The sequence below is a fragment of the Salmo trutta genome, chromosome 11 (genome assembly GCF_901001165.1).
Source record: "Salmo trutta chromosome 11, fSalTru1.1, whole genome shotgun sequence".
In the NCBI taxonomy this organism is placed as follows: domain Eukaryota; kingdom Metazoa; phylum Chordata; class Actinopteri; order Salmoniformes; family Salmonidae; genus Salmo; species Salmo trutta.
In genome coordinates, this window is record NC_042967.1 from 20073474 (window position 1) to 20217652 (window position 144179).

Genomic DNA, 144179 nt, shown 5'->3' on the forward strand with positions numbered 1-144179 from the left:
CCCGGTGCTGGTGCTGAAGGCTGTCTTCCATTCATCCTCCTCTCTGATGCGCACCAGGTTGTAGGCACTCCGTAAATCCCAAAAATACTTAGCACTGTGAATCTGTTCGATCACAGTGGGTATGAGAGGCAGGGGATAACTGAATTTAACAGTAGCCTTATTCAGTGTCCGGTAATCGATACAGGGATGGAGACCTCTCTCCTTCTTCACGAAAAAGAAGCTGGAGGTGGCCAGAGAGGTGGATGGACTGATGAATCCCTGGGCCAGCGCCTCCTAGACGTAAGCGTCCATGGCTTCGGTCTCTGCATGCGAGAGAGGGTAGATGTGCCCCCTGGGGAGGGTAGAACCAAACAGTAGGTCAATAGTGCAGTCCCATGGGTGATGATGGGGCAGGCATGTGGCACGAGTCTTCGAAAAGGACACCTGTAGGTCCCGGTACTCCTCCGGGTTTGGGCATGGGTGGCCTGGTCCAGACACTGACACAGAGAGGTACCTCCCTTGACACTCCTGTGACCAACCCAACAACCTCCTCTCTGTCCACAATATCCTGGGGTTATGCAACTGTAGCCAGCGTAACCTAAAACTACGGGGTGTGCAGGAGAGTCTAAGATGAGGAAAGTGATGCGTTCATTGTGGTTGTGAGTTACTGCGAGGGAAATGGGAATCGTGGTCTGACACACCAGTCATGTTCCTAGGGGATGGTTGTCTTGGGCAAGGACTGGGATTGTTAAGGGACTAGCGGAATGCATAATGAAAAGGCCACTGACCGGTCTAGGAAATTGCCTTTAGCACTTGAGTCGACTAGGGCAGGACTCAAGGGGAAGGTGCCTATATATTTAAGGCAATGGTGCCCAAGATCCAGAATAGCAAGACTTGAACCCATCCACTGGGCACAAACGTCAGTTCAACTTCTTGATTTACATGAATTCAATGTAAAATCCTCAAGAAACGTTCCCATCTCATTAGATTTAGGTTAAAAATTTAAAAAATAAAGTTTTAAAAAAACTTATGTGACCGACTGGTTCAAATCGGTCTTATGTAGAACAATTTGAAAGTGTTTTTTACATTGGATAAAAGTAGAGACTCAGAGCTTCAAAATGGTACATAATACACTACATTTGAGATAACGGTGTTTGAATGTAGCCCATATTGTACCAACAATTACTAATGTAGCAGTAGCCTATGTGTCGGTCTATAAGATGGACTCCAGGATTCTTTTTTTTTTAATCAAACCAAATTATCTTGGTTGTTATTGTTTTTGCGGGTGTAGTGAAATGCTTATGTTACTATCTCTAACAGTGCAGTAATATCTAAAAATGCACAACACACACACATTGAAAAGTAAAATAACGGAAATATATAAATATTAGGACGAACAATGTCGGAGCGGCATTGACTAAAATACAGCAGAATATAATACAGTATATACATACGAGATGAGTAAAGCAGTATGTAAACATTATTAAAGACACTGGTGTTCCACTTTTAAAGGGGCCAGTGATTCCATGTCAATGTATATAGGGCAGCAGGCTCTAAGGTGCAGAGTTGAGTAACCGGGTGGTAGCCAGCTAGTGATGGCTAATTAACAGTCTGATGGCCTTGGGATAGAATCTGTTTTTCAGTCTCATGATCCCAGCTTTGATGCTTTGATGTAGTGACAATTACTAATGTAGCAGTAGCCTACTGTATGTGTCCATCTGAAAGAGGGAATCCAGGAAGCTCCTCATGAAATATATTTGTAATCTTCATGTGCAAGGTTTTAGATTCACTTTTCTTCACAATAAATGTAATTCTACATTTCAAAGGAAAAAAACATATCTCGCCTGGATTCACACTTGACACACACTACAAAACTATCCACGAGCCAGGATCTCTACACTGTCAACCCTTTGTCCAGTTAAAATGTTGCTCATGTTTAAGTAACTTTGATTGGTAGATGGTGAGGTTTGACTTCTGTTAAGGACACAAGTGTTCGATCACGTCCAACTACGTCAACATTTCCAATTGGCTGAAGCATAATTTTTTACAGGAAATAATAACGTGGTGAGCTGGTCTTGTTAGCATAGGGTTGAGTGTGTCAGGTTACCTTATGGGGACAGTTAACATGTAGCGATCCATAGCGTGCGACTACATCAATTAATTGAATTGGTTGATGTGGATTTTGAGAAAGATGTCTAAAATATGTTTGCAGGTATGTACCCAATCATTTCAAACCCTGATTAGATTGGGTTAAGATCAAATATGCCTCTCTATTTATACATGGGATTATTTGGGAACAGATTTTCCAAAATTACTTTTGAGCTGATTTACCGGTAATTTTGCTATTTTTTGTCTAACAATGAAAATTATGTAAATCAAATATTATTTTATTGACAAGTAAAAAGCATTGCCCATGGGCCACCTATTGGGAAATCCTGACCTATACTGTATGCACTATGCAATTAGAGAGAGATCCTGAATCAAAACAACAGACTAATACTGTGTAGGTCTGAAGCCCACATGATTTGATTATGGAAGGTGAAACAGTCAACCTTGCAGGTGGCTGGGTTAACCTGTGGCTGGGACAGACAGGTGCTGAGTGATATGAGTGATGATGCTTATATTTCCGACAATTCCAGAATGCAAATCCCTGAGCAGGTGTGTGTGTGTCTGTGTGTGTGTGTGTGTGTGTGTGTGTGTGTGTGTGTGTGTGTGTGTGTGTGTGTGTGTGTGTGTGTGCAGCATATGCATTTTGATAATCTGTGTTTTGTTCATGATACGCTTATATAGGATTTCCAGTCAAATAAAATAACTTTCTGTAAACTAGTCATACAATGCTGCTCAATTCATCAACGCCCATCAACGTGTTTATGTAAATAACACAACACGTGACTTGTTAGGAAGAACACAGGACAGAGAGCTTTGACTAAAATCACTCATACATGTTGGTGTTGTACCATTGGGTTGGTCTCGGAGTTCTCCTGGAGAGAGACGTACGAATTTCACAAAGCAACGTCTGAGTTACCAAACCAACTAAGGTAGGTTATTTTACATTTTAACCTTATTCAGTATGTTAACTCAGCCTAATTGTTTTACCTCTCCTCTTCATGTTTTCATTCAGACATTCTTAGACAATGCACAATGTCTTGACTGACATAAGAGTAGACTTACTTATTTCAAAGTATTTTTATGTATGTTTGCATCAATATGTGAAATCAGTTTTTTTACAACAATATATTGACATAAAGTCATGAATTGTGTGATCTCCCCTCTCTCATATCCCTTGTTCCAAAAGGATGAATGACTCTTCAGGAAATCACACTTACTTTGACACATGGGAGTTTTGCTTGGACCAGGGCTATGTTGCGCCAGTGCTTTGCCATGCTGTCCATGCCCTGTGCTTCCTACTGGGGACGCCAGCTCTGGTCTGGTGCCTCTGGATCTCTCTGAGTGGAAGTCTCTCTGGAGGTGTCAAACCCACCCAGGTCTTCTCTATTAACCTGTTTGCAGTGGAGCTGGTGTTCTGTGTCGAGGGTCTCCTTGAAGTGATCAGCTACCTATTCATCCGGAATGCTTTAATGTTACGTCAGGCTGTATATTTCCTCTTTAGCCTCTCCTGGACCTGCAGGCCCCTGATCCAGAGCTGCATCTGTGTGGAGCGCTACCTGGCAGTGGCCCAACCTGTGGCTTTCCTCAAGTACAGACTCCGGAGGTACAGGGTAGCATGTTCAACCGTGGCCTGGCTGTTGTCTCTCGCATTTGCATGTTCTCCTTTCACTTCAATGGTTTATGGAACATATGTGATCAGTTGTGTCTATTGCTTTGGGGTGGCCATCATTTCTCTCTGCTGCTTCTTCATCCTGCGTGTGCTGAAGCAGCCTGGTCCAAGAGAGGTAGAGGGGGGCAGAGGTGGAGAGAAGAGACAAGGGACGACAGATCCACATAAGATGAGAGCTTTTGGGATCATCTTAACCAACCTGGTGATGATCTTGGCGAGCTCCATCCCGATGGTTGTTGGTTGGACTGCTCTGTTATCTAGTCTTGTCTACTTCTGCAATGTCTTACCCTTGTTAGTAATCATTAACACCTTCAGTGTCATGGTTTCACCCCTGATGCACCTCTACAGAGAGGGAAGGCTGCCATGCCGTAGAGGGCCAGAGACACGTTAGACTGACAGTTGTGGGCACTAAAAGTAAAGTATATTGTGACAAACTAAATGACTAAATTATGGTAGAGTGTTGTGTTCAATGTTCTATCAATACCGAGGCACAGCGTAATTTCATAGTGTCTGCAACTGTAGTTTAAACATACAAGGCATAGGCGTATAACAAAATGTACTTTTTTATTTGATAAATAGTTGTTATTTATTTTATTTGGTGCCATAGCAGTATAATTTACTGCACATCAGCATTAGAGTTGTTGTTAACCACAGCTGCATCACTTGTTTAGCATCTATAGTGAATGTTGGTTTGTTTGATGAATTATAAAATTAATAATAGTGTGGGGTGGATAGGTTTGGGATTTGGTCCATTCATTTAGCATCAGCATTAACAAATGATTGTTTTGTTCATCATGTTATGTTTTCCTTTGAATGTAGGTTCCTTGTCTGTCAGAAAGATTACAACATTTTGTTCAAATGTATGGGGACTGAAAGTGCATGAGACTTGGCAAATACTGTCATCGTTGCTCAACATTCTAACCCAGACAGTGCACACTCCTAGAAAGTCATTGTTCTCCATCCAGACTGGTGTAAAACATGGACCCCGCTGATGTTAAATGGATAGTTCAGGATTTTGACAATAATGCCCTTTATCTACTTCCCGAGAGTCAGAGATGAACTCGTGGATAGCATTTTTTATGACTTCCCGTATTTGTGCTTAGCTAGTTAGCATTGGATTGCTGAACTAGCTCTGAATTCATTCATATTGGACTCAGATATACATTGAGGGAAAAAAGTATTTGATCCTCTGCTGATTTTTTAAGTTTGCCCACTGACAAAGAAATGATCAGTCTATAATTTTAATTGTAGGTTTTTTTGAACAGTGAGAGACAGAATAACAACAAAAAATCCTGAAAAACACATGTCAAAAATGTTATAAATTGATTTGCATTTTAATGAGGGAAATAAGTATTTGACCCCTCTGCAAAACATGACTTAGTACTTGGTGGCAAAACCCTTGTTGGCAATCACAGAGGTCAGATGTTTCTTGTAGTTGGCCACCAGGTTTGCACACATCTCAGGAGGGATTTTGTCCCACTCCTCTTTGCAGATCTTCTCCAAGTCATTAAGGTTTCGAGGCTGACGTTTGGCAACTCGAACCTTCAGCTTCCTCCACAGATTTTCTATGGGATTAAGGTCTGGAGACTGGCTAGGCCACTCCAGGACTTTAATGTGCTTCTTCTTGAGCCACTCCTTTGTTGGCTTGGCCATGTGTTTTGGGGCATTGTCATGCTGGAATAGCCATCCATGACCCATTTTCAATGCCCTGGCTGAGGGAAGGAGGTTCTCACCTAAGATTTGACGATACATGGCCCCGTCCATCGTCCCTTTGATGCAGTGAAGTTGTCCTGTCCCCTTAGCAGAAAAACCCCCCCAAAGCATAATGTTTCCACCTCCATGTTTGACGGTGGGGATGGTGTCCTTGGGGTCATAGGCAGCATTCTTCCTCCTCCAAACACGGCGAGTTGAGTTGATAAAATTATAGACTGATCATTTCTTTGTCAGTGGGCAAACGTACAAAATCAACAGGGGATCAAATACTTTTTTCCCTCACTGTATAAAAATGCTATCCACGATTTCATCTCACTCTCACGAACTAGAAAAATAACTTCCTGAACTATCTCTTTAATATTTTCTATTTCAATTCCAAGTCAATACATTAGTCAAATATAATCTAGTCTAGTTAAGTGTAATCTTGTTTGGAGTGATCTTCATAGCATACTGTAAAAGCCAAACCCTAACCCCTGGACAGAGGTATAGACACTCATTCTTCTCCGATAAGATGAAGCCACAGCAGGTACAGTGAAAACTCTTTGTCTTACCTTTTCTTGAAAACTCCCAGTAACTTCTATCAATTCCTAATAATAACATTGTCTATCTCTGAGTATTTCAGCTTGATTCCTGTGATGATAAAACTTGTTTTACACTAAGTGTTCCACCTCTTCAGATCCACTAATTATCTCTCCTCTTGTTTTTCTCTCTCCCTCTTTATCTTAGAACGCAGCTCTTCCTGTTATACACAGACTAAAGTAACAGAGGACGTGCAGCAATGAAGGAACCAAACTCCTCCTGATCCCATAAGGTTTCACTTTTCCAGTGATGCATCTGTGGAGAGCGTTACCTGGCAGTTGTCCATCCTGTAGTCTTCCTCAAGTACAGACTCCTAAGGCACAGGGTGGCATGTGTGATCATATCATGGTTGCTGACACTTTGCTTCCTTGTGTCAAAGGGCGCAACCCGTGGCGGCATCAAATTCAATGACGGTATCTTCACCGCGGCTCTGTTTATCGACATGTTCTGCAGTGTCTTCTTAATGACGATGATGAGCAGGTCCGGTCCAGGGGATGGAGAGAAGGAGAGAGAGGGTGAAATAGTCCATTGAGATCATCCTGCTGACCTTGATGCTGAACTACATATTTCTTTGAGCTCCTTAAGTTGCATTCTGACCCCTCCTACTTTTAATTTCAGCGTGTTGGTTAGCTTTACACAGCACCTCCTCTCCTTCCGCAGTGCTTGGAAAACTGTCCTGCGTCTGGGGATAAATAGAAGGATAACTGCACTGTAGGGGAAAGGTTGTCTTGAATCTCTCTGGTTATCGTTCTGTTCCATTCCTTTTAATCATATTGCTCATGCTGTTTAGAGGTTTTGACATTTGTAAAAAGCTGTTTGTGGTTAAATTAAACAGTGTGTACAGAGGGGTAAATGGGTTGATTGATGTGTGTGTGAAATTGCCGTTCATTTGTCGTTGTATAGCTATTAATCTGTGTGAAATCAAGGAGACAAATTGTGAGATTTTACTATAACCTCATGCTCACAATTATATGCTATTCCTGACTATTTTGCTTGGTTTGACAAATTGTAACCACCAAATTACTGTATATACTACTATTTTATCTTTCTAAATAATCTTTTAACTTGTTTAACATCTTGGATAGCAGTTGCTTCTCTACTATTGAGTGGTGTTCTATATTGAAATGTATTGCTGTATGTTTTTAAAAGAAGTGTGGAATAAAGCAAATCTGATTCAACAGATCAGGTCCTTGTCTGTCCCTCACTTGATTACACAATATCAACAAATAGTGGCATTGTGCTGTGAGGTGTTGCTTTTTTTGTTGTTTTAAACCAGGTTTGCTCGTTCACTATATGAGATAGAAGGGAGTTCCATGCACTCATGGCTCTGTATAATACTGTACGTTTCGTTGACTTTGTTCTGGACCTGGGGACTGTGAAAATACCCATTGTGGCATGTCTGTTGGGGTAAGTGTGTATCTCAGTGCCTTGTGTAGATTGACTATGCAAACAATTTGGAATTTGGCATTTCCAACACAGTCAGTCTCTCCTCAACTCTTAGCCAAGAGAGTCTGGCATGCATAGTATTTATATGAGCCCTCTGATTACAATGATTGGTAAACACCCTGCTCTCGAACACAAGGGGTGGTGCGGATGGCCCAGTCCATCACTGGGATTGAGTTCCTAGCCATCCAGGACATTTATAAATTCTTTAGCCACCCCAGCTAAGGACTGTTCTCTCCGCTACAGTCTGGCAGGCGATACAGGAGCATCAGGTCTCAGACCAACAGGATCCAAGACAGCTTCTATCTCCAAAAAATAAAACTGCTGAAGAGTAAATCAATGGCTGTCTACATACGCCCAAATACTACCTGTACTGACTCTACCTGCACTGACTCTACCTGCACTGACTCTACCTGTACTGACTCTACCTGCACTGACTCTACCTGCACTGACTCTACCTGCACTGACTCTACTTGTACTGACTCTACTTGTACTAACTCTACCTGCACTCACTCTGCCTGTACTGACTCTACCTGCACTGACTCTACCTGCACTGACTCTACCTGCACTGACTCTACTTGTACTGACTCTACTTGTACTAACTCTACCTGCACTCACTCTGCCTGTACTGACTCTACCTGCACTGACTCTACCTGCACTGACTCTACCTGCACTGACTCTTCCTGTACTGATTCGATGCACACACACACACGCACACACAATCACCATATACATTGCTGCTACTGTTGCTCAGTCACTTTTACCTGTGATTGTGTGTACATGTCTAACTCATCTATCACCGGCATCCCTGAACAGTGATATTGGCAGTGGTACTGTTCTTGTATAGAGAAAATGTTCTAGTGTTAATTTATTTATTGTGTATTTTATTTGATATGACTTAGTATTGATTCTGTTCTCTTTTCAAGAATCTAGTCTGGATTTGACACTTTTCATTGTTGAGAAAGAGCTTCCAAGTAAGCATTTCACTCTACAGTTTACAGTTACTTTATCCTGTGCATGTGACAAATAAACTTTGATTTGATTGGTGTGTATGTAAATAATGCACCATGTGACTTCTTAGGAAGAAAACAGGACACCGAGCTTCAGCACTCTCATACACTCATTCATGAAGGTGATTTAATTTGATGTAAAAGCAGGTTGGACTTTTCCTTCTGCAGTAGAGAACACCACGAATATTGCAAATCAAGGAGTTACCAAATCAACTAAGGGGTAAATTATTTGACATTTTAATATCATTGAGTATGTTATCTCAGGCTAACCGTTCTACCTCCCCTCTTCATGTTTTCTTTCAGACTTTCTGACATACAGTGCCTTCAGAAAGAGGCATCAGGTAGCCTAGCCTACCGGAAGGTTGCAGGTTCTAATCCCTGAGCTGACTAGATGAAGAATCTCTGTTCCTTTCAGCAAGGCACTTCATCCTAATTGCTCCTGTAAGTCGCTCTGAATAAGGGAGTCTGCTAAATGACAAAAACAAATGTATTTACACCCCTTCTCCACATGTTGTTGTGTTACAGTCTGAATTTAAAATGGATACAATTTACATTTTTGGGGGTCACTGGCCTACACACAATAACCCATAATCTCAAGTGAAATTATGTTTTTAGACATTTTTACATATTAATAAATAATTCAAAGCTGAAATATCTTGACTCATTATTCAGTATCCATCAACTTTGTTATGACAATACTAAATAAATTCAGGATTAAATATTTGCTTAACAAGTCACATAATACTTTGTATGGACTCACTCTGTGTGCAATAATAGTTTAACATGATTCTTGAATGACTAATATATCTCTGTTACCCACACATACAGTTATCTGTAACGTCCCTTCCTGCGGTCCAAACACTTAAAAGACACTCCCTTGTCCATTTACCCTCACCTTATGCTCTTGAGGGAATCCCTGTCACCATCTTGGAGGATGGTCCAAAGCATTAGCCAAGCAAGGGAAGTTTGCAATGTAAGCCCCTCAGCCCTCATTTTTAGTCAGCTTTCCAAGTGTACAATTATGTTCACCAGCTGCAACAGAGCCTGTTCCCGAACCAGGATCTATGGTGGCACAGCTTGCACTGAGATGCAGTGCCTTAGACCACTGCACCACTCTAGAGGCCTCTGTTTGTCTTCTTTAAAGAGCACTGCATATACTCTTCAACCATACTAAACATCACTTAGTGTTGTCATAACCAGTGGAAAACATTCGCATGTCAGGTGTGGTCGGTCAGGTGAGGTCATTGGCAGTTTACTGACCAGAGCAACACAGGTGTCTTGTTTGTGGTGTCTGAGAGAGGGAGGGAGGGAAGGAGGGAGGGAGGGAGATCTGCTTTCTTGGTTCAGTACCTTCAGTATGTTTGTGATTTCATTCAGCTGCCTCTCAGTTCTCAGTGCTCTGAATCATCCCAGGCTGAGAGAAGGGGATAGGGAGAGGGAGGGGACAAATAACATGAAGATAAGGGTGTTTAAGTTCATTTAGATTATCCTGGTGTCTATGATGGTGAACTACCTCTCCATGATCGTAATTATGTCTTTGTACAATGTCCTTGATCAGGTTGTGTTGTTTTGTCACTATCCATGTCTTTCTTTATCATTGTGATCTGTGGGTTTGTGCAGCCTTTCCTCTGCCTTCACAGGGCTGGGACACTGCCCTGTATCAGAGGTCTCTGAGGAAGAGGTGACTGTGTCGTTCTATGAATAGATAGCCCTTTACTTTGTGTAATTTAATAAAAAATAATTTATTTAACCTAATTTAACATTCCAACATAAAATACACATTCAACAGAAAAATAAGAATAAATGTTTTCCAATCTCCAGAGGTTAAACTAAGATGACCAGAAAAGTCTACAATGAAAGTAACGGGGTCGATCGTAACAGAGTGGACCATTTCATCTTAAATCAGCCATAATTCCCCTTGTGACAGGAGGAAAGGAAGTTTGTTGTGAGTGGAAATTGCATGCAAGCTGATTTTTTTTGTTGCTGTTACTTATTTGCCTACAGTCTGCCACCGCTCCTGTCTGTGCTCTGCTCTTTGTCTAAAATGGCACCTTATACCATATACTATATTGTGCACTAACTTTTATCCAATAGGGCTCTGGTCAAAGATAGTGCACTTTATAGGGAACAGGGTGCCATTTTGGATGTACAGTGGTCTACATCACCAGGTTGAGATGACTGACAATCAAGTGTGGCAGGGCAGAGATTTGGATATTTAGTGTGAGGTCATCAGTTCCAGCACCTGTGACAGACACAACCCACCACACCTCAGAGGACAGAGACACTGCATTTATAGGCTACAGGTGAGTTAGTGTTTCATTTTTGTTTTTAAATAGCACATTTTTCATTTTTAATTCATCTCAATTGTTGTAGCTTGTGAATAAAAACTTAAGATAGAGAAAAATCAATATTTTTAAATCTGAATATTGGCAATTTATAAAAAATATATGGACACATTTGGATATTTCGTCATTATGACAAAGTCATCATCTCTAGTGCATATATTTCCTACAAAGGATTGAAACAACTGATCATTCTGGCTCCCTCAGGTTTTTTGAGTGCTTCATTGTTATTCTAACTAGGCTGCACACCAAGTTGACGTTACTCAGCATTTTATATATATTTTTCAGTCAATGTGTACCAGAGTAATACTTAACATTATTTTACCATGGATGCAGAATGACTATATACATATATAAGATGAGTAAAGACTGCAATTATAGCGAGATAATTACTTCGCGGTATCTTCTTGCTTGGATAACAACCCTCCTCTTCCCCTCCCTTTTTCTTTTCTCTCTCGCTCTCTTTCTCTCTCTCTCCACCTCTCTCTCTACCACGCTCTCTCTTTCTTTCTCTCTCTGTATCTCTCTCTCTACCTCTCTCTCTCTACCTCTCTCTCTCTCCACCTACCCCTCTCTCTCTCTTTCTCTCTCTCTGATTCTCTCTCTCTCTACCTCTCGCTCTCTCTACCTCTCTCTCTCTGTCTCTTTTACTAGAGATCTCAAGAATTTTCACACATTACAGTTACATACATCATTGAGATGAATTTATCTACAGTCAATGACACGTCCACATCTCCTTCTATCTCCCTCATTGATCCGGGTGTACAGGCTGTCCATGTGGTACGTTTTATCCCCATGCTTACTGCCTCCTATGTAATCAACATCATTCTGGGTCTCCCCACCAATGTCTATATCCTGTGGCTGATACTGACCAGAGCTGGAGGAACAATGGCCTCAGATTTCTTTTCTCTCAACCTGTCTGAGTCTGATGTCCTCTACTGCCTCTTTAATGCCGCCCGCGTAGCTGACAGATATGTCCAGTCTGATCTTGTCCACAAAGCTGGTGCTTTTTCTTCTGGGTTAATTGTCTCTGGTCGTCCCCTGTTCCAGTGCTGTATCTGTGTGGAGCGCTACCTGGCAGTGGTCCAACCTGTGGTCTTCCTGAAGTACAAACTCCTGAGATACAAGGTGGGGTGTTGTTGTGTTGTCTGGCTGATGGTTCTAGGGTCGTGCTGTCTATTTGTGTTTGAGAATTTTACACCAGTGTCACGCTACTCTATCGTTTTCCAGTCACTGATCTATTTTTCTCTGATGTCATGGTTCTAGGGTCGTTTCAGAGACAAGAGAACTGAGAGGCAGCCTCTCAGTTCTCTTGTCTCTGAAACGACCAGGGCCAGGGGATGGGGACAGGGAGGGGACAAACAGCATTAAGATGAAGGCCTTTAAGATCATTTTGATTATCCTGGTGTCTGCTACTTTTTCTCAACTCCCAATAGTACTGGTGATATCTACTAAAAGTTACATTCCATTGAATGACTTTTCTTCAGGCTTGTCCATTTGTTTCTGCATCCATGTGACCTCTGGGTTTGTGCAGCCCCTCCTCCACTCCACCTCCACAGGGTTGGGAAGCTTCCTAGTTTCAAATGTCTCTAAGACAAAAAGTTAAAATCTCTTCAACCCATTAGTGCTTTAAAAATGTACAATATGACATTGTTTATATTATGTTTTTTCATATTAATTTGTGAATTAGAATGTATACTTTTCATCTACTTAGATTGATTGTTTTCTAATGCATGATGTTTGAATGTATTTCCAATGTAATCAGTAGCCTAGAAAGTGTTGGTATGATTTCCCCCATGTGTATTTTGTTTTGATAATATTGGGTCTGCAGTTTAGAGACCCACATAGAGCGTAAACCAGCCCAAGAACTTCTCAAATCGTCCATATGTAGCAAAAGTATTGCCATATATAGTCCGAGATTCAAAATGATTGAAGTTGTAGAAAAAGTAGCTTTAAAAGTCAATGGAACCGCGTTCACGGTGATGGCATTCAAGGTAATCGCTAATCAAAGTAATCGCTGGACATGTCGGCTCAATTGGAAATTACCTTTAAATGTCAGTAGCATGGTTTCGCACTGACATCTATCAATAATGTACTTGTTTTTAAATTGACCTCCTGTCCTTCTGTTTTTATATTAGCGTGATGTTTTTTTGGCAGAGACAGAACATTCTGCAGGCATTTACATGTGTTGTCTCTTGAAATTATGGAGGATGATTGTGCTTGAGAGTTAATATGTCTGTCACGACACCGACGGATGGTGGCGCCCCTCCTCGGCCGGGCGGAGCTCGCGGTCGTCGTCGCCGGCCTACTAGCTGCCATCGATCCTTTTTTGTTTCACTTTCTGTTGGTTAGGTCTAGGTAGGCACGCACCTGTTTTGGGTTAGTTATTAGTAGGGGGGGTTATTTAGTTTAGCGTAGTATGTCTGTGTTTGTGCGTGATTATGTTCCTTGTCCGGTTTGTGTGCTTGAGGAACGTGTGCTGTTTTTCCTCTGCCTGTGGTTGGTTTTTTTGTGTTTACCACCGCAAAAGTATTTAAGGGCTGCGTCCCTATTTTCTGACGACCATAACCGTTTTCTTGAATTAAAAGCGTGGTCAAGAACTCACTGTCTCCTGCGCCTGACTCTACCTCTCCTGCTTTCTTGAGCCAGCCCTTGACAATGTCGATATTGTTGGGTTGATGAGATGAAATATCTTATTAATAAGGATCTCCCTGTCTTCTTTAAAGAGTATACATTAAGGACATGCACTTTATATGTATAATAAATAATAACAATAATTACAATAACAAAAAATAATAATATTTAATTATACTTACCATTAAAGTCAATGATCAGTTCCCGCATATATGGTGTCGTAAAATTGCATTAAATGACATTCAATACTTCTGTACTGATTGCCATATTGTCTAACTAGGGCCTGGAGTTTTTCCTGAACTTTTAACCTGATCAGGTTTGGGAAAACTCAGGGCCCTATCCATCCACAACACATTCTACACAGCACCGCATATTCTCTTCAACCATACTAAACATCACTTAGTGTTGTCATAAACAGTGGAAAACATTTGCATGTCAGGTGTGGTCCATTATGTGAGGTGACGGGCAGCATCAGTTTATAGACAGGAGCAACACAGGTGACTTGGTGGAGGTGTAAACCTGATCCTAAGCTTGATCTTAAGACTGATACACCTAAAGTCGACATCTCCTCTGCCGGCTCTACGGCCACAACTGGTGGCAAGGACAGAGCGTGGGAACTACGATCTCCGGTTGACAGGACTCACTGTCTCAGTCAGTATTAAAGGTGGAGACAGGGACAGTGATCGATACCAAACAGGATGACTCACTGTCTCAGTCAGTATTAAAGGTGGAGACAGGGACAGGGGTTGATACTAAACAGGAGGACACACTGTCTCAGTCAGTATTAAAGGTTGAGACAGGGACAGGGGTTGATACTAAACAGGAGGACACACTGTCTCAGTCAGTATTAAAGGTGGAGACAGGGACAGGGGTTGATACTAAACAGGAGGACACTGTCTCAGTCAGTATTAAAGGTGGAGACAGGGACAGGGGTTGATACTAAACAGGAGGACACTGTCTCAGTCAGTATTAAAGGTGGAGACAGGGACAGGGGTCGATACTAAACAGGAGGACTCACTGTCTCACTCAGTATTAAAGGTGGAGACAGGGACAGGGGTTGATACTAAACAGGAGGACACACTGTCTCAGTCAGTATTAAAGGTTGAGACAGGGACAGGGGTTGATACTAAACAGGAGGACTTACTGTCTCAGTCAGTATTAAAGGTGGAGACAGGGACAGGGGAGATACTAAACAGGAGAGGACACACTGTCTCAGTCAGTATTAAAGGTGGAGACAGGGACAGGGGTTGATACTAAACAGGAGGACACACTGTCTCAGTCAGTATTAAAGTTGGAGACAGGGACAGGGGTTGATACTAAACAGGAGGACTCACTGTCTCAGTCAGTATTAAAGGTGGAGACAGGGACAGGGGTCGATACTAAACAGGAGGACACTGTCTCAGTCAGGAGTGTTTCTTATAGGAGAAGTCCTGGTTGTCCCTCCTTTATTCAGTCCATTCACTTCCATTTGGTTTCTAATGAACATGACCCTGATGTACCCTATATTCTGAGGTAACTAGCCTCTGCCTTGCCACAGGAGGAAATACAACAAGCTAGCCAGCTCTTAGGTAGAATAGCGCATGAGATATGGTAGACAGCACACTGCATATGCATAGTAGTGGTTTATATGGCCACCTGCGTTTTGTTGATAAGTGGTCAATGAATGGTAACCTGGATTATATAGATTAGTGGTTGTGGTCAATGTACATGAGTGGTTCTTGTGAGGTCAGATAACCAACTGCATCTAGATAAGTTGTAGCTATGGTAACAACTAGACGGCTAGATGTTAAACAGTTGAAGATATGGCAATTACTAGACAACAAGATGTTAAACTGTGGTAGAGGAGAACTCAGTCAAATCAATGGTCGTACACTTAGAATAAAAGGTGCTAAGTAGAAACATAGGGGAACCTTTTTGGTGCTGGGTAAAACCCTTTGCAGAGGGTTCTATCTAGAATCCTCAGCGTAATGTTTTTCAAATAACCCTATGTATATTGTTCTACCTAGAATCGTCTGTAAAGGGTTCTGCCAGCCTTATTAGCCTTTAATGATTTATGACAATGCATTACATATATAAGGCCTTTCTTTGAGGGCCTAGTTATACCCTAGCACAGCGGTGTTAGGAATCTCCTGGTTTACAGGCCAGATCAGGCCTGCAAATTACATTATGCTGGCTTGCAAAGTGATGTGTAATTCCTATTGGAATCCAGACAGAGTTAGGATATCCAACAAGTGGAATTGTTATACACCGGCATTCTGCATTCAGAATGACTGCCAGGGTAGGGAAGATTGAACACTGAGACTACCTCAATAATCTTAGCAGGAACAACCATTTCAGTAAGTGGTGCAATAAATCAATTACTAACAGATTGGATTAGTTTAAGAAAAATTATGTAATTTATCTTTGTGTAGCATAAAATGAATTGACCAATCAATGCAAAAACACAGATATTACAATAAAACAAACTATTCTGAAAATCTCCAAGCAATAGAGCATGCTGGGAAATATTATATAGAACCATTCTTGCTTTCCAAGGAATACTTCTTGCCTTCCAAAGAATAATAAAAAAAATGTTCTTCCAAAAATGGTTCTTAGGATGTTAAATGTTCTAGTTAGAACCTTTTGCCTTACAAAGAACCCTTGTCTTCCTAAAATGATTCTTCTGATCAAAACAGTTCTTGGTAGAACCCTATCCCTAAGCAGGGGTGGCAGATAGCCTTGTGGTTAGAGCATTGGGCTAGTAACTGAAAGGTTGGTGGATTGAATCCCAGAGCTAACAAGGTAAAATTCTGTTGTTCTGCTGTTCCTAGGCTGTCGTTGTAAATTATAATGTGTTCTTAACTGACTGGACTAGTTAAACGCATTTAAAAAAAGCAGACTAGAACCCAAACTCATGTTAGCCTGGGTTCCAGTCTGTTTGTACTCTTATTCCACTATTTCCACTCTCCGTCATCAAAACATTGCAAGGAGTGGCTTTTCGGCACAAAAAGCTGTGTTCTTTGAGAGGTTGTAGAAAAAGATGGATGGTTGACTACTTGAAACAGTATTAGTTGGGTAGTTTCTAAGGTGTCAGTGTTTTTTTGTTGTTGTGATTAACATTTTGTTGATTTTTCACACACACACACACACACACAGTCGTGTACAACTAGCCTTGTGGGAAACCTAACCCTAAATCTATCCCTAGCTCCTAACACTAACCCTTAAGGTAATTCTAACCCTAACACTAATTCTAAACTGAACCATAAATCCCCTACAAATAGCATTTGACCTCGTGGGGACTAACAAAATGTCCCCAGTTGGTGAAATTTTGGTTCATTTACTATTGTCCCCATAAGAATATTTAAACACGTCCACCAAACATATACTCACACACAAAGTCCTGACTTTTCAAAAATATGTTTTGTTTTCCTACCTTGTCAGGACATTATAATAAAGTAGGAAAACACACATTAATCACACACCAACAAACAGACCAGACACTACACAGCTACGGTCTCATTGATGACCCTGCTTTTTCCTTCATCTTCTCTTTCTTCTCTCAGTGGAGTCTGTCAAAGGAGGAGATCTCAGGAGGGGGAGGAGGAGACAGCAAGGAGGAAGATGAAACCTTTCCTACAAAGACTATAGCGTCCCTCCTTTCAACCCTCACAGCCCTGTCGGTGAGACTTAATTGATGCTGCTTTTGACAATCAACCAAATTGTTCGATTTGATTAGGGTATTTCTAATGATAAAATAGTCAAGCTTATCTACTATCAGAATTCTGTCTTTGTGCTAGTTGTGGTGTGTATATGTTTACATATAGTAGGTCCCATAGCATAATCACGTCATTTGTATATTTGAAGCTTGTTTTGTTTCTGGTCTGCTTGATCACTACCAGGCATGGAGTATTTCTGGTCCCCAAGACAGGCTTCTTCTGCAAGTTGTGTTCTAAGTTCTACAGTGGAAATGACAAGGACAAGAATAACTTCTGCAGGACCCTGAAACACCATCAGAACCTGGAGGTGAGCACCCCAAACAACCAACCAGCGACAACACTGAAAAATCAATCACCAATCAGCAAGAATATTTTGACAATCAGAGGTGGGGAAATTTAGTCAATTCAGTTAGTAAACCAAAATTCCCAAAGCATTGTTTTAATTGTACAGCTGACACTTTTAATTACCCCCTGTCCCCCGTCCCCCCCGTACCTGGTGTAGATAGGAGTAGGCAGGAGGAAGTCACATGTTTAGAAGTACTGAATTTATTCAAGCATCATAAAACAAAACGGGATGAAACCCAAATGCTGTTGTGCTCAAAATATATCTTCATAAACAAAAAGGCACAGGGCGAACCCAAAGTGCAAAATATATAGTACTCCGGAAATAGTAGGAGAGATTCCTCAGAAAAACAAGTAACATTATTTATAAAACCCTCTTAGGCCTCACTCTCCCCTGTCTGAGATACCTACTGCCTCCTTCATCTTCCACATACAACACCTGTTCTGCCAGTCACATTCTGTTAAAGGTCCCCAAAGCACACACATCCCTGGGTTGCTCCTCTTTTCAGTTCGCTGCAGCTAGCGACTGAAACGAGCTGCAACAAACACTCAAACTGGACAGTTTAATCTCAATCTCTTCATTCAAAGACTCAATCATGGACACTCTTACTGACAGTTGTGGCTGCTTTGTGTGATGTATTGTTGTCTCCACCTACTTGACCTTTGTGCTGGTGACTGTGCCCAATAATGTTTGTACCATGTTTTGTGCTGCTACCATGTTGTGTTGCTACCATTTTGTTGTTATGTTGTGTTGCTACCATGTTGTGTGTTATGTGTTGCTGCCTTATATGTTGTCTTAGGTCTCTCTTTGTGTAGTGTTGTCTCTCTTGTTGTGATGTGTGTTTTGACCTATATTAATATTGTTTTTATTATTATTTTTTTATCCCAGGCCCCGTACCCGCAGGGGCCTTTTGGTAGGACTTCATTGTAAATAAGAATTTGTTCTTAACTGACTTGCCTAGTTAAATAAAGGTTAAAGAAGAAGAAAAAAATCGCATGCCCATGACATCAACCTCTCAGTTGATGCGCTGAGGTAGGTATATGCCGTCTGATATAGCGGGCTGGGGGAACTCAACGACGAAACGGAAGTCCCCCGTGAGCGTCTTGATGGAATGTAGTGAGTTGGCTAGCTTGATAGCAAATTAGCTGTAAAGTCGACGAATTGCCCTGTCAAACATTGAAGATATATCGGGTGGTCTTTAAATATTTATCCAACGATGCCAGGTAGCTACGTTTTTGTTGCGCTACTGGCTGCTGTGCATTCCAGATACAATTTGACCTGAATCGTGTGTGCATGTCACGCAGTTAGCCTTCGAGCTAAGTTTGGTCTAGCTTGTTTCTACCACTACCAGCTAGCAACCTGCTAACAGTTTCATAGCTAGCTATAAAGACAATCCAAGGTAGTAAGAAGGCTTTGCGAGTTACAGATGACGTAACATTCACTCTGTACATCAAAAACAGCTAGCTAGTCAAGTTTGTCCATGTGTGATCTAATATGCGTGTTTTTATGTATTTCAAGTTAGCAAGCTCGCTAGCCAAGTACCTTTCTTGCTCGCTAGTAGTATGCCAAAGCCTTTTTCGTAGTGTGATTGCTTGATGTTAGTTATCTAGTGAATGCTAACTTAGATAACTCGTTTAATCAGTGACTTAATGGCTACAGTAAATTTAGTCGAACCTACAACCCTTTTTATCACAAATTATTTTCAGGCTGCTTAAGTTGGCTATCTAGTTAGCGCTAGTTTTCTGAGTTCGCTAGCTATCACACTAGCTAGCTACGTAGTTAGCTAACGTTGTCTACTAACTAGCAAACTAACGTTGTTTACCAACTACTACGCTAGCTACTGTAACTAGCTCACTAGCAAACTGACAATACTCAGAATAGGATTTGTGCTGCGATGAATGGTAATGTTAGCTGTAACTAACGTTACTCCAGTTAGCTAATTGTCTGGCTGGCTTGTTGCAGCTGTGACACGCAGGTAGGCCTCGCTCCATGTGGGGTTTGTCATCACTTTTTTTTATCATGACATGTGCATCCTTCAATGCTGACGATACTGGTAACGCGTTAACTAGGTATTGTTGAGTTCTGCCGTTATAACGGTATCAACTGGCTAGTTAGTAGTTGTAGCCACGTCAGCTGTAAGCGCAGCCACTGACTCGCTACTCTTGGTCTATAACTACTATGATACTAGTAAATATTATGATAACTAGCCTAGCACTTTCATCTGTGATACTACTAGCTAAGTAGTAAGTCAAATAATGACATTGCACTTTATTAGCGTTTTGGCAATATCTACTTTTTCATGGGTGGGTAGATAACGGTTTAACGTTCTACTCTTATGTTTTAGGTACGTTTTGTGACTTTAATGTTGATTAAACACGTCATTTATTCAGTTTACCCAAACTTAGCCTTACTGTCAATTTGAAAACCATTTGCTTCATTTTAAAGTGGGTTGCCATTTATGTGTGTGTGAAACCGTTAACCCTACAGAGCCTGCGGAGATGAACAGTCCTGAGATGGCGAAAACACCAGGCGGCAGCAGTGCCCCCGGGAAAGAGAATGTGGCCAACGGGCACAAGGAGGGAGAGGTGGGCAACAACAACAACCCCTTCGCTGACTACATGTGGATGGAGAACGAGGAGGATTACAACAGACAGGTCAGTGATTTAGGACCACTCTTTATGTACGCGTACGTGTGCACACAGAGACACATGGACACAGTGATAAACAGAGGGACACCCACACAGATGTACAGACCACACACACACACTAAAAGGTGAGGAATGTTGCCCTGGATAGATATTTCCTGGACTTGTACACAGATCTAGAATCAGGTTACCCTACTGTCAGGATCAAGGGGCATGTTCATTCTTCGTTGCAGATTTTCTCAAGCTCTGTTAAGTTAGATGGGGAGTGACAGTCATGCTTTAAAGCAAAGAAAACGGCTCGTCTAGCACAAACGGTAAAAAATTAAATAGAACCCATATTACATTGGAGCATTGTGGTCCACATGATCCAGCATCCCCGTGGAACGCTTTGGCCACCTTGTAGAGTCCATGCTCCGATGAATTGAGGGCAAAGGGAGGGGTGCACCTCGATATTAGAAAGGTGTTCGTAATGTTTTGTACACTCCCCTCGAACCTGGGCTGCCCTCCAGTGCTCTTTGAGAAAGAGGCGAGGATAGAGGGCATGAGGAAAGACCATATTAAGAAATAATCACCATCTACTGCTGATTTGTAATCCAGCCCTATTCTTTCTCTATTGTGTGGTCATCCCAGGTGGAGGAGGAACTTCTGGAACAGGAGTTCTTAGAACGCTGTTTCCAGGAAATGCTGGAAGAGGAGGATCAGGATTGGTTCATCCCCGCCAGAGACCTCGCCCCGGGGGTGGGGCATATTCAGCAACAGCTCAACGGGCTATCTGTCTCCAACGGCAACGCAGATGAACTCGCGGTAAGTCCTGTCAGAATGTTTGTCCGTTAGAATGTGTCACAGTCTGTTTACTCTCTACACGAGCAGCATGTCTGATGAGCGTCGTCGACCAAAACGTCACTATATTTATAGGGCCAGTTTCCCAGACACAAATTAAGTTGAATCCTGGACTAAAAAGCATGTTCAATGGAGATTCTTTATTCAGTCCAGGACAAGGATTCATATTTTGTCCTGGAAACCGGCCCTTAGAGTTCACCTGAGAGTTAAAAGGCTGAAAAGTTCAGTATTTGCTGTGGAGTGTCATCCACATTCAGTACCTAGATACCTTAAGTAGCCCATCTTCTCCAGTTGTTTGATCAGACACCATACCTCTTCTACTCTTAGGGACGGTCTCTCTTCTCCAGTTGTTTGAGCACAGACCCGATACCACTCCAACTCTTGGGCCCGGTTTCCTGGAAAAAGATTAAGCCTAGTCCTAGACTAAAGACCATGCTGAAAGGAAATTCTCCATTGAAATAGGTTTTTAGTCTAGGGTTAGGCTTAATCTGTCAGGGAACCGACCATCAGCTGGAGACACTATCCTGTGGTGCGTGTTACAATCCGAACCATCTGTTCGGTGTCTGCTCTTGTCAGTTTAATGTTGAGGCCCTGTTATTTTTACCTGTTCATACAGGTCTGGGTCTTTTTTTATTTGCACCGATACTAAATCTCTCCTCTCTTTTTACAGCGCAAGAGCAGCTTGAACCCAGAGGCGAAGGAGTTTGTTCCGGGAATGAAATACTAGGGTCCTCCCGCCAGTAGGGGGAACCCTCATAAAGACTCTTTGTGACTGCTGGCTTCCCAGCAGACACCCTTGCACTCGCCTGCTTTTGGGCTGTGTGGGGTACATGGGGTGGGGTTGGAGGGTGGGCTGGGGTATACTCTTCAATAAGCTTTTGGTCGCATTCCCCTGCTCAGTCGTTGCATGCATCAACCTATGGTTACGTGCCAAGTCATCTACTGTGCCGTCGGGCACCAGATTGCTATGACATGTGGTTAGCTGATAAATAAAATACCTATCCAGGAGTTGTAAGATCTGGAATGCGTCAGCACCGTCTGAGTAGGGGAACACAGCCTTTTATTTCCGTTTTGTTCCTATGTGGTTAACTAGGCAAGGGGCTGTGATGGGAGAAGGGTGGGCAGGGGCCATATCAGTATAAAATAATCCTATTGGACAGAATGGGGGGGCCATCAGTATAAGATTTTCTTATTGGACAGACGGCAGAACTGGAGGTCAGATCTGCATAGGAAGTTTGGTGTTTATTTTTGTTCTTTCTCCTCGATCTCAAGTGCAGCCGTGTGAGTCTGTCGTCGTGGCTGGAGATTTGTCTCTCCCCTGATCATTGTTGCAGTTTCTTTTTCTTTTTTTTCTCTTTTCTAGATGTTTTTCTTTTCCTCAGAGGCTGGTTTTAGGGTAGGTAGTGTGTAGGGGCGAAGTAGGCTTGGCAAAAGATGGACAGACTGCAGTGTACAGAAGGATTGGATGGAATCTGGCTGCAGGGTTGGAGCTGACTGGCAACTTGAAACCTGCGAGGGATTTCCGTGGCAACAATTTAGTTTTTTCGTTTGGTTGATATGTAAAAACTTGAGTTGAAATCCTGTCAGTTTGCGACTTGCATTAACAAATGAGGACAAAGTATGATGGAATAAAGATCAGGTACCCTCTGGGACTTTGGTGTCTTGTTTATTGTTTTATATACAGGTTTATAACCTGATTCCAGACCTGTTTGTCCTCTTGTCAGCACCATTGCTGTCATTGTGAGCCCAAACATGGTATGACAGTGAGGTTGCATGATGGTACAAGAAAACTCGCACTACACCAAACCCCTATTCACATCGACGGGAACGCAGTGGAGAAGCTGAAAAGCTTAAAGTTCACTGACAATCTGAAATGGTCCAACCACACAGTGTGGTGAAAGCGCAACAGTGCCTCTTCAAACTCAGGAGGCTGAAGAAATTTGGCTTGGCCCCTAAGACCATCACAAACTTTTGCAGATGCACAATTGAGAGCATCCTGTTGGGCTGTATCACCGTCTGGTACAGCAACTGCATCGCCCACAACCGCAGGGCTCTCCAGAGGGGGGGTGGTCTGCCCAACGCATCACCGGGGGTACACTGCCTGCCCTCCAGTACACCTACAGCACCCAATGTCACAGGAAGGCCAAAAAAAATCAAGGCCATCAACCACCTGAGCCACAGCTGGGTGAACGGGTAGATAACCTAGCTATCAGTACAGGTGCATCAAAGCTGGGACCGAGAGACTGAAAAACAACTATCTCAAGGCCGTCAGACTGTTAAACAGCCATCACTAACTGGCTACACCCCGGTTACTCAACCCTGCACCTGCTGCCCTATAGACATGGAATTGCTGGTCACTTTAACAATGGTTACATACTGTTTTACTCATTTCATATGCATATAATGTATTTTAGTCAATGCCACTCCAACATTGCTCATCCTAATATTTCTTAGTTTCATTATTTTACTTTAAGATGTGTGTGTATTGTTGTGAATTGCTAGATACTACTGCGTTGTTCGAGCTAGGAATGCAAGCATTTCACTACACCCGCGATAACGCCTGCTAAATATGTGTATGTGACCAATATGATTTGAAATGTAAACGTTAATGGGGTAGGGACGTCCCTTGGATTCCGGATAGCAAGGGCCTATGTAAATGTACAACATATAGCATGTAAATCTCAATCTCTGTGCAGAGCCCTCTGTGCACCACGAGGTGAAAGTCACAGCCTCTACAGAGTGTCTAGTGTAGTGTGTAAGTGCAGCCATATGTTTACTCTAATAGGGAGCCTTAATAACTGGGTCTTCGTCCCAAAATATTTTTCAAAGTGCACCATAAGGTCCTGGTCAAAAGTAGTGCACTATGAAGAGAAAATGGTTCCGTTTGGGATATTACCTTCTTGGTGAAGTGCCTCTGATACTCTGAGCGGATGTGTCCTCGGGTCTGGTCTGCGGTGTGGGCACCAGGCTGGTACTCGGCGGTGCAGGGCTCCTTCTCCAGGCCACTAGGGGGCTTCCACTGCCCAGGGACATAGCAATCAGGGTCCTGGTACTCTGACACCCAGGCCCTCCTGGATGGATGGAGAGGATAGGATGGTGAAGCATATTAAAGTCTGTCATAATTCGGTCCTTCCCCTTGTCCCTAACCTAGCTATGTTGTTTTAGAATTTCTTTTAGGGGGTAGATAATTTAGCTATGTTTTTTTATATTTTCTTTAGGGGGTAGACAACCTAGCTATGTTTTTTATATTTTTTTAGGGGGTAGATAACATAGCTATGTTTTTTATATTTTTTTTAGGGAGTAGATAACCTAGTTATGTTTGCAGATCTGAAGGTCTTTAGGACAGGTATAAGCAGTAGCGGTGGAGCTGCTAAAATTCCACAATACTGCCCAACTGGGTATATTGTGACATCACTTTTACCTCTGGCTATAACAGACGCCAGACTATATGATGGACAAAGCCTCTGCTGCACCACTTGACTGTTAATGGGTTGCTGGGTGAAGGGGATTGCTATGCATCACTGTATGTGTGAATCACTATGTAATCTGCTCTGTAGTAGTCTGCAGTTATCTGTTGCAGTGAACAGATTGCAGGAGCTTGAGACAGATGCAAAGAAAACTGGCATGGGGTGGAACGAGCTGGAGGAGACTGTCCAGAACAGAGTGCGAAGGAGAGGAGCCGCCCATGGCCTGTGCACCATGGCCTTAGGTAAGTAAGTATGAACAGATCCCTCCTTTCAATCCGTGTCGGTATGTGGATGTGATCTACTGTACCAGTTGAGTGTGGCTTCAGGCAGGATGCGCTGCGGGCCTCTCAGTGTGGAGGGGTTGTCCCAGTGTGTGTAACTCTGGCTGTAGGTGGTCACACTGTCAAACGGCAGCCCTACACACACACGTGGATGAGAGTTATCGTGAATAATCCCATATACAGCTTCATACTGCACCTACGTCACAAGTTTAACATGTTATTGCCAATGAGGTTTGGCCAGCAGGCTCTCAACAATGTAGGCGGCTCGGCCCGTATTAAAGCGTCTCAGAGTAGGGAGTGCTGATCTAGGATCAGAGTGGATGGTGGTGGCTCGGCCCATATTAAAGTGTCTCAGAGTAGGGAGTGCTGATCTAAGATCATGGTGGATGGTGTTGAGTACTATGTTTCTCCCTACTGGGTGGCTATGGGACCTACCAGGGTGCATGAAGGTTGTACATCCCAAATGGCACCCTATTCGCAATATAGTGCACTACTTTTGACCAAAGCCCTATTCCCTATATAGTGCCTATAGGGTTCTGGTAAAAAGTAGTGCACTATATATATATATACACACACTAGTGTCCTATTTGGGACATAAGGCTGGTGGTAGAAAGCCTACCTAGGTGCATGAGGTTAGACTGGGTGGCAATGGGTATAGAACAGTGTTTAATATATTGTTATGTCTCTATAGGACCTACCTAGGTGCATGAGGTTAGACTGGGTGGCTATGGGTATAGAACAGTGTTTAATATATTGTTATGTCTCTATAGGACCTACCTAGGTGCATGAGGTTAGACTGGGTGGCTATGGGTATAGAACAGTGTTTAATATATTGTTATGTCTCTATAGGACCTACCTAGGTGCATGAGGTTAGACTGGGTGGCTATGCGCTGGTTGATCTGGCCTTCCAGCCTAGATTAGTGGGTCATGTCCCGACGGAACTGCTCCTCCCTTAACCGCTCCACCTGCAGCGGGTGCTCCCCATCACTTCCTGTGACAACAGGAACAGATAGTACACACACATATGTTATTGGTGCTGGTCTATCATCTTGCACAAAAGGAAACAAAAGCAGATAAAATGTGGAGTTATAAGGCCATTCAAAGCCTCAAATAAAAACATGTTGTCAATACAAAATTAACAGGGTATTCCCTCTCTCACCTTCTCCACTGCCGATGTGAGGCAGCTCCACCATGTCATTGGGGTGTCGTTGTGACCCCTGTTGGGTCCCCTGTTGCCTGCGTCCATGCCTCTTTCCGGGCAGGGCGGGACGGGATGGAGTTACGGACTGAGGTCGAGGAGAGAGACTGACCTTTGTTCCCCAGAGTCGGAGCTCAAACGCTGTGGTGGTATCTGGCTCTGCCCCTTCTCTGGAGGAGCTGTCCTTTTCACTTGGATCATACTGAAATTCTCACTCTCCAATGTAGCTGCCCTCACTGTTCTCCCCTTCTGTAGAGAGACACAGAGAGACAGAGAGAGAGGGAGAGAGAGGACATGGAGAGAGACAGAGAGGGAGGGAAGAGAGACAGAGAGAGGGTGAGAGGTGGAGAGAGGAGGGGAGAGAGAGGTGGAGAGAAAGAGAGGGGAGAGAGAGAGAGAGGTTTGAGACTGACTAAGATAAGATAATATCAATGCATCTACCATGAAATGCCCCTAAGGTATGCCAGTCAAGTGACAGGTAAGACAAGTAAGTTAGTTCTTGTGGCTGAGGGACTCACCTGAGTGAAGGCAAAGGCGGGGTTCTGTGGGCCGTTGGTAATGGTCTGGAAACACTGTTTGTAGCACTGAGCCCACATATCCGCCAACTGACAGACAGACAGACAGACAGACAGACAGACAGACAGACAGACAGACAGACAGACAGACAGACAGACAGACAGACAGACAGACAGACAGACAGATAGACAGACAGGTAGGCCAAATCAGGGCAGTGTGAATGTGTACATTGTGTACACTCTAAAAATTAAGAGTTCAACAAAGGTTCTTCTACGATCCTCAAAGTTCTTCGAAGAACCGTAGGGTTCTTGGCATTGAAAATTGCCCCCAAAAGGTTCTTAGAAGAACCCCATAGCAGGTGGGGTTCATCGAGGAACCACCTTAGTTCTTGGGGGTTCTTGCAGGAACCTAACTGCCCAACTGAAAAATTAGGATTTGAATTTGAAAGGACAGCAGGTCCAGGCACTTAACTGAAAAATGTAAAGATCTCCTCAATTTCAGTAAGGTTTGTCCCTTGTATCATCTAAATGTATATTGTTTTATGATGATACCATCTATCTTTTCATATTTGTGCAAATCTTTCTAAAACAGAACATTTACAATTTAATGGATATAAAACCAACAAAGAGATAAGAATATGTAGGCTGTAAGAATATGTTGAAGGCTAGATGTATTGGGTGCAGATGACTGAACTGATCACCTTTGTGTCTGTCTTCAGGTATACAGAGGAGGAGGCATACAATGGTATGTCAATTAGTATTGGTATGTTATGCAGATCACATTTACCATCCTCCTTCCTAACCTCTTAAATGAATATCCCATAGGCCTCTACATTATGGACAAGGTATGTGTATGAAAACCATTATCAAAACAGTTTTTTTTCATTCACATTCACCACAAACACCAAGGTATGAATACTGTTGTGTGCATGTTTTGTTAATCGTCTGTATAATTACTATTTTTTTGGATTCACAGACTTCACCCTCCCTACACCTCTAATGAATATAACAGGAAACCTGTTCGATCACCATGCACTGCAAAATAACTCTGGCTGTGGATACGGAGAACCTTAACACAGTAATTTAACATCAACAGGCCAGAGGATATACCCATGTGACTTGGAGCTCTGCTGGGAGTTTACCTCATATTGAGGTGAGTTAATTCTGCTTTGCCACTAAAATTATAATAAACACTGACAAGTAAAATATTGTGTTATTGTTATGCTGATTGTTTTTTTTATTTTTATTTTTTTATTCTTTAGGGGTGTTATGCTGATTGTTAATAATACATAAAAAAAGAGGGGTGGGGTTATTTTAAGAGGTGTTATTTGAGGATGCTTTAAAAGGGGTTATTTGAAGAACCCTTAAAGGGTTCTTCAAAGAACTTGGGTTCCCCCGCAGTTTCAGTTTGAAGAATCCCTAAAGGATACTCCAGGAACCTTTTCCTTTTAGAGTGTATGGCATTAGTATACAAGTAGAAAAGTGTTGGTGTGTGTGTGAGAGGGAGAGACAGAGCGAGTTAGTTGTACCTTCTGGTGTGTGGTGCAAGATGGCTCTGCATGGAGGCTGAACAGACTGAGGTGCCGATCACTGGGGGGCTTGTAGTCAGCCCCATAGGTGCTTTGCTGCCCCACTCTGGCCTGAGGGCCCCGAGACTGGAGGAGAGAAGAGTGGAGAGAGATGGATGAACCCTCACATTTAACCAACCAAGAGCATCAGTGAAAAGTCTTAATTCTCGGTAGCATTATTGTCACGTCCTGACCAGTAATAGGGGTTATTTGTTATTTTATTTTGGTCAGGACGTGGCAGGGGGTATTTGTTTTATGTGGTTCAGGGGGTGTTTGTGTATCTGTTCATGTAGAGGTGGTATTTGGTTTATATGGTTCGGGGTGGTTGTTTATGTAGAGGGGTATTTGATTTATGTATTCCGGGGTTTTTGGGGGTATCGTTCTATGTTAGTTTATTTCTATGTTCTGTCTAGGTGTATGTATTTCTATGTTTTGGTAATGGGGATTGCGGCCTTCAATTGGAGGCAGCTGTCTATTGTTGCCTCTGATTGAAGGTCCTATATTTAGGAGTGTGTTTTGTCATGGGATTTGTGCCTTACCGGCCTGTTCTTTGTCGTCATGTTTTTTGTATACGTGTTTGTTTTGGTTTTCCTTATTTGTCCTTAAATAAAAGAAGATGAGTATACATTTTCCCGCTGTGTTTTGGTCTAAACCCTACGCCACCCGTGACAGAATCTCCCACCAAACACAGACCAAGCAGCGGAGGAGGGAGCAGCAACAGAGCCCAGTGGAATCATGGACATGGGAGGAAATTCTGGACGGGGCTGGACCATGGCACCAGGCTGGGGAATATCGTCGCCCACCGGAGGAGATAGAGGCAGCCAAGGCGGAGAGGTGCCGGTATGAAGCTTTGTACGCGCCGATGGGGAAGCTCGAGATGCACCCCCAATATTTTTTTTTGGGGGGGGGCACATGGGTAGTTTGGCTGGGCCAAGGGTGAGCCCTAAGCCAGCTCCCCGTGCTTATTATGGGAAGCATTTGGAGTGGATAGCGCCGGAGTATGCGGTAGTGCGCACGATCTCGCCCATGCGCATGCACATTCCGGTGCGAGCGATCCCAGCCCCTCGTAAGTGCCGTGTTAGAGTGGGCATCCAGCCTGGAAGGAGGATGCCTGCACAGCGCATCTGGCCACCAGTGCGCCTCCTAGGCCCAGGCTACCCTACGCCTGCTCTACGCACGGCAACCATCAGGCCTCTGCACAGCCCAGTTCGCCCTGTAGCAGCACTCCGCTCGTGCAGGGCTGCTATTTCCATCCAGCCAGGACGGGTTGTGCAAGAGGTGCGCTCCAGACCTCCAGTGCTTACCCATGTCCCGGTGTATCCAGTTCCTGCTTCTCGTGCTGACCCTGAGGTGTGTAGTCTGGCGTCTCCTAAACCAGCACCACGCACCAGGCTTCCAGTGTGTCAGCCCAGTCCAACTCGTCCTGTTCCTGCTCCCCGCACTAGCCCTGAGGTGCGTGTCCCCAGTCTGGTACCTTCACTACCAGCCCCACGCATCAGGCTTCCAGTGCATCAGCCCAGTCCCGAGCTTCCGACGACAGTGCCTCGTCCAGAGTGTCCGGCAACAGTGCCTCGTCCAGAACTTCCGGTAACAGTGCCTCATCCAGAGTGTCCGGTAACAGTGCCTCGTCCAGAGTGTCCGGTAACAGTGCCTCGTCCAGAGTGTCCGGTAACAGTGCCTCGTCCAGAGTGTCCGGTAACAGTGCCTCGTCCAGAGTGTCCGGTAACAGTGCCTCGTCCAGAGTGTCCGGTAACAGTGCCTCGTCCAGAGTGTCCGGTAACAGTGCCTCGTCCAGAGTGTCCGGTAACAGTGCCTCGTCCAGAGTGTCCGGTAACAGTGCCTCGTCCAGAGTGTCCGCCAACAGTGCCTCGTTCAGACTGTCCGGAACCAAGAGAGACGGCCCACTGTCCGGAACCAGGAGAGACGGCCCACTGTCCGGAACCAGGAGAGACGGCCCACTGTCCGGAACCAGGAGAGACGGCCCACTGTCCGGAACCAGGAGAGACGCCCTACGGTCCGGAGCTGCCAGAGTCGCCCTACGGTCCAGAGCTCCCAGAGTCGCCGTACGGTCTGGAGCTCCCAGAGTCGCTCTACGGTCCAGAGCTCCCAGAGTCGCCCTACAGTCCAGAGCTCCTAGAGTCGCCCTACAGTCCGGGGTCGCTGTAGAGACGTTATGTGAGTGGAGTGAGCCAGGGGTGGAGCGGGGTCTGCGTCCAGCTCCTGAGCCACCTCCTGAGGGGGAAGTATTGGGGAAAGGGGGGGTGTTGCAGGAGCACCGTCGGTGACGGTGGCCACCCTCCCTTCCCTCCCATGTAGTTTTGGGATTTATTTTGTTTTGGGGGTTATTTTTGGTTATTTGTGTGAGGTGCATCCGGGGTCTGCACCTTTGGGGGGGGTACTGTCACGTCCTGACCAGTAATAGGGGTTATTTGTTGTTTTAGTTTGGTCAGGACGTGGCAGGGGGTATTTGTTTTATGTGGTTCAGGGTGTGTTTGTGTATGTGTTCATGTAGAGGGGGTATTCGGTTTATATGGTTCGGGGTGGTTGTTTATGTAGAGGGGTATTTGATTTATGTATTCCGGGGTTTTTGGGTTATCGTTCTATGTTCGTTTATTTCTATGTTCTGTCTAGGTGTTTGTATTTCTATGTTTTGGTAATAGGATTGGGGCCTTCAATTGGAGGCAGCTGTCTATTGTTGCCTCTGATTGAAGGTCCTATATTTAGGAGTGTGTTTTGTCATGGGATTTTGTGGGAGATTGTTGCTGTGTATAGCTTTGTGCCTTACCGGCCTGTTCTTTGTCGTCGTGTTTTTTGTATACATGTTTGTTTTGGTTTTCCTTCTTTGTCCTTAAATAAAAGAAGATGAGTATACATTTTCCCGCTGCGTTTTGGTCTAAACCCTACGACACCCGTGACAATTATGAGACAATCTCATTGATTACCTATTCTTACTAGTTGAATAGCCTAGTGTTTATGTTATGAAAATGATCAAATATGGCAATGATAAACCCATACTAGACATACCTGAATTTGCCTTAAAGAGTGCATTAAATTGCTCTTGTTCCCTGATATTTAAGATGGTCATTCATCAAGGATAAATCGGGGTCAACGCTAGCGAAACTAAAACAGGCTACATGAGACAGTGGTTAAATGTGTGTTGGAAAACCCATAATAGTCTATGTTCCATAGAACGTTGGAACGTTTGAGTCAAAATAATATACTTTTTATCGATTCCTTAGTTACGCAGCGATATCATGTCTGTATATATATATATAAATAGGGTGTTGTCACAGCATTCCAAAATAATCTGAGTCTTCGTAGCCGTTCTAAAAACAATGGTCATAAATGAAAGAAAAGTGAACAATACAAATATTGTAATAAAATCAACCATGAATGGGAGGTTTCACTTCCTTCATTCTTCACAATACATGTCTTATTCACTGTATGGTTCTCTGTGTAGGCTATTACTCATTGTATGACATCACAAGGGTTGGTCTTTGTAGATTCAGGTTGTAAGAGGAACGTGCATTAACGCCCTGGACCAGACGTAGTAGCCTGGGGGCGTGAGAAAGGTGTGGACGCAGTCATAATTTCACAGTAGTATTTGCCGCTGACGTAACGAAAGAAAAGCACACCTACATTTGTTAGGGGGAGAGTTTTGCCGTACAAAAATCACAAGTGTAGGATTAGGACACCGTAAACTAACATATATCAAAGTCAAATCCAAGTTATTGGTTAAAGTTCAGTTGTATGCCGAGAGTCTCTTTGAACATAATGGACACTCATGTGAAAGCAGGACAAGTATACCTTCAACACCGAAATGTAGAAAAGGTAAGCACTAACTATTTAGCTCACTTAATTGTACACATCCTGGTACCTTATCTATCTTGTTTTTGTGGAATGACAATAATAGTCAATAGGAAAATATTGTATTTATTTCGATTTTCAATGCAGCTTTATAACAGCCTTGTAAAGTAAGTTTTTATTTTGTTAATTTCGAGTGTTTTGATATTGGCTATTGCTGTTATCATGTAAACTGCCATCCCCTTGTTTATTACATGTACTGTGTATGACAGCAATCTAACCCCTATACATTCCACTTTACATTTGAATGTATATGATTGCAGTATACGAGGACATTTACTGTAGCCTACATGTTGAAGTCTTACTTGCAGAGACAGGCTAAATTGGTAATGGTGCGTGTGTAAAGGTATGAGGGGAGAACGGATCCTCATATGCGTGCCCAGACACAGTACTGCTCCCAGTTTCCTCATGGCACATTCCAACAAACATGTGTCCCAAATGGCACCCTATTCCCTTTTCAGTGCACTACTTTTGACCAGGACTCACAGGATCTCTGGTCAAAACTAGTGCACTATGTAGGGGATAGGATGCCATTTGGGATGTAAACTGAAACACTGCCAGGCACAAGTAAAACAGAGGGAGGGGCCAAGGCACCTACTGTACCTGAGCACACATACCTCATCTACCACTGCACCTTTATTTAAAAATAGGCAGATGTGCTGGAGAAGGGGGGGGGGGTGATATTCTGAGTCTGTCATATGACTAATGTGTTGTCAGGGAAATGGGAAAACTAGATACTCACTTTTATTTCATTCTCTTTCTCCCCACTAATTTTCCTCCCCTTCTCTTGGCCTTTCTCTTTTTCTCCCCATTATTTCTGTCTTCCCTGTCTTCCCTCATCCCCTTCCTTCCCTCCCTCCGCCCTCCCTCCAGAAGTGGAAGCAGCATTGGCTGGCTCTCTACCCCTCCAGCCGCTGCGGTGTAGCCAGGCTAGAGCGAAAGGAGGTGGGGGGAGGAGAGCGGGCCGGTCCCTCTGGGGTCTGGAAGCACCAGGACAAAGTTAAGGAGAAGAGGGTGATCCGCCTGTCAGAGGTAAATCTTACTGCTGTACTTGTCTTTTTTACTAGCACTGACTTTGCTTATAGCTGCTTTATTGAGGATTTTTTTTTTACTGGCACTGACGGTGATACAGTATGTGGTTGTCTTACCTAACTTAGTTGAATGCACTATGCAGGCTCTGGATATTGATAAGTCTAAGGACCTCCGATAGACTAGCGTCCTGTCTAGAGGACGTACTTGTACATCAAACTGGCTCATGCTACAGAAACAGAAGATAGGCCCCTGCTCCTATGAGCTGTTTGAGCTTGCACAAGCCTTACCCCCAATCTATCTCCTTAATGCTGAGTGCCAAGCAGAGACGCACCAAGTCACATTTTTTACAGTCTCTGGATAAGAGTGTCTGCTAATGGAGTAAAATGTAGGTGATCAGGGTCCTGAGGCTGCCCCCACACGCTGAGGCCTGCCCCAAAGACAACATGGCCGCCTTCTGTGTGGAGACAGACGGCAGGAGGTACGTCTTCGCGGCGGACAAGGACGACTGCGTGGAGTGGGTGGAGAGGATGTGTGACATCGCCTTCCAGGTGAGAAGAGCGGCTTCAGTTACAGATAGAAGTAGAATCAGACTCTATTAGCGTTCAACAGCGCTGATAGGAATTTGTCTCGGTGTTGGTACAAGGCTAACAGCAAACGCCATTGTTCACTGGTCTCTCTATCATTAAACTCTTTTCCTCACCAAACAGTTATTATATAGAGGATGTGCCCACTCATAGAAAATAGGTTGTAAAAGGGTTCTTCTGCTGGAGAACCCTTTTTTGTTCCCTGTATAAACCTCTGTAGAAAGGGTTCTACATGGAAGCCAAAAGGGGTTCTCCTATGGGGACAGCCGAAGAACCCTTTTAAGGTTCTAGATAGCACCTTTTTTTTCTAAGAGTGTAGGTATCTGTGAGGACAGTTCTCACGGTCTAATCTAAATACATGTCTTCTCTCCCAGGGAGGCTCCACTGGTCCGCAGCCCCAGATTCAGATGGAGGACAACCAGATCTACGTCTCCAGGGAGGAAGGTGAGAAGCACATCAGATATCCTAGTAGCCACACAAACTATAATGAACAACCATTCTTCTGTCTGTTTATGTCTAATGGGTGTATGATTACTGCTGTCTTGGAACAGGTTCTTCTTTTCAAAGATATTACTACGAATAAAGGAAAGATATACACAAAATAGAAAACTAAAAATAGAAATGAACACCATCCATAGTGCTTCGGTCATGACCACCACTCTCCCTCCTCTCTCCCCTCAGTGAGTGAGTTCAGGGTGGGTGTGAAGCAGACGCATGTAGCAATGCGCTGCGGCCTCCAGGGGGAGTACTATTGGCTGCAAGTGGCCCAGGAGGGGCTGGTCCTTAAGGAGGCGGAGACCAGGAAGAGTTTGCAGGACTGGCCCTATCGGCTGATACGACGCTATGGCAGAGACAAGGTCAGTAGAACCATGGAATTTAGAATCTCATTGAGCCATAGAATTAGATTCCTAATCTGTTATTAGTTTTAATCTAATGCTATTCTCTAGTGTCTAATTTCAAGGCCATCACAGTACGGTACTATGCTGCGCTACAAAGGCAAAACGCAGTAACTACGTTATTTTTTTTACTGCAAATTCTGACTTCAAAGTATTTTTCTGTCTAGACAGACAGCAATTTCTGGTACTTCATGATATGTTCTAATCAACTGGCTTGTTCTTGTGTCTGGAAACAAAATCCCACATTAATCAGATAATATACCTGGTCATTACAACAGATCAAAGTTACTGTTTTGCCTTTTTAGGGCAGTATGGGTCCAAAACAGGATGTCTAGGGATCATTGTAGGGTCATCAGTGTCCATTCAAGAAGGTTGCTGGTTATATTACGTATGGTGCCCACATTAAATTATGCAATTTTCCAGTGAACACCTGTGGGAATTTTCACAAATCATTGTGTCCTCTTGGTTCTCCCACAGTTGACATTCTCCATCGAGGCGGGCCGGCGCTGTGACTCTGGACCCGGAACCTTCACCTTTGAGACGTGCCAAGCTGACGACATCTTCAGCCTCATCGAGACCGCCATACGGGAACAGAAGGCCGTCGCCGGGGACGAATATGAGGGTGACACTGTGGTTGCTAACCGTAGCCCTAATATGCCTCGTGCTCGTTCACCACTGCCCAAACTACCAGATAGCGCAGCCATTTTGGAGGGCAGCTACAGTTTTAAGCCAGTATTTTCAAATGCTATTGGCTCAGAGCAGTGTGTGTACTCACAGCCGCCTAATTTGATTAGCTCTGAGGAGTGTCCGTACTCTGAGCCAGCAGACAGCATTAAACCCAAAGCCCCTGGCCTCAACTCCTATCTGACACCCCCAACGGCCACCACCCTCACCCCCTCTATCCCTCTATACCCCCGCAATCACCATGGCAACCGAACGGAACCAGTGTACGCCGACCCAGCAGACATCCTTTCACTCATACCCCCGAGATCCACACCACCACCACCACCGCCCATTTCCTCTTCCTGTTCTTGTCACCACGGCAACAAGCCAGAGCCGGTCTACTCCGAGGTGTACGACCGTGCGAGTCCTCTACCTGACAAGACTCAACAACAGAACCAGGACCAGCGGGGGCAGGAACCTGGCAAAGAGGAACCCATCTATAGTGAGCCTTGTGTGGGGACCTCAGCCAAGGGCCCCAACACTGACCCGTTCGCCCACCTTTACAGCCAGGTCTGCAAGCCAGGCTCTTCATCACCATCCTCATCATCATCATCCCCCTCTTCCTCACTGGCCTCCTCTTCCTCATCATCATCTTCGTTGACCATTACCAGGACCTTGGCCACCAGGAGGCCCACTGCTGGACGCCAGTCACCAGAGGTCATCTATGAAAACATGGGGTTCATTTAGGATACTCTGCTGTGTCTGAAATGGCACCCTATTGCCCTTTAAGGTGCACTACTACTGTTCAGCGCCCATAGGGATATATTGAGACTTCCTACTCATTTCACAATGTTATTGTATACTTACTTTATTTATTGAACTTGTTTTCACATACAGAATCATAGTTTTTTCTTATGATGTAATAACTTTTGTATAACCTGTTATGAATATCAATATTGCACACCAGTGTAATGAACATGAGAGAGGGAGAAAAGAGCAACAGAGATCTTCCAGAAGTCTGCCAGTGTTCGATGTAAATATTACAAACAGTGTTAGCCTCCTCCTCTCCCCAACAGAAACAAATGACTTCCGCTCAGTCTCACATCCTTTTCCTAATTTACTTTGTTTTACTGATGTGATTCAATAAAACAATAATGGGTGTGTATCCAGTAACTCTCCTTCCACTATTTGTGCCCCTCAATAAATTAGACTACTGTTCAGTTCAATGCTGTTTACATGGGAATATGTGAACGTTAATAGGCCTACTACTGTATATTTCAGGTTCCTCTGTGGTTGTGGGCGTGTATTGACGTTTGATTTAGTGAGATTTGAACGCTTCCTGGATTAACACATTGTAATAGTTCTATTACATACTGTACTGTACTTGACATGTAGGCTAAGTAGCCTATTATACCGTGTTAGAAATAGCACCAAATCGGACACCGAATAGGTAGGTGAGAATAAAAAAATACGCCGTATTTTGATACACTTGAACCGTACTTTTTAGTTTTCTTGGTTTCTGTAAGCGTTTCGTTCCCCCCTGTCCATCCTGTATTGACAGAACGCCCCGAGCGCACTTTTAGTGATGAGTAACTGACGCTCGGTCATCAACGGACATTCTTCCTGATGTCACTTCTCAACATGCCGACCACCTGTTTTATGGCCGTGATCTTGTGGCTCACAACTGGTTCAACACGTTGTCAAACTGCAATTCCCAATGTTCACGGAGGTGAGTACAGTACAGTTGGACAAACGGTCTCTCTCTACATACAAATGGTATCGCAATTTTAAAATGTATCGCAATTCCTAATGGATACGGTAACGTGAGGTAGGCTACAATCTAATTAGGCATAGCAATGCAAATGATGTTGCCTAGCAAACAAGTACATTTGTAAGAAGTCTATTATCTGCACCCAGTGTGGTTTTGGTAGGCTAATTTATTCATCTGGAAATGGAGATTACTTAATCCAACATTTAACCAGATGGAAAGGACGGAGGCATGGTGGAGAAATGCCCATTAAACAACACTTTTAAAATGACTGAAGACAGGTGTGTCATTTCACTGCTGTTTTCACGAAGAACCCGGAATATAGCAGAGTGAGTATAGACTGGGGTTACAGTGTTATCCTAATTTTGCCTGCTTTCATGGATAGATAGGCCTAGGCTATAGGCTATAGGTCTTAGATTGTAATACAGAGAATGTGGAGGTTTGAGATGCCCCACTCTTTATGGTGTGTGTGTGTTAACACACAAACGCAACAAGGAGCAGTTTACCGGACACATATTAAGCCTATGTCACGGACTAAATAGCAAACGCAAAGGAGAGTTTAGCCCCAAAATTGTCTACCTAAATCAGCATTGAGTAACTGGTGAGTAGGGGTTTATTTATTAGCTGATTCTGTTGCAAAACATTTCTTAAACGGAATGAAATGGGGAGGGACCTAACTGAATTTGTCCAATAGAAACCATTTTTTGTTGTTTGGACTAATTATTGCACCCCAGTTACAGCCGACCACAGGAATGTTTCTCAGTAGAGGAAGTGACACAATTACTGATAGAAATTACTTAGAATTGGTTCCGTAAAAGTCCCTGTAAGTCAGTCTCATCCTTCATACATTCATTCAAAGGTCAAAGGCAAATAAATGGGGCAGAGGAGGGGAGTCTATATATTACGGAGCCCTGGTCCAAGGTAGTGCACTGTAGGAAATAGCCATTTGGGGCACATCCCTAATGTTATGTCCTGTTCTCCTCAGGGGTAGGTGCAGTTCTGGGGGTGTCCAACGCCAGCGTCCTCCTGCAAGACCCCAGCTCTGAGACACTCTACCTGGGAGCCAGAGGCTCCATCCTGGCCCTGCACACCTCCAACCTCACCTGGAAACACCCATCAGTGAGAGAGAAAGGGAGGGAGAGACAGAGATAGGGGGGAGAGAGAGAGAGGGAGGGGGGAGGGACATGGACATAAGAGGACGGAGGGAGGGACAGGGAGATAAGAGGGCGGAGGGAGGGACAAGGAGATAAGAGGCCGGAGGGAGGGACAAGGAGATAAGAGGGTGAAGGGAGGGACAGGGAGATAAGAGAGCGGAAGGAGGGAGGGACGGGGACATAGGAGGGGGAGGGACAGGGAGATGGGAAGGAGGGACAGAGAGATAAGAGGGGGGAGGGAGGGACAAGGAGATAAGAGGGCGGAGGGAGGGACAAGGAGATAAGAGGGCGAAGGGAGGGACAGGGAGATAAGAGGGCGGAGGGAGGGACAAGGAGATAAGAGGGTGAAGGGAGGGACAGGGAGAAAAGAGAGCGGAACGAGGGAGGGATGGGGAGATAGGAGGGGGAGGGACAGGGAGATGGGAAGGAGGGACAGAGAGATAAGAGGGGGGAGGGAGGGACAAGGAGATAAGAGGGCGGAGGCAGGGACAAGGAGATAAGAGGGCGAAGGAAGGGACAGGGAGATAAGAGGGCGGAGGGAGGGACAAGGAGATAAGAGGGCGAAGGGAGGGACAGGGAGATAAGAGAGCGGAAGGAGGGAGGGATGGGGAGATAGGAGGGACAGGGACAGGGAGATGGGAAGGAGGGACAGAGAGATAAGAGGGGGGAGGGAGTGACAGGGAGATAAGAGGGGGGAGGGAGGGACAGGGAGATAAGAGGGGGATGGACAGAGAGATGGGAGGGAGGGAGGGACAGAGAGATGGGAGGGGGGAGACTTCTTCACTTGACTGTCTGTGTGTGCACGCTTATCTGTGCATATTCCACTCTTGATCTTAGCCAACTGGCAGTGAAACGAGCCTGTATTTGTTTCGGTGTTTTCATGATGGGAATATTCATGAACACAAAACCATAGAAAAACTTACGTCTTACCTGGGACAAACACACTATGCCAGATATAGAGTAAACCTAGTCCTGGACAACTTTCTCAATAGAGATTCTCCACTGACACTGCTTTTTAGTCCAGTACTCGGCTTAACCTGATGTTTAACTGTGTGATGTAACTGTATGCGTCTGTGTGTTCTCTCTTTGACTTCCGTCTCTGTCTCTGCAGATTAAGTGGGAGGCAACAGAAGAGGAGAGGAAGTCCTGTATGGGTAAAGGCAAGAGAGAGGTGAGCAACGTGTGGTGCTCATTGTAATGGCTGGAATGGAATAGATGGAAAGGAGTCAAACATGGGATTTCCAGATGTTTGATTTGTTTGATACCCCTCATTAATTCCATTCCAGCCATTACAATGAGCCTGTCCTCCTATAGCTCCTCCCACCGTCCTCCGCTGCTCTGTAGTGTATGTACGTGGTTAAAGGTGTCGGTGAGATGCTATGTTTCACACCCAAAATGTAACACCATGTCATGATGTATGATACTGTTACCATAACAACTGCTTTACTGACTCTTCAGCTTCCTGTCAACAACACATCACATCCTGTATGTTTGGCTTTCAGATGACTTTTCACTTTGTATCTTGTCCTCTTCAAAGACTGATAAACAGGCATGACATACCTTAAATAGTCAGGGAGTTAGAGTTCAATGGGAGTAATATGAAAACCAACCTTGGCTTGTTTACATTGGGTTCCTGGCACCTGAGTTGAGAAACCCTGCATTATACTACTGATTCTAACCATATTTTATTGATCTGTGTAGAGCTAGGTTCTCCTGATCTAGGATCATGTTATCTACCCCAAATCCTAACCTTAGCCATTATGGTGAGGAATGTAAACTGACCTGAGATCTGTCTAGAGGCAACTTTATCCTGCTCTGTTATGGCCCTGTGCTAAGGAGAGCCTAGCTTAAATTAAAAGGCAATCAGGGACTTGAAAATCCCCCAAATATTCCTTATCCCACGGCATTTGAAATGTTTCCGCATAGATCGTAAAGATGTATTTACGAGATACAAACAGGCTTACGTTTTCCCCCTCTGCTAATCTCAAATGGCACCCTAGTCCCCTATTCAGTGCACCACTTTTGACCAGGGCCTACAAGGGAGAATAGGATGCTGTTTGAGACATGGCTCTTTGTCTCCCTCTACAGGATGACTGTTATAACTACATCTGTCTGCTGGAGGTTCTGAAGGATGGAAGGATCTACGTCTGTGGCTCCTACGCCTACGATCCCCAGTGTGCTTTCATAGTCAGTCACGTTCTCTCTCCTCTGTCTCTTCTCATACTCTACACCTATATTATCATTATTATTATTATTATACTCTACACCTGTAATATTATTATTATTATTATACTCTACACCTACAATATTATTATTATAATTATTATTATTATACTCTACTCCTATATTATTATTATTATACTCTACTCCTATATTATTATAATTATGATTATACTCTACTCCTATATTATTATTATTATACTCTACTCCTATATTATTATTATTATACGCTACACCTATATCATTATTATTAATATACTCTACACATATATTATTAATATTATACTTTACTCCTATATTATTATTATTAATATACTCTACTCTTATATTATTATTATTGTTATTATTATACTCTACACCTATATTATTATTATTATTATACTCTACTCCTATATTATTATTGTTATTATTATGATACTCTACTCCTATATTATTATTATTATTATACTCTACTCCTATATTATTATTATTAATATTATACTTTACTCCTATATTATTATTATTAATATACTCTACTCTTATATTATTATTATTGTTATTATTATACTCTACACCTATATTATTATTATTATTATTATTATTATACTCTACTCCTATATTATTATTGTTATTATTATACTCTACACCTACAATATTATTATTATACTCTACACCTATATTATTATTATTATTATTATTATACTCTACTCCTATATTATTATTATTTTACTCTACACCTATATTATTATTATACTCTACTCCTATATTATTATTATTATTATTATACTCTACTCCTATATTATTATTATTTTACTCTACACCTGTATTATTATTATTATTATTATTATGATACTCTACTATATTCTTCTTCTTATTATTATTATACTCTACGCCTATATTATTATTATTATTATACTCTACTCCTATATTATTATTATTATTATACTCTACACCTATATTATTATTATTAATTGTATTATTATACTCTACACCTATATTATTATTATTAATTGTATTATTATACTCTACACCTATATTATTATTATACTCTACACCTATATTATTATTATTATTATTATGATGATGATACACCTGCTAGATGCTCTTTTACGGTTGTGGTCAAATACATGTTATTCATTCAATTAATGTATTTAGTTGATAGGCTTACACACATGATGTTCACGTCACAGGAGGTGGGACTTTAATTGGGGAGAACAGGCTCATGGTAATGGCTGGAGCGGAATCAGTGGAACCATATCAAATAATGAAACATATGGTTTCCATGTGTTTGATGCCGTTCCATTCGCGCCGTTCCAGCCGTTATTATGAGCCATCCTACTGGGGCGGCAGGCAGCCAAGTGGTTTGAGTGTTGGGCCAGTAACCGAAATCCCCGAGCTGACAAGGTAAAACTCTGTTGTTCTGCCCATGAACAAGGCACCACTGTTCCCCGGTAGGCCGTCATTGTAAATAAGAATTTGTTCTTAACTGACTTGCCTGGTTAAATACAAATATATATATTACATTTAAAATACCCTCAGCAGCCTCCACTGGTTCACATACTAAATATAGACTGTGTGTGTTCAGGACCCAGTGACGTTTGCCCTAGTGAAGGAAGAAGGTGACAAAGTGAAGATGGAGATTGGGAAGGGGAAATGTCCTTATGATCCCAGACAACCTCACACTGCTGTTACTGCAGGTTAGACACACACACACATGCTCACACTCTCTCTCACACACACACACACACACACACACACACACACACTCTATCACATCCTGTCTATATGTGTACTGTAGATGGAGTGCTGTACACCGCCTCCCCTTCTATCTTCCGGGGCACGGAGTTTGACATCACCAGGGCAACAGGTCAACAGGTGCGCATGCATCAGTCCATCAACTGGCTCAATGGTGAGACCCATCTGTCAATCACATACACTCCCAATGCATGATGGGAAAGATTATAAAATACTTCTACTGTCCAAACTTCTGTAACACCAAACAACAACAGAATGTGTCCAATGACGAGTTTAACTCAGGATGTGGTTTAGCAGTGTAGTGTTACTTACCTAATGAGTTTGTTATTTGATGATGGTCTATATCTATAACCATCCACATGTTTTGTGCCAGTAAAGTCATACCGTATAAAATAAAAATCACGACAGCTCTGATGGAAACAGGATGTTTTGGTACAATTTTATAAATGCCAACAGATAACTTGTCCGTTCGACATGGTGGGATCTTTTTGTGGCGGTAGAATGAATTATGTGAGAAGTGGGAATGGAAACGTCTTTATGTGTTAGTATTAATGTGGAAGTAAACTTTGAGTCATGCGATGGCATGTTGTGTGGTCCTCCCACTATGACTCGCAAAATCATGCAGTTTATTAGGCTACAGATGAAATAACTGAAAGTGCAAGGTGATTTTGACGCTCTTTCCAATGAATATCGAGGGTCTTATTCTGGTGACATGATGATGGATGCTTGACTGCAGTTTGACAAATACAAATATTCTTGCTCTTATCCATAGTAATCTCATCATGTAGACTAGCCTTCCCACACTGTATCTGTGAGCTGTTGGCTAGAGCGCTCGTGACAAGACCAGAATATGCACATTTGCTATTTAACCTAACAGTTTTTGGGACATAACTATCGGTACAGTTGAAAATGGAAAAACATTGAACTTTACATTTTTATTCGGTACATGAAAACTTAAGCGAAAAATGTTTTGTGTGTCTACGTCATCACACATTGATTTTTATCCGCAAAAAGACAGTTTAGTGGAAACACCACTGATGAGAAAATGTGCAAGTTTGTCTGGGGCTACAACGAAAATGTGAACCGTCAGGGGGGGTTGAGGACTGGAGATGGGAAGCACTACATACAATATGTCATTCATATGTAATTCTCTGATGAGTCCAGATCCAGAGTTTGTGAGTTCGGCCCTGGTCAGGGAGAGTCCTGGAGACGATGATAAAATCTACTTCTTCTTCACGGAGAATCCCATAGAGTACAACCTTTATACCAAGGTCAGGGTCACACGGGTGGCCAGAGTCTGCAAGGTGAGATATATCTCTCTCTCTCTTTTTTCTCTCTCTCTCCCTCTATTTTGCTCATGTGTGCTTTGTCTTGTGCTCTCTCTCTATACTTCTCATCCCCCTCTCCCCCATCCCTCTCTCCCTATCTGCCAGGGAGACGTGGGTGGCTCTAAGACCCTGCAGAAGCGCTGGACCAGTTTCCTGAAGGCTCAGCTGGTGTGTCAGGACCGGGACAGGGGCCAGCACTACACCGTCCTGACCCACGTCTACCCCCTGGAACACCGCCTGGGAGACCCCAGCAGCACACACTTCTACACCCTCTTCACCTCCCAGTGGTATGGGGGTGGAGGGGGGGACAGGGGAAGAGAGAGAGGGGGGGATAGAGATGGGGAGAGAGGGAGGTAGAGGAGGAGTAGAGATGGGGAATGGGGTGGAGAGAGAATGAGAGAGAGGACAGATTGCGAGGGAAAGAGAGAGGAGAATCACTAAATATGATTATCATGTTACAATGACTCATACAGACGGCATTACTGTAATGAACATGGTAATGTGTGTGTGTGTGTTTAGGAAAGGAGAGCGCGTGTCAGCAGTGTGTGTGTACAGCCTGGCTGATATCACCAAGGTGTTTGCGACGGGAGGCTTCAGAGATATGAAGAAGAACTGTGTGAACAGTGGGAGCTCTGAGTCTGTACCCGACCCCCGACCTGGACAGGTATTCACCAGACTCACCTGGGTTGTATTTATCAGGGCATGCAATGGAAAGCATTTTAAAAACGTTTTGCAACGGATAGCGAAAGTTAGTGCTTCTTTCGAAAATGAGTGTTTCTTTGTTATTGGACGAATCCAGGTAGTCATTTTCCATTTAAGGGTTATTATCATATAGTGTCCTAGTATGTCCATCATCGTCATAACATGCTGAATTGTTCTCTGTCCCCCTCAGTGTATCAATGATGACCTGAGAGCCCAGGGTTATAACTCCTCCTTCGACATGCCCGACCGCGTGCTGCAGTTTGCCAAGGAACATCCTCTGTTGACGGACACTGTGGACGCAGCGCCCCTTCTGGTGAGGAGGGGAACCACATACACCAGGATCACAGCCACCAACATCTCCAACAGTGATGCTGCCCTACTACATCTGGGAACAGGTGAGAGAGAGAAACATCATGTAATCAATAGACCAGGCAGTTAATTGACTATGCTGAACATATCAGAAAATATTCTCATTTTGTGGTTGATTATGTTCTGTGGTGTGAATTGATGTGTGTTTTCACACAGATCAGGGGGAGTTACACAGTGTGTCTATCGTTGGTCGTACTGCTACTCTGCTGCAGGAGATCCCTCTGACAACCTCAGTAGAGCCCGTCAACAACATCCTCATACACCAGGTGTCAGGCACACACGCACACACACGCACGCACGCATGTACACACACACACACACACACACACACACACACACACACACACACACACACACACACACACACACACACACAGACAGACAGACACACTCAGACAGACACACAGACATCTTTAACCCTTTGCTCCCTCCCAGGGCCATGTGGTGGTAGGCTCCCCCTCCTCTCTGTCCCGTGTGCCAGTAGAGGGGTGCAGGGTGTACTCCAGCTGTCAGGTGTGTGCCCGGGCAGCAGGACTAGGTTGTGTGTGGGACGTCAACAAGAGAGCCTGTGTTGCGGAGTGAGTCTACATAGCATTCTCTTTGTGGGGGTTTGAGTCCCTCTCTTTCTCTCTCTCTCTCTCTCTCTCTCTCTCTCTCTCTCTCTCTCTCTCTCTCTGAATTCAATTCAAGGGCTTTATTGGCATGGGAAACATATGTTAAGGCCCTCCTTGGTAGACCTCTCTCTCGGTCTCTATTTCTGTCTCTGTCGCTGACTCTCTATGTCTGTCTCTGTCTCCCACTCTCTGTCAATTAAATTTCAATTTAAGGGGCTTTATTGGCATGGGAAACATATCTTTACATGGCCAAAGGAAGTCAAATAGATAATAAACAAAAGTGAAATAAACAATAAAAAGTTTACATTTAACAGTACATTCCAAAAGAATAAAGACATTTGAAGTGTCATATTATGTCTAAATATACAGTGTTGTAATGATGTGCATAAAGGAAAATAAATCAACATAAATATTGGTTGTATCTCTCTCTGTCTCTCTCTCTCTCCTGCTGTCCAAAACATTGCTTTATCTTCCTTCCTTTCAAACTAGTTGTTTCACTGTCACCATCACATCTCACCATCTCTCTTTCTTCTCTCTCTGTTCTCAGCTCTCCAGTGCAGAGGGAGTCAGAGGATCCTTTGAAGGTGTGTGGCACTGGAGAGGGTGAGTATGAACAATATTCCACCATTAAACAGGTTGATTTTAATTGTAGTGCTAGAGGCGTACTACAGACCCTTGTTTGATTCCAGGCTGTATCACAACCGGCCGTGATTGGGAGTCCCATAGGGCGGCGCACATTTAGCCCAGTGTCGTCCGGTTTAGGGTTTGGCCGGGGTAGGCCGTTATTGTCAATAAGAATTTGTTCTTAACTGACTTGTCTAGTTGAATAAAGGTTTAAAAAAATATATATAATAATTGTATTATATAATTATATCAATTATATTCCACTATTACCCATGCATAAGGTTCTTATATTACATCTAGTCCACTATTAAACATGTTTAAGGCCCTTATATAACATCTATTCCACTATTAAACATGAATAAGGTTATTATATCACATCTATTCCACTCTTAAAAACGTATAAAGCCCTTATCACATTTTCCACTATTAAACATGCATACAGCCCTCATACCACATCTATTCCACTATTAAACACATCCACCAAATCTACTACAGTTCCAAACAGAATTAGGACGATCTCTCTCTCTCGCTCTTCCTCTCATCTTGTAACTCCCTAACTCCCTACCTCTTCTATCTCTCCCTTTCTATCTCTTTTACTCTCCATCCTTCCTTCTCACTCCTCCTCTTTCTATCTCTGCTTCTGCCTCTCTCTGTCCTCCCTCCCACCCCCTTCCCATCGCAGGTCGTTGTTCCCCTGTGGTGAAGGAGCTGCGTGTGAAGAAGGGCCTGGTGGTCCTCCTCCCCTGTGACCACCCCCATCTCTCCCCTCTCCCCTGCGTCTGGGAGCACCCCCAGGGCCGCCACACCCAGCAGCACCACTCCCACCTGGAGGTCACCGTCTCCGGATCCAGCCTGGGCCTCTACTCCTGCCGCTGCTCAGCCCAGGGTGATTATTCCTGGGGTAGCGAACCCTGCCTCACAGCCTCCTACCAGCTCACCATGGAGGACCTCAGTGTCGAAGGCAGGGTGGACCCGGGGCTGCGGAGGTCACCGGTATGGGTGTACATCTCCTGTGTCCTGCTGGGGGTGCTGGTTGGAGCTTTAGGAGCCACTGTGTTCCTGAAGAGGCTGTGCTGGAGAGCAGCCCAGCACACCCCATTAGAGGACAGAAATGGGAGGGGAGCCAATCAAGGACAGCAGGGGCGGGGCCCCACCTGCTATGAGAATAAGCTGGTGATGAGTGACACGCCAGTCGGCCAATTGGGAGAGGGCGTTTTGTGACGAGATGTCCAGAATTGACTTAATTGAAGGGAGTGTTTTGCCAGGTACCGCTTACAGACTACTCTCTCTGACGCGTTCTTTCTTTCTGTGTCTCTGTCTCTCTCTTTGTGTGTCTCTCTCTGTCTCTCTCTCTCTGTCTCTCTGTGTCGCTCTCTCTGTCTCTCTCTGTGTCTCTCTCTCTCTCTGTGTCTCTGTCTCTTTCTTGTGTCTCGCTCTGTGTCTCTCTGCTTCTCTGTAACCAGGTTTCCATCCAACCTTTTTATGCGAGTAAAACATGTCACGACAGGCCTGATGGAAACAGCACATTTTTGGGTAAACTTTCCAAATGTCGACAAAACAAAATACACTAGACAAGGTGAGATCGTTTTGTGTTGGTAAAATTAATTATGTGAGAAATGGCGGTGGAAACACCTCCTTTATAGGCAAGTATTGATATGATAACCATCGATGCGATGACATGTTGTGTGGTCCTCACACTACGACTCGGGAAAGCATGCAGTTTATTAGGCTACAGATGAAATAAGTTATGATGAACTTCACAGGGAGGTGAAAGTGCACAGTGATGAGCTTGATGCTCCTTTCCAATAAATATCAGGGGTGTTATTCTGGTGACATGATCGATGCTTGGCTGCCGTTTGACAAATAAAAAGAATCTTGCTCTTATCCATAATATTGTCATGTAGGCAAGCCTACCCGCACTGTATCTGCCAGCTGCTGGCTAGAGCGTACATGCAAAGACCACATTTGCTATTTATCGCAACACAGTTGAAAATGCGATGGAAACCCGTCCTCACCCACTGTTTCCGCCAAGTCAGTTTGGCGGAAACACAGCACTGGTGGGAAAATGTGCATATTTTCCTTATTAATATTTTAGAATATTCACATGAAAATCTGTCGCCAATTGGATTGAAACCAAGCTAGTGACATCACAGGGTAGGATTAAAATAAAAAATGATAGTGATTTCCAAACCTGGAACCAGTTTCTAGCCAGCGGTAGGGTATATACTTGCTCCCCACGTCACTGCAAATCTCAGTGTTTGATGAAAATCCCTGATTTTACTTTTAATGTCATTGGCTAGAATGTTTTCACATGTTTAGACACTGGCATTGTGCTGGCGATAATGAACATGAGGATGAGAAGTGGTAGGATTTCCCTTTAAGTTGTCTTTTGTGCATGTACATTTGACTTGCTTTTTTTTTTACATGATTTTGCATCTTTTTGTAATATTTGAGAATGTTTTGTAGTTGTTGTTATCCATTGTTTGCCATTTCTGAACAAAGCGTATTTTAGTAAATATTCCTACAGTACCAATTGGACGTTTTCCTGTATAATTTTATTGAACCATTTAACTGTGTTAATTCATTCATTCATGTCATATAATATGAAATCTTAACTATAATCAGTGGGCCATGTAATATTATAATTCAGAAGAGGGAGGTGAGCACATGTTCTACTTAACTATGTAATATTAGATTTTGAAGATTTAGGTCATTCAAAAGGTTAGTACAACAGAAGTTAAAAAAATGCATGAGTCTTTTACTAAATCAGGGATGGACCACAAAAAAATCAGAACTCAACATAACGGGCTGCAGTTACCCCCTCCCCACACCTATTGCAAGCAAAACATTTAGTGGTGTCACGGTTGTCGAAAGGAGCGGACCAAAGTGCAGCGTGTGTGTCGTTCCACATATGTATTTACTCTGTGAAGCTATGCAATACATCAAATAACTGAAATAGACAAAACAACAAACCGTGACGCAGCGGAGAAACAAACACTACTCACAAATAATCACCCACAAAAACCAGGAAGAAAAATCTACTTAAGTATGATCTCCAATTAGAGACAACGAGGACCAGCTGCCTCTAATTGGAGATCATCCCAAACAAACCAACAAAGAAATACAAAAACTAGAACCTAAGAACATAGAAATAGAACACATAGAATATGTTTTTTATGTTTTAGAGTTATTTTTGTGCAATTCTACACATTTTGCCTTGGGATGTAGAGAACATTTTGCAGTTTTCTAACTAACTAATGCAATTCTACTCATTTTGCCATGGGGCGGAGAGGAAAATTAGCTGTTTTACAGCTCATTTCCTGTAATTCTACACATTTTGCCATGGGACGGAGAATAAAATGTGCTGTTTTACAGCTCATTTCCTGTAATTCTGCACATTTTGCCATGGGGTGTAGAGAAGGAATTGCCCGTGGGCCGCCCGTTGCCCATCCCTGTACTAAATATTCCCACGTCTCCGGCTTCTTTGCAACACTTCATGACACAACACCACCAGACCACATTATTTTTGTTTTCATAAATGTTTATGTTACACCCAATTTTGTTACAGCTTGGCCATAGTGGGAAACAACAACTTGCCATAGACATTTAGGGGTGTTTTCCCAGACACAGATTAAGACTAGTCCTGGACTAAAAAGCAAACTTATTGAAGACTCTCTGTGTCTGGGAAACCGCTCCCCATATACTTACAAATTAACTTAAGGATGCTGCTACTGGGTTTTCTCAAGACTATGACCACTTCCTTCATCACAAGGCACACCAATCTTCACACAGCGTGGGGAGCACAAGACTGACCCAAAATCCTGGTACTTAGCAGCCATGTCCCGCCCTTGATCGCAATAAGCTGCACCTGGAAACACACATGAACCTGGGAAAAAGATGGGTGGTGTTCCTGCCTGACTACATTGCAGACGCCTGCCAGATCTCACAACGATTGGGTAGGTGTTGAACGTATCAGCTAAGCAGATTATATGTTATAGCAATCGGATGCCCGACTGTGCAGTCGATGAAGTGGGACCAACCATTGGTTGATGAAATGCAACGTCTGCAAGGAAGTGGGCCTGGAACTCGACATTCAACATGTCACTAATGTCACGTGTTACATGGTGTTACAGGTTTTGTTATTTTTTGTCATTATCGATAATATGGCAATTCAAGTCACTTTTGGTTGTTTTTGTGCTCTCTAGTTCATAGACAATCTCACATTCACTCTTATCATCTTTGTCCTTATCTTCCAATACTTTATTCTTGGATACCTCAGCAATTTTGCAAACCTCATATGGGGAAATCAACACCTCTTCTTCATTGTTCAATTGAGAGAAACCTGCCAGGGACGCACCAAAACAGACAGTGATCTTAAAACATGTCTTCCAATCTGCAAACATTTTAGCCACATGCTCGTAGGTAGATGATGAAGCAAATTGGCCAAATCGCAGTGTCATCTTTTTTTCCTTCGTAAGCTAACCGGGTTCCACGGAAGGTTTCTACATACTGTTTTCCCGGGTCTTTATTAAGAATACGTAAGGCATCAGACAACAGGAAATGCAAGGAGTGATACTTATAAACGGTCTTGTAGCGCTTCCCTAGGGTAGTGGCCATTGAATGGCTCGAAAATCATCTCTGTTGGATTCACGTACACAAGAATTGCCCTTAAATGGTCATTAGACAGTTCAATGTTATGTTTATGGGTGTCATAAAATTCCATAGCTTCCCACCAAACGCATTGACATTTTCTGTACTTTTTTTTCTCCTTTGGTAGGAAGCTGTTTGTCACCTCACAGAGCATATTCTCCCTGCAGCCCTCATAGGAGTCATCGATAGAGTCAGGGGCCATGTCAAGGGGTGTTGGGTTGGGATTGCGACGATTCAGTCGGGGATGAATCTTCAGAATAGGGAAGAGACAATGGTAACACTTTAATTACAGTGGTGAAATGTATTATTCATAAAGCATTCATAAAGCCTTTATATGCATGACATAAAGAGTCATGAAGCCTTTATATGCATGACATTGTCATAAATCCCTATTATCACACACTCTTTATAAGCCTACATAGTTTTATGTAGCCTTATGCAGTAATGAGATAAACATTATAACACCCACTCCACATGAACTGTTATAAGCAAGCTACATTGTCTCTGCCAAATGTCTCTGTTACACATATATTTATATTATGAAGCCTTTCTGTGTACACAAATTTATACATGTGTTGGGTACAATCAGTGAAGACACATTAGCGTTTACAGGCCTAGTAACTGATTCATAAATTATTTTCCACCACGATTGGTAAAGTGGCACACTCTTTGGATGTTATAACACATTCATAGGAATTTAAACTTATTCATGAATACTTTTTCATGACTTACTGAAAATTATTAAGTTGTATTGTGACATTTTAGCCTTACTCAGTCCTCTTTAAAGACTACAGTCTGTAGGTGCTACAAAGTAATAATTAGTGTAATTTGAAGCTTTAATAGCATGCTCTGTAAAATGAGTAGTATTTCGATAACAGTTTTCTTACGTTAGTTAATGAACCATAGAGGTACCCTGCTCTACGGGTGGTAACTCATTGGATCTGATTCATTTGATTAAATGCAATTACATGTTTTAGAGCTGCAACCATAGAAATACAATGTATTTATTCTACTAAAAAGCTATTGTCAACTTAATGTCTATGGTTATTTTGTTCACTGCTCACTGTGAGCCTATTTGTGCAACTATTATTGAATTTGCATAGAAAAGTAATTTGGTTGCAAATGCAACTGGGGCCATGTAAATCCTTTTTAGGCTACTGATTCCACCAGTGGCACCTTGTATGACCATACAAGTCTATTATGCGACCGAGCACAGTAAAATTATTTGGTTGCAAAGTCACTGCCCTCCTCTACCTCTGCCCCACAAGGAACATTAATACAAGGCGTATAGTTCTGCCTGGACAGGACCACTAACACAAGGCTTATAGTTCTGCCTGGACAGGACCACTAACACAAGGCTTATAGTTCTGCCTGGACAGGACCATTAACACAAGGCTTATAGTTCTGCCTGGACAGGACCATTAACACAAGGCTTATATCTCTGCCTGGACAGGACCACTAACACAAGGCTTATAGTTCTGCCTGGACAGGACCATTAACACAAGGCTTATAGTTCTGCCTGGACAGGACCATTAACACAAGGCTTATAGTTCTGCCTGGACAGGACCATTAACACAAGGCTTATAGTTCTGCCTGGACAGGACCACTAACACAAGGCTTATAGTTCTGCCTGGACAGGACCATTAACACAAGGCTTATAGTTCTGCCTGGACAGGACCATTAACACAAGGCTTATATCTCTGCCTGGACAGGACCACTAACACAAGGCTTATAGTTCTGCCTGGACAGGACCATTAACACAAGGCTTATAGTTCTGCCTGGACAGGACCATTAACACAAGGCTTATAGTTCTGCCTGGACAGGACCACTAACACAAGGCTTATAGTTCTGCCTGGACAGGACCATTAACACAAGGCTTATAGTTCTTCCTGGGCAGGAACATTAACACAAGGCTAGTTCTGTATCTTTACCTGATAACGTACTGCAGGATAGAGCCATTCCCATACAGCACTGTGAATTAGTAACATGCTGTTGAGTTGTTCTAAATATTCAGAAGTCTGGACATGTCTACTGTCCCTCTTACTGAACATCCCCATCCTCCCAAGTCAATACCACCCTCATCCACTCTCTCTTCTTAAATGCCAAAGACAATAAGTCATGTTGAGACAGTGGCTTCAACAAATGTAAAAAGTCTACTTAATTAATGTCCCTAGCCAGTGGGTTTGAGTGGAGTGTCTCCTTTCTCACTACTGGCTATTATATCATTCAGTGTTGTTTTAAATGTCAGAGCCTTGTCTGCTACACGTTCCTGCACCATTACACTGTTTTCTGTCTGCTTGGCCTTTATAACAATCGATCTGACAATAGCTACAGCTAACCAGTCAGTTGCTGAAAATATCCTATAACATGTAAATATACCTGGCTCTGTCCATACTGGTCTTTATTCTGTCCCTTTGAATAAACCTCAAGCACAACATTACATAATACTGTCATGTGTTCAATAGTGCCTCTAACAATTTCTGCCTTGAGATCATGTAAATTCTGCCATGAGATAATGTAAATTATACCTTGAGATTGTTTGAATTATACCTTGAGGTTTTAGGCTATTGTTCCAGAACTAAAATACCTCATACAACTAGTTAAAGCCACTGTCTGTAAGGTGTCCAGTAATTTCACAAAAAATCTCTCTCTGTCTGTAAATGCTACAGTAAATATAGTTACAGTAAATGCTAAAGTACATATAGTTACAGTACATGCTACAGTACATGTAGTTACAGTAAATGCTACAGTAAATATAGTTACAGTATATTTAGTTACAGTAAATGCTACAGTACATATAGTTACAGTACATGCTACAGTACATGTAGTTACATTAAATGCTACAGTACATATAGTTACAGTAAATGCTATATTTGACCAGGCCTGGGTTCAAATACTATTTGAAATCTTTCAAATACTTTGAGTGTTTTCTTTAATCTGCCTGGAGTGCCAGGTGGGCAGGATTTGCACTTTTGGGACTTTTCTTTTGATTCCATTGCAACAAGCATGCTCAATCAAGCACAGCTAAGGTATTTGAACCCAGGTCTGTATGCAATCTATGGTGAATTTGTTGGTACTGTGGCAGTTGTTTCGCATTGGGTTTCTCCCAGTGTGGGCATCACATTATGGAGCTTCGTACATAATTGTAGAAACAAAAGAAAGAAAGGTGGGAACTTCCAGTGATGTGTTCCTATGGGAATACTGGAAAACAAATTAGAACATGAATTGCATCATTCAAGTCACGAGAGTATCCCAAAGTTGACGGGTTTATTGTTCCCCTCGCCACTCTCTAGAAGTCACACTCTGAGTTTCGTCAGCAACACGTGACAACAGAGGGCTCACCGAGCGAATTGGTAGGGGCAAGGGGTGGTTTGGGATTCACATCTCTCTCTGTCTGTTTGTCTTTCTGTCTCTGTCTGTCTCTCTGATTCTCTCTTTGTCTGTCGATCTCTCTCTCTCTATTTCTATCTCTCTCGGTCAGTAACTCTAGTCAGTGTTCCAGACATCTGATTTGAACGGTTAATCTGATTTAAGATGTAACGTAGTTTGCGCACTGTGGAGCAAGACAGTCCTTATTTGGCCGATGGTGAAAGGTCATGTGACACCCAAAAGTATTTATATGACATTATTATTATTATTGTTGTTATTGTTATTATATGTCATGTTGCCTTATGTTGCATGTTTACATATTTGTTTACATGATTCTAAACGTTTTTACATTACTTTGAATGTTTGAAGAAAGTTATTTTGTATTTTCCATTTCTACACAAAGCAGGAAAAACAGTAAAAGTTCCTTTAGTGCCAACTGGTAGTTTCCAGTATCGCTTTACTGAACAACTAATTCATTCACTCATTCATTAGTTAATCGTGTGTCATGGCCTAAGTCACTCAAAAGTGGAGAAGGCATCAGTGGAAGTTTAACAAAGACATGAGAATGTAATAATACTGAATGTTTTTCTTTATTAATGTTGGCAGAAGCTGCATGCATCCCCAATGGAGTCTGTTACACAGGGTAGTACAAGTCTAGTGACTGTAACATCTTAATGTCTGTGTCCTGATGTCAGAATGTAACAATAACAGTGGACCACTAACTCATTAAAATATAACTAACAGACATTGAAAATATATTTGTATCACAAAACAAATGGACTTGTTTGATTAAAACATCTTGACGGAAAATTAAAATGAATGTATGTCTCAAAAAGATATTGTAACAGTCGTCGTATATAGTGGACCAAGGCGCAGCGGGTTGAGTGCTCATTATAACGTTTATTAGAACACTTACAAAACAAAACAAGAAAACGAACGACCGCACAGTATTACAGGCTAAACACAGCAGTGCAAAAACAACTTTCCACAAAGGACAGGTGAAAACAGGGCTACGTAAAAAAAAACGGAATACTCTAAACAAACACCCCTCTACATAAACACATATCCCAACAAACCCCGAACCACATAAAACAAACACCACCCTGCCACGTCCTGACCAAACTACAATAACAAATAACCCCTTTACTGGTCAGGACGTGACAGATATGGACCACGCACATGACTCAATAGTTTGCTGTATTCACAAAATATAAGTTTACCCTGGATGTACAATTTAGAGTTGAATGAACTTGTATACTAATATGAGGTTATGTTAACAAAATGTCTCGTGTTGACATAACTTACAATTTTAAGGCAGTGGGTTATAACACTTTACAGTGTTGGTATTGATAGACGCTGTAGACAGAGGCACCATCTAGATGACATATTTCAGTAAATGCAAGATGTCATATTAAGAACTTAAATCTCAATGCAAATAGGTACGGATATTGCTCATATGTTTCTCCACATATGGCAAAGTAGTAGAATCATTATCTGATTCCTACACGGCTTGATCTGTATTTACACTAAAGCACAGTTCAGATCACTTAAATATGTTGCACTTTTCAGTTTGAAAACAACTTTGCACCACAGGTCTTTGACTGTTTCTCTCTTTTTCACTTCCTCAATTTTAAATTTCTCATAAGGAGGATCAAAACCTCTGCCTCAAGTGGCCCCACGATCGTATATTTTTCCACAGAGGCACCATAGCATGTTTCAATTTCAAAACAATTTTCAGTTCCAAATTCTTCAGCAAGAGTCTGAGAAGTAGAGGTTGAGAGGAATTTGCCAAATCTAATTTCTTGATTTAACTGACCCTTGTAAACACATTTGGTTCCACGGTATACGGTTTTCAAACATTCATTGGGATTCTTTTTTTCTTTCAGAATACGTATGGCATGAGACAGCAGAAAATACCATGCATAAAACTCAAATGTTTTTGCTTTATATTTATCTTTTCCCACACGAACTGCATCATTGAGGGTTTTGTACAAAACACCAGAGTACAACTTGATTGCAAGAATATGTTCCAACTGTAAATTCCCCATCAGACTCTTTGTTGTCAAGAGCATTATAATGGTCAGTCCAACGATTTCCGAAGTCGTTCGTATTGGCTGTAATCTCTTCTTTCAGGTACACTTTCACCTGGTCAACATAGCTGGAACACAGCCCTTGTATGCATCATCGACAGATGAAAGTGCCATGTCCAGAACTATGTCAGGCCTCACCTTGGAGAGGAGAAAAAGGATTTAGCCATTTCACCTTTTTAGGATTTAAAATTCATTTTAAACATCAAGTTAGGGTATGTGACACATGCACACACACAAACATACCATTCCATTCACCATACTGAAGGTCAATGAGAAAACAGCCAACACTGCAAACTTCACCATCTTCACTGCAATCTAGAGTATACTCAAAGATTATCCTAGTTATTATCAGGTTACAGCTCTCTGGTGCTTGTGGCTGTGATGTTACCAAGTTGCCTTCACTTTGGTGCGCCTCCCTCCCTCCGGACAGTAATTTATCCTGTATCTACAATTTGCATAGCTAAAATGCCACTTCAGTACAGGTCTCATTCATACAATACAAACTCTCGTGCCAGTCTCCCATTGGCTGTTTTTGCTAGTTAGTTTTGAATCTATGTTGGTTTTATTCCTCTACCCTTTTTTGTAAATTGAGCGTTGCCCAAGGAAGATGGTAAAACTGACATTTACATGTCACTTGACATCATGTTTACTCCATAACTCTGTACTGAGTAGGACCAGTTTGATACTGTATTGTAGCTGAGCTTCTAGTATTGTCAGTACTCAATGTTTGTTTTAGCTCGTTGCCTCTAATGAATAAAACAGCATAACATATATTTTAAATCTAGCTTTTGATGCTGACACAAATTAATCTGATGTTTTAACTTACATTGCTTCTAGCCGCCCGCCTATGCCCAATTACAAAAAGTAATGTATGAACCGCTAATTGTAACTCTAATGTCCCTAGGCGTTGTTTAACTGGTGTATCTTCTCTCTATCTCACTCGTGACCATGATCCCCTTCAAGCCACTTGAACAATTTCAGGCTTATTCACTGTTTGTTCAGAGCTTAATCAGGTGCAGTCCAGGACCAGGGTTGTGGAGCAATGACCTGCCGGCCAATTTGCATTTACAACTAACGGGCCACTTCAGTTTAAGTCTCGTTCATACCCCACAAACTCTTGTGCCTGTCTAGTTACTGGTTTGTTTCAGAATAACGTTATACGTTGGGCTCATTCCTCTGTCCTTTTCTGGACATCAGAGGCTGACTTCTCCTTCTGCCTGGACAGGTGTATTGACACAAGGCGTGTGGCTCATCTTGATAACGTACTATAGGATAGAGTCATTACCATATTGCTCTTCACATGAGCCATTGCTGTTGAGTGGTTGTAAGTCTACTCTGGCCAACGCTTCTAGGCTCCCCCTTCCATCCTCCCAATACAATACCACAAACAGCAGGCCTTGGGTCTATTTAAGACACTCCTGATGTAATGGAATGTCATTCCTTGAGCACTACAGATACTGTCATGTCCCTAGTGCTATTTACATCTTTAAATCTCATATGTATTTAGTCTACTGTAACTGGTATACACTTTTAAAGAAGACTGTGGCTTTAAGGCCTTTGATGATGAGTTGATGATATATTGCATTGAGTGTTTTTATTGCTGGGCTGGAATAATAGCCTGCATCTGTAGCTCTCCGGGACTAGAGGTGGTTACCACTGATGTAGAGAAGAGAGAGAGAGGTAGCTGAAAATGGTCGGTCTGTTTTATGCATGAAATGCTGCTCCCCTCTGGTAGTTGTGGAGAATGCACAATGTAATCACTTGTTGCCGGTGGTCTTTGAATTCCATTGAACTGCTTTAATTGTGCTCAGTGACGCTTTATTGATGCTACAGGGCAAGTGCTGATAATATATGATAAAAACATAATTAAATATAAATTACACCACATAAGTGAATACATGTTTCTATATAGACACAGTAAATGCTACAATACATATAGTTACAGTAAATTCTACAGTACATATAGTCACAGTAAATACTACAGTAAATATAGTTACATTAAATGCTACAGTAATTACAGTTACAGTAAAGTATACAGTAAATAGAGTTTCAATAAATGCTACAGTACAAATTGTTACAGTAAATGCTACAGTACATGTAGTTACAGTAAATGCTACAGCAAATATAGTTACAGTTAATGCTACAGTAAACGCTATGTATGACCAGACCTGGGTTCAAATACTATTTTAAATCTTTCAAATACTTTGAGCGTTTTATTTAACCTTCCTGGAGTGCCAGATGGGCAGTGTTTGCACTTTGGGGACTGTTCTATTGGTTCCATTGCAATAGGCAAGCCAGCTAAACACAGCTAAAGTATTTGAAAATGTTTCAAATAGTATTTGAACCCAGGTGTGTATATAACCTATGATGAAGTTGTTGGTAGCAGGATTTCTATATTAGATTTCACCCTGTGTGGGCATTACATTATGGAGCTAAGGACCTGGCAGAAGAAGAACAATGTGAATGTACAGTATATAACACAGGTCTACAGTGATGGGGGAATCCACAGGGAACAACCAAGCACAAGCAACCCAGCCTGTTTTATTTCACTCTCTGAATGAGAGAGAGGTTCATTGACTAACAGACAGTTCGACTGCTGTATTTTCCTAAACAGCTTTACAATTCAGATTGTACTGGAATCCTACACTCTCCAGTTTGAAGAGAGATTTACAGTTAAGAACATTCTGGCCTTTTTCCTTTTTGGTAATTTTGAACATCTCAAAAGGTGGTATCAACACCTCCTTCTCCTGTTCTCCCAACACTGGGTAGGACTTGAGATAAGCTCCTGCACATGTCTTTATCTCAAAGCAGGACTTCTCTCCAAATTATTGACTAATTCCCTTGTCAAGAGAGCTGGAGGCAAAGAAGCCGAATCTGATTAGTTGGTTAACTTCACCGCCAAACTCCATGTTGGTTCTCTGGTATGTGGTTTGACAGCCCTGTTGGTTTTCTTTCAGGAGGCGGAGAGCATCAGTCAGCAGGAAATGCAGGGAGTGGAACTGGAAGGAGGTTGAGTACTCTGTTCTATTGCTCCGGACTGCTTGGTTGAACACTGGGTATATCTTAGTTTGACCTCCTGAGTAAGCACAGATAGCCTTGATATGATCATGTGTAAGTTTGTCTTTAGAATTGTACTTGGATTTGTCCTTTTGGAATCGTTGCTGCACATTTTTTGCACATCCTTCTGCCTTCATCCAGGCTTGTTTGAAGATCCCTACATTTCTAATTTCATGTTCCAGATATTCCTTCTGCACCTTGTTGTGCATTTGTTCAGTGCAGCCATTATACATGTCGTCAACACAGTAAGGGACCATGTCTAAGGGTTTGAGGGAATTGAGACCAGGCTGACGGAGATGAACCTTCAGAGAATAAGGAGGGGAAAAACAGCCCAAAAAACAAGAGGAATGGTTTATGAAAACATTTAACTGTAGCGATCTTGTTCACAGATGAACTATAGCACGACCATATGCTGGTAATACCCTTTCATAACAAGGTTCTCATCTCAAAATCCTATAGTTCTACAGAACAAACAAACAGAACAATCAACTATCCAGTTGATGCTGGATAGTGAGCAATGCTGAAAAGGCCTATGTGCTAAAACACCTCCAGAAGTAATCTTCTAGTTCTATGTTCCAGATTGAGAGATCATTTTACCATCTTGGAGTCTACACCCAGAGTCCAATCATGGAAGACACACAGTACAGCAATGGTTAGGATGTTGTCTCTCCTCAGGACTTTAACAGCACCTGTAGTAAAACAACATGTATAGGAGACCATACCAATCATCATAATAATACTAAACATGATACAACATAGCTTTGATATTATTCACTTTTAATAAATAGAAAAATGGGATTAATTGCAATAGCACCATATAGGAGCTGATAAACAAACATACTGGAAATCATTATATTCATTATACAAATAGCTTATAATGATCTGGTAGTTGAACTTACCAGACTGGAACACGACAGAGGTAGTTTTGTATTGTTCAGCTTCAGGACTTGTGTTTTGCAGACTGTCTGATAAGATCTACTTATACCAGGTGAGAGAAATGACTTTACAAGCAGACATAACCACAAACTCTATTCCCACACTGAAGCACCAAGATAATACGTGAACAAAGTCATGCAGACCATGTGTGGTCAGTCAGTTGTCATCAGTCTCACAGGTTGTGTGACTGGTTATGACCTCACAGGATGAGTTCCAGGATTTTTCACTAGCACGTAGGGGTTGGCAAGACAGCATAAACATATCTGGAACTCATCCATTGACTTCACTACCAGTCACACAACCTGAGAGACTGTGACCATGACAACTGACTGACCACATGGTGCAGGGGTTGACTAGCTGTTTTCCTCTAACAGGTATCTTTTTCGGATATTTTCCCCCTCAGAACCCACACTAAAGGTTGAGACCCTCTTGAAGGTGTGACACAGTCATCATCAGGCTGAGTTTAGTGTAAACCACAACCACAACACAAACAACCTGACAAAGATAAATGTCATTCAGACACCCAGATGTAACTATGCAGGTGTCATCATTACTGGAATAGATATTCATGATCATTTCCATCTCTTAGAGATATTGTGTTTTATATTAGTCTTAAAGTAACACTTAGTGTCAAAGTAACCTGTGAATAGACAGTAGACTTTATGACATTTAACCTGTGGATAGACAGTAGATGTTATGACAGTTAACCTGTGGATAGACAGTAGATTTTATGACAATTAACCTGTGGATAGACAGTAGATGATATGACAGTTAACCTGTGGATAGACAGTAGATGTTATGACATGTAAGCTGTGGATAGACAGTAGATGTTATGACAGTTAACCTGTGGATAGACAGTAGATGTTATGACATTTAACCAGTGGATAGACAGTAGATGATAAGACAGTTAACCTGTGGCTAGACAGTAGATGTTATGCCATTTAAAATATACTGTCTATCCACAGGTTAACTGTTAACTGTCATAACCTGTGGATAGACAGTAGATAACCTGTGAAAAGACAGTAGATGTTATGACAGTTAACCTGTGAATAGACAGCAGATGTTTGATAATTCACTGCCACTCTATGGCCTCTGTTGTCTCTGCCAGTCAACAAGATGGCTGCTGAAAGCTTCCTTCATAACCAAGTCCGGCCCCCTCTCTCCTCCAACAGCACTCATGATGTTGGCCACGTTCCAGACTGACTACATTGAAGTCGCCTGCCAGATCTCACAACTACTGGATGAGTGTTTAACATATCAGTTTACCACATCATATGATATAGCGATCTGATGCTCATTTGTCGCTGCGTCAAACTCAACAGCAATATAGCTGGCCTGGAACGAGACATCTATCTCCTCGTTGTGGTTGATAGATTGAGCTGTACTGTGCTCTGACATCAGACACAGGAAACTACTAACCCTGACAGTTGATCAGATTAGCAATAGAGCTTTTAGCTTCCTATTTGAGGTGTTAGTTGCTAAGGGGTGCTACTGCTGCTGCTTACAATTTTAAACCAATCAGAGAACAACCTGAGAACAAGTGGCATTGTTTTTAATGAGATGAAATATTATCTTCTGTAGATTTACAACAGATTTACACATGGTGGGTAAAGAGGACAGGAGATGTAAAATTACTCAATGCATTTCTTTATTTTTTATATTTTTTTACACACATTCTAGTGCACATGACAATAAAACAGAACGTACCATCAGAAACGTCATGGGGCACGTGCACCCTCACATTTGTCCTGTAAAAAAATATAGATATACAGGACCAGTCAAAAGTTTGGGTACACCTACTCATTCAAGGGTTTTTCTTAATTTTTTTACTATTTTCTACATTGTAGAATAATGGTGAAGACATCAGCACTATGAAATAACACGTAATCATGTACATGTAGTAACCAAAAAAGTGTTAAATCAAAATATATATTATATTTGAGATTCTTCAAAGAAGCCAACCTTTGCCTTGATGACAGCTTTACACTCTCTTGTGCGTATGTATGGTCAAAAGACTATACATTACCCGCGTCTAGCTAGGACTCCCTCCCACCCGAAGGCCCAACTTCCTGCCTTCAACCCATCACTACACACTTACCACAGTACGATGAATGGGCAACAGGGGGAGCCAAAAACTTAGGTAGAGGTTGTTACAGGTGCACTGATAACAAGGGAATATATCTCAATCAGGTAAATATAAATCATTGAGGTACGTACCTAATATTTCATCACACATATATATATATACACACACACACACATACATGGAGCTCTGAATGTTCTGTTTTTTATACAAATATGTCTAAAACAGCTTTAACATAGACTCTACCAAACATACATTCTATCAAACTAGTATCTCCCTACACTACGTCAGACAAACTATGATTTGCATATGTAAGTACCCTTGTCTGAGCCAGAACAGCAAGAGGCTATCTTCTGTAGCATGAAGAAGCTTGATGTACAGTACAATTACGCCCCCTGGACAGGATGCTAGTACTTAAGGCCTTATCCCCTGTTAGAGCCAAATAGCCAATTTGTATACAATAACCAGAGCATTATTAGTTGTAATATTAGTGTGAAGCCATTATTGGAGATGAATACCCCCCTTGCGGCGGGTGCGGTGGCTACAGGAGGAGGAAAGGTTATTTGAGGGAGGAAGTCAGGCCTACAAGGAGGAGTCTTGGTTAGACGGGGGAGCAGTATAGTTTTTTGACCGCACTTACTCACATGATTTCTTGAATTTACTGCACACAATAGCCTTCATTTATTGCCTTTTAAGTTATTAGAAAGTCTGAAAGTCCCAAACTCTCCCCTTGCACTGTGTGGTCACTGGTCAGTCATGATTACGGTCACTTAGGTTGTAACAAAGTTATGGATGACCACTCGTTGCTATTTGTCAAATTTCCAGGAAAAGGTGTGTTTAGTTTAGGCGGAACCACATTTGTGAATATGTTTGCAGCTCTTTGAGGATGTGTGACCATCATCTTCTTGATTAAATGACAGTGAACTTACCAGAACTGGAGCCCGGTAGAGGCTGTTTTGTAGAAGACTTGTCACGATCGTTATATAAATAATCGGACCAAGGCGCCCTGGACTGGGCACCGGCGCCGAGGAAGGCTCCGGCCATGGAGCGGGACTGGACGCCGTGCCTGGACTGGGCACTGGCGCAGAGGAAGGCTCCGACCATGGAGCGGGACTGGATGCCATGCCTGGACAGGGCACTGGCGCAGAGGAAGGCTCCGGCCATGGAGTGGGACTGGACACCGTGCCTGGACTGGGCATCGGCGCAGTGGAAGGCTCCGGCCATGGCACCGGGGCAGGAAGCTCCAGGCCGTGGACCGGCGCAGGAAGCTCCGGGCCGTGGACCGTCACCGGAAGCTCTGGACCGTGGACCATCACTGGAGGCTCTGAACTGTGAACTGTCGCTGGAAGCTCTGGACTGTGAACCGTCGCTGGACGTACCGGGCTGGGAAGGCGCACTGGAGGCCTGATGCGTGGAGCCGGCACAGGTTTCACCGGACTGATGACACGCTCTTCAGGGCGAGTGCGCTGCAGAATACACCTAACCAACATCTCTCTCCGATCTCCCTCCTCCAATTGCTCCATCGACTCCCAGACGGTCTCTGGCTCTCTCCTCGGCTCGGCCGACCGCCCCTTGTGCCCCCCCCAAAAAATTATCTTGGGGTTGCCCTTGGGCTGTTTGTGGCCGCTGACCCCGGCGTCGTCGCTGTCCTCTTTTACTCCTCGGCGACTCCCGCCAAGGAAGGGTCTCGCATCCACCCATTATCTCTTCCCAGGTCCAACTCTCCTTTACCTCCTGGGCACGCTGCTTGGTCCTGACATGGTGGGATATTCTGTCACGATCGTTATATAAATAATCAGACCAAGGCGCAGCGTGAGTGGAGTTCCACATTTTATTGATTGTGAAACTTCAAAAAAAAGAAAAAAGAAATAAGGATGTGAAGTACGTAGCGCACACATACGAAACAAAACAATATCCAACATCGCAGGTTGGAAAAGGAACACACTAAGTATGATCCCCAATTAGAGGCAACAATTATCAGCTGCCTCCAATTGGAAACCATACACATACACCAACATAGAAACACTTAGAACCCCCCCTAGTCACGCCCTGACCTAAAACACCATAGAGAACCCCGAGGGCTCTCTATGGTCAGGGCGTGACAAGACTTCAGGTTTCCTGTCTGCAGACTGTCTGAAAAGGTCTACTGATTTTATTATTATTATTATTATTTAACTTTATTTAACTAGGCAAGTCAGTTAAGAACAAATTCTTATTTACAATGACGGCCTACCCCGGCCAAACCAGGACAACGCTGGCCCAATTGTGTGCCGCCCTATAGGACTCCCAATCACGGCCAGATGTGATGCAGCCTGTATGCTTGGTCAGAGAGCTGGCTCTATAGGTTAATACCAGATTTACAGGCAGTGTATAAAGATGACATGAGATTTAATCATTCTCAATGTTTTTTTTTTATTGGTTTCAACAAGAGCTGCAGGGCACATTTTAAAGCTCCTTTATTTCAATATTTTAAAACCAAATTAAATGACAATGTCAGGAAAGAAAATCATACAAGCACAGAGAGTTGTTCTTAACAGGATCATTACAACTGTGATATGGAAATTGGTTAAGATTCCTCATTGTATCATTGTATCATTGTTTCAGGGCAGAATGATCAGTGAAATACAATAATTATCAACATAGTAAAGAGCATTATGTAGTCTGTATCCGATGCTCTGATGAATGTATAAAAGCTGCTTCTCAGATTTGATTCTGCTCCATTGTAAACCCATCTGCAGTTCATGTTGCTCTTCGATATTCCGGTGCTATTCAGTGTGTAGACGACATCACACCACGTGTTTGTCTGGACAGCAGTGATTCTAAAGACCTCATAGGACGGGATTAAAACCTCACTCTCATTGATATAGGCAGAGTAATATGTCAGGTTAGCACCGAAACATGTGTTGATCTCAAAGCAGGACGTGTTGCCAAACATATGTAATGACTTATTTAAAGAACTGGAGGCAAAGAATCCGAAACGGATCTCTTTGTTTAGAACATTTCGATCAAAATACACATTGGTTCTACGGTAGGTGGTCCTACATGTTGTTTGACTTTGTTTGAGAATCTGCATGGCGTCAGTTAGATAGAAGTGCAGGGAATGGTACTGGAATGATGTTCCATACCCATAACTGCCTTGTCTAACTGCTTCGTTGAAGTCTAGGTAGATGGATTCGGATGGAGGTTGGGGTTTGTTATTTGTGTACGAATACATAGAGACGGAATGCACTTTTTGCAGACCATCTTTTGGAATGGATGCATGTTTCTCTGCTATGTCCCAGGCTCTTCTGAAGTTAGTGGTGGTGTTTTTCTCATGTGGGAGGTAGTAGCCATCCACCCTCTTAAAGGCTTCGTCTCTGCAGCCATCGTATTTGTCATCAATAGAATTTGGTTCCATGTCCAGCGGGAAAGTCGTCTCCTTCTGTAACAGTGATATCTTAATTACTGTAGATACTCCTTATACAGACTTAATGGGTGACTGTGTACCGCCTTGATAAAATGTCTTCCAATCCCTTTGCTTTAAGGATACTCTAAAATTGTAAAATTGTAAAGAAATTGTCTAATTACACATGACTAAGACCATTTCATCTGAATAAATTTCAAAAACAGAGTAGAAAATAATTCTCAGAAAAAACGTACTTTGTGGCTACAGCCCCAAAAGAGAATGTAGAATGTTAACAGAGCAATCATTGTGGGTTAACCCCCTAGAGTCACTTGACATGCATCCATCTAATTAACGTAATAAAAACATCCACATCAAAAATCTGCCTGTTTAAGCCAGAGATATCTCTTTTTGCAGGGGCTGTGTCTCAATCCATCGCATCCGCCTATATCGGTCTTCCGCATCTGCAGTGGAAAGTGGCTGAGCTACAGCAGTGTTTGTCAGACCATGAACCTTCCCGAAAATCGGTCTTCTCATGAAAACGGCTGTACCGTCCAAATGGTTTGGCCTACAAACCCGTATGACCACTATGAAAAGGTGAGACTCACAAGCGTCAAGTGAGTTGTCTGAAAGTTTTTAAAAAATGTATGGATGTAGTTTTGTGTCTTAGATATGGGTAAGACACTTCAAAACCTTATTCCATATGATACATTTTTTTGGCTGTGTGTTTTGCCATTTATGCATGTGTTATTCAATGCATTTCTATGGGCTATAGAAGAAGCCAGAGACAAAATGTATGCACAGCGACGTGAGAGACTGATCAACAACTACAGGAAGCGTTTGGTTGGAGTCATTGCAGCTAAAGGTGGCACAACCAGTCATTGAGTGCTAGTGGGAAGAAAAAAAATTTCACACACGGGCATTGGGTGTTGCATAACTTTGTTTATGAAATAAATGAAATAAGTATGGAATTGTGTTATTTTTTCAATCAGGTTCCATTTTTATTTTATACCATTATTTAACTAGGAAGGGCTCATTGAGATTTGAAATCTCTTTTTCAAGAGCGTCCTGGCCAAGAAAGGCAGCACCAAGTCATTATACAATTTCAGACAGACAACATGAACAACTACAGGTATGTCAGGGATTTCGTCGTCGTCAGACGATATGGCGAAATCATCGTCGGAAAAGGAGGACCAAAATGCAGCAGGACTGTGTTTGTTCATTTTGAACATTTATTAACTCAAAATGAATACCAAAAACAACAAAACAAACTCACGATATACTGACAGTCTTCTCAGGCTCACATACGCTAGACAAAGAACAATCTCCCACAAATGACAAACACACCCTAATATATGGGACTCTCAATCAAAGGCAAATAGACAACACCTGCCTTCAATTGAGAGTCCCAACCCCAATTAACCAAACATAGGAACAGACTCACTAGACTAAACATAGAATACATGAATATCAGACAGTGCCCAACAAACCCTGGAATACTTAAATCAAATGCCCTTCTAGAAAAACACCACCCTGAACCACATAAAACAAATACCCTCTGCCACGTCCTGACCAAACTACAATAACAATTAACCCTTATACTGGCCAGGACGTGACAAGGTAACTCTGCAGCCCTTGGTCTAATATTAGGTTTTGGTTGAAGATCTGATAACATTCAGTATCAAAAATATGCAAAAAGTAGAGAAAATATGAAAGGGGGCAAATACTTTTTCACAGCATTGTATTACTCCCTGGGAAAAGTAATTAGTTACTGGTTATTGTACTTTATATTACCCCAAAATGTTGGGCATCCTTACTCAGTGTAAACAATGTCAACGTTACATTACGTAGCCTATGCACCAGCACAAGAAGCCTAATAATAACAGCCCCAAAATCTACTACAAACACTCAGCTACAAGCTTGTTCGGCTCCCTGGGTTACAGCCTGTTCTCCTGAACAATTCGAATCAAGCATTGGTTGTTTGGATGAGTTAGGCCTACAGTCAACCTCAGCAGCAGTGGTCAGATCTCGGTAGGGGGAGTCTGTCACTATGAGTTTCATGTTGGTGACATTATAAGTACTGGAGAAGATTGGAAGTCGTGTTTCTAGCAGTGGAGAGGTGTTTCTCGCCTGGGCGTAGTTTACATTTTACTGTTATATTCTTGCCATTTTGTCCAACCAAATCAAAGTAATGGGAGTACTTCCACGCTGAGAAAGTCAAGGTTTTAGACACTTCTGTCATTTTTTTATCTTCCTCACTAAAGTAGTTAGTTGTAGTGCGTGTGTAAACAGGAACTTGGTGAGAGGATGAAACCAATTAGAATCTGGGGCGGGGGGATTTAAAATATTGCGCCAACAGAGAGGGAATAATCACCACAAATATTGATTTGGATCAATAGCTGTAATGTTATTACTCAAATTGGAACAGTGCTCTGTTATATTGCTCCTTACCGCAAAACGTTATATTATTACTGTAGCACGTTACCCCCAACACTGTTCACTGTTCATTGTACATGGTGGAGGGGAAGGGTCAGTAATATACAGTGAATAATAACATAATATAGAGTATTATGTAGCCTGTATCTGATGCTCTGATGAATGCACAAAAAACTGCTTCTCAGATTAATTTTTCCATCATTTCGCACCAGTTTGCAGTTCAGGTTGCTCTTAGGTTCTCCAGTGCTCACTACTGTGTAGACTACTTCACAATCCCCTAATGGCACTAATGGTGAGTTTGTCTTGATGTTGGTGACCTTGAATATCTCATAGGGGGGGGGGATTAAAACCTCACAATGATGGCAGAGTAGTTAGCCACATCTGCATTGAGGTAATATGTACATTTAGGTAGAGTGAATATGCATAGATAATAACAGAGAGTAGCAGCAGCACAGAAGGGGGGGGGGGCAATGCAAATAGTCTGGATAGCCATTTGACTAGATGTTCAGGAGTCTTATAGCTTGGGGGTGGAAGCTGTTTAGAAGCCTCTTGGACCTAGACTTGGCCCTCTGGTACCGCTTGCCGTGCGCTAGAAGAGAGAACAGTCTATGACTAGGGTAGCTGGAGTCTGACAATTTTTAGGGCCTTCCTCTGACACCGCCTTGTATAGAGGTCCTGGATGGCAGGAGGCTTGGCCCCGGTGATGTACTAGGCCGCATGCACTACCCTCTGTAGTGCCTTGCGGTCAGAGGCCGAGCAGTTGCCAGACCAGGCAGTGATGAAACCGGTCAGTATGCTCTCGATGGTGCAGCTGTAAAACCTTTTGAGGATCTGAGGACCCATGCCAAATCTTTTCAGTCTTCTGAGGGGGAATAGGTTTTGTCGTGCCCCCTTCGCGACTGTCTTGGTGTGCTTGGACCATTTTAGTTTGTTGGTGATGTGGACTCCAAGGAACTTGAAGCTCTCAACCTGCTCCACTACAGCCCGTTGATGAGAATTGGGGATTGAACACACACCCTAAGGGGCCCCCGTGTTGAGGATATGCATGGCGGATGTGTTGTTACCTACCTTTACCACCTTGGGGCGGCCCGTCAGGAAGTCCAAAATCCAGTTGCAGAGGGAGGTGTTTAGTGGTCCTTAGCTTAGTGATGAGCTTTAAGGGCACTACGGTGTGGAACTCTGAGCTGTAGTCAATGAATAGCATTCTCACATAGGTGTTCCTTTTGTCCAGGTGTGAAAGGGCAGTGTGGAGTGCAATAGAGATTGCATCATCTGTGGATCTGTTGGTGTGGTTTGTACATTGGAGTGGGTTTAGAATTTCTGGGATAATGGTGTTGATGTGAGCCATGACCAGCCTTTCAAAGTATTTCATGGCTATAAATTTGAGTGCTACGGGTCGGTAGTCATTTAGGCAGCTTACCTTAGTGTTCTTGGGCACAGGGACTAGGGTTGTCTGCTTGAAACATGTTGATATTACAGACTCAGACAGGAAGAGTTTGAAAATGTCAGTGAGGACACTTGCCAGTTGGTCAGCGCATGCTTGGAGTACATGTCCTGGTAACCCGTCTGGCCCTGCAGCCTTGTGAATGTTGACCTGTTTAAAGGTCTTACTCACATCGGCTGCGGAGAGCGTGATCACACAGTCATCCGAAACAGCTAATGCTCTCATGCAAGTTTCAGTGTTACTTGCCTCGAAGCGAGCATAGAAGTTATTTAGCTCGTCTGGTAGGCTCCTGTCACTGGGCAGTTCTCAGCTGTGCTTCCCTTTGTTGTCTGTAATAGTTTGCAAGCCCTGCCACATCCGACGAATGTCGGAGCCGGTGTAGTACGATTCGATCTTAGTCCTGTATTGACACTGTGCCTGTTTGATGGTTCGTCGGAGGGCAATGCAGGATTTCTTATAAACTTCTGGGTTAGAGACCTGCTCCTTGAAAGTGGAAGCTCTACCCTTTAGCTCAGTGCGAATGTTGCCTGCAATCCATGGCTTCTTGTTGGCGTATGTACGTACGGTCACTGTGGGGATGACGTCCTCAATGCACTTAGGTACTGTCATGACGTTGCCCTCTCTCTGGGAACAGGGAGCACAGTTGACCCCCTCCCCCTTGCACCATCCCCCTACCTACATCTCCCTACCCAGGCCCTGTCAAGGCGGTCGTAAATTCCAAAGGAAATGTCCGACCTAACAGGCCCAGTTGAGACAGAGAGGGGTTTCATGGAGAGACAAGGAAATTCTTCCAACTCACAGAATTGGGGAACTGACATTTATGTCTGGAGAAGGTATAAAAGATCGGTGAAGAATCCAGCTACAAACTGGTCCGCTTGGTACAATTTTGTGATACTCAGAAGAGACAATACAGCCATATTACCATAATACTGTTTGTATATAGCCTCAGCTATGGGACTTGCATCTAAATGGTTGTATAAAATGTATTAATAAGGATAAAGCTATTTGTAATACATTGAGATGCTATGTACTGATGTTAATGTGATAGAATGTATTTTCTGTTCAAAGATTAAATCAGTCATTGGCACGCCCCCAGGGACACAGACAGGACCAGGCGTCATGTGACAAGCCTGTTCTATGTTCACGTATAAAACCCCACCCTGATTTACTTTCTTCAGACCAGCTTACCTCAGAAGAGAGAGCCAAGGTTTGACCCCCAATTCCTCTACTGAAAGTTAACTATACCACATGGTTAAACTTTTAGACTATCGATACCGACAGAATAAGAACAAGTCTTTGATATTAATTATTAGTCTGCAGCTAAGTAAATTATATCATTGAACGCGAAGACCAACGAAACATCCATTCTATAACGACATCAATGAATGTCGCTTTGAAAGATCCATTCTAACCGAGAGAGAGAGAGAACTCTCCAACAGAACGACTCTCCAACAAGGATCCCGACGACACACTGAGCGTAAATATATATTGATTGCAAATGTTCCCGAATGAGTGAGCGTTCATGTGCAAAGGATTAGCATATCAATTGTTAATATTAATGAACTCTGTGTGCCTCCTCAGCTGCCCTTTTATGACCCTTTGTTTAACAAGTCACCAGCCATGCCTGTTTAGCCTACTAGGGCACATTACTCTACCAATTCTTTGTGACGATAATTACTGTTTGTATGCTTTCTGTGAATTACTTAGTTTAGTAAATAAATGATTTTAAGACAATTGATGTATGGATGACTTTAGTAAAGGCTGGATTCGTGCAGATACAACAATTTATGACGTTTGGAATGAGACTGGACACGAGGTAAAATACACCATTTAAACCAGAAGATAATCGGCCTCTACTATAATATAATATAATATATAATGTTATAATATAGGAAAGTTATATTAGGAAAATTATAACTTTGTAATCTGAATATTTTCCTTGGTGCCCCGATCTCCTAGTTAATTACAATTAAACGATTAATCAGTTTAATCATGTGATAATAATTACAGGGAGTTAATTGATAAACATGTCTTCAGTTTAAAGGTGACCCAAAGACACGACAGTACAATACATTACTTTCTAAGACCTACCAGTTCCCTGTGTACTACTTATTAATTAGAACAACATTTGCTTATTCCTATGTGCATTAGTTTTATGCATATTCTCTCATATCACATATTCTCAATAGATTGTAGAGGAACTTGAGCTTTTAATGATAATCTCAATCAGACCTGGGTTTTGAGATATTTTATGTGTGCCTTATTTTTTTGTTCGCCTGGCTTAATAAACCAAAATAAAAGTCCCCAAATTGCAAACCCCACCTATCTGACACTGCAGGCAGACTCAAGCAAACACTCAAAGTCTTTGAAATGATTTAAACCCAGGTCTGATTTATATAGATGATCAAACTATGAGACTTTACATTTCAAATAATACATAATACTGTATATATACTGTATATCTTACCAGTCCAAAGTTTTTTATTTTTTATTTTTTATTTCACCTTTATTTAACTTATTATGGATAGGGGGCAGTATTTTCACGGCCGGATAAAAAACATACCCGATTTAATCTGGTTATTACTCCTGCCCAGAAACTAGAATATGCATATAATTAGTAGCTTTGGATAGAAAACACTACAAAAGTTTCTAAAACTGTTTGAATGGTGTCTGTGAGTATAACGGAACTCAAATGGCAGGCCAAAACCTGAGAAGATTCTGTACAGGAAATACCCTGTCTGACCATTTCTCGGCCTTCTTTGTCATCTCTATCCAAAACAGAAGATCTTTGCTGTAACGTGACACTTTCTAAGGCTCCCATAGGCTCTCAGAAGGCGCCAGAACGTTGAATGATGACTCTGCAGTCTCTGGCTGAAAAACAGTAGCGCATTTGGTAAGTGGTCGATCTGAGAACAACGAGACGGGCGCGCGCATGCACGTGAAGTGTCCATTTTACATTTTCAGTCTTTGAACGAAAACAACGACTCCCGGTCGGAATATTATCGCTATTTTACGAGAAAAATCGCATAAAAATAGATTTTAAACAGCTTTTGACATGCTTTTTTTCTTAAAGTAAATCTGAGTTTGGTGAGTACCAAACTTAGTGGGTGTCAAAATAGCTAGCCTGTGATGGCCGGGCTATCTACTCAGAATATTGCAAAATGTGCTTTCACCGAAAAGCTTTTTTAAAATCGGACACCGCGATTGCATAAAGGAGTTCTGTATCTATAATTCTTAAAATAATTGTTATGTTTTTTGTGATCGTTTACCGTGAGTAATTTAGTAAATTCACCGGAAGTGTTCGGTGGGAATGCTAGTTCTGAACGTCACATGCTAATGTAAAAAGCTGGTTTTTGATATAAATATGAACTTGATTGAACAAAACATGCATGTATTGTACAACATAATGTCCTAGGAGTGTCATCTGATGAAGATCATCAAAGGTTAGTGCTGCATTTAGCTGTGGTTTTGTTTTTTGTGACATTATATGCTAGCTTGAAAAATGGGTGTCTGATTATTTCTGGCTGGGTACTCTGCTGACATAATCTAATGTTTTGCTTTCGCTGTAAAGCCTTTTTGAAATCAGACAGTGTGGTTAGATAAAGGAGAGTCTTGTCTTTAAAATGGTGTAAAATAACCATATGTTTGAAAAATTGAAGTTTTTGGATTTTTGAGGAATTTGTAATTCGCGCCACGCCTATCATTGGATATTGGAGCAGGTTTTCCGCTAGCGGAACGTCTAGATGTAAAATAATTTTCTCCTAAAAAAGCGATAATATTCCGACCGGGAGTCGTTGTATCCGTTCAAAGACGATAGAATAAAAACATGGTGTCGTCTCATGCACGAGCATGAGTCCCATTGTCCGCTGATAGACCACTTGCCAAACGCGCAAATGTGTTTCAGCCTGGGGCTGCCTCGATATCATTCAGCTTTTTCCCGGGCTCTGAGAGCCTATGGGAGCCGTAGGAAGTGTCACGTTATGTTTTTTGTGATCGTTTACCGTGAGTAATTTAGTAAATTCACCGGAAGTGTTCGGTGGGAATGCTAGTTCTGAACGTCACATGCTAATGTAAAAAGCTGGTTTTTGATATAAATATGAACTTGATTGAACAAAACATGCATTTATTGTATAACATAATGTCCTAGGAGTGTCATCTGATGAAGATCATCAAAGGTTAGTGCTGCATTTAGCTGTGGTTTTGGTTTTTGTGACATTATATGCTAGCTTGAAAAATGGGTGCCTGATTATGTCTGGCTGGGTACTCTCCTGACATAATATAATGTTTTGCTTTTGTTGTAAAGCCTTTTTGAATTTACAATTTAGTAATTAACACTGGAGTGATAGATTTGCAGATGAGGATGTGCAAGCAGAAATACTGGTGTGCAAAAGAGCAGAAAAGCAAAAAAAAATATGGGGATGAGGTAGGTAGTTGGTTGGATGGGCTATGTGTACTGCTGCAGCGATCGGTAAGCTGCTCTGACAGCTAATGCTTAAAGTTAGTAAGGGAGATATAAGTCTCCAACTTCAGTGATTTTTGCAATTCGTTCCAGTCATTGGCAGCAGAGAACTGGAAGGAAAGGTGGCCAAAGGAGGTGTTGGTTTTGGGGATGACCAGTGAAATATACCTGCTGGAGCGCGTGCTACGGGTGGGTGTTGCTATGATGACCAGTGAGCTGAGATAAGGCGGAGCTTTACCTAGCCAAGACTTATTGTCACGACTTCCGCCGGAGTCGGTCCCTCTCCTTGTTCGAGCTGCGCTCGGCGGTCAACGTCACCGGCCTTCTAGCCATCGCCAATCCACTTTTCATTTTCCATTTGTTTTGTCTTTGTTTTCTACACACCTGGTTTCAATTCCCCCATTACATGTTCATTATTTAACCCTCTGGTTACCCCCATGTTTGTGTGCGTGTTTGTTCTATTGTTCAGGCTGTTACTGACGGCTGGTATTTTGTTGCCGGGTTTTGTTATTACGCCCGTTTATTTTGTGGTACCGGTATTTTTCCCGCACCGTAGTATTGTGTTTATACTGGTGTTATCTTGTATTAAATACCTTGTCCACGCACCTCAGCTCTCCTGTGCCTGACTTCTTTCACCAGTTACCCACAGCCTTGACACTTATAGATGAGCCAGTGGGTTTGCCGACGAAAATGTAGCGAGGACCAGCCAACGAGAGCATACAGGTCGCATGGACAAAAGTTGGCTTAAAACATTAGCTATTATTTTTGCTTCAATCCAACTACATCTGAATCAAACGATGAAACCATCGGCCAAACGACTGAAGATTTACATTCAGACCTTTTTTCAGTGCATTGTGAGTTGTATTTGTCAGTATGGCAATGTAACTATATTGATCTGTCAGTTTCCCTAGCTAATTCCCTACTTTTCACAAGGACACACTCAGTGTTACGTTCCCCAGTTTCTGTGTTGTGGTTTTGTATGTGTGTGATTCAGGATGGCTTCCTGAAATTCCACCCAAGCAGCTGATTGGTTGGCCCCATTGCTAATTGGAGAGCTGACCCCGCCCCCTCGTCAGGATACAGCTGTATCCCATTAGACTCCTTCTCCAGCTATATAAACCAGTGTTCTGCTGTGCAGATAGAGCTGAGGGTTATAGCATATGTTGGTTGCTTTGCAGAAAGAGATTTGGGATGTACTATGTTAGTTGTTGCTGAGAGAGATTAGTGTGTCTTGTCTTGGTTGTGACTGAGAGACAGGTTTTGTTAAGTATTTTTGTAGCTGCTGATTTGAGGTATGCGTGTGCCGATAGAACTGTGTTTTTGATTCTTGAAATTGCTTAATTATGTTTGTGTTATTCTGTTTCATTTGTTCCCGGGGGGAAGGGGAAGGCACCTAGGGAGTGCTTAGGTAAGAGGCCCGCGGGCATACAAAACCTGTAGTATTCACTGTCTATGTACACTAGGTAAGCCCTGGGTGGACCACCCCCTGTATTTTTGTTAGCGCAGCAGGTGGTGCGAAGTTAGGTAAGTAGTGGGTAGGCAGGTAAGGTCGGAGAGGGGGCATTGACATTTACTTTCTTTGCTTTGATTCCGTTCAGCCCCTTTTCCCCAAATTTACCGTATGAAGAAATAAATTCCCTGTAAACGGTAAATTCTCTGCCTTTGTCATCCTTACTCGCACCTACAGTCCCTTACCGCTTTCACTCCACGGGGAGTTGAGTTGTAGCAGGGTGTTGCGTTCCCTCTTCCTAGAGGCGTACGTAACACTCAGTAATAAACAGCTCTAACATTACAGGCTTCACTGTTATGGTTCACAGTAGAGGTCTGCACAGGACCGATTTCTTCATCCAGCTCCCTCCCACACCCGCTGGCTTTCTGTCTGACTCCCACCCACAAGAACTGGTCCCAAACCCAACCGCAGTCCCTCAATGTTATTTTAGGTGTATGTGACGCAGCTCACTTGCCAGCCGTGGTCTCAGTAATTTTGCGCCCTATAGGCAATATCAAATGAAATATAAAAGTTAAGAAATATGTGAAATTACCAGAGATTCTCACATGGCCCTTACTTTGTATAACGGCTATATCAGCCAATATGCTAGATCTAGTTTGAAGAGAGCAGAGTAGGAGAGACTTTCTCTTGAGATCTTTTTCTAGAAGAAGATTGGCAGATTCCCAGCAGGGTCAGACAGCCAGGTAAGACCAGTCTATGGAGCTCAGATGAATTTTACAGTATATTCAGTGAATGATACAAAGTTCCATCTTGAATTGATGGGTAGACCTACAGTAGCTTAATGACAACAGCTTAATCTTAAAGCTACAGTCTGGGATCTGGGAATAATGGTCATTTCTATTATTAAACCACTTATTTTCTTGGATAGTGTCATGTATAAATGTACTCAAGTAATTCTTTGTCATGCCTCATTTTAAGAGGATCGACTGGTGACGGGTCTCAGCACGGTCAGGCAGCCGGGTAAGACAAGTCTGTGACAGAGGTGAGGTGAATTTTTGCAGATATAACACTTCATTCTCTCTGTCCAGCAAACACTGGACAAGCTAGACGCTAATTTAAGGCAGTCTGACAAACCTCTAAAGTTGATTTCCAAACTGTATCAAGGGATGATAGAGGCTTTTCCCGATGACACAAAAAATGTGAGGAAGACCTGGTAGATGCTATTGATGATGGCGAATGGATACAGATATGTATGAATGCCCAGTCATGTTCATATATCGGACATAAATTACTGCAGTTTAAGACCATCTGTAGAACGTACTATATGCCAGTTAAACTGAATATCATGCACTCAGAAATTGTATTATTCTGCTGGAGGTGTAAAGCACACAAGGGGACTTGTTTGCATATGTTGTGGTCTTGTGAAGGCTGGCTAAATTCCAGCAGAGTCTTTTATCTCACATCCATAAGGTCTGGATGCTTTATATGGAATACTGTACAACTAAAGGAGTCTGTATTGAAACATGCTCACGTCAGGGGAGATGCCTATTTAGGCAATCCCTAGTTGCTGGGCTGCTCAGTCCTGGCCCTGGGGGTCTGCTGTTGTAATGTTGTCACTCTGGCCTTGGCCTAACACACCTGAAACCAATAATGAATGTTTCACTAAGATCCTAAAGCTGAGTGGGGTGTGTTGGGTTGGTGCGCAACAGGGCCGTGGACCCCTAGGGGCAGGACCGGGTGACCCAGCTATATTGTGTGCAAGTAGAAAGAGCTACAGTACTATTAGGTGTCACGTCCTGACCAGCAGAGGGAGTAATTGTATTAGTTTTGGTCAGGATGTGGCAGAGGGTTTGGGTTTTTGTATGTATTTCTACGTTCTGTCTAGTTTAGTTTTCTATGTTTAGGTTTGGGTGTTGGACTCTCAATTGGAGGCAGGTGTTTCTAGTTGCCTCTGATTGAGAGTCCTATAATTAGGTGTGTGTTTGGTTTGGGTTTTGTGGGTAGTTGTTTTTGCATTGCTTTTAGTATAGCCTGCAAGACTGGTGTACTGTCGTGTTTTTTCGTGTTCTCTAATAAATAACAATGATGAGCACGCAACCCGCTGCGCCTTGGTCCATTCCTGACGACAGATGTGACATTAGGCCTATGATTTAAATTATATGGAGGTTGTACTGTTTCTGTGTGTTAATGTGTAGGTGTATGTGTGTTTTCATTCAACTTTTAATTTTGAAACCTATCCCTTGAGACAAAAAAATATGGGAAGGAAACTGTTGGGGAGTTGATTCATTGACTAGACTGGTGGGGGTCAGGCGTGTAGGCGGCTTGGGTTGGCTGGGCGGTCTGGCGGAAATTTGTTATAGAGAATGTCTTAAAGACAATCAAAGTTAAGTCTTTGTAATTATGTGTAAGAGTTGTTCATTTGTGAGGCAATTGGTTACAGGTGCAACACAATATTGAATTATCATTGATCTAGTTCAGTCTTATCAATCACTTAAACATACTAAATAATCTCTCACCTAGCTTGATGACTGTGGGCATTTTTTGCTTACTTTTTGTTCTTAATAGAGATGGCAAGAAGGGCCATGGGTCATATTAGATTGTGTAGAAATGCAGGAAATGTGATTTAGATGCCCTCAGAAATGGGAGGAACTCCAGACCCCCTGGCAAGTTATGTCCTCCTGTGCAAATAGCACTGCTGGGTGATTTAAAAAGTCAGTCAATCGATCAATAATATAATAAAACTCATTTTTAATTTACAATATGTAGAATCTATGAGAATAGAAAGGTTCAGAACGTTTGTGAAACATCACAGCACATTTGAAAAATATATGGCAAAACTAGATGATGCTCAGAGATGGGAGGGGTTGAATGGAGCTAAAGGATGGGACTAAAAACAAACAAAAGATAACTATTGTAAAATATACTGTTTATGTATAAGCTGGAAGTAGAAGCCTAAGTGTTGTCCATTTTACTCTAATTAGGGGAGGGCTGGTAGGAAAAGGAACATATATGTGTATATATACACTGTGTTATATATACACTGTGGTATGTATGTATGTATGTATGTATGTATGTATGTATGTATGTATGTATGTATGTATGTATGTATGTATGTGTGTGTGTTATATATATATATATATATATATATATATATATATATATATATACATATATATATATATACAAAAACATATATGGGGATTGGAAATGAGGCAGACAATTACATTGGTGGAAGCCACAATCTATCTGCAACATTAAAGCTGATCTACCCCTATAACAATATGTGTATATATATGTCCCCCCAAGTCTAAAACCAAAGTTGCGACCCTGTGGCAGAGGGAGCTTGGGGAGGGGTGTACTGTAGACTGCATATTATGTTTTACTGACTGTAGAAAAGCATACGTGCTGGGTTGATTTCACCCTCTGGAACAACCATTTTTCAATCCAGGTCATTCTGTGTTTTGGTGCTTTGTCGTTTGTACACAATACATCTGTAACTTTAAAAACCTCATAGGGCGGAATCAACAGCTTCTCCTTTTCTTCCATCATTGGGTAGGACTTGAGCCAAAATGTGTCTTTATCTCAAAGAGCTGGAGGAAAATAAGCCAAAACGGATTTCTTTGTTCACTTCACCTGCAAACTCCTTGTTGGTTCTTCTGTATGTGGTGTAACAATCCTGTTGGTCTGGATTTTGTTTCAGGAGGAGAATGGCTTCAGTCAGCAGGAAATGCAGGGAGTGGAACTTGACGGAGGACGTGTAGACTTTCCTATTGGTCCGGACTGCTTTGTTAAAATCTTTGTATATTTCGGGCTGACTTGAACTGTAAGCACAGATAGCCTGGATATGCTGCAGTTTAAAGGAGAAGTTAGCTTTTTTACAACCAAATCTCTAATTTTGATGGCATGTTATAGAAGGATCCAGACATTTTTGTTGTTGAGAAACTTACCCCAACCAATGATTCACATCCTCGTTGAGGAGTAAGGTAGCAAAAAAAAACATGAACAATGCTCCAAAAACATCCAAATACATAATTTTAGAAACTGAAACGCTCTCAGTATAGTGATGCAGGTCTTTAGATGTCGTACACATGAAATAGTGTCATTCCAAAATGTTATATTCCATTTGGTGCGGCTTGAGCTGTTTCCCCTATCCAGCTGTTCCATTCTTCGTGTAGCCTGCTGCTAGAATGGATGGAGAGGTATCGCTTGAATGAATAGAACTTTGCCATCCCTGTGGTAACACCAAAGGTCAACAGGAAGACTGTCCACACTGCATTCTTTGCCATATTCATTCAAACCAACTACAGACATAAATGTGGAAAAGAGAACAGAAACATTATGGCATTGTTGATGGTTTTGTTAAACAGGGGTAGCAAATTGTCCTCCTGAAGAGCTTTTGTACTGTGTGTGCAGGGTTTTACTCCAGCCCTGCTTTAACACGTTCAATTCAATTAGTTTGTACCTTGATACTCCATGGGGGTGCCACAGGGCTCAATTCTCGGGCTGACTCTTTTCTCTGTATATATCAATGATGTCGCTCTTGCTGCTGGTGATTCTCTGATCCACCTCTACGCAGACGACACCGTTCTGTATACTCCTGGCCATTCTTTGGACACTGTGTTAACCTCTCTTGAGTAAGGGGGCAGTATTTTCACATATGGATGAAAAGCGTGCCCAAAGTAAATTGCCTGTTACTCAGGCCCAGAAGCTAGGATATGCATATAGATTGGTAGATTTGGATAGAAAACACTCTAAAGTTTATCAAACTGTTAAAATAATGTCTGTGAGTATAACTTGTCATGGATAGGGGGCAGTATTTTCACGGCCGGATAAAAAACGTACCCGATTTAATCTCATTATTACTCCTGCCCAGAAATGAGAATATGCATATAATTATTAGCTTTGGATAGAACACACTCCAAAGTTTCTAAAACTGTTTGAATGGTGTCCGTGAGTATAACAGAACTCATTTGGCAGGCCAAAACCTGAGAAGATTCCAAACAGGAAGCGCCCTCTCTGACTTTTTCTTGGCCTTCTTCATCATCTCTATCCAAAACAGGGGATCTCTGCTGTAACGTGACATTTTCTAACGCTCCCATAGGCTCTCAGAAGGCGCCAGAACATTGAATGATGACTTTGCAGGCCATGGCTGAAAAACAGTTGTGCATTTGTGTAGCGTGGTTCATTCTGCGTTGTGTACTTTTATTTAGGACACTGCCACAACTGGAATTCTGATGGTTGAATAATTTTTATTCGACCTGCACACGAAGAGACAACACACAATATGTTAGCCCTCGGTGCAGTCACAGCTCTCGGGCACCTTGCTAGTTGAAGGTCCGGCACAAGAGAACGATAAATGCGTACATACATTCAGTGCCCAACAGCACACTATACAATTAAAATGATATACAACATATTCGGAACAAAATAAAAGACATACCTGCACACGAAGAGACAACACATAATATGTTAGCCCTCGGTGCAGTCACAGCTCTCGGGCACCTGCGTGAGCACATAGCAACTCACTCAAACACGGTCCCAAATACTCCCGAGTTACAATAGGTACCCTAATTAGCGAGCTTGGTGAAAGTTGTTAACATAAATCTTTATAAATGTTCACATTGTAACAAAACCTATAGTTGCGTAAAACCCCTTATGTAACTTTACCACAGTTTTATATTGACAAATTACGGCGCCAAGGACAACATACCTTGCTAGTTGAAGGTCCGGCAAAAGAGAACGATAAAATGGTACGTAAGTACGGATAACCTGCGATGGACCAAACCAAAATATACAAACTTTTACAATTAGGTGTATTTACAATATAAATATCAAAAAAAATGTGTACACCGAAAAATAACATTAACTATGCTGTTGTAATTAAATAAAGAAAACACATTGAATTATTATTATTGTTATTAACTTATTAACATCCCCTCTTGACCTGGCCTACTTGGACTGTCCTTGTGCGCAACTTGGTGCATAATCTAGGGGAACAACATCACTCTACTACATTTGGATAGTGGTCGATCTGAGAACAATGAGACTGGGGGCACGTGCACGAGACGACTCCCATGTTTTTATTTTTTCGTCTTTGAACGAAAACAGGGTTTCCCGGTCGGAATATTATCACTTTTTTACAAGAAAAATTGCATAAAAATTGATTTTAAACAGCGTTTGACATTGTTCGAAGTACGGTAATGGAATATTTTGAAAGTTTTTGTCACGAAACGCGGCGGGTGCATCACCCTTCTTTACCCTTCGGATAGTGTCTTGAACGCACGAACAAAACGCCGCTATTTGGATATAACTATGGATTATTTTGAACCAAACCAACATTTGTTGTTGAAGTAGAAGTCCTGGGAGTGCATTCTGACGAAGAACAGCAAAGGTAATCCAATTTTTCTTATAGTAAATCTGAGTTTGGTGAGCACCAAACTTGGTGGGTGTCAAAATAGCTAGCCATGATGGCCAGGCTATCTACTCAGAATATTGCAAAATGTGCTTTCACCGAAAAGCTATTTTAAAATCGGACATAGCGATTGCATAAAGGACCTCTGTATCTATAATTCTTAAAATAATTGTTATGTTTTTTGTGAACGCTTATCGTGAGTAATTTAGTAAATTCACCGGAAGTGTTCGGTGGGAATGCTAGTTCTGAACGTCACATGCTAATGTAAAAAGCTGGTTTTTGATATAAATATGAACTTGATTGAACAAAACATGCATGTATTGTACAACATAATGTCCTAGGAGTGTCATCTGATGAAGATCATCAAAGGTTAGTGCTGCATTTAGCTGTGGTTTTGTTTTTTGTGACATTATATGCTAGCTTGAAAAATGGGTGTCTGATTATTTCTGGCTGGGTACTCTGCTGACATAATCTAATGTTTTGCTTTCGCTGTAAAGCCTTTTTGAAATCAGACAGTGTGGTTAGATAAAGGAGAGTCTTGTCTTTAAAATGGTGTAAAATAACCATATGTTTGAAAAATTGAAGTTTTTGGATTTTTGAGGAATTTGTAATTCGCGCCACGCCTATCATTGGATATTGGAGCAGGTTTTCCGCTAGCGGAACGTCTAGATGTAAAATAATTTTCTCCTAAAAAACCGATAATATTCCGACCGGGAGTCGTTGTATCCGTTCAAAGACGATAGAATAAAAACATGGTGTCGTCTCATGCACGAGCATGAGTCCCATTGTCCGCTGATAGACCACTTGCCAAACGCGCAAATGTGTTTCAGCCTGGGGCTGCCTCGATATCATTCAGCTTTTTCCCGGGCTCTGAGAGCCTATGGGAGCCGTAGGAAGTGTCACGTTACAGCAAAGATCCTCAGTCTTCAATAAACAGAGACAAGAAGAACAAGATCTTGTCAGAGAGGGCACTTCCTGTAAGGAATCTTCTCAGGTTTTTGCCTGCCATATGAGTTCTGTTATACTCACAGACACCATTCAAACAGTTTTAAAAACTTTGGAGTGTTTTCTATCCAAAGCTAATAATTATATGCATATTCTAGTTTCTGGGCAGGAGTAATAATCAGATTAAATCGGGTACGTTTTTTATCCGGCCGGGAAAATACTGCCCCCTAGCCATAAGAGGTTAAACTAAATGCATGGTCTTCAACCGTCCGCTGCCCGCACCCTCCCACCCGACTAGCATCACTACTCTGGACGGTTCTGTAAATAGCCCACCCAACTACCTCATCCCCATATTGTTATTTATTTTTGCTCTTTTGCACCCCAGTATCCCTATTTGCACATCATCATCTGCACATCTTTCACTCCAGTGTTAATGCTAAATTGTAATTATTTTGCCACTATGGCCTATTTATTGCCTTACCTCCCTAACCTTACTACATTTGCACACAATGTATATAGATTTTTCTATTGTGTTATTGACTGTACGTTTGTTTATCCCATGTGTAACTCTGTGTTTTGTCGAACTGCTTTGCAGCTCATTTCCTGACGATGGCTTACCGCTCTTCGTACTTGCTGACTTCAACCTCCCGATTGCCTTCCATTCATTTCTGTGAACTCTTTCTTTCCCCTCTTTTGACCACTCACAAGGCAGACAATACACTTGACCTCACCCTTCCGCAGTCCCACTCTCAAGACAGGCAATACACTTGACCTCATCTTTACTAGAGGCTGTTCTCCTACTAATCTCACTGCAACCCCCTCCAAGTCTCTGATCACTACTTTCTTTCCTTTTCTGTCTCCCTTTCCTCCATCCTTAACCGCCACCAAATGGTCATACGCCGCTCGCAATCTTCACTCTCTCTCTCCTCTTCTATCCTATCATATCTCCCTTCTGCAAAATACTTCTACCGCATGTTTCCTGATTCTGCTTCTTAAACCCTACACTCCTCCCATTCCGCATCTTATGATATACACAGTCCCTTTTCCTCCCCTCCTGCTCCGTGGCTGAGTGACTCCTTGAGAGCTTACAGAACAGGGCTGCGGGCAGCTGAGCAAAAATGAAGGAAAACGTCACTTCTGGAGGACATATCATCCTTTCACACCCTCCGCTCTACCTTCTCTTCCTCTGTATCTGATGCTAAAGCCACTTTTTTTCACTATAAATGTTAAGTTTCTGCCTCTCACCATAGGAATCTATTTTCCATCTTCTTCCTCCACCCCCTCCTCCCTCCTTCCTCTCTGAGGAGGACTTTGTCAACCACTTTTAAAAGGTTAACTACATCCTCTCCTCATTCACTCAGCCCATTGAGTCCACTCGCCCCACTCACACAGATCTACCCTATGCCTTGACCTCTTTCTCCCCTTACTCTCCAGATGAAATCATGCGACTGGTGCGGTCTGGCCGCCCGACAACCTGCCCACCTGACCCCATCCCCTCCTACCCGCTCCAGCCCATATCAGGAGACCTTCTCCCATTCCTCACTTCCCTCATCAACTCATCCCTGACCACTGGCTGCGTCCCTTCTGACTTCAAAATGGAAGTAAGATGGTTCACTCAACCGAGACTGCTCTTCTCTGTGTCACGGAGGCTCTCCGCTCTGCCAAAGCTGATTCTCTCGCTCCTCTGTTCTCATCCTCCTAGATCTATCTATTGTCTTTGACACTGTGGACCATCAGATCCTCCTCTCATCACCCTCTCAGGGCTGGGCGTCTAAGTCTCTGCACACTGTTGAACTGCTTCAACCAGGTGGAATGGAGAGGATCTGTGTCAGCACCACGTTCTCTCACTACTGCTGTCTCCCAGAGCTCGGTTCTAGGTTAAAATGTAAATGTAAAGTGTGTGTTGGAGCAGGGCTGGAACAAAAGCCTGCATACACAGTAGCTCTCCAAGAGGAGGGTTCTCCACCACTGGTGTAAAAGGCTTCAAAACAGTAGTTCTCCAAGAGGAGGGTTGTCCACCTCTGATGTAAAAGGATACAAAACAGTAGTTCTCCAAGAGGAGGGTTGTACACCTCTGATGTAAAAGGATACAAAACAGTAGTTCTCCAAGAGGAGGGTTCTCCACCTCTGGTGTAAAAGGATACAAATCAGTAGTTCTCCAAGAGGAGGGTTGTACACCTCTGGTGTAAAAGGATGCAAAACAGTAGTTCTCCAGGAGGAGGGTTCTCCACCTCTGATGTAAAAGGATACAAAACAGTAGTTCTCCAGGAGGAGGGTTCTCCACCTCTGGTGTAAAAGGATACAAAACAGTAGTTCTCCAAGAGGAGGGTCTCCATCTCTGATGTAAAAGGATACAAAACAGTAGTTCTCCAGGAGGGTTCTCAACCTCTGGTGTAAAAGGATTCAAACAAACTTTCCTCTTCTTCACTTGGATTTAGTGTGCTCTTTTTTACAGGTTTGCACTCTGGAAAGCAATGTAAACCCTGTCTCAGAGACACATATGGAATAGAACATACCTTTGCATGAACTTCAGGCGTCTTTAAGATGCTGTATCGGTCTACAAGGCAGTCACAGCCTCTCCTCAGTGCTTCTGAGAAATTACACTTATATAGAGAAGCCATCACAAAAAAACAGACACACACACACAGACACAGACACACACACACACACACACCCACACAGGCAGGAAACACCATATAGCTTCTTGGAATTGTTTGTTCATACTTCTTTCATACTGAGCTATGTGTGAACATGACTAACAGCAACACCACTGCTGATACTGAGAAAAGGTGTGTGTGTGTTTGTGTGTGTGCTTGCGTATTAGTACCGAAAGACCATTAAACCTCATCATAATCTTTGCCCTCTATTCAAGGACCAATAGCCAATATACCAATAATCAATCAATTGATTGATCGATCAGTCGATATATCAACCAATCAATGAAACAACTATCAGGGAATAAGCAAAACAGCAATAAGGCAAACATTGAGGCCCCAAGTATACATTTCGGAGCCAATCAAGGACGGCAGAGGCGGGGCACCACCTGCTATGAGAATCAGCTGGTGATGGGTGACATGCCTGTGGGCCAATCAGGGCGGGGCACTTTGTGAAGAAACATCCATTGAGGTATGTGTATTACAGAATAAACCAGGTACCGCTTGTAGACTTCTTTCTCTGTTGGTCTCTCTCTACCCAGTTCTTATTGTTCTTTCTGATTTCCCTCTTATTGGAGACAAAATGTCTGGTGGGGGGGGGGGGGGTGTAAAGCAAGACAGTACAGTAAATATTCCTCCCCACCAATTGGTAGTTTCCAGTATCACTTTATTGGACAATTCAAATTGTGTCATGTTATACTACATCTTAATCAGTGGCCCATGTAATGTTATAACTTCAGTTTGTCTAATTGTAGTACAGTGAAAGTGAAAACTGAAAGGACGAGACATACTGCTGTCAAGCTCAATGATTTTCTTTATTCATGTTGAAACAAGCTGCAGAAGGCATAAGAGTGATTTAAAGTCTCCTATGGAGTCTGAAACACAGGCTAATACAAACATCTTAATAATCACTATTTCTGGTAGTCAGGATGAGGTTTTTATGTAACATTCACCAATGAACCAATTACCTTATTACAATAAAAGCTTTAGACACTGAAAACACATTGTTTGACTTTATTTACTATAAGAAGGATAAGCAGCCTGACTGTTTGATTTCAATTCTATTTAGGGACAATGACTCAAGATCAAGAATAATTTTCTTAATTAATAGTTGGCTTCTTAAAAATTTTGCAATTCAGGTTACTCAGTGTGTTGATACTCTTTAGTTTGTACACAACATTGCACCAAAGGTTTCTATCATTTTCTTTCTTCAGCACGGCAGTAACTTTGAACACTTCATATGGTGGAATCAACACCTCCTTTTCATAATTCCCCATCTCTGGGTAGGACTTCAGGTCAGCGCCAAAACATGTCTTAATCTCGAAGCAGGACTCCTCTCCAAAATGTGTCAAGTTCTTTATGAAAGAGCTCGAGGCAAAGAGGCCAAATCTGATTACTTTGTTAACTTTACTGACAAACTCCATGTTGGTTCTTCGATATGTGGTGTGACAGGTCTTTTGGTTCAGTTTCAGGAGGCGGAGGGCTTCAGTCAGCAGGAAATGAAGGGAGTGGAAGTGGAAGGAGGTGGTGTACTGTGTTCTTTTGGTTCTGACTGCTTGGTTGAATACTGGGTATATCTCAGATAACTCTGCTGTGTAAGCACAGATAGCCTTGATATGATCATGTGTAAGTTCTTTAGAATTATACTGAGAATTGTCTTCTTTGAATCGTTTCTCCACATTATTTGCACATCTTTCTGCCTTCATCCAGGCTTCTTTGAAGATCCTTACATTGCTGTTTTCATTCGGGAGATATTCCCCCTGCACCTTCTTGAACATTCTTTCAGTGCAGCGTTGGTACATGTCGTCAACAGAGTTAGGGACCATGTCTAAGGGTATGGGGGAATGGAGACCAGGCTGACGGAGATGAACCTTCATTGAATATGGTGGAAAAAAACTGGCAAAATTAATTTAAATTCTCTCTCTCGGAAATTCATTAATTCAAATTCAATAAGATTTATTGGCATGAATAACAAGATCAAGGTTGCTAAGCAAAGTGACACACAATTATGAAAACAATAGTGACAACAATAAAAGTAGTAGCTATAATACTATAAAAGTAGTAGCTATAATACTGTATATACTTATATATCAAATAAAACAAATACATATCTAATAGAGAAATGTAATAATGTTATGCCTCTCTCTCAAAATAATGTAGAATCTTACCATCTTGGAGTCCACACCCAAAGTCCAAGCCTGGAAGAAATACATCACAGCAAAGGTTTGGATCTTCTGTCTTGCCATGATGTCAAAATACATTGGTCCAATGTCAACTTGTAATGGAGATGAATTGTCTTTTAAGATACAGAATCAGCATTCAAGTGTTCAACTTTCAGGGTGCCTTGTTATACCATTACACTTGTGGTTATGTTCACAGTCCCTCCTCTCTTGCTGAGAACAGGCACGTACCCCTAAAACCACAAACCCCTTAGCTCAGTACACACACACAGACACACACAGGTAGCCTAGCGATTTAAGAGTGTTCGGACAGTAATAGAAAGGTTGCTGGTATGAATCCCCCAGCCGGGAAGTTGGAAAAATCTGCGATTCTCCCCGGGTGCTGATGACGCTGATTAAGGTAGCCCCCTGCACCTCTCTCATTCAGAAGGGTTTGGTTAAGTGTGGAAGATTCATTCGATTGTGCAAATGACTAGGTATCCCCTTTCCCTTCACCTAATCACACATATACAGTGTGGTGCCTAGTTGGGAAAAATCCTGCAGTACCTGCGGCATTCCAGGAACAGGGTTGCCACCCCTGGCCTAGTTTAAGCTTGGTCTGCCAATCATTCCTTTATCTGGTTGAGTTAAATATTGCCCTCTTCTGCCCAGAATGCACCGCATCAAGACTGAAGGCCTCTGGGTACATTAGTGTGTGTTTTGGTTTTCAGTGGTCTCTCTGGCCAGTGTCCAGGGTATGATTTAGATGGTATTCCAATATTCTAATAATGCTGGTTATGGTTGTTTCCTTTACTTTGTTATGACTGAGATGTTAGAGACCTGGTAGGTTGATAGGGTTCCATTCCTTTGTTATGACTGAGATGTGAGAGACCTGGTAGGTTGACAGGGATCCATTCCTTTGTTATGACTGAGATGTTAGAGACCTGGTAGGTTGACAGGGTTCCATTCCTTTGTTATGACTGAGATGTGAGAGACCTGATAGGTTGACAGGGTTCCATTCCTTTGTTATGACTGAGATGTGAGAGACCTGGTAGGTTGACAGGGTTCCATTCCTTTGTTATGACTGAGATGTGAGAGACCTGGTAGGTTGACAGGGTTCCATTCCTTTGTTATGACTGAGATGTGAGAGACCTGGTAGGTTGACAGGGTTCCATTCCTTTGTTATGACTGAGATGTGAGGGACCTGGTAGGTTGACAGGGATCCATTCCTTTGTTATGACTGAGATGTTAGAGACCTGGTAGATTGACAGGGATCCATTCCTTTGTTATGACTGAGATGTGAGAGACCTGGTAGGTTGATAGAGTTCCATCACATTGCATTCATATGGTGAGGTCTTTCAGATCTGGGGTGGTAACAAAGAAAAAGAGACCAGGAAAGGATACATAGAAAGGAATGGAGCAGATTGGCACATGGCCTTACTGTTTGGTAACATAGCTGCTGACAGTGTAGTTTATGGTGGAGTCCAGCCACTGTATAGATACTGTAGCACCTAATGCAGCAGACATATCTGTAGAGGGATGTGAGTTTACACAAATCAATTATTTTTTATTATCTATTAAGGAGGACACATTCTAACACACCTACACACGCGCACACACGCACGCACACAGGAAGGAAAGACCACAAGGCTTCTGAGAATTGTTTTGTTCACACTTTCAAACTGAGCTATGTGTGAACATGACTAACAACTGTAAAGCCACTGCTGATACTGAGAAAAAGTGTTTGTGTGTGTGTGCTTGTGTGTTTGTGTGAATGCATAACAGTACAGAAATGTCCTTAAAGCTTATCATCCTTCTCCTCTAATCAGCGACTGATTCAGGCCTGGAATACTGATTGCCAACATACCACTAATCAATCTTTTGACTGTTCGATTTGTCGATCAATCAACCTACCAATTAATAAATGAATGAACTATCAGGGAATAATGAAAACAGCACTAGGTCAAAACTTCGAAAACAATCAAGGACGTCAGGGGAGGGACCCCACCTCCTGTGATATTTAGCTGGTGATACCAGTGGGTCAATCGGGGCAGGTTTTTTGTGAAGTTGAAATAAGTGTATTACCGGATCAACCAGGTACCGCTTGTTGACTTCTTTCTCTGTTGGTCTCTACCCAGTTCTTATTGTCCTTTCTGATTTCCCTCTTACTGGAGACAAAATGTCTGGTGGGGGGGGGGGAGTATTTTGATTGATTTGATCATTTGTTGTAAACCATTGTTTGATGTTGCTGCGCAAATGAAGAAATTACAGTTAATATTCCACCCACAAGTTGTTAGTTTCCAGTATCGGTTTATTGGACAATTCAACTTGTGTCATGTTATACTACATCTTAATCAGTGGCCCATGTAATGTTATAACTTCAGACTGTCTAAATGTAGTACAGTGAAAGTGAAAACTAAAAGGATGAGACATACTGCAGTCAAGCTCAATGATTTTCTTTATTCATTTTGCCACAAGCTGCAGAAAGCATAGAAGTGTTTTAAAGTCTCCTCTGGAGTCTGATACACAGGTTAGTTCAAACGTCTTAATAATCACTATTTCAGATAGTCATGATGAGGTTTTTATGTAACATCCACCAATAAACCAATTAACATAATACAAGGAAAGCTTTACTACTGTAAGTCGCTCTGGATAAGAGCGTCTGCAAAATGACAAAAATGTAAAAATGTAAATGTCTTCGGACTGAGAACACATTGTTTGGCTTAATTTACTTTAAGAAGGATAAGCAGCGTAGCTGTTAGGTCAATGTTAGGTCAATCCTCTTTAGGGACAATGACTCAAGATCAAGATTGATTTTCTTAATTAACCTCTCTGGGCTAGGTGGCACCAAATCGTCCCACCTACGTAACAGCCAGTTGAATCCTGTGGCGCGATTTTCAAAACCTTTGAAATGCTATTACTTCAATTTCTCAAACATATGACTATTTTACAGCTATTTAAAGACAAGACTCTCGTTAATCTAACCACACTGTCCGATTTCAAAAAGGCTTTACAACGAAAGCAAAACATTAGATTATGTCAGCAGAGTACCCAGCCAGAAATAATCAGACACCCATTTTTCAAGCTAGCATATAATGTCACAAAAACCCAGAAGACAGCTAAATGCAGCACTAACCTTTGATGATCTTCATCAGATGACACACCTAGGACATTATGTTATACAATACATGCATGTTTTGTTCAATCAAGTTCATATTTATATCAAAAACCAGTTTTTTACATTAGCATGTGACGTTCAGAACTAGCATACCCCCGCAAACTTCCGGGGAATTTACTAACAATTTACTAAATTACTCACGATAAACGTTCACAAAAAGCATAACAATTATTTTAAGAATTATAGATACAGAACTCCTCTATGCACTCGATATGTCCGATTTTAAAATAGCTTTTCGGATGAAGCACATTTTGCAATATTCTAAGTACATAGCCCAGCCATCACGGGCTAGCTATTTAGACACCCGGCAAGTTTAGCCTTCACCAAAATCAGATTTACTATAAGAAAAATGGTCTTACCTTTCCTGTTCTTCGTCAGAATGCACTCGGTCCCAAATAATCCATCGTTATGTTCCATCAGCTACGTTTTGTTCGTGAGTTCTAGACACTATCCGAAATGGTAAATCAGGGTCGTGCGCATGTCGCATTTCGTGACAAAAAAAATCGAAATATTCCATTACCGTACTTCGAAGCATGTCAACCGCTGTTTAAAATCTATTTTTATGCAATTTATCTCGTAGAAAAGCGATAATATTCCGACCGGGAATCTGCCTGTCTGTAAATAGAGGGAAATACAGAAAGGCGGGGGCGGCCAGTGCCCACGCCTAAGCCCTTTGTCCTCTGATAGACCACTTAGCAAAAGCGCTCGTGTGTTTCAGCCAGGGCTTTGAATTACGTCATTCAGGTTTTTCCCGGGCTCTGAGAGCCCATTGGAGCCGTGGGAAGTGTCACGTAACAGCAGAGATCCTTTGTTTTTGTAAGAGATCTCAAAGAAAGCCAATAAATGGTCAGACAGGGTACTTCCTGTAAAGGAATCTCTCAGGTTTTTGCCTGCCATATGAGTTCTGTTATACTCACAGACACCATTCAAACAGTTTTAGAAACTTTAGGGTGTTTTCTATCCATATATAATAACTATATGCATATTCTAGTTACTGGGTAGGATTAGTAACCAGATTAAATCGGGTACGTTTTTTATCCGGCCGTGTAAATACTGCCCCCTAGCCCCAACATTAATAGTTGGCTTGGTAAAAATGTTACAATTCACGTTACTCAGTGTGTTGATACTCTTTAGTTTGTACACAACATCACACCAAAGGTTTTCATCATTTTCTTTCTTCAGCACGGCAGTAACTTTGAACACTTCATACGGTGGACTCAACACCTCCTTTTCATAATTCCCCATCTCTGGGTAGGACTTCAGGTCAGTGCCAAAACATGTCTTTAACTCAAAGCAGGTGTTCTCTCCAAAATGTGTCAAATTCTTTAGGAAAGAGCTGGAGGCAAAGAGGCCAAATCTGATTTCCTTGTTCACTTCACCTGCAAACTCCATGTTGGTTCTCTGGTATGTGGTGTGACAGCCCTGTTGCTTTTCTTTCAGGAGGCGGCGAGCATCAGTCAGCAGGAAATGCAGGGAGTGGAACTGGAAGGAGGTTGTGTACTCTGTTCTATTGGTCCGGACTGCTTGGTTGAACGCTGGGTATATCTTAGGTTGACCTCCTGTGTAAGCACAGATAGCCTTGATATGATTGTGACTAAGTTTGTCTAGTTTTTGGTTCACTGAATAATTTTTTGAGGCACATTTTTCTGCTTTCGTCCAGGCTTGTTCAAAGAACCCTCCTGCATTGGTTTCATTTCGAAGATATTCCTTCACCTTTTTGCCCATTTTTTCAATGCAGCCTTTATACATGTCAACAGAGTCAGGGACCATGTCTAAGGGTATGGGGGAATTGAGACCAGGCTGACGGGGATGAACCTTCAAAGAAAATGGAGGGGAATAACAGGCAATAACAGTAAAAACAGAGGAATATTTTGTAAATATTTAAATTATCATTCTCTCTCTTCCCTCTTTCTAAAATTCATTAATTCAAATTCAATATGTTTTAATGGCATGAATAACGAGGTCAATATTGCCAAAGCAAAGTGATAGACACATTTATAAACAACAGTGACAACAATAAAAGTAGTAGCTATAATACTAATACTATAATAATATATACGGTACCAGTCAAATGTTTGGACACACCTACTCATTCAAGGGTTTTTCTTAATTTTTTACTATTTTCTACATTGTAGAATAATAGTGAAGACGTCAAAACTATGAAATAACACATATGGAATCATGTAGTAACCAAAAAAGTGATAAACAAATGAAAGTATAATTTTATATTTGAGATTTTTCAAACTTTGCCTTGATGACAGCTTTATACACTCTTTTGGCATTCTCTCAACCAGCTTTATGAGGTAGTCATCTGGAATGCATTGTTGTGTTCATTTCATGTTTATTAATTCTGTGTTCCCGGTCCAAAATGACCGCCCCATTATAGTTGATTATAAATCCATAATAATACATATATTATCACCTATTATTGTGTCAGATCTTTTTATCAACTTAAGTTCTTGTGAACATTACAAGTTTTGAACTTCTATTTGTTATTTATGGCCTGTCGGCCTCATTGACCTGAGCTCATACAACTTGTTTTAGAGGAAAAAAAGCATAATGTATGGATTATTATGACTATAACAAATAATCTGATGAAACACATTGTGCTATTTATCACAGACTACTTTTTGTCAAAGTTTAACAAGGACTCTCTCCTCACCAGTCATGATCAAAGATATGATCAAGAGCCTCACATACAGTACATCGTTTGGTCATTGTGCTGCCACAAAAAGAATTGTGAGCAAGGCCTCAAAAAAGCTTTATATACCAGAGCTGTGAGAAAAGTTCTATATATTATTGATACAATGTTGCGATTGTTTGTGAGAATGCCAACAGGTGTGGTTCCCGTGGGGGAAAGATTCCCATGGGGGTTGCCGTGGAAGCCAAGAAGGGGAGTGAGGTGCTCAAACACACATGCGTGTGGGGGTCTGGGAGAGGAAGTGTGTCCATCTGATGAATGGACCTGAACTCTATTTTATACACTAATTGTAGTCGCACCCATTCATTTCCAATGATCAGTCATTTTTGACCGGGAACACCACAGGTGTAAAAAAGTAAAATAAAACGCACAAAATGTAATGAAAATCATCAAAATGTATTTTGTTTGTTCAGATGCCCTGTGTGGACAAAGTCATGGAACCTTATGACAATCAGATTAAATGAACAAAATTTTTCAGAGAGAAAACTTGTAAATCGGTCCAATTCGACCGGAACACAGCAGGAGCGTTAACAGGCGTGCCTTGTTTAAAGTTAATTTGTGGAATTTCTTTCCTTAATGTGTTTGAGCCAATCAGTTGTGTTGTAACAACATTTGGGTGATATACAGAAGATAGTCCTATTTGGTAAAAGTCCAAGTCCATATTATGGCAAGAACAGCTCAAATAAGCAAAGAGAAACGACAGTCCATCATTACTTTAAGACATGAAGGTCAGTCAATCCGTAAAATTTCAAGTGCAGTCGCAAAAACCATCAACTGGCTCTCATGTGGACCGCAACAGGAAAGGAAGACCCAGAGTTACTTCTGCTGCCTGCTGCAGAGGATAAGTTCACTAGAGTTACCATCCTCAGAAATTGCAACCAAATAAATGCTGAGTTCAGACACATCTCAACATCAACTGTTCAGAGGAGACTGTGTGAATCAGGCCTTCATGGTTGAATTGGTTGACAGGGTTCCATTCCTTTGTTATGACTGAGATGTGAGAGACCTGGTAGGTTGACAGGGTTCCATTCCTTTGTTATGACTGAGATGTGAGAGACCTGGTAGGTTGACAGGGATCCATTCCTTTGTTATGACTGAGATGTTAGAGACCTGGTAGCTTGACAGGGATCCATTCCTTTGTTATGACTGAGATGTGAGAGACCTGGTAGGTTGATGGAGTTCCATCATATTGTGATCATATGGTGAGGTCTTTCAGATCTGTGGTGGAGACAAGGAAAGGAGACAAGGAAAGGAAGGGATCTGGCCTTAGTGTTTGGAAACATTGCTGCTGAATGTGTGAAGTTTATGTTGGAGTCCAGCCAATGTATAGATGGAATAGAGATCAATATATGTCACATTCTAAGACACACACTCACACAGCCATAACACCAGCAACACCACTGCTGATACTGAGAAAAGGTGTGTGGGTGGGTGCGTGTGTGTGTGAATGCGCAACAGTACAGAAAGACCCTTCAACATCATCATCATCCTTCCCCTCTAATCAGGGGATGATTGAGGCCTGGAATTCTAATAGCCAATATACCACTTTAATCTATCAACTGATTGATCGATCAGTCGATCAATCAGCCAATCAATTAATCAACGTTTAGGGAATAAGGAAAACAGCACTATGGCAAACCTTGAGGCCTCTAGTATAAACTTCAGAGCCAATCATGGATTGCAGGGGTGTGGCCCCACCTGCTATGAGAATCAGCTGGTGATGTGTGACATGACTTTTGGCCAATCAGGGCGCGGCACTTTGTAAAGAGACGTCCAGAATTGACTTAATTGAAGTTAGTGTATTACCGGATAAACCAGGTACCGCTTGTAGACTTCTTTCTCTGTTGCACTCTCTCTGTGTCTCTCTTTGTGTCTCTCTCTGTGTCTCTCTCGCTCTCTCTCTCTTTCTCCCTCCCTCTACCCAATTCTTATTGTCCTTTCTGATTTCCCCCTTATAGGAGACAAAATGTCCAGGGGGGAGTATGTTGTAATATTTACTCTTTTGTTGTAATTGTTGTAACCCATTGTTTGCTGTTGCTCCACAAATAAAGAAATTACAGTAAATATTCCCCCCACCAATCGGTAGTTTCCTGTTTCACTTTATTGGACAATTCAACTTGTGTCATGTTGTACTACATCTTAATCAGTGGCCCATGTAATGTTATAACTTCAGTTTGTCTAATTGTAGTACAGTGAAAGTGAAAACTAAAAGGACGAGACATACTGCTGTCAAGCTCAATGATTTTCTTTATTCATGTTGAAACAAGCTGCAGAAAGCATATACGTGTTTTAAAGTCTCCTATGGAGTCTGATACACAGGTTAGTTCAAACATCTTAATAATCACTATTTCAGTTAGTCAGGATGAGGTTTGTATGTCACATACACCAATGAACAAATTACCTTATTACAATAAAAGCTTTAGACACTGACAACACATTGTTTGGCTTTAAGAGGATAAGCAGCCTCGATGTTTGTCCCTAAAGATAATTTAATCAATGACTCAAGATCAAGAGATTTTCTTAGTTAATAATTGTTTACTTAAAAAGTTTGCAATTCAGGTTACTCCTGGGCTTAGTGATACTTTTAAGTGTGTACACAACATTGCACCAAAGGTTTTTATAATTTTCTTTCTTCAGCACGGCAGTAACTCTGAACACTTCATACGGTGGAATCAACACCTCCTTTTCATGATTCCCTAGTTTGGGGAAGGACTTCAGGTCAGCGCCAAAACATGTCTTTATCTCAAAGCAAGACTTGTCGCCAAATCTTTTACTAATTCCCTTGTCGAGAGAGCTGGAGGCAAAGAAGCCGAATCTGATTACTTTGTTAACTTTACCGACAAACTCCATGTTGCTTCTTCGATATGTGGTGTGACAGGTCTTTTGGTTCAGTTTCAGAAGGCGAATGGCATCAGTCAGCAGGAAATGAAGGGAGTGGAAGTGGAAGGAGGTGGTGTACTCTGTTCTATTGGTTCTGACTGCTTGGTTGAATACTAGGTATATCTCAGGTACCTCTGCTGTGTAAGCACAGATAGCCTTGATATGATCATGTGTAAGTTCTTCAGGATTGTACTTGGACTTGTCCTTTTGGAATCGTTTCTTCACTTTCTCAATAGTTGCACATCCTTCTGCCTTCAACCAGGATTGTTTGAAGATCCTCTCGGTGGAGTTTTCATTTGGAAGGTATTCCTCCTGCACCTTCTTGTACATTTTTTCAGTGCAGTGTTTGTACTTGTCGTCAACAGAGTTAGGGACCATGTCTAAGGGTACAGGGGAATTGAGACCAGGCTGACGGAGATGAACCTTCAGAGAATATGGATGGGAAAAAATATAATTTATTTAATTTAATTTAAATTCTCTTTCTCTCTCTCTCTCGTTGTTGATTTATTTCCTTTCTTTCTCATGTGCAGTCTAAATAGTGTAGTGTCTTACCATCTTGGAGTCCACACCCAAAGTCCAAGCCTGGACTAAATACACCAGAGTAAAGGTTAGGATCTTGTGTCTTGCCATGATGTCAACATGTATTGGTCCAATAGCAACTTGTAATGGAGATTAGTTGTCTTTTAAGGTACAGAATCAGCATTCAAGTGTTCAACTTTCAGGGGGCCTTGTTATACCAGTACACTTGTGGTTATGTTCACAGTCCCTCCTCTCTTGCTGAGAACAGACACCTACAGGCACAAGTACCCCTCAAACCACAACCCCCTTAACACAGTACACACACTTTTTCTGCAGTGGTGTTGCTGATGTTAGTCATGTTCACACATAGCTCCCCGGGTGCCGATAACGTTGATTAAGGTAGCCCCCTGCACCTCTCTCATTCAGAAGGGTTGGTTTAAATGTGGAATACACATTTCGGTTGAGTACATTCAGTTGTGCAACTAACTAGGTATTACCTTTCCCTTCACGTACTCACACATATACTGCACAGTGTGGTGCCAGGTTGGGACAAAATCTTGCAGTACCTGCTGCACTCAAGAAATAGGGTTGCTTTCCCCTGGCCTAGACTAAGCTTTGTCTGTCAATCATTCCTTTAGCTATTTGAATTAAATACTGCCCTCTTCTGGCTGCTGTGAGGAATGCACCGTTTCAAGACACTAAAGCAGCGTTTCCCAAACTCGGTCCACGGGACCCCAAAGGGTGCACGTTTTGGGTTTTTCCCCTAGCTCAATACAGTTGATTCAACTAATCATCAAGGTTTGATCATTTGAAACAGCTGTGTAGTGTTCTTGCAAAAACCAAAAAGTGCACTCTTTGGGGTCCCGACAACCGAGTTTGGGAAACACTGCCCTGAAGGCCTCTGGGTACATTATTGTGTGTTTGGTTTTCAGGGGTCTCTCACCAGAGTCCAGGGTATTTAGACAGTATCCCAATATTCACATACTGCTGGTTATGGTTGTTACCTTTCCTTTGTTATGGCTGAGATGTGAGAGGCCTGGTAGGTTGATAGAGTTCCATCATATTACATTCATATGGTGTTGTGTTTACAAAGGAAAGCAGACAAGGAAAGGAGACACGGAAAGGAAGGGAGCAGATTGAGACTATTTGGACGTGGCCTTAGTGTTTGAGAACATAGCTGATGAATGTGTCATTTATGCTCGAGTCCAGCAACTGTATTGATGGCACCTAATCCAGCAGACATATCTGTAGAGGGATGTGAGTTTGCACAGATCAGTAGAGGTCACATTCTAACACACTCACACACAAACACACACACACACACACACACAGGCAGGAAACACCACACGGCTTCTGAGAATTTTGTTCACACTTCTTTCATACTGATCTATGTGTGAACATGACTAACAACAGCAACACCACTGCTGATACTGAGAAAAGGTGTGCATTTGTGCGTGTGTATGAACGTGTGTATGTGTGTGCATGCATATGCGTGTTTGTGTGCGTGCATGTGTGCATGTGTGTGTGTGTGTGTGTGTGTGCGTGCACATGTGTGTGCATGTGTATGCGTGCGTGTGTGTGTGTGTGTGTGTGCACGCATGTGTGTGTGCGTGCGTGTGTGCCTGTGTGTGTGTGTGTGTGTGTGCTTGCATGCGTAACAGTACAGCAAGACCCTTAAACCTCATCATCATCCCTCTCCTCTAATCAGGGACTGATTCAGGCCTGGCATACTAATCGCCAATATACCACAAATCAACCAACAATCAGGGAATAAGGATCAGGGAATAAGGAAAACAGCACTACGGCAAACCTTGAGGACCCTGGTATAAACTTCGGAGCCAAACAAGGATGGCAGAGGCGGGGCACCACCTGCTTTGAGAATCAGCTGCTGATGGGTGACATGCCTGTGAGCCAATCAGGGCGGGGCACTTTGTGAAGAGATGTCCAGAATGTACTTAATTGAAGTTAGTGTATTACCTAATAAACCATGTACCGCTTGTAGACTCTCACTCACTCACTCGCTCTCTCACTCGCTCTCTCACTCGCTCTCTCTCTCTTTCTGTCTTTACCAACCTACCTCTACCCAGTTTTTATTGTTCTTTATGATTTCCCTCTTTTTGGAGACTAAATGCAAAATGAGAGTATGTTGTAATATTTAGTCATTTGTTGTAATTGTTGTAACCCATTGTTTGCTGTTAATCCACAAAGAAAAAAATTACAGTAAATATTCCCCCCAGCAGTTGGTAGTTTCCATTATCACTTTATTGGACAATTCAACTTGTGTCATGTTATATTACATCTTAATCAGTGGCCCATGTAATGTTATAACTTCAGACTGTCTAAATGTAGTACAGTGAAAGTGAAAACTAAAGGGAAGAGACATACAGTAGTCAAGCTCAATGATTTTCTTTATTCATGTTGAAACAAGCTGCAGAAAGCATATACGTGTTTTAAAGTCTCCTATGGAGTCTGATACACAGGTTAGTTCAAACATCTTAATAATCACTATTTCTGGTAGTCAGGATGAGGTTTGTATGTAACATTCACCAATGAACCAATTACATTATTACAATAAAAGCTTTAGACACTGAAAACACATTGTTTGGCTTCATTTACTTTAAGATGGATAAGCAGCCTGACTGTTTGATTTAACTTTGAGCACTTCATATGGTGGAATCAACACCTCCTTTTCACGATTCCCCATTTTGGGATAGGACTTCAGCTCAGCGCCAAAACATGTCTTCATCTCAAAGCAGGACTTACATTGCTGTTTTCATTTGGAAGATATTCCTCCTGCACCTTCTTGTAAATGTTTTCAGTGCAGCGTTGGTACTTGTCGTCAACAGAGTTAGGGACCATGTCTAAGGGTACAGGGGAATTGAGACCAGGCTGTCGGAGATGAACCTTCAGAGAATATGGTAGAAAAGGCTAAATGTGTAAAAACAGAGGACCATTTTGTATATATTTAAATGCATGTAAATGCTCTCTCTCTCTCTCTCTCTCTCTCTCTCTCTCTCTCTCTCTCTCTCTCTCTCTCTCAAATGTATTCATTCAAATTCAATATGCTTTAATGGCATGTATAACAAGATCAAGGTTGCTAAGCAAAGTGATACACACAATTATGAAAACAATACTGACAACAAAAGAAGTAGCTATAATACTGAATCTATCTATCTATATCTATCTATCTATCTATCTATCTATCTATCTATCTATCTATCTATCTATCTATCTATCTATCTATCTATCTATCTATCTATCTATCTATCTATCTATCTATCTATCTATCTATCTATCTATCTATCTATCTATCATCTATCTATCTATCTATCTATCTATGTATCTGTCTGTCTGTCTGTCTGTCTGTCTGTCTGTCTGTCTGTCTGTCTGTCTGTCTGTCTGTCTGTCTGTCTGTCTGTCTGTCTGTCTGTCTGTCTGTCTGTCTGTCTGTCTGTCTGTCTTGTCTGTCTGTCTTGTCTGTCCTGTCTGTCCGTCTGTCTATCTTCCCTCAATAGTGTAGTATCTTGGAGATCACATCCAAAGTCCAAGCCTGGAAGAAATACTACACAGTAAAGGCTAGGATCTTGTGTCTTTCCATGATGTCAAAATATATTGGAGATGAATTGTCTCTTAAGATACAGAATCATCATTCAAATGTTCAACTTTCAGGGGGCCTTGTGGTTATTTTCACAGTCCCGCCTCTCTTGCTGAGAACAGGCACAAGTACCCCTCAAACCACAAACCCCTTAGCTCAGAACACACACACACACACACACACACACACACACACACACACACACACACACACACACACACACACACACACACACACATACACACACACACACACACACACACACACACACACACACACACACACACACACACACACACACACACACACACACACACACAGGCATGGTGGAAAAATCTGCCGTTCTGCCCTTGTGCAAGGCATTTAACCCCCAACAACCAATGCTCCCTGACGTTGATTAAGGTAGCCCCATGCACCTCTCTCATTCAGAAGGGTTGGGTTAAATGTGTAAGACACATTTTGTTTGAATGCATTCAGTTGTGCAACTGACTAGGTATCCCCTTCACATAATCAAACACATACAGTGTGGTGCCTAGTTGGGACAAAATCGCCTACCCCTGGCCTAGTTAAAGGGTTGTCTGCCAATCATTCCTTTAGCTGGTTGAGTTAAATACCGTCCTCTTCAGGCTGCTGTGAGGAATGCAACTTTTCAAGACACTGGGTATATTAGTGTGTGTTTGGTTTTCAGTGGTCTCTCACCAGTTCCCAGGGTATGATTTAGACAGATCCCAATATTCTAGTACTGCTGGTTATGGTTGTTACCTTTACTTTGTTATGACTGAGATGTGAGAGACGTGGTAGGTTGACAGGGTTCCATTCCTTTGTTATGACTGAGATGTTAGAGACCTGGTAGGTTGACAGGGTTCCATTCCTTTGTTATGACTGAGATGTGAGAGACCTGGTAGGTTGACAGGGTTCCTTTCCTTTGTTATGACTGAGATGTGAGAGACCTGGTAGGTTGACTTACAAACACACACACACACACACACACACACACACACACACACACACACACACACACACACACACACACACACACACACACACACACACTGGACACACTCCATAAGACACAAATAAGTCACATGATTAACAGTGTTTGTTCAGGAGAATGTTGCCATTGATAAAGATTAATGGATTGCCGTTCAGAATGTCAACACTCGTTATTTATGATGTGTTTGGATAAAATGGTGCCATTGTTGTACTTCTCACCTGTGTCATTAAAGTTACAATAACTGAGGTTGTGTTATCAACTGGCTGGTTCCAGCCCTGAATGCTGATTGGCTGACAGCTGTGGTATATCAGACTGTATACCACGGGTATGACAAAATATGTATTTTTACTGCTCTAATTATGTTGGTAACCAGTTTATAATAGCAATAAGGCACCTCAGGGGTTTGTGATGTATGGCCAATATACCAATATTAAGGGCTGTATGCAGACACTCCGCGTTGAGTCGTGCTTAAGAACTGGCCTTAGCCGGGGTATATTGGCCATATACCACACCCCCTTGGACCTTATTGATTAATTATACCACGTCATACAGTATTGCTAGTGCTCCAAAATCTAGCAAAGGTGAAACACATTGACAGTGCTTCCTGGGTTAAGAACTGAGGTCATGTTTCTCTTAGCTGATAACATGTGTCCCTAGCAATGTAAGGGTAATGGGTTCGATTCCCGCTGAAGTCACATACCCAATACTAAAGATGTATGCACCCACTGTAGTATACATCACTTGGGATTAAAGGAGTTGCTAAATAGTTGCTGAAAAATAAACACAACATTTTACTGAATTAAAGTTCATATAAGGAAATCAGTCAATTTAAATAAATTCATTAGGCCCTAATCTATGGATTTCACATGACTGGGAATACAGATACAGTATGCATCTTTTGGTCATAGATACCTTAAAAAAAAGTAGGGGCGTGGATCAGAATAACATTCAGCATCTCCTTCACATAGAGTTGATCAGGCTGTTGATTGTGGCCTGTGGGAATGTTGTCCCAATCCTCTTCAATGGCTGTGGGACTGTTGTCCTAATCCTCTTCAATGGCTTGTGAAGGTGGTGGATATTGTCTGGAACTGGAACACGCTGTCGTACACGTTGATCCAGAGCATCCCAAACATGCTCAATGGGTGACATGTCTGGTGAGTATGCAAGCCATGGAAGAAATGGGACATTTCCAGCTTCGTGGAAATGTGTACAGATCCTTGCGACATGGGGCCGTGCATTATGATGCTGAAACATGAGGTGATGGCGGCGGATGAAAGGCACAACAATGGGCCTTAGGATCTCACCACGGTATCTCTGTGCATTTTTATTGCCATTGATAAAATGCAATTGTGTTCGTTGTCCATAGCTTATGCCTGTCCCCATAACCCCACCGCCACCATGGGGCAGTCTGTTCACAACGTTGACATCAGCAAACCGCTCGCTCACACAACGCTATACTGACGCCATACTGCCCGGTACAGTTGAAACCGGGATTCATCCGTGAAGAACACATTTACGTGCCAGTGGCGATCGCAGGTGAACACTTGCCCACTGAAGTTGATTACAACGTCAGGTCAAGACCCTGATGAGGATGCCGAGCACCAGATGCGTTTGCCTGAGACAGTTTCTGACAGTTTATGCAGAAATTCTTTGCTTGTGCAAACCCACAGTTTCATCAGCTGTCTGGGTGGCTGGTCTCAGACGATCCCGCAGGTGAAGAAGCAGGATGTGGAGGTCCTGGGCTGGCGTGGTTAAACATGGTCTGCGCTTGTGAGGCCGGTTGGACGTACTTACAAATTCTCTAAAATGACGTTGGGGGCGGCATATGGTAGGGAAATTAGCATTAATTTGTGAAGCAACAACTTTGGTGGACATTCTTGGAGTCAGCATGCCAATTGCACGCTCCCTCAAAACTTGAGACATCATTGGCATTGTGTTGTGTGACAAACTACACATTTTGGAGTGGCCTTTTATTGTCCCCAGCACAAGGTGCACATGTGTAATGATCATGCTGTTTAATCAGCTTCTTGATTTACCACACCTGTGGATTATCTTGGCAAAAGAGAAATGCTCACTAACAGCGATGTAAACAAACCTGAGCACAAAATCTGAGAAAATAAACTTTTTGTGCGTATGGAACATTTCTGGGATCTTTTATTTGAGCTCATGAAACATGGGACCAACACTTTACATGTTGCATTTATATTTTTGTTCAGTATTTTAACAGACTTCTGTTGAGGGTGAACATGAGAAAACTATGTATTTTGGAGACGGTTATCACCTACAGTACCAATCTTGATTCAACTGCAGTGTGTAGAGTACAGTACGTAGCAATACTGTAAATCACCTTATTGGAAGACATGTTTCACTTTCATGTTGTACTACAGTATGCAAAAAGGTACGTTATGATGTTGTGTTGTCAGGCTACAGCCATGATTCTCCACTCTGTTCCTGATGTTGTGTTGTCAGGCTACAGACATGATTCTCCACTCTGTTCCTGATGTTGTGTTGTCAGGCTACAGCCATGATTCTCCACTCTGTTCCTGATGTTGTGTTGTCAGGCTACAGCCATGATTCTCCACTCTGTTCCTGATGTTGTGTTGTCAGGCTGCAGCCATGATTCTCCACTCTGTTCCTGATGTTGTGTTGTCAAAGCTACAGCCATGATTCTCCACTCTGTTCCTGATGTTGTGCTGTCAAGGCTACCGCCATGATTCTCCACTCCGTTACTGATGTTGTGTTGTCAGGCTACAGCCATGATTCTCCACTCTGTTCCTGATGTTGTGTTGTCAGGCTACAGCCATGATTCTCCACTCTGTTCCTGATGTTGTGTTGTCAGGCTAAAGCCTTGATTCTCCACTCCGTTACTGATGTTGTGTTGTCAGGCTACAGCCATGATTCTCCACTCTGTTCCTGATGTTGTGTTGTCAGGCTACAGCCATGATTCTCCACTCTGTTCCTGATGTTGTGTTGTCAGGCTACAGCCATGATTCTCCACTCTGTTCCTGATGTTGTGTTGTCAGGCTACAGCCATGATTCTCCACTCTGTTACTGATGTTGTGTTGTCAGGCTACAGCCATGATTCTCCACTCTGTTCCTGATGTTGTGTTGTCAGGCTACAGCCATGATTCTCCACTCTGTTCCTGATGTTGTGTTGTCAGGCTACAGCCATGATTCTCCACTCTGTTCCTGATGTTGTGCTGTGAAGGCTACCGCCATGATTCTCCACTCTGTTACTGATGTTGTGTTGTCAGGCTACAGCCATGATTCTCCACTCTGTTCCTGATGTTGTGTTGTCAGGCTACCGCCATGATTCTCCACTCTGTTCCTGATGTTGTGTTGTCAAGGCTACAGCCATGATTCTCCACTCTGTTCTTACTGGTAGCCTATATGTGTATTATTTAATTGAACCTTTATTTATACAGGTTTTTCTCCTTGGGATATATTTTACAATAAAGACCTGTTGTAACTTTTACCAGTACTCTGCTGTTCCATCTGGCTCCACGTCAAGGTCTTTACATGGCTGTTAGTCTGTTTGTTTTGTATCTTGTACTGTACTGTGCTGTTTCTGTGGAACTATGCTTCGAATGCTCTGACTCATGCAGGGATTGTTCCATCATAACCTTTCTGAGAAACAGAGAAATAAAACATTGAGAAATAAAACTATGAGAAATACAACCATGAGAAATAAAACTATGAGGTATAATTTTATGACAAAAAAAGTAAACCAGAACAAGGTAGAGAAACTGTCAGTGCTTGTGAAAGTTACTCAACTGGGAAAGAGTAAACTCCCTCTTCAAACAAAATGGGTTCTTTGTATTAAATACCTCTCAATCAAACAATAAAGGTAAATTAATTTAGGATTAATGGCTTTGGATGGTGTTGGGTTGTATGTGTTACCTGTGTTAATGTTGTTGTAGGTGGAACTATCTGGAGGTGGTTAAAATAAACAAGGGATAGTTTCACTCAACCTGTTTTCCTATCATTTTACTCTCTCTCTCTCTCTCTACTCTATTTACGACAATCAGTGGAAATTATATTTTATTCATCTTTGACTCCTCCCTGTGTCTCTCTCTCTCTCCCTCTACCACTGTCTCTCTCTCTCTCTCTCTCTCTCTACCAATCTCTCTATCTACCACTCTCTCTCTCTCGCTCTCTATTAAATGTATTGTTCCTCAGTGTATTTTGTGTGATTGTTGAGTATTCACACATGAAGTGTCTGTCATTACCACCTCTGAGTAGACAGCAGATACCTCCATACCAAAACAATATGAAGTGTCTGTCATCATCACCTCTGAGTAGACAGCAGACACCTCCATACCAAAACAATATGAAGTGTCTGTCATCACCACCTCTGAGTAGACAGCAGATACCTCTATACCAAAACAATATGAAGTGTCTGTCATCACCACCTCTGAGTAGACAGCAGATACCTCCATACCAAAACAATATGAAGTGTCTGTCATCACCACCTCTGAGTAGACAGCAGATACCTCCATACCAAAACAATATGAAGTGTCTGTCATCACCACCAATGAGTAGACAGCAGACACCTCCATACCAAAACAATATGAAGTGTCTGTCTTCACCAACTCTCTGTCATTCCTCTCTCTCCCTCCCTCTTTACAACTCTCTGTCATCCCTCTCTCTCCAACTCTCTCCCTCTATACAACTCTCTGTCATCCCTCTCTCTCCAACTCTCTCCCTCTATACAACTCTCTGTCATCCCTCTCTCTCCAACTCTCTCCCTCTATACAACTCTCTGTCATCCCTCTCTCTCCAACTCTCTCTCTCTATACAACTCTCTGTCATCCCTCTCTCTCCCACTCCCTCCCTCTATACAACTCTGTCATCCCTCTCTCTCTCTCTCTCTCTCTCGTTACAACTCTCTGTCATCCCTCTCTCTCCCATGCCTCCCTCTATACAACTGTCATCCTTGCGCCATCTGTCATTTTCTTCCAGCATGTTTTGCAAGTTGCAATCCGTGTTTTGTTGATACAGCGTAGTCTTCATATCCGAAAATAATAATTTGGGGTATCATCTAGCCAAGGGCTCCAACGGAATTCACTCACCGACATTCCTCTGCACTGCCACGTGCAACTTTTTCTCAGCTGGCACAATTTGATTGGCTGCTGTCCGATTCAAACTGTAGTCCGTTAAATGAAGAGTTGATTCGCTGCACACTTTTTTAATAGCATCATTTTTATTATTTGGACATGGGGAGGGTATCAAGTCAGTTCGAGTCAAAAGGCTCAAGTCCAAGTTAAGTCACGAGTCATTGGTTTTAAAGTCAAATTCGAGTTGCAAGTCATCCTATTTGTGACTCAAGTCTGACTCGAGTCCAAGTCATGTGACACGAGTCCACACCAATCAATAGTTTCCAGTATCACTTTATTGGACAATTCAACTTGTGTCATGTTATATTACATCTTAATCAGTGGCCCATGTAATGTTATAACTTCAGACTCTCTAATTGTAGTACTGTGAAGGTGAAAACTAAAAGGACGAGACATACAGTAGTCAAGCTCAATGATTTTCTTTATTCATTTTGCCACAAGATACAGAAGGTATATAAACATATATATATATATACTGCTCAGAAAAATAAAGGGAACACTTAAACAACACAATGTAACTCCAAGTCAATCACACTTCTGTGAAATCAAACTGTCCACTTAGGAAGCAACACTGATTGACAATAAATTTCACATGCTGTTGTGTGGGCTATACTCGGCCTTGCCTTAGTAAGTTGGTGGTTGGAGACATCCCTCTAGTGGTGTGGGGGCTGTGCTTTGGCAAAGTGGGTGGGGTTATATCCTGCCTGTTTGGCCCTGTCCGGGGGTATCATCGGATGGGGCCACAGTGTCTTCTGATCCCTCCTGTCTCAGCCTCCAGTATTTATGCTGCAGTAGTTTATGTGTCGGGGGGCTAGGGTCAGTCTGTTACATCTGGAGTATTTCTCTTGTCTTATCCGGTGTCCTGTGTGAATTTAAATATGCTCTCTCTAATTCTCTCTTTCTCTCTTTCTTTCTTTCTCTCGGAGGACCTGAGCCCTAGGACCATGCCTCAGGACTACCTGGCATGATGACTCCTTGCTGTCCCCAGTCCACCTGGCCGTGCTGCTGCTCCAGTTTCAACTGTTCTGCCTGCGGCTATGGAACCCTGACCTGTTCACCGGACGTGCTTGATGCACCCTCGACAACTACTATGATTATTATTATTTGACCATGCTGGTCATTTATGAACATTTTAACATCTTGACCATGTTCTGTTATAATATCTACCCGGCACAGCCAGAAGAGGACTGGCCACCCCTCATAGCCTGGTTCCTCTCTAGGTTTCTTCCTAGGTTTTTGGCCTTTCTAGGGAGTTTTTCCTAGGGAGTTTTTCCTAGCCACCAAGCTTCTTTCACATGCATTGCTTGCTTTTTGGGGTTTTAGGCTGGGTTTCTGTACAGCACTTTGAGATATCAGCTGATGTACGAAGGGCTATATAAATACATTTGATTTGATTTGATTTGTGCAAATGGAATAGAAAACAGGTGGAAAGTATAGGCAATTAGCAAGACACCCCCAATAAAGGAGTGGTTCTGCAGGTGGTGACCACAGACCACTTCTCAGTTCCTATGCTTCCTGGCTGATGTTTTGGTCACTATTGAATGCTGGCGGTGCTTTCACTCTAGTGGTAGCATGAGACGGAGTCTACAACCCACACAAGTGGCTCAGGTAGTGCAGCTCATCCAGGATGGCACATCAATGCGAGCTGTAGCAAGAAGGTTTGTTGTGTCTGTCAGCGTAGTGTCCAGAGCATGGAGGCGCTACCAGGAGACAGGCCAGTACATCAGGAGACGTGGAGGAGGCCGTAGGAGGGCAACAACCCAGCAGAAGGACCGCTACCTCTGCCTTTGTGCAAGGAGGAACACTGCCAGAGCCCTGTAAAATGACCTCCAGCAGGCCACAAATGTACATGTGTCTGCTCAAACGGTCAGAAACAGACTCCATGAGGGTGGTATGAGGGCCCGACGTCCACAGGTGGGGGTTGTGCTTACACCAAGATTGGCAAATTCGCCACTGGCGCCCTGTGCTCTTCACAGATGAAAGCAGGTTCACACTGAGCACATGTGACAGACGTGACAGAGTCTGGAGACGCCGTGGAGAACGTTCTGCTGCCTGCAACATCCTCCAGCATGACCGGTTTGGTGGTGGGTCAGTCATGGTGTGGGGTGGCATTTCTTTGGAGGCCCGCACAGCCCTCTATGCGCTCGCCAGAGGTAGCCTGACTGCCATTAGGTACCGAGATGAGATCCTCAGACCCCTTGTGAGACCATATGCTGGTGCGGTTGGCCCTGGGTTCCTCCTAATGCAAGACAATGCTAGACCTTATGTGGCTGGAGTGTGTCAGCATTTCCTGCAAGAGGAAGGCATTGATGCTATGGACTGGCCCGCCCGTTCCCCAGACCTGAATCCAATTGAGCACATCTGGGACATCATGTCTCGCTCCATCCAAGCCTCAGAGAGAGTGACATCACCGATTGAAACACTATTAGCGAGCACCACCGCTAACTAACTGGCCATTTCACATCGGTTACACTCACCCCCCTTTTGACCTCCTCCTTTTCCGCAGCAACCAATGATCCGGGTCAACAGCATCAATGTAACAGTATAGCTTCCGTCCCTTTCCTCGCCCCAACCTGGGCTCGAACCAGGGACCCTCTGCGTGCATCAACAACTGACACCCACAAAGCATCGTTACCCATCGCGCCACAAAAGCCGCGGCCCTTGCAATGCAAGGGGAAACCGATTGAAACGCTATTAGCGCGCACCACCGCTAACTAACTAGCCATTTCACATCGGTTACACAAGGATGGCAGAGGCGGGGCACCACCTGCTATGAGAATCAGCTGCTGATGGGTGACATGCCTGTGGGCCAATCAGGGAGGGGCACTTTGTGAAGAGACATCCAGAATGTATTTAATTGAAGTTAGTGTATTACCTAATAAACCATGTACCACTTGTTGACTCTCGCTCTCACTCTTTCTATCTTTCTTTCTTTCTTTCTGTCTTTATTTCTTTCTGTCTTTACCTACCTACAATCTACCCAGTTTTTATTTTTCTTTATGATTTGGAGACTAAATGCAAAATGAGAGTATGTTGTAATATTTAGTCATTTGTTGTAATTGTTGTAACCCATTGTTTGCTGTTAATCCACAAAGAAATAAATTACAGTAAATATTCCCCCCAGCAGTTGTTAGTTTCCAGTATCACTTTATTGGACAATTCAACCTGTGTCATGTTATATTACATCTTAATCAGTGGCCCATGTAATGTTATAACTTCAGACTGTCTAAATGTAGTACACTGAAAGTGAAAACTAAAGGGAAGAGACATACAGTAGTCAAGCTCAATGATTTTCTTTATTCATGTTGAAACAAGCTGCAGAAAGCATATACGTGTTTTAAAGTCTCCTATGGAGTCTGATACACAGGTTAGTTCAAACATCTTAATAATCACTATTTCTGGTAGTCAGGATGAGGTTTGTATGTAACATTCACCAATGAACCAATCACATTATTACAATAAAAGCTTTAGACACTGAAAACACATTGTTTGGCTTCATTTACTTTAAGATGGATAAGCAGCCTGACTGTTTGATTTAACTTTGAGCACTTCATATGGTGGAATCAACACCTCCTTTTCACGATTCCCCATTTTGGGATAGGACTTCAGCTCAGCGCCAAAACATGTCTTCATCTCAAAGCAGGACTTACATTGCTGTTTTCATTTGGAAGATATTCCTCCTGCACCTTCTTGTACATTTTTTCAGTGCAGCGTTGGTACTTGTCGTCAACAGAGTTAGGGACCATGTCTAAGGGTACAGGGGAATTGAGACCAGGCTGTCGGAGATGAACCTTCAGAGAATATGGTAGAAAAGGCAAAATGTGTAAAAACAGAGGACCATTTTGTATATATTTAAATGCATGTAAATGCTCTCTCTCTCTCTCTCTCTCTCTCTCTCTCTCTCTCTTTCAAATGTATTCATTCAAATTCAATATGCTTTAATGGCATGTATAACAAGATCAAGGTTGCTAAGCAAAGTGATACACACTTATGAAAACAATAGTGACAACAATAAAAGTAGCTATAATACTGTATCTATCTATCTATCTATCTATCTATCTATCTATCTATCTATCTATCTATCTATATCTATCTATCTATCTATCTATCTATCTATCTATCTTCCCTCAATAGTGTAGTATCTTGGAGATCACATCCAAAGTCCAAGCCTGGAAGAAATACTCCACAGTAAAGGTTAGGATCTTGTGTCTTTCCATGATGTCAAAATATATTGGAGATTAATTGTCTCTTAAGATACAGAATCATCATTCAAATGTTCAACTTTCAGGGGGCCTTGTGGTTATTTTCACAGTCCCGCCTCTCTTGCTGAGAACAGGCACAAGTACCCCTCAAACCACAAACCCCTTAGCTCAGAACACACACACACACACACACACACACACACACACACACACACACACACACACACACACACACACACACACACACACACACACACACACACACACACACAGGCAAGGTGGAAAAATCTGCCGTTCTGCCCTTGTGCAAGGCAGATAACCCCCAACAACCAATGCTCCCTGACGTTGATTAAGGTAGCCCCATGCACCTCTCTCATTCAGAAGGTTTGGGTTAAATGTGTAAGACACATTTTGGTTGAATGCATTCAGTTGTGCAACTGACTAGGTATCCCCTTCATATAATCAAACACATGCAGTGTGGTGCCTAGTTGGGACAAAATCCTGCGGCACTCCAGCAACAAGGTCGCCTACCCCTGGCCTAGTTAAAGGGTTGTCTGCCAATCATTCCTTTAGCTGGTTGAGTTAAATACCGTCCTCTTCAGGCTGCTGTGAGGAATGCACCTTTTCAAGACACTGGGTATATTAGTGTGTGTTTGGTTTTCAGTGGTCTCTCACCAGTGCCCAGGGTATGATTTAGACAGTATCCCAATATTCTAGTACTGCTGGTTATGGTTGTTACCTTTACTTTGTTATGACTGAGATGTGAGAGACGTGGTAGGTTGACAGGGTTCCATTCCTTTGTTATGACTGAGATGTGAGAGACCTGGTAGGTTGACAGGGATCCTTTCCTTTGTTATGACTGAGATGTGAGAGACCTGGTAGGTTGACAGGGTTCCATCATATTGTGATCATATGGTGAGGTCTTTCAGATCTGTGACAGGAGATAAGGAAAGGGGACAAGGAAAAGAAGGAAGCATATTGAGACTGTGGGGATGTGGCCTTAGTGTTTGGGAACATATTTCATGGGCCACTGACTCTGTAATTTAGGGTGGAGTCCAGCCACTGACTGTGTAGTTGATGGTGGAGCCCAGCCACTGACTGTGTAGTTGATGGTGGAGTCCAGCCACTGACTGTATAGTTGATGGTGGAGTCCAGCCACTGACTGTATAGTTGATGGTGGAGTCCAGCCACTGACTGTATAGTTGATGGTGGAGTCCAGCCACTGACTGTGTAGTTGATGGTGGAGTCCAGCCACTGACTGTGTAGTTGATGGTGGAGTCCAGCCACCGACAGTATAGTTGATGGTGGAGTCCAGCCACTGACTGTATAGTTGATGGTGGAGTCCAGCCACTGACTGTGTAGTTGATGGTGGAGTCCAGCCACTGACTGTATAGTTGATGGTGGAGTCCAGCCACTGACTGTATAGTTGATGGTGGAGTCCAGCCACTGACTGTATAGTTGATGGTGGAGTCCAGCCACTGACTGTGTAGTTGATGGTGGAGTCCAGCCACTGACTGTATAGGTGATGGTGGAGTCCAGCCACTGACTGTATAGTTGATGGTGGAGTCCAGCCACTTACTGTATAGTTGATGGTGGAGTCCAGCCACTGTATAGGTAGAACCTAATCCAACAGTTATATCTGAAGACGGATGTGTGTTCACAAAGATTAATATAGGTCCCATTCTAATGCACACAGACACAGACACACACACACACACACACACACACACACACACACACACACACACACACACACACACACACACACACACACTGGACACACTCCATAAGACACAAATAAGTCACATGATTAACAGTGTTTGTTCAGGAGAATGTTGCCATTGATAAAGATTAATGGATTGCCGTTCAGAATGTCAACACTCGTTATTTATGATGTGTTTGGATAAAATGGTGCCATTGTTGTACTTCTCACCTGTGTCATTAAAGTTACAATAACTGAATGCTGATTGGCTGACAGCTGTGGTATATCAGACTGTATACCACGGGTATGACAAAATATGTATTTTTACTGCTCTAATTATGTTGGTAACCAGTTTATAATAGCAATAAGGCACCTCAGGGGTTTGTGATGTATGGCCAATATACCAACATTAAGGGCTGTATGCAGACACTCCGCGTTGAGTCGTGCTTAAGAACAGGCCTTAGCCGGTGTATATTGGCCATATACCACACCCCCTTGGACCTTATTGATTAATTATACCACGTCATACAGTATTGCTAGTGCTCCAAAATCTAGCTAAGGTGAAACACATTGACAGTGCTTCCTGGGTTAAGAACTGAGGTCATGTTTCTCTTAGCTGATAACATGTGTCCCTAGCAATGTTAGGGTGGTGGGTTCGATTCCCACTGAAGTCACATATCCTATACTAAAGATGTATGCACCCACTGTACTATAAATCATTTAGGATTAAAGGAGTTGCTAAATAGTTGCTGAAAAATAAACACAACATTTTACTGAGTTATAGTTCATATAAAGAAATCAGTCAATTTAAATAAATTCATTAGGCCCTAATCTATGGATTTCACATGACTGGAAATACAGATACAGTATGCATCTTTTGGTCATAGAAACCTTAAAAAAAGGTAGGGGCGTGGATCAGAATAACATTCAGTATCTCCTTCACATAGAGTTGATCAGGCTGTTGATTGTGGCCTTAGGGAATGTTGTCCCAATCCTCTTCAATGGCTGTGGGAATGTTGTCCTAATCCTCTTCAACGGCTTGTGAAGGTGGTGGATATTGTCTGGAACTGGAACACGCTGTCGTACACGTCAATCCAGAGCATCCCAAACATGCTCAATGGGTGACATGTCTGGTGAGTATGCAAGCCATGGAAGAAATGGGACATTTTCAGTTTGTGGAAATGTGTACAGATCCTTGCGACATGGGGCCGTGCATTATCATGCTGAAACATGAGGTGATGGCGGCGGATGAAAGGCACAACAATGGGCCTTAGGATCTCACCACGGTATCTCTGTGCATTCTTATTGCCATTGATAAAATGCAATTGTGTTCGTTGTCCATAGCTTATGCCTGTCCCCATAACCCCACCGCCACCATGGGGCAGTCTGTTCACAACGTTGACATCAGCAAACCGCTCGCTCACACAACGCTATACTGACGCCATACTGCCCGGTACAGTTGAAACCGGGATTCATCCGTGAAGAACACATTTACGTGCCAGTGGCCATCGCAGGTGAACATTTGCCCACTGAAGTCGATTACAAGTCAGGTCAAGACCCTGATGAGGATGCCGAGCACCAGATGCGTTTGCCTGAGACAGTTTCTGACAGTTTATGCAGAAATTCTTTGCTTGTGCAAACCCACAGTTTTATCAGCTGTCTGGGTGGCTGGTCTCAGACGATCCCACAGGTGAAGAAGCTGGATGTGGAGGTCCTGGGCTGGCGTGGTTAAACATGGTCTGCGCTTGTGAGGCCGTTTGGACGTACTTCCAAAATCTCTAAAATGACGTTGGGGGCGGCATATGGTAGGGAAATTAGCATTAATTTGTGAAGCAACAACTTTGGTGGGCATTCTTGGAGTCAGCATGCCAATTGCACGCTCCCTCAAAACTTGAGACATCTGTGGCATTGTGTTGTGTGACAAACTACACATTTTGGAATGGCCTTTTATTGTCCCCAGCACAAGGTGCACATGTGTAATGATCATGCCGTTTAATCAGCTTCTTGATATGCCACACCTGCCAGGTGGATGGATTATATTGGCAAAAGAGAAATGCTCACTAACAGGGATGCAAACAAATCTGAGCACAAAATCTGAGAGGAATATATTTTTGTGCATATGGAACATTTCTGGGATCTTTTATTTGAGCTCATGAAACATGGGACCAACACTTTACATGTTGCATTTATATTTTTGTTCAGTATTTTAACAGACTTCTGTTGAGGGTGAACATGAGAAAACAATCTATTTTGGAGACGGTTTTCACCTACAGTACCAATCCTGATTCAACTGCGGTGTGTAGAGTACAGTACGTAGCAATACTGTAAATCACCTTATTGGAAGACATGTTTCACTTTCATGTTGTACTACAGTATGCAAAAAGGTACGTTATGATGGTGTGTTGTCAGGCTACAGCCATGATTCTCCACTCTGTTCCTGATGTTGTGTTGTCAGGCTACAGCCATGATTCTCCACTCTGTTCCTGATGTTGTGTTGTCAGGCTACAGCCATGATTCTCCACTCTGTTCCTGATGTTGTGTTGTCAGGCTACAGCCATGATTCTCCACTCTGTTCCTGATGTTGTGTTGTCAGGCTGCAGCCATGATTCTCCACTCTGTTCCTGATGTTGTGTTGTCAGGCTACAGCCTTGATTCTCCACTCTGTTCCTGATGTTGTGTTGTCAGGCTACAGCCTTGATTCTCCACTCTGTTACTGATTTTGTGTTGTCAGGCTACAGCCATGATTCTCCACTCTGTTCCTGATGTTGTGTTGTCAGGCTACAGCCTTGATTCTCCACTCTGATCCTGATGTTGTGTTGTCAGGCTACAGCCTTGATTCTCCACTCTGTTCCTGATGTTGTGTTGTCAGGCTACAGCCATGATTCTCCACTCTGTTCCTGATGTTGTGTTGTCAGGCTACAGCCTTGATTCTCCACTCTGTTCCTGATGTTGTGTTGTCAGGCTACAGCCATGATTCTCCACTCTGTTCCTGATGTTGTGTTGTCAGGCTACAGCCATGATTCTCCACTCTGTTCCTGATGTTGTGTTGTCAGGCTACAGCCTTGATTCTCCACTCTGTTCCTGATGTTGTGTTGTCAGGCTACAGCCTTGATTCTCCACTCTGTTCCTGATGTTGTGTTGTCAGGCTACAGCCATGATTCTCCACTCTGTTCCTGATGTTGTGTTGTCAGGCTACACCCTTGATTCTCCACTCAGTTCCTGATGTTTGTTGTCAGGCTACAGACATGATTCTCCACTCTGTTCCTGATGTTGTGTTGTCAGGCTACAGCCTTGATTCTCCACTCTGTTCCTGATGTTGTGTTGTCAGGCTACAGCCTTGATTCTCCACTCTGTTCCTGATGTTGTGTTGTCAGGCTACAGCCATCATTCTCCACTCTGTTCCTGATGTTGTGTTGTCAGGCTACAGCCTTGATTCTCCACTCTGTTCCTGATGTTGTGTTGTCAGGCTACAGCCATGATTCTCCACTCTGTTCCTGATGTTGTGTTGTCAGGCTACACCCTTGATTCTCCACTCTGTTCCTGATGTTTGTTGTCAGGCTACAGACATGATTCTCCACTCTGTTCCTGATGTTGTGTTGTCAAGCTACAGCCTTGATTCTCCACTCTGTTCCTGATGTTGTGTTGTCAGGCTACAGCCTTGATTCTCCACTCTGTTCCTGATGTTGTGTTGTCAGGCTACAGCCATCATTCTCCACTCTGTTCCTGATGTTGTGTTGTCAGGCTACAGCCATGATTCTCCACTGTGTCCCTAATGTTGTGTTGTCAGGCTACATCCTTGATTCTCCACTCTGTTCCTGATGTTGTGTTGTCAGGCTACAGCCATGATTCTCCACTCTGTTCCTGATGTTGTTTTGTCAGGATACAGTCATGATTCTCCACTCTGTTCCTGATGTTGTGTTGTCAGGCTACAGCCATGATTCTCCACTCTGTTCCTGATGTTGTGTTGTCAGGCTACAGCCATGATTCTCCACTCTGTTCCTGATGTTGTGTTGTCAGGCTACAGCCATGATTCTCCACTCTGTTATTACTGGTAGCCTATATGTGTATTATTTAATTGAACCTTTATTTATACCTTGGGATATCTTTTACAATAAAGACCTGTTGTAACTTTTACCAGTACTCTGCTGTTCCATCTGGCTCCACGTCAAGGTCTTTACATGGCTGTTAGTCTGTTTGTTTTGTATCTTGTACTGTACTGTGCTGTTTCTGTGGAACTATGCTTCGAATGCTCTGACTCATGCAGGGATTGTTCCATCATAACCTTTCTGAGAAACAGAGAAATAAAACATTGAGAAATAAAACTATGAGAAATACAACCATGAGAAATAAAACTATGAGGTATAAAATTATGACAAAAAAAGGGATAGTTTCACTCAACCTGTTTTCCTATCACTTTACTCTCTCTCTCTCTCTCTACTCTATTTACGACAATCAGTGGAAATTATATTTTATTCATCTTTGACTCCTCCCTGTGTCTCTCTCTCTCTCCCTCTACCACTGTCTCTCTCTCTCTCTCTCTCTCTCTCTCTCTCTCTCTCGTAAGTGTATTGTTCCTCAGTGTATTTTGTGTGATTGTTGAGTATTCACACATGAAGTGTCTGTCATCACCACCTCTGAGTAGACAGCAGATACCTCCATACCAAAACAATATGAAGTGTCTGTCATCACCACCTCTGAGTAGACAGCAGACACCTCCATACCAAAACAATATGAAGTGTCTGTCATCACCACCTCTGAGTAGACAGCAGACACCTCCATACCAAAACAATATGAAGTGTCTGTCATCACTACCTCTGAGTAGACAGCAGATACCTCCATACCAAAACAATATGAAGTGTCTGTCATCACCACCTCTGAGTAGACAGCAGATACCTCCATACCAAAACAATATGAAGTGTCTGTCATCACCACCTCTGAGTAGACAGCAGATACCTCCATACCAAAACAATATGAAGTGTCTGTCATCACCACCTCTGAGTAGACAGCAGATACCTCCATACCAAAACAATATGAAGTGTCTGTCATCACCACCTCTGAGTAGACAGCAGATACCTCCATACCAAAACAATATGAAGTGTCTGTCATCACCACCTCTGAGTAGACAGCAGATACCTCCATACCAAAACAATATGAAGTGTCTGTCATCACCACCTCTGAGTAGACAGCAGATACCTCCATACCAAAACAATATGAAGTGTCTGTCATCACCACCTCTGAGTAGACAGCAGATACCTCCATACCAAAACAATATGAAGTGTCTGTCATCACCACCTCTGAGTAGACAGCAGATACCTCCATACCAAAACAATATGAAGTGTCTGTCATCACCACCTCTGAGTAGACAGCAGATACCTCCATACCAAAACAATATGAAGTGTCTGTCATCACCACCTCTGAGTAGACAGCAGATACCTCCATACCAAAACAATATGAAGTGTCTGTCATCACCACCTCTGAGTAGACAGCAGATACCTCCATACCAAAACAATATGAAGTGTCTGTCATCACCACCTCTGAGTAGACAGCAGATACCTCCATACCAAAACAATATGAAGTGTCTGTCATCACCACCTCTGAGTAGACAGCGGATACCTCCATACCAAAACAATATGAAGTGTCTGTCATCACCACCTATGAGTAGACAGCAGATACCTCCATACCAAAACAATATGAAGTGTCTGTCATCACCACCTCTGAGTAGACAGCAGACACCTCCATACCAAAACAATATGAAGTGTCTGTCATCACCACCTCTGAGTAGACAGCAGACACCTCCATACCAAAACAATATGAAGTGTCTGTCATCACCAACTCTCTGTCATCCCTCTCTCTCCCTCCCTCTTTACAACTCTGTCATCCCTCTCTCTCTCTCCCTCTGTACAGCTCTCTGTCATCCCTCTATCTCTCTCCCTCTGTACAACTCTGTCATCCCTCTCTCACCCTCTTTACAACTCTCTGTCAACCCTCTCTCTCACCCTCTTTACAACTCTCTGTCGTTCACTTTTACCTTTCTCCTGTTCTTCTAAGACTGTGGTATTGTTTTTCCAATCAGGTCCCTCTCCTTTTCTCCATCTTTCTTCCGTCTCTCTGTCTTTTAAAGGGTCTTGTCCTTTCTGGACATCTGTAGCATCCTGTTTCTGTACTTTATGTAGAACTGGAATGATTCGCTCTAACTCTATGTTACCATCCGCCAGAATATTGACAGGAAATGGGAGTGACCTGATTGCCATGGAAATGAAGGTGAAAGCAAATGACAATGGATGAAGAAGTAACCTGACAGGGTAATTGTGTCAGAACAGAGGAAGGCCAGAAAAGGAGGATCCGTTGGTTCTCTCATATACATCACTTCAGGGTGAATCCTAACTTCAAGTCCAATTTTCACTTAGTCTTCATATGACATCAATGTGTTACTAAGTGAAAGTCTGACTTAAGTGGAAGTTAGGATTCGCCCCTGTGGGTAATTGTGATGAAACAGTGTAACGCCAGAAAAAGATACATTAGCTCGCACACATTGTTATGAGATACATCACTTCACCTGTGTCCCAAATGGCACACACTTCCTTAAATAGTGCACTACATTTAGGGCTCATAGTGCTCATAGGACTCATGGGAATCATAGGGCTCATATATTAGGAAAAGGGTGTCATTTGGGACACTGCTATTATGTGTACTGAAGTCAGACCTCCTTGATATGGACAGTAAGGCCTCTCCCACTGTCCTCCCACTGCTCTGACTCACAAACACACACACACACACACACACACACATACACACACACACACACAGCCCTCCTCTTCCTGTGTATCTGGAGGAGTGTTCTGTTTGGGAATTCTTGTCACGGCCACATGAACACTGAATGAGTGACTTCCGCCCCTCGTCACTCCACCCAGGTGTAGCAAGTTATAAAGGAGCAGAATGAGGCCACACACAAACTGATAAGGACAAAGAATGTCAAACACACAGAGAATACTATACACACACACTTGAAGTCTACTTCCACCACCACTCCCAACGTGGACATCGGGACCTCACCAATTCACGACTCACAGGTAAAATTATAACTGTCAACGTTTCAGTTGGAATTTATGTAAGTCAACTTTGTGTTTTCTAGACTTCATCTTTAGTTAATTTCGCACTGTTTATGTAAAGTATCTGAATGGAAAATGTTATGTAAATTGGAGTTTACTTAAAGTGCGTTCATTAGATAACTACAAGTTATTTTAGTGATATGGTACAATGTGATTTGACATGTGGTCAGGACTTAAGTGAGAATATTTCTGTCTCCCTCGTCTCTCTCATGCTTCCCCCTTCATTCCCTTGTCTCTCTCATGCTTCCCCCTTCATTCCCTTGTCTCTCTCATGCTTCCCCCTTCATTCCCTTGTCTCTCTCATGCTTCCCCCTTAATTCCCTTTTCTCTCTCATGCTTCCCCCTTAATTCCCTTTTCTCTCTCATGCTTCCCCCTTCATTCCCTTGTCTCTCTCATGCTTCCCCCTTCCTTCCCTTGTCTCTCTCATGCTTCCCCCTTAATTCCCTTGTCTCTCTCATGCTTCCCCCTTAATTCCCTTTTCTCTCTCATGCTTCCCCCTTCATTCCCTTGTCTCTCTCATGCTTCCCCCTTCATTCCCTTGTCTCTCTCATGCTTCCCCCTTCATTCCCTTGTCTCTCTCATGCTTCCCCCTTCATTCCCTTGTCTCTCTCATGCTTCCCCCTTCATTCCCTTGTCTCTCTCATGCTTCCCCCTTCATTCCCTTGTCTCTCTCATGATTCCCATTTCATTCCCTTGTCTCTCTCATGCTTCCCCCTTGATTCCCAATCTCCACCCAGGCGTTCCCACTACAGCTTGTTAACCCTGAGTAACCTCTCCTTGGTTTGATCTCTGTCCTTTTGTGTCTCTGTAGGTTCCAACAGGCTCACAGAACCAGGAAGATACTTGATATTGACACTGATCATATCTCACACATAGAGAGTTATTAGAGACCTTCTCCTCTCTCCTTGGACCCTCAAGACTTTATACGCTGTCATGCAGACCTCCCTCCTCCTGATGGTGCTGTACCTGTCCCTTCCAGGGGGCACCCAGGCCTTCAAACCCCTCATCTCAGGAGGGGGCTCGGTCACACACCGTGACATCACACAGAGGGCTGTTTTACGCAAAACTGCCGAGGTCTGCCGAGCCCTGGCTGCCGCCCAGGGGCAGGACTTCAGCCTGCCGGTGAGTTGACTATTGGTGGATGTTTTGACACAGGAATGAGCTACTGGAAATTAACTAATGTTTTTGTAATTGGTTCTATAATAAAGCAATGAATGTAATACTGAGACATTTTCACCAGACTGAAAGTTTTAGGATTTCATCACATCGTCTTATCTCTTACTTGTGAGTTTCCCCTACAAACCAATTAATAACCTCTCTCTCTTTCTCTCTCTCTCTCTCTCTCTTTCTACAGATTGGAGACAGTCTCTCCATTGTCAAACTACAGAAGGCCTGCTCTGCAGACTCCTCCTCTTCCACCCTCGTCTCCACCATCCTCTTCCAGAGCGCCATTGTCAAGATGTACCTTAGCAACGCCCTTGTGGACATGGAGTTTGCTCTGAGCAAGGTGAGGATGACAAGATGACGACGAGAAGGATGGTGTTGAAGATAATGATGGTAATGGTGATGATAATGGTGATGAGGATGATAATGATGATGGAGATGGCGATGATGATGATGGTGATGATAACAGCGATGAGGATGATAATGATGATGAAGATTATTAGGATTATGATAATGGCGATGATCATGCTGACGATGGTGGCAGTAATGATAATGGTGACAATTATGGTAATTGAGATGATAACAATGGTGATAATGGTGACGATTGTAATATTGGTGAGGATAATGATTGTGATGGTGATGATAATGGATATGATGATGATGATGGTGACATGATGGTGGTGATGATGATGATGATGATGATGATGATGATGATGTGAGCCAGGCACACCACTTCGACGGTGAGACCTTCCAGGGGGGGCGGGCCCTGATCACGGCGGGGGTGTCGGAGGTCAAGGCCAGCGTCAAACAAGGGCGCTACCTGTTGGCCAGGCTGGCACTGGGACGTGTCTGTCACACACTACAGGTGAGCAAACACACACACATACTACAGCTGAGAGAGGGAGATGATGAAGACTGATTGTGCTGATACTGTTGAGTTGATTGTGACTGTCTCTCCAGGATTTCTACAGCCACAGTAACTGGGTTGAGATGGGGAACAGACAGCCGTACAGCACTCTGATCAGACCTGACCTGCAACTGGTGAACCTGGCAGGTATTGTGTGTGGAACTATCTGTAGTTTATTTAAACCTTCCCCAGATATACCCACCTATATCGGCACAATACAGGTATACATGCAATACATGCAACACAAACACGTAGCTAAAACGCCTACATTATAAAGGCATTTGTTCATAAAATAAAGAAACCTCTCCTCATGGACTGATAAAGAAGTATTTGGGTGTGTGCCATTGTCAACACTAAACCAATCCCTCTTTTTATCAGTCGACCAACCAGCATGGAGATAATAGACTTGTCATCGCTTCTACACAATTCACACCCCTATAAACTGCTAACTGCTAGCTTGCTTGCCCCAGTCTGCTAACTGATTGCTTGCTAACCCGGTCTGCTAACTGCTAGCTTGTTTAGCCCCGGTCTGTTAACTGCTAGCTTGTTTAGCCCCGGTCTACTAACTGCTAGCTTGTTAGCACCGGCCTGCTAACTGTCTGAATCGCTGTGTCCCCAGCCAGCCCAACCACTCACTGAACCCATATGTTCACTTGGCTACGCATACCTCTCTCTAATATCAATATGCCTCGTCCATTACTGTCCTGGTTAGTGATTACTGTCTTATTTCACTGTATAGTCTCTAGCCCTGCTCAATATGCCTTAACCAACCATGTTGTTCCACCTCCTACATATGCAATGACATTACCTGGTTTAAAGGTCTCTAAAGACTATATCTCTCTCATCATTACTCAATGCCTAGGTTTACCTCCAATGTACTCGCATCCTACCTTACCTTTGTCTGTACATTACGCCTTGAATCTATGCTATCGTGCCCAGAAACCTGCTCCTTTAACTCTCTGTTCCGAACGTGCTAGACGGCCAGTTCGCATAGCCTTTAGCCGTTCCCTTATCCTACTTCTCCTCTGTTCCTCTGGTGATGTAGAGGTTAATCCAGGTCCTGCAGTGCCTAGCTCCACTCCCACTCCCCAGGTGCTCTCATTTGTTGACTTCTGTAACCGTAAAAGCCTTGGTTTCATGCATGTTAACATTAGAAGCCCACTCCCTAAGTTTGTTTAACCCCTGTGCGGCCTCGGACATCCAGCGAAAAATCATATCGCCATTAGCATAACAAAATGTAATAATTTTTTTTTTTCACATTTTTTTTCAAATTATATCGTTTTATAGATACACCTCTCCTGAATCGAACCACGTTGTCTGATTTCAAAAAGGCTTTACAGCAAAAGCAAAACATTAGATTATGTTAGAGGAGTATATCGTAAAAGTAGCCACATAGCCATTTTCCGACCAACCACATGCATCACAAATAACCAAAAAACAGCTAAATGCAGCACTAACCTTTGACAATCTATATCAGATGACACACCTAGGACATCATGTTACACAATACATGCATTCTTTTGTTCGATAAAGTTCATATTTATATATAAAAACAGCATTTTACATCAGTGCGTAACGTTGACTAACTATTTTCCCTCAAATGCATTCGATGAAACAGAGCTACAATTTACTAAATTACTATTCGAAAACATTTTTAAAATGTAATATTGTCATTCTAAGATTTATAGATGAATATCTCTTGAAAGCACCTGTAATGCCAGATTTAAAATTTACTTTACTGAGTAATCATACTTTGCGATGAAAGGGGATTTGATACTCTGAAAAATAGGCTAACGTTACAGGTCAGCGCCATCTTGGAACAATCGCATATCACATCTAGTCTTGTATACTATTGTCAATAATCCCTTACCTTTGGTTGTCTTCATCAGAAAGCACTTCCAGGAATCCCAGGTCCACAACAAATGTATTTTCGTTCGAAAAAATTACTCCTTTATGTTCCAAGAGCTTGTTCTTGTTATCGCGTCTGAAAGCTCATCCAAATGCTCCGTCGGCCACGGGACAGCCATTTCGAGAAAATGCATTTTTTTCCCATTTAGGTTCGTTCAAACATGTCAAACGTTGTATAACATAAATCTTCAGGGCGTTTTTCAACAAGAGAGCCAATAAGATTCAAGGAGGATGATTGCATTTTGTTTCAAAACGTTTCGAAAGGGGAGGGTAACCAGGGGCGCCGGCGTCATAATGGTGATGGCCCTCTCCGTGTGACCACGTTCCACTGCGTCTCATTCATTCAGTTTTCACAGTAGGAGTCTCAAATCACTTTGTAAAGACTGGGGACATCTAGTGGAAGCAATAGGAAGTGCTCAATGAACCATAGCTCACGGTGTGATTAATAGGCAACGTGATGAAGTTGAGTTCGCAATTCAGAATTCCACCTGTTACGATCTGTCTCGGGGTTTTGACTGCCATATGAGTTCTGTTATACTCACTGACACCATTCAAACAGTTTTAGAAACTTTAGGGTGTTTTCTATCCACAAGTATTAATTATATGCATATCCTAGCTTCTGAGTTTGAGTAGTAGGCCGTTTAAAATGAGCACAAATTTTTTTCAAAAATCGCTGTAGCGCCCCCTATCCTAGGGGAACGCCAAGAGGTTAACTCAGTGCTTTAGCACACTCTGCCAACCCGGATGTCTTAGCCGTGTCTGAATCCTGGCTTAGGAAAACCACCAAAAACCCTGAAATCTCCATCCCTAACTATAACATTTTCCGCCAAGATAGAACTGCCAAAGGGGGCGGTGTTGCAATCTACTGCAAAGATAGCCTGCAGAGTTCTGTATTACTATCCAAGTCTGTACCCCAAAAATTTGAGCTTCTACTTCTAAAAATTCACCTTTCCAGAAACAAGTCTCTCACTGTTGCCGCTTGCTACAGACCACCCTCTGCCCCCAGCTGTGCCCTCGACACCATATGTGAATTGATTGCCCCCCATCTATCTTCTGAGCTTGTGCTACTAGGTGACCTAAACTGGGACATGCTTAACACCCCGGCCATCCTACAATCTAAGCTTGATGCCCTCAATCTCACACAAATTATCAATGAACCTACCAGGTACAACCCCAAATCCGTAAACACGGGGACCCTCATAGATATCATCCTATCTAACTCGCCCTCCAAATACACCTCTGCTGTTTTCAATCAAGATCCCAGCGATCACTGTCTCATTTCCTGCATCCGTAATGTGTCTGCGACCAAACGACCACCCCTCATCACAGTCAAACGCTCCCTAAAACACTTCTGCTGCCAGGCCTTTCTAATCGACCTGGCCGGGGTATCCTGCAATGACATTGACCTCATCCCGTCAGTAGAGGATGCCTGGTTATTCTTTGAAACTGCATTCCTCACCATCTTAAATAAGCATGCACCATTCCAAAAAATTTGAACTAGGAATAGATGTAGTCCTTGGTTCACTCCAGACCTGTCTGCCCTTGACCAGCACAAAAACATCCTGTGGTGTTCTGCAATAGCATCGAATAGCCCCCGTGAAATGCAACTTTTCAGGGAAGTACGGAACAAATATACACAGGCAGTTAGGAAAGCTAAGGCTAGCTTTTTCAAACAGAAATTTGCATCCTGTAGTACAAACTCTAAAAAGTTCTGGGACACTGTAAAGTCCATGGAGAATAAGAGCACCTTCTCCCAGCTGCCCACTGCCCTGAGGCTAGGAAACACTGTTACCACCAATAAATCCACTATAATTGAGAATTTCAATAAGCATTTCTCTACGGCTGGCCATGCTTTCCACCTGGCTACCCCTACCCAGGTCAACTGCCTGTTGTCCGGACCTCTGGCAGTCTCTATGGGGGAGCCACAGGGTTCAATTCTCGGGCCGACTCTTTTCTCAGTATACATCAATGATGTCGCTCTTGCTGCTGGTGATTCTCTGATCCACCTCTACGCAGACGACACCATTCTGTATACTTCTGGCCCCTCTTTGGATACTGTGTTAACTAACCTCCAAATGAGCTTCAATGCCATACAACTCTCCTTCTGTGGCCTCCAACTGCTCTTAAATGCAAGTAAAACTAAATGCATGCTATTCAATCGATCACTGCACGCACCTGCCTGCCCGTCCTGCATCACTACTCTGGACGGCTCTGGCTTAGAATACGTGGACAACTACAAATACCTAGGTGTCTGGTTAGACTGTAAACTCTTCTTCCAGACTCACATTAAGCATCTCCAATCCAAAATTAAATCTGGAATCGGCTTCCTATATCGCAACAAAGCATCCTTCACTAACGCTGCCAAACAGACACTCATAAAGCTGACCATCCTACCGATCCTCGACTTCGGCGATGTCATCTATAAAATAACCTCCAACACTCTGCTCAACAACTTGGATGCAGTCTATCACAGTGCCATCCGTCGCCAAACCTACTGGCTACAGGTTATCTACAAGTCTCTGCTAGGTAAAACCCCGCCTTATCTCAGCTCACTGGTCACCAAAGCAGCACCCACTCGTAGCACGCGCTCCAGCAGGTATATCTCAATGGTCACTCCCAAAGCTAATTCCTCCTTTGGCCGCCTTTCCTTCCAGTTCTCTGCTGTCAATGACTGGAACGAACTGCAAAAATCTCTGAAGCTGGAGACTCATATCTCCCTCACCAGCTTTAATCACCAGCTGTCAGAGCAGCGCACAGATCACTGCACCTGTACATAGCCCATCTGTAAGCAGCCCATCTATCTACCTCATCCCCATACTGTATTTATTTATTTATCTTGCTCCTTTGCTCCTTTGCACCCCAGTATCTCTATTTGCACATTCATCTTCTGCACATCTACCATTCCAGTGTTTAATTGCTATATTGTAATTACTTCACCACCATGGCCTATTTATTGCCTTAACTCCCTTATCTTACCTCATTTGCACTCACTGTATATAGACTTTTTGTTTTCTTTTTTTCTACTGTATTATTGACTGTATGTTTTGTTTATTCCATGTGTAACTCTGTGTTGTTGCATGTGTCAAATTGCTATGCTTTATCTTGGCCAGGTCGCAGTTGCAAATGAAAACTTGTTCTCAACTAGCCTACCTGGTTAAATAAAGGCGAAATATAAAAAATAAAAAACATAGTCAATTGAACTCTACCTACATGTGCCTATTACCTCGACTAACCGGTGCCTCCGCACATTGACTCTGTACCGGTACCCCTTGTATATAAAGCCTCGCTACTGTTATTTTACTGCTGCTCTTTAATTATTTGTTACTTTTCTTTTTACTTAGCACTTTTCTTTTTTTAACTTCTTAGGGCTAGGGGGCAGTATTGAGAATTTTGCGTTGTTGTTAAGGGCTTGTAGGTAAGCATTTAACTGTTGTATTCGGCGCATGTGACAAATACAATTTGATTTGATGGCTCCACATACTGTACTCTAACTCTACAGTGGATTCACTGTCTCTCTCTGTCTGTCTGTCTGTCTGTCTGTCTGTCTGTCTGTCTGTCTGTCTGTCTGTCTGTCTGTCTGTCTGTCTGTCTGTCTGTCTGTCTGTCTGTCTGTCTGTCTGTCTGTCTGTCTGTCTGTCTGTCTGTCTGTCTGACTCTCTCTGTCTCTGTCTCTGTCTGTCTTTCTCTCAGTTTTGGTCATTTTGATGGAACGCTACACACTCCTGTTCTAACCCGCTCTTCTCCCACTTCAGGCCCCAGTACTCCTGTTCTAACCCCCTCTCCTGCCTCTTCAGGCCCCAGTACTCCTGTTCTAACCCCCTCTCCTGCCTCTTCAGGCCCCAGTACTCCTGTTCTAACCCCCTCTCCTCCCTCTTCAGGCCCCAGTACTCCTGTTCTAACCCCCTCTCCTCCCTCTTCAGGCCCCAGTACTCCTGTTCTAACCCCCTCTCCTGCCTCTTCAGGCCCCAGTACTCCTGTTCTAACCCCCTCTTCTGCCTCTTCAGGCCCCAGTACTCCTGTTCTAACCCCCTCTCCACCCTCTTCATGCCCCAGTACTCCTGTTCTAAACCCCTCTCCTGCCTCTTCAGGCCCCAGTACTCCTGTTCTAACCCCCTCTCCTCCCTCTTCAGGCCCCAGTACTCCAACCTGTAGGAACTGTATGGGAGGTAACTGTACTGATAACATCCTACCAGAGGTCTTACAGCAGGGCCTGCTCACCTCTGGATACTTCAACCTGTTCTCCTCCAACAAACCTGCAGGTACACACACACACACACACACACACACACACACACACACACACACACACACACACACACACACACACACACACACACACACACACCTTTTCTTCCTCTTCTTGATAGACAGCAGCTAATAGGGATCCTAATAAATACAACAAAAAAACCTTTTAATGAAATCTTTATTTAACTAGGCAATTCAATTAACAACAAATTCCTATTTACAATGACGGGCTAGCCCTGCCAAACCCGGACGACGCTGGGCCAATTATGCACCGCCATATGGGACTCTCAATCACAGCCGGATTATGATACAGCCTGGAATCAAACCAGGGACTGTAGTGACGCTGCTTGCACTGAGATGCAGCGCCTTAGACTGCTGCGCCACTTTGGAGCATTGATGCAAACTAACTCACGCACTCATCTCTCCCTCTCCTAGGTAAGTGTAGCCACGGCGGGTTGTTTGACCGGACCAGCGGTCGGGACCCAGTAGGGGGCATCAACAAGGACGACGTGGGGTCCAGTCATGGTCACCTCCACCACACTGCAGCCGACGTGGCCGTCAACGCTACCATGGAACTACTGGAGGACATCAGAGGAGCTGCCGGGGACAAGGTCTTCCTACGGTGAGAGAGAGGGGCTGAAGTAGGTGGGCAATGTTTAGGCTAGAGGTGATTATTTGTGATGTTTTGTGTTAAGTTGGAGGATTTTATCACTATTATGGGCAAGGATTAGACTACTATATGATGAGGGAGATGTCATGGTAAACTGTTGTGAGGAGCTAGGATAACAAAGGGTGTTTTTGGTTCATAATTCCTACTCCATAATCTCCCTTGCTCTCTCTCATCCCCCCTCCAGGTTAATAGGCATCACCCAGTCGTCAGTGTTGTGTTTTGTCATCGACACCACAGGCAGTATGAGTGATGACATCACTGAGGCTAAGAGAGTGTCCTTCTCCATCATCGACAGTAAGAGAGGAACTCAGCAGGAACCTTCATCATACATCCTGGTCCCCTTCAATGACCCAGGTGGGTGTTAGCCTAGTCCCAGATCAGCAGGAACATACATCCTAGTCCCCTTCAACGACCCAGGTGGTTAATAGCCTGGTCCCAGATCAGCAGGAACATACATCCTGGTCCCCTTCAACAACCCAGGTGGGTGTTAGCCTGGTCCCAGATCAGCAGGAACATACATCCTGGTCCCCTTCAACGACCCAGGTGGGTGTTAGCCTGGTCCCAGATCAGCAGGAACTGACATCCTGGTCCCCTTCAACGACCCAGGTGGGTGTTAGCCTGGTCCTAGATCAGCAGGAACATACATCCTGGTCCCCATCAACGACCAAGTTGGGTGTTAGCCTGGTCCCAGATCTGTTGTCCAACTCCAACATTACGATCACGTCACATGCCAAGTGCCTCCCTGAAACTGGGAGCAGAACAACTGTCTTAACCCTTGTGTGGAATAACATTACAATTTCACGTCCCATCAAATCTTACACAATTAGTCATTTGTGGTGTGTGTGTGTGTGTGTGTGTGTGTGTGTGTGTGTGTGTGTGTTTGTGTTTGCAGGATTTGGGCCTCTGATCACCACAACAAACGCAGACATTTTCAAACAGAGAATCAATGCCCTGACAGCATCAGGAGGAGGAGATATACCAGAGCTGTGCCTGTCAGGACTACAGGTGTGTGTGTGTGTGTGTGTGTGTGTGTGTGTGTGTGTGTGTGTGTGTGTGTGTGTGTGTGTGTGTGTGTGTGTGTGTGTGTGTGTGTGTGTGTGTGTGTGTACAGGCAATGTCCTGAGCAAAAGTTACATTCACAGTGCCAATATGAAGGCTGTATTTGAACGGCTGCATTTGAAATGTGGTTGCCTGTTTTGCAACTCTGCCAGAGCTGGTTAGTTAGCCAGTGGACTGAACATGTTATTTCCCATAGAGTTCCAGTACTTGATCCCAGTGTGGTCTGACTCTCTGATGTGTGTGTTGTAATTCCCAGCTGGCCCTCACGGCGGCGCCACCCTCCTCTGAGATCTTTGTGTTCACTGATGCTCCTGCTAAAGACACTGCACTGAAGAGCACTGTCACTGCCCTCATAGAGAGCACCAAGTCTGTGGTTAGTAGCTTCCACTACTGTTAATCTTTCTCTCTCTGTCTCCTTCTCTTTCTGTCTCTCTCTGTGCTTCTGTTCATCACTGTCTCTGTCTCTCCCCCTTTTGGAGACAGTTTACTGTTCGTGGGCTCACAAGTTGTCTGAGTGAGATGTGATGAAGTGTGATGTAAAGACTAGCCATTATGATTCATCTCAACATATCTTATTTCTTTACTGCCATTCTTTCCTAACTTCCACTTTCCTTTCATCCTTTATTCTGTCATCAACCTCTAACTCTCTTCTCCTCTCTCTACCTCTCCTCTGCTCCCTCTCCTCAGGTGACCTTCATGTTGACTGACAACCTCCGATCCAGTCGTCGTCGCCGTTCCGTGGGCGGAGCTTCAGCCGTATGGCCCAGTCAGGGTGGAGCCTCCAATCGGATGGCCCAATCAGACGCTCAGCTGTACCGTGACCTTGCCCAGGCCTCTGGAGGTCAACCAATCAGTCAATCAATTGATCGTATTCATAAAGCAGTTGTCCCAAAGTCTTTTACAGCTTCTTATAGAGTTCTCAGAACATACTGTCATCCCTTCCCTCCAGGTCAGGCCATTGAGGTCACCAAGGAGGATCTGCACCGGGCCACCAGCATCATCGAGGACGCCTCCGCTGCAGCACAGGTCTGGTAATGTTTTGGCTTATAGGCTATAGATCAAGTCCTCCTGCTCAGTGTTCAGTCAGTCACTCTCTCTCACTGGACAAGCTATACAATTGTACACCCTAACAATGACCTCAACTGTGTTGTTAACATATCTAATGACTTGCCTATTAAACCCTCCTGCTACTCCTCCTCCTCCTCCTCCTCTTCCTCCTCCAGGTGTCTGTGTTGTTAACATATATAATGTCTTGTCTATTAACCCCTCCTCCTCCTCCTCCTCCTCCTCCAGGTGACTGTGTTGTTAACATATCTAATGTATTGTCTATTAACCCCTCCTCCTCCTCCTCCTCTTCCTCCAGGTGACTGTCTTGTTAAAATATCTAATGTATTGTCTATTAACCCTTCCTCCTCCTCCTCATCCTCCTCCTCCTCCTCTTCCTCCAGGTGTCTGTGTTGTTAACATATCTAATGTATTGTCTATTAACTCCTCCTCTTCCTCCTCCTCCTCTTCCTCCAGGTGACTGTGTTGTTAACATATCTAATGTATTGTCTATTAACCCCTCCTCTTCCTCCTCCTCCTCTTCCTCCAGGTGACTGTGTTGTTAACATATCTAATGTATTGTCTATTAACTCCTCCTCCTCCTCTTCCTCCAGGTGACTGTGTTGTTAACATATCTAATGTATTGTCTATTAACTCCTCCTCCTCTTCCTCCAGGTGACTGTGTTGTTAACATATCTAATGTATTGTCTATTAACTCCCTCCTCCTCCTCCTCTTCCTCCAGGTGACTGTGTTGTTAACATATCTAATGTATTGTCTATTAACTCCTCCTCCTCCTCCTCCTCCTCCAGGTGACTGTGTTGTTAACATATCTAATGTATTGTCTATTAACCCTCCTCCTCCTCTTCTTCCTCCAGGTGACTGTGTTGTTAACATATCTAATGTATTGTCTATTAACTCCTCTTCCTCCTCTTCCTCCAGGTGACTGTGTTGTTAACATATCTAATGTATTGTCTATTAACTCCTCTTCCTCCTCCTCCCCCAGGTGACTGTGTTGTTAACATATCTAATGTATTGTCTATTAACCCCTCCTCCTCCTCCTCCTCTTCCTCCAGGTGACTGTGTTGTTAACATATCTAATGTATTGTCTATTAACTCCTCCTCCCCCAGGTGACTGTGTTGTTAACATATCTAATGTATTGTCTATTAACCCCTCCTCCTCCTCCTCCTCTTCCTCCAGGTGACTGTGTTGTTAACATATCTAATGTATTGTCTATTAACCCTCCTCCTCCTCCTCCTCCTCATCCTCCAGGTGTCTGTGTTGTTAACATATCTAATGTATTGTCTATTAACCCTCCTCCTCCTCCTCCTCCTCTTCCTCCAGGTGACTGTGTTGTTAACATATCTAATGTATTGTCTATTAACCCCTCCTCCTCCTCCTCCTCTTCCTCCAGGTGACTGTGTTGTTAACATATCTAATGTATTGTCTATTAACCCCTCCTCCTCCTCCTCCTCTTCCTCCAGGTGACTGTGTTGTTAACATATCTAATGTATTGTCTATTAACCCTCCTCCTCCTCCTCCTCTTCCTCCAGGTGACTGTGTTGTTAACATATCTAATGTATTGTCTATTAACTCCTCCTCCTCCTCTTCCTCCAGGTGTCTGTGTTGTTAACATATCTAATGTATTGTCTATTAACCCTCCTCCTCCTCCTCCTCCTCTTCCTCCAGGTGACTGTGTTGTTAACATATCTAATGTATTGTCTATTAACCCCTCCTCCTCCTCCTCCTCTTCCTCCAGGTGACTGTGTTGTTAACATATCTAATGTATTGTCTATTAACCCCTCCTCCTCCTCCTCCTCTTCCTCCAGGTGACTGTGTTGTTAACATATCTAATGTATTGTCTATTAACTCCTCTTCCTCCTACTCTTCTTCTTCTTCCAGGTGACTGTGTTAACATGTCTAATGTATCGTTTGTTAACTAGTATGGGCTATGTGGGATGCTAGCGTCCTACCCGCGGTACAGCCAGTGAAATAGCAGGGCGGCAAATTCAAAACAACAAATATCTCATAATTCACATTTCTCAAACATACAACTATTTTACACCATTTTAAAGATACACTTCTCCTTAAACCAACCACGTTGGGCTTTAATTTGGGCACGTCATTCATCCGAATTTCCGAATACTGCCCTGTCACCAAAAAGTTAACCCCTCCTCCTCCTCCTCCAGGTGACTGTGTTGTTAACATATCTAATGTATTGTCTGTTAACCCCTCCTCTTTCTCCTCCTCCTCCTCCTCCAGGTGACTGTGTTGTTAACATATCTAATGTATTGTCTTTTAACACCTCTTCCTCCAGGTGACTGTGTTGTTAACATATCTAATGTATTGTCTGTTAACCCCTCCTCTTTCTCCTCCTCCAGGTAACTGTTCTACAGGAGGTAAGGAGCCCCGGGAAGGCAGAGAATTTCTCCTTTACAGTAGACGAGTCTTTGAGAAATCTGAATGCTTACATCACAGGAGGATTCCTCTCCTTCACTCTCACCAGCCCTTCAGGTGTGTGTGTGACAGCCAGGTGTGACTGGATTTACTGTACATGTCACCTTTCCAGGTAAAGTTTTTGATAACCAGATGTCCCTCTCCTCCCTCTAGGTGTGTCTCAGAGTAACAGTGAGGCCAGCGGTCCTCTGGGGACCATCCAGACTGTAGGGAACCTACATCGCGTCTCTCTGATCACACACAACAACATAGGATTATGGGAAATCAGTCTTAACTCCCTTGAGTCCTACTCACTGAAGGTCATAGGTCAGTACAGTGGCGAGCCCTGATTCCTGGTCAACAGTAGTGCTTATATGTATGGAATAGGGTTCCATTTCAGATGTAGTCCATTGTCCAGACTTCCCCTCCTCATCACAACATTTACATTTCTATCTTTATTCTCCATGTAAGAATTGTTTAAACACCGATCGGACCCTTTTTTTTCAATTTTTGCCTAAAATGACCAAATCTAACTGCCAGTAGCTCAGGACCAGAAGCAAGGATATGCATATTCTTGAAACCACTTGAAAGGAAGCACTTTGAAGTTTGTGGAAATGTGAAATTACTGTAGTAGAATATAACACATTATATCTGTTAAAAGATAATACCAAGAAAAAAAACATGCAAGAGAAAGGTCATTATATCACTTAGGAGTCTAGGCGCAATTTAGATTTCGGCCACTAGATGGCAGCAGTGCATGTGCAATGCTTTAGACTGATCCAATGAACCATTGCATTACTGTTCAAAATGTTGTATCAAGTCTGCCCAAATGTGCCCAATTGGTCAATTGATACATTTTCAAGTACATAACTATAGAGAACATACAAAAATGATATGATAATAAAACATTTTAATTTACACACTCCCAGGAATGTCATAAATTATGGATAATTAGCTTCCCTACAGAAAAGACACTAACCTTCACACGTTCAGACACAGCAGGGGTTCAAACTGTAGAACCCAGTTCCTACATTTGAATATAAAAATATATTTTATCAAACAAAACTATGCTACATTTTATCTCTGGGACCCTCAGGATGACAAATCAGAGCAAGATTACTGAATGTAAGTACATTATTTACCTTCAAAGGTGACTGTGTCAAACCATTTGACGTTTTTGTTGTTGTTGTGCACTCTCCTCAAACAATACCATGGTATTGTTCACTGTAAAAGCTACTGTAAATTAGACAGTGCAGTTAGATTAACCTGTTGGGGTGTAGGGGGCAGTATTTTTACGGACGGATGAAAAACGTACCCAATTTAAAGAGATTACTACTCTGGCCCAGAAACTAGAATATGCATATTATTAGTACATTTGGATAGAAAACACTCTGTTTGAATGGTGTCTGTGAGTATAACAGAACTCATATGGCAGGCAAAAACCTGAGACAAATCCAAGCAGGAAGTGGAAAGTCTGAGTTCTTCTTTTAGTTCTTTTTTTGATTCTCTATCGAAACTACAGTGTCTGTGGGGTGACGTTGCACTTCCTAAGGCTTCCATTGGCTGTCAACAGCCTTCAGAAAGTGGTTTGAGCATTCTCCTGTCACTGGGCAGAGTATAGGAGATCAGTTACTGAGTGGTCTGCCTGGCAACAAAGGGATTGGATATGCTCGGTCCCGCGAACGCGCCGTTACTTCTTTTTCTTCTTGAATGAATATGCTATTGTCCGGTTGGAATATTATCGCAATTTTACGTTACAAATACCATAAAGATTGATTTTAAACAGCGTTTGACATGCTTCTAAGTACGGTAATGGAACATTTTGACTTTTCGTCTCTGGTTCCGCGCTCGCACGTTATGCCTTTGGATAAGTGATCTGTACGCACGAACAAAACGGAGGTATTTGTACATAAATATGGATTATTTCGAACACAAACTACATTTCTTGTGGAAGTAGCAGTCCTAGGAGTGCATTCTGACGAAGATCAGCAAAGGTAAGAGAATATTTGTAATACTAATTCTGAGTTTAGGTTGCCCCGAACTTGGCGGGTGTCTGCATAGCTCGCTGTGATGGCTGAGCTATGTACTCAGAATATTGAAAAATGTGCTTTCTCCGTGAAGCTATTTTAAAATCTGACACAGCGGTTGCATCCAGAAGTAGTCTATCTATAATTCTTTAAATAATTGTTATATATTTTGTCAACGTTTATGATGAGTATTTTTGTAAATTGATGTGCACATTCACCGGAGGGTTTTGGTGGGAATGCATTTTCTGAACATCACGTGCTAATGTACAATGCTGTTTTTGGATATAAATATGAACTTTATCAAACAAAACATACATGTATTGTGTAACATAATGTCCTAGGAGTGTCATCTGATGAAGATCGTCAAAGGTTAGTTCTTCATTTAGCTGTGTTTTGGGTTTTATTGACACACGTCCTTGCTTGGAAAATAGCTGTGATTATTTTTGTCTATGTACTCTCCTAACATAATCTAATGTTTTGCTTTCGCTGTAAAACCTTTTTGAAATCGGACAATGTGGTTACATCAAGGAGAAGTGTATCTTTAAAATGGTGTAAAATAGCTGTATGTTTGAGAAAGTTGAATTATGACATTTTGTTGTTTTTGAATTTGCCGCTAGCGTCCCACGTAGCCCATAGAAGTTAACACGATTTTAAGCTTTCTACCAATATCAGATATGTCTTTGTCCTGAGAAATGTTCTTGTTACTTACAACGTCATGCTAATCACATTATTGCACTTTAACTCAACCGTCCCATGGGGGGGACGCCGATCCCGTAGAGGATAATGGATTATCTAAAGTGCGTGCGTGTGTGTGTGTGTTTCAGGTCAGAGCTCTGTTAATTTTGGCTACCATTTCATGGAGGTTTTCGGAGGGGCTCATGGAGACTTTGGCCTCAGAGAGGGCCGTCCTCTCACAGGTAACAGTAAATAACAGAAGAAACCATCTTCTGTTCAAAATGTTTCATCTTCATCTTCCACAGCATCACAGCAGAGTAGTTTCAAATAATGTAAAAAATAATAACTTCCTCTTCCTCTCTACTTCACCTTACCTCTCTCATTCTTACTCTCTATTTTCCTCTGTTCACTTCATTCTCCTGCCCTTCCTCCATGTCTCTCTTCACCACCCTGTCCCCCCCCCCCACCACCCAGGCGGTAACATAACCCTGCTGGTGTCTGTGACGGGGGGTGATTCTGTCACTGTGACAGCGGTGGCCCTGGTCGAGGCCTCGGGATCAGGATCAGAAGTCAACGGAACCCTGCAATCGCTAGGCGGCATTGGCGGCGGGGACTTCCTGGTTACCGTGGCCAGAGTCCCACAGGGGGAGTTTATGGTGCGTCTGAGGGGAGAGAGCAATAGCGCCACCACCAAATCATCACCTAGCCTCTTCCAGAGACAGGCCTCCACTCAGATAAAGACTTCCAGCATCTCTGTTACGGTCAGTCTTGTAGAACTCTGAAATTGCACCCTTTTCCATTGGACCTGGGCCGCCAGGGTTCTGATGAAAATCAGTGCACTATAAGGAATAGGATGGCATTTTGGACACTTTGTCTTATTGTTAAAAAGTGAAGTTCTTCTCACCCCAGGCCCAGGCTGACAGTACTTTAGAACCCGGGTCGACCATCTCTGTCCCCTTCACCGTGACAATGGCCAAAGGAACAGGAGGAACTTTTACCATCCGAGCCACGAACGACCGCGGCTTCATATCCTCCTTCCCGGCCAGTGTCTCCATTGTGACCAGGGGCGGAGCGGCCAATGGTACGGTGACCCTCACGGCGCCCGCCAGCACCCCATCGGGAACGGACGTCACCTTGACCATCGAGGCAGAGTTCGCTGGAGCCACAGATTTGAACTACTCCATCCTGCGTCTCTTTGTTCTCAGCAAGGTAAGCATCATATCACAAAATTCTAAAATGAACTACTCCGTCCTGCGTCTCTCTGTTAGCATGTTCCAAAACACTTAAATTAACCTGTTGGGGTTAGTGGGCAGTATTTGCACGGCCGGATAAAAAACACACCCGATTTAATCTGGTTACTACTCCTGCCCAGTAACTAGAATATGCATATAATTGGCTTTGGATAGAAAACACCCTAAAGTTTCTAAAACTGTTTGAATGGTGTCTGTGAGTATAACAGAACTCATATGGCAGGCAAAAACCTGAGAAGATTCCAAACAGGAAGTACCCTCTCTGACCATTCCTTGGGCTTCTTGGCTCTGTTTAAAGAAAATTTAGGATCTTTGCTGTAACGTGACACTTCCTACGGCTCCCATAGGCTCTCAGAACCCGGGAAAAAGCTGAATGATGTAATTCCATGTAATTCCATTCGTAACCCTTATTTACCCTTTCGGATAGTGTCTTGAACGCACAAACAAAACGCCGCTATTTGGATATAACTATGGATTATTTGGGACCAAACCAACATTTGTTATTGAAGTAGAAGTCCTGGGAGTGCATTCTGACGAAGAACAGCAAAGGTAATAACATTTTTCTAATAGTAAATCTGACTTTGGTGAGTGCTAAACTTGCTGGGTGTCTAAATAGCTAGCCCTGTGATGCCGGGCTATCTACTCAGAATATTGCAAAATGTGCTTTCACCGAAAAGCTATTTTAAAATCGGACATAGCGAGTGCATAGAGGAGTTCTGTATCTATAATTCTTAAAATAATTGTTATGTTTTTTGTGAACGTTTATCGTGAGTAATTTAGTAACTTTTTTGTAAATTCACCCGAAGTTTGCGGGGGGTATGCTAGTTCTGAACGTCACATGCTAATGTGAAAAGCTGGTTTTTGATATAAATATGAACTTGATTGAACAAAACATGCATGTATTGTATAACATAATGTCCTAGGTGTGTCATCTGATGAAGATCATCAAAGGTTAGTGCTGCATTTAGCTGTCTTCTGGGTTTTTGTGACATTATATGCTAGCTTGAAAAATGGGTGTCTGATTATTTCTGGCTGGGTACTCTGCTGACATAATCTAATGTTTTGCTTTCGTTGTAAAGCCTTTTTGAAATCGGACAGTGTGGTTAGATTAACGAGAGTCTTGTCTTTAAAATGGTGTAAAATAGTCATATGTTTGAGAAATTGAAGTAATAGCATTTCTAAGGTATTTGAATAACGCGCCACAGGATTCCACTGGCTGTTACGTAGGTGGGACGAAATCGTCCCACTGGCCCTAGAGAAGTTAACTGCACAGTCTGTATTTCTTTGTTGTCAGCAAAGTAAGGAACTCTGAAATTAAGTACTCAGTCCTGCGCCTCTCTCTTGTCCGCAAGGTAAGTGTCGTATTCCAAAACTCTAAAATGGGTCTGGCCTCCTTTCCTCATATCTTCTCTTCCCTCATGGCCCTGATTTGAACTCTACCAGCTCTACAGGTCAGAGATGGTTCTGCCACTACCAGCTCTACAGGTCAGAGATGGTTCTACCACCACCACTACTACTTAGTTGTCTGACTAAGCTCTATCGCTCCCTCTCTCTGTCTCCCCCCTCCTCCAGGTGACAGATTTCACCCCTCCCCAGTGTGGAGTGGTCAGCGTATCGTCCAACTGCCTGGCTGACTGCAGTGCCTCTTACTGGCAGCTCTCTGCCAACCTGACCGACGGTGCCAACGGGACGGGCATCGACCGAGTCACCCTGCGCCAGGGTAACGGGACCCTGAACACTTCTACAGAGGTGGGCACCGGGGGCGAGAACGTGACCCGGGTGGCGTACAGCGCCACCTGCTGTTCAAAGAAGGTAGAGCTGGTGGTAGTGGACAGGGCAGGCAACGTGGGTGTGTGTCTGGGCTCAGTGAATGACTCTGTGGGGGTGGTTGTGAGCTCTACAGCCCAGGCCTCTGTCACCAACACTACAGCTGTACCTGTAGTTAGTACTACATCCCTCGGAGGGCCACCTTTGACTGTGTCCCTGTATCTAAGGATCTGTGTGATGCTTTCTCTCCTGTGGAATAGAGTAGAGCTATAGAGTTGTATAATAGTTCATATTGGTATATGCCATGTGGAACAGTGGAATCATTGCAAAGAGAGTCAAGTCATCAGACAAAGCCCATATGTATATGTTATGTTGTACAAATAGACAGGGTGGAAATATGTAATGAACTCTGTCATAATACACTGTGGAAACATTTTGTTATTTGTATTATTTATTTCTATTCTCTTAAATCTGTCAAACTGAAACTATGATGATCTTATCAAAACTTCTGCTTTTGGTGAAATTCCCCTCTTATCCAAGTTGACCGTCAGTTTCATTCTGAATAACTCTTCACATTGATGTCCCACAGACAACATAGATAGAAAACAGGACCCCAATATGGCATTAAGGCCAATGGTGATGTATGTGATGAAGTCACAGGGTCAAAATTGTTCCGCTAAAATATTAGCACGTCAATTATTGCTTGAATCTTATGTTAAAACTGATGTGCATTGTGGGAAACAAATATTTTTCCATTAGAAGCTAAAGTGGGGGAAGTCACGTGGTCACGTTTTTATAGGGGACAGTGCACATTAGTTTAGCCAAAATCTCATTTGCACCCTTAGTCCCTGGGCAAGTAAGGGCCTTTACACAGACATTATCTAACTACAAATACACAATAAAACAATACAAAATACAAATACATTACATCCAATAATATATCATTCTAACAACCACACACTATCATGAGGAACCACAGATAACTCATGTGTACAGGTTTGGATAGATTTGAGCCATGTTTTCAATTTAAATGTAAAAGCACAATAATGACTGCAGCTTCTCTGGTCCATGGGCATTGCATTCCATCATATATCATTTAGCTCTAACGGAGAAGGCCGATTGACTGAATTTACTGTCTCAATAAGGTACAACGCAATCAACCTCTAGTTACTGCCCTTGTTCTCCTGGAGGTGCTTAAAGCTGTCCAGACTGAATAAATTATGTTTGTGAATGATGTGACAATGGTGGTAACTGTTCGGTTTATCAAAATACTTAAGTGTTTGTTTGTAGAGTGATTCAATTGTTTTCAGAAGAGTAGCTCCTGCTTGTGACCAATATGTGAGGCAATATCTCAGATGTGAGAAGATCACAGCATGCCAATATAGTTTGGCGTTCTCCAGAGGAAGGTAAGGTCTTATAAACGTAATGTTGGATAATCAAAACATGACCGTGTTAACCACCACCTTCACCTGTTTCTTACATGTCTGGAGTCCAAAATGACACCGAGATACCTGAAGTTAGACAACTTTCAGATTCTCCCCGTTAACAAGAATAGCTCGTTGAGAAGAATCAATGGATTTCTTAGAGGAGTACATACAAACAGTCTTGGCGATATTTAATATAGGCAAGAATTAGTCATCCATTTAGAAATGTGTACCACAGCTTCAGTTAACTTGTTAACAACTTCTCTATTTTTTGTGTACATACAGGACTGTATCGTCTGCCTACATCTGCATGTTAACTTGTGGGCAAGCAGTGGTAGATAATTTATGTAAACGGTAAACAGAAGGGGGCCTAATACTGACCCTTGTGTGACCCCAATGTTATAGTAAAGAGTGTCCAACTGAGTGTCCCCCAGACGAACCCTTGACAGTTTATCTTCAGTTAAAACAGTGCCACCTACAGTAAGGCACAGATATCACAGTAAGGCACAGATATCACAAGAACCTAGATAGACTTAACATACACCTGTTAGACAGAAAACACAGTACATTGTTGAAGATGTCTGAGGCCATCTATGCTGAGGCAGATATGACCAATAAGGTCAAGTTTGGCAGAGGTGAGATGGTGGAGAGGATTGTGGACACCCTGAGAGATGATGAGAACAACACTAAGAGAGAAGAGACAGCAGACACTGCTCCTAATAATGGACCAGGAGACCAGCACTCAGGTAACACACACACACACGCACAAAGGTTTATTTGATGTATCTACAGAGCCTGATAGCTCCCAGTTTTTGCAGTGTGTCTGGGACTGCTGTGTATTCTAATGGCTGAGATCATAGGCCTGTCTGTCTACTGTGAGTTGGTGTCCAAATTCATTGCTTACTACCTAGTTGTAAGAAGTGCTGGTGATTAGGACTATTCACCTGTTGTTTTACCTAGTAACTATGTTGCATCCTAGTAACTGGTTGCATCACTGCCTGATACGGCAACCGCTTGGCCTCCGACCGCAAGGCACTACAGATGGTGGTGCATACGGCCCAGTATAGCACTGGGGCTAAGCTGCCTGCCATCCAGGACCTCTACACCAGGCGGTGTCAAAGGAAGGCCGTAGAACTTGTCAACCCAGCCATCCAAGTCAGAGACTGTTCTCTTTGTTACTGCATGGCAAGCGGTACCGGAGCGGCGAGTCTAGGACCAAAAGGCTTCTCAACAGCTTTTAACTTCTTATGGGCAGGTGGGACGGTAGCGTCCCACCTGGCCAATATCCGGTGAAATTGCAGAGTGCGAAATTCAATCTACAGAATTATAAATATTTAACTTTCATAAAATCACAAGTGTAATACATCAAAATGAAGCTTAACTTTTTGTTAATCCAGCCGCTGTGTCAGATTTCAAAAAGGCTTTACGACGAAAGCACACCATGCGATTATCTGAGGACAGCGCCCCGCATACAAAACCATGAAAAACATATTCAACTAGGCAGGTGTGCCACGAAAGTCAAAAATAGCAATATAAATGCCTTACCTTTGATGATCTTCTTCTGTTGGCACTCCAAAAGGTCCCCGTTACATCACAAATGGTCCTTTTGTTCGATAATGTCGTCCTTTATATCCATAAAAACTCAGTTTAGCTGGCGCACTTCAGTCAATAATCCTCCCAGTTTCCCTCCATCAAAATGCATACAAAATGAATCCAAACGTTACTAATAAACTTTTCCAAACAAGTCAAACAACGTTTATAATCAAACCTTAGGTACCCTAATACGTAAATAAATGATACAATTTAAGACGGAGAATCGTTATTGTCTTTACCGGAGAGAAATACCAAAGAACGCGTTCTCATTCACATGCTTGGAAACACTACAGACAAAATGGGAGCCACCTAGAAAAACTACAATTTCTGGCTCATTTTTCCAAAAACCAGCCTGAAACTCTTTCTAAAGACTGTTGACATCTAGTGGAAGCACTAGGAACTGCAATCTGGGAGGACTTCGCCTTATAATAAAAGTGACAGTCATTGAAAATAGTGGTAGGCTGAATTTGTTTTTTTGGGATGGTTTGTCCTCGGAGTTTCGCCTGCCATATCAGTTCTGTTATACTCACAGACATTATTTTAACAGTTTTAGAAACTTTAGAGTGTTTTCTAATTAAATGCATGTCCTAGATTCTGGGCCTGAGTAACAGGCAGTTTACTTTGGGCACGCTTTTCATCCGGACGTGAAAATACTGCCCCCTACCCAAGAGAGGTTAACCCATAAGACTCCTGAACAGGCAATCAAATGGCTGCCCGGACTATTTGCATTGAGTCCCGATACAACAACCTGACTAAAGAGAGAGACCAGCTACAGACCAGATACTACAAGCTGACTAAAGAGAGAGACCAGCTACAGACCAGATACAACAACCTGACTACAGAGAGAGACCAGCTACAGACCAGATACAACAACCTGAATGAAGAGAGAGACCAGCTACAGACCAGATACAACAACCTGACTACAGAGAGAGACCAGCTACAGACCAGATACAACAACCTGAATGAAGAGAGAGAACAAGGTGAGAGAGAGGGGAAGGGCTGATGAGGGTGAGATAATTTGATGATGGCACTGATATTTCATTTATAAATGTAAGATATATAGACATCTTCATCAATTAAATCTCTCTCTCTCTGAACATATTCATGAATTAATTTAAAACCTACAGTATTTACTTTCTGAGATGCAGTAGTAGCTTTCTGACTTCAGTAGTTATGTGATGGACACATCGCCAGACAATGAACGACACACTACAAGTACACAGCTGCATAAGAACAAATAGAAGGGAACACCATGAGGTTATTAACTTCGTACAGTGGACTCCTGATAAGTGGCAGACATGGGAATCAAATACTATTTGAAATCATAAAAAAAATACTTTGTGCATTTTTGATAGCCTGCTAGAATGTCAGATGGGCGGGGTTTGTGCTTTTGAGACTTTTCTATTGCAACAGGTAAGTTCAATTAAGCACAGCACAGCTTGAATATTTTAGATTATTTCATATAGTATTTAAAGTCCACACTCAGTTGTCAGGAATATAAGATAAAAAGGTGAAAAAGAGAAGAAAACGAGAAAACGTGATAGCCTCAACCACCCATGTTACTCTTTAATCATAGTCTGTGCATGGACTACACAAGGTCTGGAAAGTGTTCCACAGGGATGCTGGCCCATGTTGACTCCAATGCTCCCCACAGTTGTGTCAGTTTAGGCTTGGGCGGTAAACCGGGGTATTTGGAAATAGCCACTGAGTGTTTTTTCAATACCGTCAATGCCGTAGACATTTTCAATAACTTTTAATATTTGTAGTAATTTTTATGTAAATACCTGCAGTCAAGTTGTGCAATGATTTAGTAGATAAAACAGACCGCGTTCTTATTTCAGATGTCACCTTATTTGACATTATGAAGCTTACTTAGTTCCCCAGCACAGTTGAGCCAGTCACATATTTGTTGCAAGTAGCTATTCCAGCTGTGTGTCGACAGTGGTCGCATTTTATATTGAAATACAGTGTTTTTTTGTCAATAGAGTGATCAGGGACCTACAACTACAGTTTTCCTTCAAAGAAAATACATTAGTGCAACACATTTGGCAGAAAATAGCTCAATTTTCATCAGATGAAGTGTAACACTATTTGGCTGGCAGCCACACAAGTAAATGAGCTTAGAATAAAAAAGCAAGGTATTTTTAAACGATGCACGGCCATCATATTTCTAATGTTTTGCTTAAAGTTAATCTTGCATTTTACCAGAAACGTACTAGTGGAAAAAAAGCTACACATCAGTTGTAGCACTTTCTGCTGATAGAAAGTGAATTCTCATCCGAATTGGAAGTGCAACTGAAGCACTAACTTTGTCTCAGGAATTAACAATAAGAAGCATTTTAGATCTGCGTTTACGAAACACAGCAAGATATATCTTATGCGTTTTCTTTTTTCCGGTGTAAAAAAAACGGAATTCTGCGTTAACACGACCCGTATCGCTGCATCATATTGTGTTAGCTTTGTGTCATGTTTGAGAATGATGATTTGGATGAGTTACTTGTACAGCTGCCACTGCTCTCTTGATTTCCTTGCATTTCCCATCCGTTCCTCCCCCTCTTCTCTGAGCAGACAGGCCTGTAGCCCTACTAAGTCCAAACTCCACACAGACATAGTGTGTGTGGACATGCTGCTGGAGAGCCAGTATTCATGTGCACAATGTCTCTCATTCACTTTCACTTGTAAATGTCTAAACTCACCAAAAATGACATTCGCTAGCTCGTACCTATATACAGTGCATTAGGAAAGTATTCAGACCCCTTGATTATTTTAAAGACTTTTAAAGACATGGAAAGATGACAATTGTGGCACAAACCATAACTGGACTGTGAGAAAATGATTAAACAATAACCTACTCTAGCCTCTCTACACTCTTAGCACCTTTTTTTCTATCTATAACCGAAAATTG

General features: G+C 42.7%; 7 protein-coding genes and 1 long non-coding RNA gene across 12 annotated transcripts; 4 read left to right on the top strand and 4 right to left on the bottom strand.

Moving 5' to 3' along the window:
- Positions 1–18522: 18522 nt before the first annotated feature.
- On the top strand, positions 18523–22653 carry LOC115202412 (polyadenylate-binding protein-interacting protein 2B). Of its 3 annotated transcripts, none has more exons than XM_029766545.1 (4): positions 18523–18632; positions 20004–20170; positions 20792–20965; positions 21672–22653. In XM_029766545.1, exons 1-4 carry the CDS (start codon positions 18557–18559, stop codon positions 21726–21728), a joined length of 474 nt encoding a protein of 157 aa, XP_029622405.1. In that variant the 5' UTR covers positions 18523–18556; the 3' UTR covers positions 21729–22653. The 3 variants fall into 3 exon arrangements, with proteins under 3 accessions (XP_029622405.1, XP_029622406.1, XP_029622407.1); XM_029766546.1 differs by having other exon boundaries at positions 18570–18739; XM_029766547.1 differs by lacking the exon at positions 18523–18632 and adding an exon at positions 18816–18915.
- An 8931-nt stretch (positions 22654–31584) lies between these two features.
- On the top strand, positions 31585–36238 carry LOC115202415 (docking protein 1). Its single transcript, XM_029766550.1, has 6 exons — positions 31585–31861; positions 32768–32926; positions 33316–33474; positions 33885–33954; positions 34192–34367; positions 34884–36238. Exons 1-6 carry the CDS (start codon positions 31781–31783, stop codon positions 35814–35816), a joined length of 1578 nt encoding a protein of 525 aa, XP_029622410.1. The 5' UTR covers positions 31585–31780; the 3' UTR covers positions 35817–36238.
- A 176-nt stretch (positions 36239–36414) lies between these two features.
- Positions 36415–46958, top strand: LOC115202413 (semaphorin-4F). Of its 2 annotated transcripts, XM_029766549.1 has the most exons (16): positions 36415–36519; positions 36631–36798; positions 37052–37166; positions 37823–37956; positions 39103–39162; positions 40080–40178; positions 41776–41887; positions 41989–42099; positions 43110–43249; positions 43379–43560; positions 43793–43937; positions 44166–44370; positions 44501–44610; positions 44780–44922; positions 45506–45561; positions 46265–46958. In XM_029766549.1, the coding sequence occupies exons 5-16, from the start codon at positions 39142–39144 to the stop codon at positions 46801–46803; spliced, it is 1863 nt and encodes a 620-aa protein (XP_029622409.1). In that variant the 5' UTR covers positions 36415–36519; positions 36631–36798; positions 37052–37166; positions 37823–37956; positions 39103–39141; the 3' UTR covers positions 46804–46958. The 2 variants fall into 2 exon arrangements, with proteins under 2 accessions (XP_029622409.1, XP_029622408.1); XM_029766548.1 differs by lacking the exon at positions 37052–37166.
- Positions 46959–55481: 8523 nt separating this feature from the next.
- On the bottom strand, positions 55482–56024 carry LOC115202042 (uncharacterized). The gene is made up of 2 exons (XR_003879883.1): positions 55935–56024; positions 55482–55829 (listed from the first exon to the last, which is right to left on the bottom strand). It is a non-coding gene; the product is annotated as an uncharacterized LOC115202042 (long non-coding RNA).
- A 1995-nt stretch (positions 56025–58019) lies between these two features.
- LOC115202416 (NAD(P)(+)--arginine ADP-ribosyltransferase 1-like) lies at positions 58020–87265 on the bottom strand. Of its 2 annotated transcripts, none has more exons than XM_029766553.1 (2): positions 87118–87265; positions 58020–59050 (listed from the first exon to the last, which is right to left on the bottom strand). In XM_029766553.1, exons 1-2 carry the CDS (start codon positions 87208–87210, stop codon positions 58517–58519), a joined length of 627 nt encoding a protein of 208 aa, XP_029622413.1. In that variant the 5' UTR covers positions 87211–87265; the 3' UTR covers positions 58020–58516. The 2 variants fall into 2 exon arrangements, with proteins under 2 accessions (XP_029622413.1, XP_029622412.1); XM_029766552.1 differs by lacking the exon at positions 58020–59050 and adding an exon at positions 85744–86820.
- Positions 87266–89866: 2601 nt separating this feature from the next.
- LOC115202017 (T-cell ecto-ADP-ribosyltransferase 1-like) lies at positions 89867–94662 on the bottom strand. Its single transcript, XM_029765874.1, has 3 exons — positions 94627–94662; positions 91358–92101; positions 89867–89930 (listed from the first exon to the last, which is right to left on the bottom strand). Exons 1-3 carry the CDS (start codon positions 94660–94662, stop codon positions 89928–89930), a joined length of 783 nt encoding a protein of 260 aa, XP_029621734.1. The 3' UTR covers positions 89867–89927.
- A 554-nt stretch (positions 94663–95216) lies between these two features.
- On the bottom strand, positions 95217–96595 carry LOC115202043 (erythroblast NAD(P)(+)--arginine ADP-ribosyltransferase-like). The gene is made up of 2 exons (XM_029765893.1): positions 96420–96595; positions 95217–96290 (listed from the first exon to the last, which is right to left on the bottom strand). The coding sequence occupies exons 1-2, from the start codon at positions 96495–96497 to the stop codon at positions 95523–95525; spliced, it is 846 nt and encodes a 281-aa protein (XP_029621753.1). The 5' UTR covers positions 96498–96595; the 3' UTR covers positions 95217–95522.
- Positions 96596–118885: 22290 nt separating this feature from the next.
- Positions 118886–138693, top strand: vwa10.2 (von Willebrand factor A domain containing 10, tandem duplicate 2). Its single transcript, XM_029766554.1, has 18 exons — positions 118886–119066; positions 119918–120228; positions 120461–120613; positions 120995–121135; positions 121231–121324; positions 127216–127344; positions 127766–127952; positions 128185–128354; positions 128893–129005; positions 129316–129432; positions 129747–129900; positions 130009–130085; positions 132484–132616; positions 132713–132865; positions 135390–135482; positions 135715–136001; positions 136150–136449; positions 138063–138693. The coding sequence occupies exons 2-18, from the start codon at positions 120040–120042 to the stop codon at positions 138528–138530; spliced, it is 2958 nt and encodes a 985-aa protein (XP_029622414.1). The 5' UTR covers positions 118886–119066; positions 119918–120039; the 3' UTR covers positions 138531–138693.
- Positions 138694–144179: the final 5486 nt, after the last annotated feature.

Coding starts and splice junctions, on each gene's coding strand:
- vwa10.2 (XM_029766554.1), top strand. CDS start 120,040: ATGCAGACCTCCCTCCTCCTGATGGTGCTGTACCTGTCCCTTCCAGGG. Junction 128,355..128,892: donor GGTCCCCTTCAATGACCCAG/GTGGGTGTTAGC, acceptor TTGTGTTTGCAG/GATTTGGGCCTCTGATCACC. Junction 130,086..132,483: donor ACGCCTCCGCTGCAGCACAG/GTCTGGTAATGT, acceptor CTCCTCCTCCAG/GTAACTGTTCTACAGGAGGT.
- LOC115202416 (XM_029766552.1), bottom strand. CDS start 87,210: ATGTATTTTGACATCATGGCAAGACAGAAGATCCAAACCTTTGCTGTG. Junction 86,821..87,117: donor TGGGTGTGGACTCCAAGATG/GTAAGATTCTAC, acceptor TATTCAATGAAG/GTTCATCTCCGTCAGCCTGG.
- LOC115202413 (XM_029766548.1), top strand. CDS start 36,696: ATGTCACTTCTCAACATGCCGACCACCTGTTTTATGGCCGTGATCTTG. Junction 42,100..43,109: donor GTCCATCAACTGGCTCAATG/GTGAGACCCATC, acceptor TGATGAGTCCAG/ATCCAGAGTTTGTGAGTTCG. Junction 45,562..46,264: donor GGTGTGTGGCACTGGAGAGG/GTGAGTATGAAC, acceptor TTCCCATCGCAG/GTCGTTGTTCCCCTGTGGTG.
- LOC115202412 (XM_029766545.1), top strand. CDS start 18,557: ATGCCGTCTGATATAGCGGGCTGGGGGAACTCAACGACGAAACGGAAG. Junction 18,633..20,003: donor GAGCGTCTTGATGGAATGTA/GTGAGTTGGCTA, acceptor TTAACCCTACAG/AGCCTGCGGAGATGAACAGT. Junction 20,966..21,671: donor GCAACGCAGATGAACTCGCG/GTAAGTCCTGTC, acceptor CTCTTTTTACAG/CGCAAGAGCAGCTTGAACCC.
- LOC115202043 (XM_029765893.1), bottom strand. CDS start 96,497: ATGGCAAGACACAAGATCCTAACCTTTACTCTGGTGTATTTAGTCCAG. Junction 96,291..96,419: donor TGGGTGTGGACTCCAAGATG/GTAAGACACTAC, acceptor TATTCTCTGAAG/GTTCATCTCCGTCAGCCTGG.
- LOC115202017 (XM_029765874.1), bottom strand. CDS start 94,662: ATGATTGGCTCTGAAGTTTATACTAGAGGCCTCAAG. Junction 92,102..94,626: donor TTTATACTAGAGGCCTCAAG/GTTTGCCATAGT, acceptor TTTTCTTTGAAG/GTTCATCCCCGTCAGCCTGG.
- LOC115202415 (XM_029766550.1), top strand. CDS start 31,781: ATGCCGAGAGTCTCTTTGAACATAATGGACACTCATGTGAAAGCAGGA. Junction 31,862..32,767: donor AACACCGAAATGTAGAAAAG/GTAAGCACTAAC, acceptor CCCTCCCTCCAG/AAGTGGAAGCAGCATTGGCT. Junction 34,368..34,883: donor GACGCTATGGCAGAGACAAG/GTCAGTAGAACC, acceptor GTTCTCCCACAG/TTGACATTCTCCATCGAGGC.